Source organism: Ciconia boyciana, chromosome 5 (assembly GCF_034638445.1).
Source record: "Ciconia boyciana chromosome 5, ASM3463844v1, whole genome shotgun sequence".
NCBI classification, from domain to species: Eukaryota; Metazoa; Chordata; class Aves; order Ciconiiformes; family Ciconiidae; genus Ciconia; species Ciconia boyciana.
This window is the reverse complement of record NC_132938.1, coordinates 81,427,632-81,549,527: the sequence shown is the minus strand read 5'-3', so window position 1 is coordinate 81,549,527 and position 121,896 is coordinate 81,427,632. Positions and strand designations below refer to the sequence as shown.

The following is a 121,896-nucleotide window of genomic DNA, read 5'->3' as shown; positions in this document are numbered from 1 at the left end:
GGTTTTTTTTCTTCTCTCTTAAGTTTTTCTTTCCTCCTCTCTTCCCTGCAGTTATCCTTCTTAGTCTTCAGGTTGCCTCGATGTAGAAATGATGATCCTGGATCACAGCTACCAACAATACGTGGAAAAGGAAGAAATATTGTCTCCCTGCTCCGGCTGGTCCTCCCAAAGGTGGGGATGTCACTAAGCCCAGATCAGGGAGTTACTTTCAGACCTGCCGTTTTCTTGTACCCGTATAGCATGTGGAGAATAGAAGGCTGGAGACAACTTAAAAATAATAAGTAAATCCTCCCTGCCTTTCCTCCCCCCACCCAGTCTTTTTCTCTCTCTTAAAAATGTGGGTAGAGAGACCAGTTACTGACTTACACCAAATATCAATTGGTTTTCAAGAGTGCCTTCGCACAAATACATCAGCCTGAGCAAAGTGGTAACTCCCTCGCTATGTCCGCCCAGCAACTAGGAGGACTGTTGGTTTTCCTTCAGAGTAGAGGACTGTGGTTTCAGTAAGTCTGGTAGCCTTTTTTGAACCGTTTGCAGTGTTTACCTATCATACCTTCCCTGAGATTGGGCACGTAACACATTCAGAGACATAAATAACCTGTGACATCCTGCTGTGAGAGCGTATGAGCTACTTACAACTCTCAACTTACAACTCTCAACTTACAACAACCCGAAAGTCGGGTTTGAGAGCTACACGGTATCACCAAAAACTAGAGATGGTTGTATTGTTGGAGTGAAAAAAGAAGTATTGCGTGAGAGCAGGCAGGAAAATTGCAACATGGCATTTTCACATCAGGATCTTTTCAGCAAAAGATTCAGGAAGGCTTCCAAATTGTGGGTATTTTCTAACCCACTCTAAATCCAACTTTTGCCCTCTACCAGATCAGAGTATCGATTTCAAGGGAATCGGCCTAACTGCGAGCCAGCGCAGCCTTAGAAAACACACTCCCATCGTCTACTCTACAAACACTTACTCTTGTGGCACATTTGTTTAATATACAGGCATGCAAGAACTGATCCACTGTTCTGCTTTGCACCGATTACTTTCAAGGACTCCCATTTTGCCTGAGAGAGCACAGATATAAATAATTATAGAATAAAATGCTGTCAGAGAATAATGCTCTCTGGTTGCTTCAATCCAATAAAAGCCAAAGCAACCATAAAACTTCCATGGAAAAGGGTGATCATTGATTCTACGAGGATAACACTGTATGGCAGTGCCTTGTTTCTATTATGCCCAAACAAATTAAAATATCTTAGTCCTTTCTTTATGTATAGTTTAGCTTACACATCTAATGTTGGCCTTTTTTAAATGACCTTGGAAAGTCAGAAACGTTACTGTTTCTTTCTGATGCTGAACTCAATGTGCAACACGGGGGTATTTCAAACATAAACATCATGATTTATGGGTTCAGTTGTAAACTAGACGGTATAATGTTTCAAAATCAGTTCCTGCTTCCTTCACTTCTCTCCTAATGTTTATTACTGAAATGTAGATTCTTTCCCAAACTAGAAAAGGTACGTCATAAAAAGTCATCATTTCTACATTTGTCCAATTTGTCCATACACCTGTGTATTGATAGCTGATCCAGACTAACTTAAAAAGTCTCACTTGTTCTCAAAGACAAAAAAGACATGTATTTTCTCAAAGACATCACATTTTGGAGTATAATATCTCAAGACGTTATGATCATTTATTTTAAGGACATAAATGGTACATTTAAAAAAAAAAAAGTGAGAAATTAGAGAACATTTGAGTTCCTGATTACTCATTGAATAGTCTGGATCTTAAGTAAAGCTAGACAGATTTCTAAGAAAATTAATTAGACCTCTTAAGGACCACACAATATGAAAAATAACAGTGACAATATTAAACACTTATGCAGATACACATCATCCTTTTATAATTATTATTTATAGGTAACTATTCAAGAAGTCCATTCCTGTCTTCTCCTCAGTATATTAATTACAAAAGTAACTCTAAAACATGACTAACTTGTTTCTAACTTTTTGTTAATGACAGCTTCATTCTGCTGTATAGCTGAAAATATGCAGTTTACCAGGTTTTGGCAGTATATCTGCAGTTAGTTTCTTTTCAAAACAGGTCAGGGGGTGTTGGGGGTTGGACAGGATTCAGATTGTAGTGTGCACTGATTTTACAAATGTTTAATTTTTCAGCTGTAATCCATTTATATAAATGTGATTTCTGAGTCAAGTAAGATGTAGTTGAAAAGCATGCTTATTTTGAATTTTACCAAAATATGTTATAGCTATTTAACAAATGAATCATCAATTTTACTTAACATAATCCATCTTGAAACTTATATGTGCATACGTATTGTATCAAGTATCACAATTATCAATTGTATCAATTATCACACCAAGAATATGCAGTCAGTACATCCATGAATCATCCATGCAGACACCTTAGAAAAGGGCAAAGTTTGAACCATCTCTCAAATTAATACACATATTGGAAGAAGAGATTCTGTTTCAAAAGCAAAATGTCATAAAATCATTCCTGCCCCCAAAATAATAGTAATAAAAAACCTTACTGTGTTCGTTTAAAATAAACAAGGACAGAATTGCTATCTTTGATGCAAAAAAAGAGGCAGACTACTTTTATGAATGCCAAAAAAATAAACTATTTTAATAGATACATAAATAAAAGGTTTAAAGTAGAATTTTCCCCCCAAACATAACCATGGCCTAGCTTCTGTACAGAAACTGAACAATATTCACGTGACTACCAAATTAAATAATCACTTTGTTACATTCAAAATAATTGGAGGCAAATACATAATGAAATGATGCACCTGAATCATCCTCCTTTCTCATCCTAGCAGTGTATACAGTATTTTCCTGTTTTACAGTACTCTGAGGATATGGATCTGTTAAATAAAACTCTGAATGATAGAGTGGAAATAAAATTAAAAATCAAAGGAAAAAAAAACCCAAACAACCCTAGCACCCAAAGGGGTACCTTGCATCACCCAGTAATTAAAGTTTTAATGGAAGAGAAATAAGTATTGTGCTGTAAAATAAATTATGTCTTTTACATATTGTTGTATAGTTATCTTAAAGTGTTTAAATATTACATTCACTTTGGTGATGTGTTTTTGTCTATGCCTACAATAAATTATGCCTGGCACGTGCTAGCTGTTCACGTATGTTGAATAACAACCTTCCGGTTTTACTACAAATGGGGGGAGCTTAGCACATATAGGAAATTTTAAAAATTTTTCTGATTTATGTAAGACAGACAAAGTCTAATTCAAAGCAGCTTTCCTCCGATCATGCCCCCCTCCCCAGCACCTCTAAAAAGTCACTCTGATGGCTTCATGTTTTTGCTGTGTTGTATCAAAAAATGCCATAGCTTGGTGACTAACACTTTCTGACCCACAGAGGTTTTGAAGTTTTGTTTTTCCTTTCTCTCTATGAATCACCTGTCAGTCTGAGAACATCTGCCATTAACATCTCCATACTCTCCAAATATTCCAACTCATTCAGGTAAGGAACCACCATTTGTCCATCAAAAATGAGTTTACTGAAATTAGGTGTCATCGCCGTTGTTATCTGGAATGTAGCTGTGATGGGTGAGCACCATTCATCCTGTAGAGGAGAAAGTTTGTCATGTGGACATTTATGGACACTCAAGGCAGAGTGTGGAGATATGCTGGTGAAATCAGAGAAAAAATTAAAAGACGACAACTTTCATCCATAGTGCAGAGCTAACATTTCTAGTATATTCTGTCAGAAGTTCAAGAAAGTTGGGCCAAGCTGACTTAGACTTGGCAAAAGAGCGTGCTTAGAGTCTATCCACCAGCAAGACGTGAACGGCAATGTAACGATTGCCCTTTTTTCCGATTTGCTTTTTTCTTGTTCTTGTTCTTCTTTTGCTTATTCACACCTTTACTTTTATCTGATTTCTTTTTCTTTTCATCCTCCTTAAACCACGGACCCCAGACTCCTCCATTCAGCTTCGGGTTACTCCGAGGGTCCTTAGGTGGGTACCGGACAGGAACCGCAGTCTTATTGAACTGCGAAAGCCTCCGCAACAACTGCTTCACTACATCTGGATACCTTGCAGAGAGGTCCACTCGTTCATACGGATCAGCGGTTATGTTGAAAAGCCACACTGTTTTGCCAGCTGACCAAGAAACGCGTTCGTTGTGCCAGCGGTTGGGGCCCGCGTTACTGAAGGCCTGTGGAGGTACCCAGTCGCTATATCCTGGATTTCCCGTCAGTAGTTTCCAATGATTCACTCTGATGGCAGATTGAATCGCGGTGTTCCAGATCCCATAGCCGGCTGCCCAGGACCCATTTTTGGCTTTGGTGTAAATCGGGTCAATGTTGTGTAAGATGTCTACCCGTGGAGAACGTCTGCCTTCGCTAATGGTTTCCCATATGTCGTAGCCATCCAGCTGGATATCTTCATCGATCTGCCCTTCCGCCAGCGTGATCAAAGTGGGGAACCAGTCTGTGATGTGCACGAGCTCCTTACACACGGACCCTTTGTTTTTCAGAAGGGGGCTATGGACAAACCCAACAGCACGAATACCTCCTTCCCAATAGGTCCCTTTGCTTCCTCGGAGAGGCCAGTTACTTCCTCCGGCCATTGGCTGCCCACCGTTATCCGAAGAATAGATGATAATGCTATTCTCATAGTAACCGTACCGCTTTAAAGCCAGGGTTACGTTGTTTATGGCTTCATCCAAACAAGCTAGCATCGCAGCGTATCTTCGCCTGTTTATGTTATTTATCGAGCGATAATGTTCAAAATACTTGCCTGGTGCCTGAAGAGGCGAATGAACAGCTTGGTAAGCAATATATAAGAATATAGGTTTCCTGGGGTTGTGAGAAGCTAAGATTTGTTGTACTTTTTGTGTGTACATCTGTGTCGAGTAGATGCCGTTGTCATGATCCCAAGCTGCGTTGTCGTTCTCGTACAGGTCATAGCCACATATCCCAGGGCTGTCGCATTTGAAGTGCGTGTAATAGTCGCCGCTGCCTAAGAGGGAGCCGAAGAAAGTGTCGAATCCTCTCTGCGTGGGCATGCATTCTCTGCGATAAAACCCCAAGTGCCATTTGCCAACCATGTGTGTTGAATAGCCAACCTCCTTCAGCTTCTGAGGTAGCGTGACGTTATCCAGAGGTAAGCAGTTGGGCTGGGTTGGCCGGATAATGGAGTGCTGTAGGCCCGTGTGTATCTGGTACCTGGAGGCAGGGAGGAGACAGGCGTCAGGCGGTGGAAACGCTCAGGCCCTTACGCACGGACACCCACGCGCGTGACTCTAACAGAAAATATTCCTATGCATGCAGCAATTTCCTCTGGAAATATTTTGAAGCGCGTATGTCAAAAACTAACGAGGTCATGCTATTAAATCTGCTGAAAACAGGAGAAAGGCATCTGTTTCGCTTCACCAGTGTTTAAGAGCGGTTCCCCCACCTCCTTTGGCCAGCGGGCAACAATCCTGAACAAGAAACATGACACAGCAGCATCACACGCTTCTCTCCCTGCTGGCCTCATTTTTAATGTTTTAATTTCCTTGTAGCTGTGAGCAATGTCAAAGGATCCCGGAGGCAATGTGCTGCCTGTGAGCCATTATTTGGGCACTACTATTTGAAAGCTAGCAGTCAAACTCACAGACCTTTACGGTGTCCCTTATGTATAACACAAAGCCTAGAAAGCAGAACGATTGCATTGTTTTTTTCCGAGCACGAAGAGGTACCCCAGCACTGATTCGGGACAAGCTCTCCCGGCGTGCGCAATACCGAAAGCCCGACGGGCTGATTTCTGGTCATCCATCGCGCGATACGCATCTGGGCTATGACTTAGCAGAGCTATTACTAATATTCTGACAACTGAATAGAACTAATATTCTAACAACCGAGTCAGTCGTCAGCGTGCACGTGATGGAACACCTGGAACACCTACGGTCCCACGCGCCGGCATTTCTCTCCTGAGTGAGAGGCGTGAGTGTGCGTGGATGGCAAGTAGCCTGGCCGAAACTCGAGGATGCATACGCAGTTACAGTGAAAGAGGTTTATGAGCGATCACTCGAAAGGAAGTGATAATTTCATCCCCGGATCTCTTGTTCAGCAGTCATTTTCTGTCCTTGCCTAACTGTTCGATGAGATGTTTCCCTCCATGAACTGAGCTAGTCAAAATACCTATATATACAGGAGCACAGGTATTTTGAGGTACTTTTTCTTCCTCCACAGAAAGCTTTCCCATGTCCCCATTTAACAATGACTATAGAAAATTACCTGGATAAACACAATTTTTACAATGCCTCATAACTTGCTAGTGGTAAACATATCTACAGCATATAAATATGCTGGACTTTGAGCATGTAAGAGCAGTATATTTAAAGGACAGGATAATAAATTCTGCAGTGCAGTACAGTCTACGTGTAAAGAATACATGTGGCCTCCATACGATTAGAAAATGAATTCAGCATGGGCAGCAGTAAGTATCAAAAATCAAGGACAAATCCGTTTATATCAGTTTGACACTAAAAAATAAAATGTAACAGCACATTGTAAACCAAAGAAGACTTCTCCCTGAGTGTGAGAACAGATTAAATTCTCAGCCGTGAATAGAACAGCTAGGTCCACCAATACTGTGAATCTTCCCCCAAAACACTTTTTTATTAATTTGTGGCAGTAGGCATTGGGACTTCCTGACACATTCCGCTAGTATTGCCGATCTGATCGGCCTCCTGAGCTATCTAGAAAATTAAAAACATTAGGCTCTGCCTGTCCATAAATAACTTAAAGTCTGCTTTTATATGAAGTCTTCCTGGCCAAGATCTTAGAAGGCACCATAGACGTCTTTAATGCCTGCCAATCTGTAATAATTGCATAACTCCCATTTTATTCTTGAACTTATTTCCACAGAACCAGAAGCTCTAGTCTAACTAATTTATTGCAGAAGCATTGGGTGCCGCGCTCCTCTGCTTTAAGCCAGCCTGTACTCAGGACGCTGCTGCTTTTCTTTGTCTCTCTGGCACTTTTTCAGAGCATTGTTTCTCTTACCAGCTTGTGGATCTGGAGCCCTGCCACCCAATTGTCCCCAAACTCACCGGCTGGTGCCGACGCAGGAGATGCCGCAGCGGTTCAGGCATACTCTCAAAATTACGGCTTGCTGGGATCTACAGTTTGCTTTCGTCAAAGAAATGTCACGCACAGACAAATACCCACATCTTTCCCACGATTCAAGTATAATATTCTTCTCCTTTTAAAACAGGTAGACTACGATAAGGAGCCCAGGCTGTGTAATGGCAGTGCCCCATGCTTCAGTCCACCCCATCTTTGAGAGTCCTCGGGGAACTATGTTCACAAGGCATTCAACGTCCTTCCCCTTCTCTTTCCTCCACCTTGTTAAACTCTTTCGGTAAATTCCCCTTCTTTGATCCAACCGAAAAAGTCCTTGCCCCCACCCTGCTATTTTAGTAACTCGCTTCTGCTTTCTTAAACCTTGTTAGCCTCCTCTATCTTGCGATCAACCCCCAGTCCCAGCCGGATAGTTTCTCCCCTGACAAGCTAATTTTGCTGAAAGCCAGAATTTTCTCTAAAGCGACGTTGTTGTAACAGAGATCCTTCCACCCTTCTCCTCGACACAGAAGCTGAGCCTGGGAGGAACGGGCAACAGAATTTGCAACACACTGCAAACCAATTTGCCTCTTGACAAAGCCTACACAGAAAGGATGATATTCATACCGAGTTAATTCTCACAAAGAATTCATAAACAACGCGCAGACTCCCCAGCTAGGGCTTTTCAATTATATAGCCAAGCATGAAATTCCTGCACTGTTAATCTGACAAATACAGAACCAAAAAATATCAAGAATTAGGCTCAGTGATACGTATTCTTCTTAGGAAAATATCTGGCACACAGCAATGCATCTTATTTCAGCAGTCCCCGCAGTAAGTTATTCAATATGCTGGCTACAATGCACACAGAGCAGTCCTGCTTCAATTCTCTGCTGCTGCCTTTTTTCATGAGACTTTGGTGTGTTTCCCATATGTGTGTGTGTGCTATTTATGGCACAGCTATGCTTCTGAATGTACAGATACGCACACATACAAAGAGATACGCATTTTTATAGTCAGATATGTAAAAAGGGATCTGCAAAATAACCAGTTTTCAATAAAAATGTTTCAACTGTGGAAATGTTTCAAAGATACCAACCTCTAACTATCAGAATAGTCTTCACTATGGCAAAAATCATCAAGATTTGTTCACTTTTCTGTGCCACATGCCTTCCTAATTGATTCATTATGTGCCAATATTACTTTTTCAGTGAAAGTATTTTGTTTTCAAAGGACGTGCAGACCATTCACGGGAAAACAAAGCAATCTGAGCAAAAGACAGTGATTATATGGAAGTAAACGGCATTAATAGCCATAGGAAAAGTGTCTCAATGTCACTGTGTTGAAACTGTATTTAGACTGTGCGGGAGAAGAAGAAACTGAACAAGGCAAAACATAAAGGAAATAAGAGGCAGATGCTGATTTTGGGGGAGTTCTCTAGAAGATAAACTTGCGAGCTCACTAACTGCCACGACATGTCTGTGAAATACATTCTATAGATTTCATCGCTTTCTACCGCAAGATTAGCTAATTCTTTAGAATAAATTGGTTGAATTTAATCCCAAACGCAGAAAGCAAGTGATGATCACGAATAGACTGAAATTCATGATGATCATTACAACACCAGTAACCAGTTAAATATCAGCAAATGCTGACAGGCCACAGAATCTAATTTCATTGTTTTTTAGACTTTGACCTTTATGGACAGTATTTACATAAAGGTAATAGAGTGATAATATTCTGTATAAAGTGTAGGGGTTCAAGACTTGTGAATACTTTATAGGCACGTGCTGTGCTCTCTTTCTCCCTACCCCTCCAAGTTTCTAGATCGTGGCTGGCTCTATTAGATACCTGAAATCTGAACTTTGCAGAACAAGGAACTAAGTAAAATTTATGTGAACTGTTCAGCTAATAATATGCATATTGAAAATTAATTTATCCTCGCTACATGGGGATGGCTCTTTGCGCATTTCCTACTCTTATTTCTATTTTGCCAGCATGGAGGTTGTTCAGATGTTTGCGGTCAAAACCCTGTGATAACTGTTCCAGCCAAGGCAGCTGCTAAATGCTGGTTGACTGCTACACCGCTTTGTTTACTTGCCTGCAGTGGAAACTTTAAAGCAATGGACTCCCAGCGGGAGTATCTTGATGACTTCATGGGTCCTTTGCTTCTTGGATGCCGAGAGAAATATTTCAGAGGTTTCTTAAAATAAACAAACAAACAAATAAATCCTCCATCCTGAGTCTGAGCTCACGATACTGCCTTCCAACATGATTTCCCTTCCTGTTTTAATCTAGAAAGACACAAAGCTAAGCCCGTGGCTTTGACGTTACTCCTACCTTCAGTCTCAAGGTGCAGAGACCATTAAGTTGTTAAAGGTCAACTGTACATTCCAGTGCCAGAGTCTTTGTGGATGTAAATCACGACGGGGACACTAAAGTCAATTTGACCTGAGCTTGAGGAATGCATTAACATTTGGAGGCTTAATTTCCCCCTTCTGATGTCCTTAGTAGAGCTAAATTAGTTTCCCAGTTCTCGTCTGGAGAGCAAACCAAAGTAGAGAAGTGGATCAATGACAGTAATCTTTGCACATTTTCACGACTATTCCCCTGAAGCAGAGAGCAAGACTTAAGGTCTGTATAGTAGAAGAGATTCTCCTGGCATGACTCACATCCCCATGGTGCTTATGCAGTCTTAAACATATGTAGGCCAAACCAGTTTTCCTTAAAAAAAGTTTCCCTAAGCAGTTTTCTATTGAGTAGTTTCCCCCTTAACTTCAGGGTAGGTTCCGCACTGAGAAAGAAGCTGGGATGTTCCTAATTTTGTAATGTGCATGTACAAAACTAGTGATTTTAAGCTTTCAAAATTTTAAAATACTGCATTAATTGTCTTCACACTGAGATTCTTTTAAGGCTCACTGAAGATTAACAAAGCAGAATAGTTTGACGTTTCTAATTTCAGGAACTTTTGCTAGCACAGTTCTAGTTAGTACATGCGGAAAATGTATTTTTATTATGCTTGCATAGCTCAGGCTATGTCAAAAAAAATTCTCCATTTTTAAAATAATAAACTCTAGCCTAGGATTTAGAAAAGAATATTTTAAATAAAAAAAAAAAATCTGCCAGAAGGAGTTGCAAACAGAGCGACAGCACTGAGGTATGCATGCTCCATAATTAAAGGGATCATTATTGATGACTACGCCTTTCCTTGTTAAAAATAATAAAATACAGCAAGTAGATACCGGTCTATAAAGTAGGCTTAGGGACTGCTAAAGAACAGTCTCTGACATCTTACCTGAAACTGTATAACACAACAGCTAGAAATATAGTTATTCCAGATGAGTAAAGAATATAGAAAGAGGTGACACTTTTTGCTCGGAGGTTCCCAGTCCTCAGAGGTCCAAGTTAGTGGGGAGAAAAAAAACCCCAACATCCCACTGGTCACCAGCAAATCATTAGAAGCAGGACTCAGTGACCAGCAAGAGAAAATAGACGTAATAAAGACTTCTTTATAGTGGACTGAGGCTTTAGCATGGAGTCCACAAACCCTAACCGTTTGAAAAAGCTGGTACTTTGGGCAGATATGTTTACTTTTATTTACCTCGAAGCTGGTTTGAGCTCTAGAAGATGCTTGCGAGGGAAGCAGAAGCTGTCTGGAAGCTCTTCTGCTTTCAGCCCTCCCAACAGGCTGGCGAAGAGCATGGCAGAGAGATGCAAAGTTCCTGATCAGGCATGGACCAACGTGAAAGAATCACACAAAAACGATTTTGCATCAGAAATATTTGCCATAAACCCAAAACGTTTTACGCTGAATCTGCTAAGGTTTCTAAAACGAAAATCAGAGAGTAAAGCTGGAAAAGGGGCAGGTTGATACAGGCGACACTGGGGCAGAGAGATAGAGCTAAGCTGATTTAAACGAGACGCAAATAAAGCTATCGCAGCCCGACATGAATTGCTGCAAAGCAGTCAGCGAGCATCAGCTCGCAGTCCCTTCAGAGTGATGACAACGAAAGCCATAGCCTGTAGCCACAGCGCTCCTTTCTCATTTTGTATTAAGTAAATGTACTGCTAAGCAAATGTTTTCTAAATGTTCATGTCTTTTTTATATTCAGTCTTTTGCTAACTTAGAGACGGACAAGTTTTGCCTTTGCTAATTTCCACCTATCACGCTTCCATGAGAGCAAAAGCAGGCAGTGGGCATCTTGGCATTCGTCTGGTAGCAAGTTTGAATATCTGTTCTAGACAAGACCAGGTTAGCTAAACTCCGTCAATCACGCTTCTTCAGTACTGATGGTCTATGGCAACTAGTCCGTGTGATACGCTTCCTAACCGCTAGCATAAAAGTTTTGGTTTTCACGCAATATAGGCTTCTCAGAAACAATCCGAAGGAGCCTTGGGCCTATAGTATATAAGTTACAGTTCGTCTTTCAAAAATAGCAGCTATGCAGCAGTGCGGGAGAAAGTGGTTTTTTCTGCCCTAAGTTCCGGATACTTGGTTCCAAAGTAAAGTTACAGCTAAGGCTTCAGTTCAACATATAGTTTAAATAAGAATGTGATTTCAGCCAGGTAGTTGGCTGAAACTAGACCAAAGTAAGCAATGAAAGTTTGTGCCATGAACATGAGTGATGCTATAGGTATGGAAATAACTCTCAAGTCAGCCGTGCAGCATTTTGTCCTGGTTAAAAATCTGAACACCACCAAGGAGTGAAGGAAACACCTTCTACATTAGAACATGGTCTGTCACAAAACGTACCCTTTTGCTGAACAATATAAATTAAGGGTAGAAAGGATGTATGGCCTTATGCTGCCTATTTTTCTACCTGCTTAAGATTGTGGGTAAGATATTCTGCATATCTACGATATTGTCCCAGTGGTTTGAATTAGGTATGAAATACTTTTATTGATTCGTGCAAATGGTACTATAGCTAGGGAGTTACTTCTCCGAGATGGTGGGTGCATGACTTGCAGAAGAAAAGCTCCTTGTAGAACAAAGAGGAGCAAAGATTTATTACCTGAGTACGGAGGCAGTTCTTCACCGGGATATGAGTTACACCTGGAGGGTTCAAAGGAGCTCTGCTGCAGCAAACGACATGCAGAATACTGTGCCACAACCTGACCAACACGGCTTAATATTTTTGAGAAATTTCAGGGAGGCAAGGACTGTCCATTTTCTGAAGTAGGCATGATCCCCCTGGTCCCCATAGTCCTGGTTCGCAACTATTTGGCTGACTGAATGCTGAACGCACGCCGGGATGAGACCTGGGTGCAGGTCATTGCCTCAGGTTTCCTGCTGTCCTTGGGAAAACAACAGAGGTGTACGGGCAGGGAAGCCCGAGTGAATCTGAACAGGCCCTCAGAACATTTTCTCTACTCAAGTCTTCTGTCAAGGTTCAACGTATGCCGGAAAAGGCTCTTTGAATCTATCATTTAACAATTTTTATCTTCTAGCTTCTAACTTTCAGATTTCGGAGGGGGGGGAGGCGGGTTATGGATGTAGATGGGTCAGAGAAGCAAATGCACCATTAAAGACTAAATGTGAACTCTAAACCTTTGCAGACTTTCACTGTGTTGGCCCACATAAAATAAACCTGAAGTTTTCACACGCAGACATACATTTCATCTTCAGCTGTATTCCTTGAATTTTTAAGTGCTTATAAATCAGAGCAGAAAGAGATCCACTTCTAAACCAAGTGTTTACATAAAAAGTCTAACTCAAATTATCTACTGTTTTATCACTCTGGCAGTGCCAGAAAGATACTGAATCTTGATATTACTTGAAAGATTCTGAATCTTGCCCTACTTTCAAGTTTTTTGGGGTGGTGGTGGTGGGGGGTTGTGTGTTTTTAAATCAGCGAAGGCTCTTCCATCAAATACAGGAAAAGAAAAAAAAAAAGTAGCGATTTATTCGTGGACTAATAATGTTGCAGTTTTGTTCCAATTACCTTTTTCCAAGGACCTACAGGAGTTGAGGTATCCTTGTTTACCCAAATGCCATTTGGATTTTGATGCATTAACTCAACCTCAAAATCATTTGGAAATTCTGATCTCATGCAAGCCCCGACATTTGGTCATTTGAATAATGTCCTTACACCACTATATCGCTTATACTGCCAATGTGTTTTTATCATCCGGCACCTAGAAATGCCACCCAGAGTTACGTTAACAATAAACATTTATCAATAGCAAGAACCAGAGGGGCTTCCAGTGAAATCCTTGCGGTGGTTCGGAAGCCCCGGTACGGTGACGGACCCTGCTGCTCGAAAGCTGGAGAACCAAGCCAGAAAGCGTTGTTCTTCATGGCTCTATATTCTGACCAATTTTGCATCTCAAGGATCCGCACCGGCTCTACTCTCTTTTATCTTCCCAACTCCTGCTGACGCAGCTGGCACCCAGGAGCGAGGCAGAGCTTGGGGAACAGCAGGAAAGAAACTGTTGTCTCTAGAGTTGCTGGCTTTAAAGGAAAAATAGCTGACTGTGGAACCAAGCTGGGAGACAAAAGAAAGAGAAACCTTTATCCGTGTTTCCTCGGGGTTACTCTCCCTGGTTGCAAGGGGCGGTTAGTGCAGGGAAAACCAAAAATCATACAATGAAACTCAAGCAGAAGTTTCAACTTTGAATCGCCCCACAAATTAAGTTGTAATCAGTATTTTCATACACTCGTTCCGATTTTTTACAAAACGTTATTAAACTGGCAGCATATCCACTACTAACCTTTCCTGTCATTGAGACAATTTATCTGTGCAAACGGGAGGACAAAAAGGATAAAGGAGAACGTGGGAGTCGGCAGCAGCTGGAATGCATATGTGTATCTGCAGCTATTGTTTTCTTTGCTCCGAGTTCGCTGCAGCTGTGGAAACAGAGCACAACGTTTCCAACTTTATCACTGAACGTTATTCATTTAGGAAAAAAAGGGGGGAAAAAAAATGCGCGATTGCATAATCAGCGCTCTCGGTTTCACGTCTACATGTAAGTGACATGAAAAGAAAACAATTTGACTAAATACTTCGCATGCCAACCGCAAATCCAGACATTGCCACCAAATTCTGGGCTCTCAGCAAAAATAGATCCCATCGGATATTGCACCTAATCAACATGTTACAAGGGAAAGAAATGCAGTGCTGTGAGTTCAGGAGTATACCGGAGCTACAATGGCAAGAAGAGCTAAGCTCACATAAACAGACTATCCCTGCGCATTTCTCTGAAGTTAAGGCAAGCAAATGGCAAAGGAAAACCAATTCATTAGTAAGAGATGAGTTTTTTAGTCCTACTTCGGTCATTTTTACAGGAGGAAAACCAGAAGAAAATGAGATAAATGGAGTCTAAAAGTCATAAATTGGCACGCAGAATTCCCCCGCTGGGTACTTCAGCGAGTGGTCTGCAGACCCTGTTGCAGGCACTGCAGGAGGCTGGAGCGAGAGCAGCGCGTCAGAGCAGACACCAGTTTGCGAGGGCTGCGCTCTGCCCTACAGCACGTAGTAACTCCTGAGCGCTGGAAGCGTGTAAAAGTGGCCTTCGTTTTAACCTCTGTGTTCATTTTAACCTCTCTGTTCACCGCTCTGCCGGAGAGAACACCATCTCAGATGCTATTAACATCCTGGAGTAGTCATTCTTACAGATAGGGTAAATCTCAACGTGTCTCATTGAAGCGTTTTGCCTAAAAGAATACATTACTTGGTAATAAGGTAGGCATTTTTACATGACCAGGAAAAAAAAAATTGCCATGTACACATGTGAAGTATTTTTCAGCTAAAAATCTCAAGGTTGAAACTCATAATTCTGTGACAGTTTAGGAAAATTAGGTCATCTTCATATATGAAGAATTTATTCAGTGAACGCACCTAAGGAACTTGAAAGATATTCATTATATTGTTGCCTTTCATAAGAAGGCATCTTTCATAAAAATGACATACTTGATAGCAGTCCTTAAGGTAGCAGCCAAACAGTTATTTTCTTACCTTACACTTTAATTAAAGTACCCATTTTGACCATTTATTACTATTTCTGAATTAATATTGTCCTTATGTATTATTCATGTATCCAGTACTTAAGAGTCTGTATCAATCTAAATGCTGTAAAATGACCTTGAATTGACAGCAAGGATGACTGAGGACAAAATGACAAGCTGTAAAATATAGGTTAACAACTACCATATCGTGCTTTTATATGATCTCATCCAAGAGAGATAATTGCTTTATAATGAAAGAACATTATGACATTGAAAAAAATCAGGATTACTCGGAGCTTCAGAGACATCTCAAGTGTTTTAGATACCTTCACACAACATCCAAACTTCGTGAAAGCTATAATTTTCTATTAACCATTGAGCAACTACCTAAACATACCATTTCGGCGCGTGACATTGGAGAATGTCATAGTTTCATCGCTTTATTGAGCTTAAGTATATCATAGGCCATTAAGTTCTTTTGAAATCTTAGATCAGTCTTTAAGACTCTAATTTAAAATTAGAGATAAATTATTATTGAGAGTATGCTAATCAAGTGGTAATGGCCACAATCTCTCTTTAGCATTTATAATATTCCTATTATCCCGCTCCATGATACATCTCAAGCTCAACTGTCTCAAAGCACCTATTGCAGGAAAGAGAGAACAGATTCTAGCCCCCATAATCAACATGTAGCTACTTAAATAGAAGGATCGATTCCATCAATTGCAATCGAACACTCTTAGATCCATTTTTGCTCAGTGTCATCAAAATGTCAAAACGAGTCCCTGAATTAATGCATGAAGCCCCTGTTCTAGTGTAGAGATTCACTGTGAATGCTGATTAATTAAGGAATATTCTTGGATGATTATTTCTGTTTCATCTCAACTTTGCTATTCTATTTGTTCTGCTTAATGCGGTCTATCGTATAGCAGTATTGTAAAACATGTACATTTGCATCAAAAGGAAATTATTATCTCTTCCTTTATCTCCCATATATGACACAGCAATTCAACGTAGCCGGACATCCACCTAGAGCAATGCGATATAGCTGAGCATTTATGTTGAAAGCTTAATTACACATTTCTAGACACTTGTAATTGACACTGCTGACACATCAGTTGCGTATTAAATGACAAACTGTTATCCAAAACTGAAAAAGTGAGAGTGCGCAATCCACTTAATCCATTTAAGCAACATAACCTTAAGTTTTACACAGACCGCAATGCCCTCCCAGACACCTCCTGTTCAAGATCTTTAACACCAGCATTCTTGTCAGCAAGATAACGATGCCCTTCGCTCTTGTCTCTACAGGTATCCTGGGACAGACGCATGCCAGAAATCATTTCAAGCCACTCCAAAACTTCTGCTAGAACTGAAGTACTTTTCCAAGAGAAGCTACAGCCCTGATAACATGACGAACAGCTTTATCTGAATTGAAGAAAAAAACGCATTTTGACTTTTCAACAACATAGATAGTTTTCTGGGCTGACATTTACTGGCAAGAGCGGTGGCACTGAATCATTAGCAAAAGGAATAACCTTGACTTGAAACAGAGGGCTGGGAGCCAAGAGACACGCTTTCGTCTGGGTTCGGCATAGTTTTTAGCCTGGACATTGCAACTCACCTCTAACTCTTTTGTCCTTCTGACACCTTCATATTAGTCTCTTAGTCTTTTGGGTTTCTCAGCCCTTTAAGCAGGGATGGCACTATGTCCCTTGTAGAACACAGCTAACGCTCCAAATGGGCTTTTTAGTTTTCTGATAAAAAACATCGGGAGGATGCAAAGGAGCATCACCCTGATGCTAAAACCAGTTTGTAACTGGATTTGTTAAAACACAGCACTTACAAGCATCTACTTATTTACAATGATGACCGGTAGTTACGTACGGATTCTGTCACGTATCGCTGGCTGCTGAACTAGAGCCTGCTTCCTCATTAAATTCAGACTGCTGTTAGCGCTACTGGATTTTCTTTTTTACTTCCCGATTCACTTGAGAACTATTGTATTAAAATCCATTTTTCAGAACTGACCACAACATGCAAGTCCGTTTTTGGTTAAGACAACGGCTGGTGTTGAAGGCACTGTGTGCAGTTCCCAAAACAATAATGTATTAAGATAATGAAGTATTTTATTAACCTGGCTCCCAGATGAAAGGTTCCTGATTGACAATGCGGGGAAATGAAACATCTTTGTTTATTCACAGGGGAGATTCAACATGGAAATGAAATGCTTTCACTGCCGTTATCTGAATGGATGTAGATGTAGGTGTGCTTTTGTAGCAAAGGCAGGCAGGAGTGGGGAGCAGTGTTTCAGGGCTGTCAGTCATGCATGTGACAATTTTTCAACCAACACATCAGAGATATTACATACTGTATAATATTGCATAAAAAGGAAAGTACAATGTCTGTATTCAAAGCACGATGTTTTTCTTACTTTAGGGATTTCCAAATTTCTGTGAAGCAATAAAAGTATGAAGACAAATTGAACTCTTTCCCCACGTATCCTTAAACGTTGTGGTCATCAGTTCCTTTCTCTCTTAAAAGCTCCGTATGTTGGAACTCAAAGGGATCAGAACCACGTCAGCAGGCGCCGTGCCCAGCTCACTGCAACCCAGCCCCTGTAACAGGAGCAAACACTACAATGCCCTTCCCATCGTGACGAGGCAGCATAACGCCAGGAGCTCGGTACTTCGGAGGGCTGGTTTCTGCGTCTGTACCGCACGCACTCGAGTCGCTACCTCTGCGCTCTGTGCAAATTCGGCAAAGGCTAGGAAAAATGTAAGGCTGCTATGCGGAGCAGGAGCGCAGGGAAATTAGAAAGCTCTCCGTTTCGGTGATTCATGAATGGCAGCCCCCACGTCTGATGGTTGCAAGATGCCAGGGCATGGGGCACTATGAACCCCCACACCTCTCGCCATCCTGCTACACTCTTCCCTTCCCTTTGGGCTCCTACGCCACGGAAGAGAACAAACTAGTTAATAAGGGACAGAGGTTAACAGCACGTCTGTTTCTAGGCCTCCATGCAACTGAATAATGAAGTGATTTGGATAAATGCTTCTTTATTTTAAATCCGGCTTAGCAAAACAAGTAGTGCTATCTTGGATGTCCCGGCTGCACTCTCTAATCCTTTCTAAGGATCGGTAATTTCTCATTTATACTGCTCCTCGGTCACATCTTGCTTTACTGTTTGCATTGCGGGAGTGTCCAAAAGCCTAACAGAACCTGAGGCCACAGTGCAATAGGCCTGGAAATAAAATGGAATATAAGAGAGGGGGTGAATGGAAACAGGTGCCTAATCACTGTTAGTCCAACAAAGATCTAGAAACCACGTCTCTTACATGTATAGCAATTATGTCTAAAACCAGACAAAGCATACGTAAAATATTTGCTATAAAATGTTAATATATTAATGAAACCGTGCCTTATTCAAGATGTTAGTAGGCGATTTTGATCCCAGACAAAATACCACAAGAATGACTCATGTAATGGAGTGTGTTGGATAAGCGTAAGTGAGGTGTAAATCTGCCACACACAAAGTTTTGGCAGTATGCCTTCAATATATTAAACAATTAAATCCTAGTACATTCATGAAACCTATGTATCGATGCCATCAATGTTATACGCCTGTCTTCTGTGGGGCTTTTTCCTCCCTACCTGAAAACCTTTGCTTAATAGAGTGATGTTAGCATCACATACCCTGCGATAAGCGATTTAAGGATAGATACCCTCTTGAAAACATAGATCACTCATATTGAGGTAGGAGGTATACTATTCTGTATGTATAATAATCTATACTATAAAAGAACTTCAAGGCAAAGAGTAACCTGGCAGAGGTGGATGGGATTATCGGCCTGATTCAGGCATCAAAACTAAAGATGAAGTCTTCACTGACTTCACAGGGCCCTTCTTCAGATCTCTTATTTTGGTACTTTGGACCTAGCTGCCCTTTCCATACCCTAAGGCACTCAAATGGGTCACTGCCAGATGGACACTTGACAGGAACCCATTTTGTTCTACAGCCAAAGCAAAAGATGCTCATACATTCATATTTCTCTCGTTCAGCTGCATGCTGTTCTTATTCTTGAGTTCACTACATCACACCCATGTATATTATACAGAAAGAATGAGCATAAATGACGGTGGTGTGTTACTGATTGATTGCATATTTTGTCATAGCCCATGAATTTCCATCACTAACTTCAACAGTTGAAAGACAAAATCAACATAATATTGTAAATTAAAAACAATTAAGAAAAACTGAAGTAATTTAAATTGTGATCTTTTGGAATGCGAGGCATTTACTTTTTCAAAGATTTCTTTTGGAGCCGTGAGAAATAAAACCCTTTTAAAAATTAAAAACAAAAGGTAGAAGTAGTAATTCTTTGAGAAACATTACTTTTTAAGGAGAAAGGGAAACACATTTAGCATTTTTCAAAGTGTTTGTTTCATTAAATAGCTATAGAGCTCTGACTCGGGAAGTTCCCTTTGTATGGACAGACTTTCCACACCTGCTTAAATTCCTTGGAGACAGAAGAGCTTTCTCGAACGGGATGGATTTAAACAACTGCCTGTTCTTGAACTGATGCTTAAGTGCACTTCCAGTCTTTGCAACACCACAAGAATTTTAGAAACCAGTGTATAAATGTTTTTACAGCTACGACACAAATAGGTGCCTAATGGGATTCTCAAAAACATGTCCCTAAATCTCCATGAAATCACTACAAGTTACAGCAACTAAAAAAAGACCGCTGATTCCCAATCTGCATTATTAAGCTTTGTTGTGGTTCAACCCAGCAGGCAGCTAAACACCACACAGCCGTTCGCTCACTCCCCCCGCAATGGGATTAGGGAGAGAATCGAGGAGAAAAAAAAAAAAGTAAGATTAATGGGTTGAGATAAAGACAGTTTAGTAAGACAGAAAAGGAAGGGAAATAATTAATAATAATAATAAAGATAAAAGAATATACAGAATCACAGAATCGTATAGGTTGGAAAAGACCTTTAAGATCATCGAGTCCAACTGTAAACCTAACACTACCAAGACCACCACTACACCATGGCCCTAAGCACCTCATCCAAACGTCTTTTAAATACCTCCAGGGATGGGGACTCAACCACTTCCCTGGGCAGCCTGTTCCAGTGCTTGACAACCCTTTCAGGGAAGCAAAATTTCCTAATATCCAGTCTGAACCTCCCCTGGTGCAACTTGAGGCTGGTTCCTCTTGTCCTATGGCTTGTTACCTGGGAGAAGAGACCGACCCCCACCTCTCTACAACCTCCTTTCAGGTAGTTGTAGAGAGCGAGAAGGTCTCCCCTCAGCCTCCTTTTCTCCAGACTAAACAACCCCAGGTCCCTCAGCCGCTCCCCATCAGCCTTGTGCTCCAGACCCTTCCCCAGCTTCGTTGCCCTTCTCTGGACACGCTCCAGCCCCTCCATGTCTCTCTTGGAGTGAGGGGCCCAACACTGAACACAGCATTCGAGGTGCGGCCTCACCAGTGCCGAGTACAGGGGAAATACAGTGATGCAGGGAAAATAAGTGATGCACAACGCAATTCCTCACCACCTGCTGACCGATGCTCAGCCAGTCCCCCAGCAGCGGTTGCTGCTCCCCGGCCAACTCCCCGCAGTTTCTATACTGGGCATGAGGCCGTATGGTATGGAATAGCCCTTTGGGCAGTTGGGGTCAGCTGTCCTGGCTGTGCCCCCTCCCAGCTTCTCGCTACGAGCAGCTGAAAAGTCCTTGACTTAGTGTCAGCACTACTCAGCAACAACTAAACCATCAGTGTGTCATCAGCGTTATTCTCATCCTAAATCCAAACCACAGCACTACACCAGCTTCTAGGAAGAATAACTCTATCCCAGCTGAAACCAGGACAAGCTTCCTTTAAAAAAAATCTGGTCCTTCAAGATTTTTCTGTAACCTTTGCGCTCCAGCCAGGGCAATGGAATTTGTTAAGGCGGGTACAAACTTACGTATACTTGTGTGTGCATGGGGAGGTCTAATACAACGTCCAGGTCCTTAGAGTAGCATGGCAGCCTTTTTATTAAAAGAAAATATGTACAGTGTCCAAAATGCTTATTTTGACAAAGGAGATCAGTAAATTGTTCTCTATTCTGACTTGTAATCCTCTTGCCCCAGTAGAACTGTATATCATATACGTAAATACATGAATGATGTAGTCCTCCGCCTTTTTTTTTTCCTTTTGCAAAAGGGAAATTAAAAGGGCATACTCTGTTTTCTCAGAGGTTCCAAACCAAAATTATCGTCACCACAGAAAAGCAACTCCTACACATTTGATCTTCAACCTTAGGGTTTCTTGTGGGAGCCAAGCATTTGTTGAAAAAGACGACAGTAAGACCATAACCCATCGCTCCTTTTCAAGCGCAATTAACTACGTGGAACATTACTCAATCAGCGGCAAATAACTTGTGGCTCCCAAATCACTTATGTCCTTTCAAGGCTGTGAAATTATGGATTTCAGTGGTTAATAATCATGGCAATAATGTCAAAATTAACAAAATGCTGTAATGCCAAACAAATGAAACATCATCGTTTAGCGTCTGTTCTTGTTATGTTCAACATTCATCTCTGTGGGGGGAGAGCAATATGGGAATTGTGGGGATGGTAAAGGGAAGGAGAAGAAAGAAGAATCAGGCATGCTTCTGTCATGAATGAGAAGACAAAATATTTCTTTCCTCTTCAGGAGCCAAGAGAGTTAAAGGAGGAGAAAATCGGCACAACTGAACGCACGCACAGTAATTTGCTGACATTGTATAGTGCTGCATTACGACTGTACAATACCACACGGAGCTGATGAGTTGTGACAATACCACAGAGCTATCTTCATTTCAAAGAACGTGAAGATGCTAATAAAACTGCCGAGTATCAGAACATCACAGCTGCTCGGTTTTGTTTGTATGAGGTTTTTCCATTCACTAGACAAATGTGTCTTCTCAGTGTAGCTCTAATGGGTCGCATAGGAGGGAAGCAGCCCAGAAGAAGCTGTAAACCCTTCAGGGAGCCCGTCAGCCAACTCAGTAAAAAACTTCTTAACTATATTTTCCTATTAGTAATAACAATATAGAACTCATTTACACAGCTTTTCCCTTTCAGTCTCAAAGCGTCCCACGAAACAGATAAATCAACATCCCTATTTTAAATATAGGCACTCCGAGCTAGGGAAAAAGGAAACATCTCGCAGAAGTAACCCAGCACCAAAGGAGTAATGGTGGAAAGAGCCCTGCTCTTCCCAGTCTCAGCCTGGGGCTCCACAGTGGCATAAGAAAAGCCCACAATTAGGTTCAGTGCCCCCAATATGGAAAACAAGAGAGCTCCTAAAAAGGCAGCCTCACACAAGGAAAGGTTTGAAAAGCAAGGACGTAGTGGGAGGCATGATGCTAACCGATTTGCACTTACAAACTAGATCAAGTTTGTGTCTTGACAATTTTCTCTACAGATTTTAATCCATCTACATCAACCAAACCTGAAGCCTCCTGTACTGCATTTCCTTACCGGGTACAACTTGAGCTTAATAAGTCATTGCCAACTGTGCAAATACTGTCTGAGAGCGATGGGCTTATCGAGGACGAATTAACCACGTTTCTCACAAGAGTGGGTGCACACTATAAAACACATTTTCAACTTGTTCTGCGAATGTGCCCCTGCAACTTCACCATGCTGCCTAAATGCACCAGTTCTTCACGAACTGTCCCAGTTGACTTGCTCAAATGTCCAGCACATCATAATATATTTTGAATTCTAGTAATCTGGCTGCATGACTGTAAAATTCCTCAACAGTTCATTTTATGCCCAGCTTTTCATCAGCAGTGCCCTATAAATTGCAGGACCAACTTCTTAGCTTTTATTTGTGTTAAAATCAAACATCTGCTTTTCAAAACCAGGCTCACGTATGCGTGTTAAAAATCAAAACGCAACAGAGGTGGCTACAGAGTCAGCAGCAACTAAACGGGATAGCAGCAAAAGATCTGTAAAGCCTTCACTCACATTCCTTGGCAAGTTAAGAGTCTGGGCTAAACATGCCTTTTGGCTCTGACGTGGGAAAACGAAGTTTCTTCTACCTGTCTGATACAATCAGAAAAAAAATGGCGGGGGGGGGAAGCAGTACTGACGGTCATTTGGGGAAACCGCATCAATCTCTCCTGGTAAGAATGGTGACTGCTGCACCGTATGAGGAAGAAAGGAGATGAAAGAAAGAAGGGAAAGACGAAAAATCCATGGAAACCACATTCGAATCAGAGTGGAACTTAGTGATTTCATTAGGGCTTGATCCAGTTATTAACATTACCCGAAACTTTCAGTTTTTCATTACTTTTTGTACACTTTTCCTGACAACTTTCAGTAAATAATATTTTAGACATAAAGCCAGTAGTAGGCATTGTTATATAAGTGCAGTATTTTAAAAACAATTAGCTACTTATCTAAAATCAAAAGAAATTTGAAAAGCATCTAATCTAGACATGACAATAAGTAATAACAGTGTAAAGGACACCATGAACTAGCTAACAGACAACATAATTATTTCTCAGGCTTTTATTGCCTGGAAGTTAAGATTTTTTTTCTGCTCTGGGGGTGGGTGGTGGGGTTTTTCGGGGTTTTTTTTTTGAATGCCATTCAAGTCTAAACACTCCAGTTAATTTTTGGATGTTTATTCCCTCCCGCTCCTTTGTGATTCGCAGATTGCATTTTTATGCAGAAAAAAACCGTTGTGGCAAACTAGTTTTCTGCGCTTGGTCCCAATGAGCATAGCTTGGAAATGATGCACCAGCCTAGGAACAATAGAATAGCAAAGAACCGAATTATGGTATTTGGAAATGGCGTACACCCTGGGACCGCTGCAGAAAAGCCATGGCTGGACACACTTTCTCTTGAAATATGTAAGTTAGGTTCGGCTGTGGGATGTGAAAGAAAGTTTTATGCTGGCTCTTCGGTATGTTGTGTAAGCTCCCTTTCCCCTTTATTTCCATAACAGTACATAAATATTTTATGAACTATGGGTCTTTGAACTGCGTTTCTCTGACCCATTGACTGCTTCTCATTTGTCTCTTTGAAATTGTATCTCATATGCTATGAGAAACTCATCATCCTTTTCTGGCAAAAAAAAAACCAACAAAAAACCCACAACAGTAATTCTGTTTGTCGCCAATGCCACAGGTCAACTCGAAGGACAATAAATTTCCACTTAACATCAGGGTTGCGTGGAGACAATTGTATTCTGATCTATTAGAAGGAATAAAGCTCAAACAGCTTTTAATTCATTCTTTATACACCTTAAGCTAGCCACTCCCAAAGATACAATTAAAAAAGGAGAAGGGAAGAATATCTTCTCTTTCAGTGTGGATTAATGTAAATCCTGATTTCCACCAGAAAAAGAAAAACATGGCTGTGTATGTCTATGTATCTTATTGCATATCTGGAATTATAGATGACAGTGATACACAGGCTGTTCTGAGGCTATTCCAGGCTAACATTCAGTGCTTCATAAAGTGCACAAGGTCTTGTAGTATTATGGAAAAATAAATATCTAAAGCAAGGCATTTTATGCAGCCCATCGAAGTACCTCAGTCCAACAAAGCTAAATAGGTCTGCATTAATTACACTTTCTAGAATCCTCCAAACTTTTCCAGTTCAGAAAAAGTGTCTTTTTTTTTTCCCCCTCCACTTTTTCCCATCTGTCTTCATTCTCATTCCTGTGGGATGAAGAAAAAAACCCCATGCTTGAAATTACAGCCAACTGCAATTCTAGAACCTAAGCTAGGATGATTGGTTTGCAAAGGAAACATCTACTTTTCTTCTGAGATTACCTGCATTCCCTGTACGAGATCCGAAATAGCTGTTCCAACTGTTTCTCAGATGAACTCAAAATTATGACGTTAGCTCCACTATGATTTCGAGCACTTGCTTATGAACAAACCTCCTTTTTATTTCATTTGCTCCGGAAAAATCTCTCATCAGTATTCCTTCTGAGCATATAAATATCCTTTGCATCAGCTACATTTAAGGATTTTATGTGCTAGAATAAAAGCCTCGCTGGGTCACCAGGGTTCCTTACTGGGATCACTGGGACCAAACTGATATGAACTTCACAGATTCACCTCTGAGAAGTTCAGATTTTGCCTCCTGCTCTGGTTTATATGGTTTTCTTCTTCATGAACGTCGCTGCTTTGCTCAAGTTCACCTATGTAGCTCTCTGCAAGGCTTCAGGAATTCGGTGCATCTTCTACAGGTTTCCGACATTTCGAATAGCCTATCAGTAGACAGTCCGGATGGATATTCACGTTGCTATCTTTTCCCACTGCATGTTAAGACCTCTCCAGCACACTTAAAGCACTTCTGAAAAGTCAGAGTAATTAAATCTGGTCAGCTTTCTGGTGAAATGATATTTCCACTAAAAAAAATTCATTAGAAAATCCAGTGAAACCCAACCTTTTAGCGGAAACAATACAACCAAAAGTTTAAACCGGAAAATGTCTTAGAGGAGACAGACAGGTCAGCCTTTATCATTAGCACTGTGGCCTGACATCTGAGGAAGACCACGTCTCTATCAGTTGCTCTTTTTACCATGTGCACTGAACAGGGTCTCGAGCCACACAGCAGGTGAGAACTCTTAACTATTGCTCTGCAGATGCGGTCTCCAAGTCAAAGAATAGCGCAGCAGCTTTAATGGTGAAATGGAGACTCATTTTACTTACAGCTCCAGGTCTTACAAGGGATATTGGACAGACAGGGTCAAGTTCCTCCATTCAGGTTCCTGATTCTGATCACAGTCTCCAAACCAGGTTCTTTAACATCAGAAGTTAAGAGTTACTTACGTCTTGTGGGACACTTTTCAAATCTCAGGAGAAGAAAAATGAGAAAAATACCTCTAGCTCTGCTATGACAGGAGGACATAAATAGAAATGGCAAAACGACTGAGGAAGGCACAGTTGAGATGTTTACGCAACCTCTAATATAGATGCAGATATTCTGGTGGTAAGAAACAGAATCCTGGAGCCAACAAAATAAAAAGCACTGTATTTTGCTCATCCACCTGTTTCTCTTTTGCTTTTCAAGCTGAAAAAATATTTTTCTTTTTTGCTATCTTCTCTTGGGATGGAAAAATAAAAAAGAAAATTCTCATCCTCTCCTTGAACCTGCGATTTCCAAGGTGTGCTACTGAGACAGGAAAACCGCAACAAAACAACAATATCACAACGTTAAAAATTTCAAGCGCGTGACTATTATGGAGCTCTTGATTAGCCTATAGATGGAAAAGATAGGTTTAAATTAGGTTGTTGAACAAGTGGAATCATGCGAAGCATACTATACCTTTCAATAAACCCCCAAAATGCATATACGCTATTCCGCGCTCTCACCAGAGAGAATGATTTCTCCCACTCACTCCCTCAGGAATGTGCTTACAAAATTCCACTTCTCCTGACTCAATAACTCCTACTTCAAAATCCTTCCCAATTATGGCCATGTTTTCAGCTGCTTGTTTAAATAGCTTTTGATGGCCTTTTATTACCTGCAGCTAGTTTATTTTCTAGAAAAGAAACCCCCAATATGAAACACTATGCCTGCACATTGCACTGTTCCATCCTAAAGTAAACTGTCAGCTAACGAAGCAAAATGCGGATTCAGAAAAGGTGGAATCTCTCCATTGATTTGTCTCAAACTTCCCTTGAGACGTAGGATGAACTACATAGGACTCCGACTCTAATAGATAGTGGCATCCTCTTGAGATCTTATTCTCTTTACCCTCTCTCAGAGGTTGCCCACCCCAGAGAAAATTTGCCTCGGTCCTAGCAGAAACCTAGCTTCAACGATAGTGGTTGAAGACCGTGGTCCGAGTTGGCAAAGACAAAATTACGTTCCCTTTTGCTCCCTCCAGCACCTGGGCAGTAACCTCTGTCTTCAGAAAGGTGACAGAGTTGAGCAAGGCAAGAGCATCTCAAGCCACGCAGCTACGCTAATATGAATTTGCCCATCGTAGCTCTTCATTTTAGCAAATCAGAATAATAATTCAGTTCTCCTCCTGTCACGGAGCGTTGTGAAGCCAACCTTATTAATGTCTCTCAAGCTGCGCAAGATCCTTTGACAGAAGCAGCTATGGAGGGCCAAAGCTTTAAGACCGAAGTAGCTGCAGTTTCCATGGTTCAGTGACTTTCTCAAACGTCTACGATGACAATTACAGATACTGGATTTCTCATCCTTTATCGCTCTGAAAATGGCTTTCAAAAATTCCTAGAGCGAGTCTGGGGTGGGAGGGTAGGTTACAACGAAGAAGGACGGCAAGAGGGGGAAGTCAGGCCCATCTTCCCTATTTCTTTCCCTATTAATTTCCCTTTTGCCGTTTACCCCCATCGCCAACCAGCATATTGGTGCTACTGGGGCTCTTTCGCCCTGCATAAGCATGGGCAGCACGAGGACGGCGGCACGAGGACGGCGGCACGTTCTCCCTCCTAGAAAAACTTTTGCTCTTGGCTCAACCGCAGGTTGTCCAATTGCCTCGCTGCCTCTTGCATTATCATCCACCTACACAAATTAAGACATGGTTTCTTTCCTTCCTCACTTCCTTAAATAATGAATTGATGAGGTGCAAATTTAGAAGCGGTATCAGCAAACACACACAGCCTGTGAACAGTTTTTTTCTTAAAGACTAACGACTGTGTGCCATACATAGTAAATAGGTTAAATCATCTATTTCTGTGAAGGGAAGCAATCTGTTCCCTCCCCGTCATGTTTCCTGGCATGCCAATCTCCCGTTGTACCACGTGAACTCAGAACACTCAGTTTTTTCGCCAGGATCCTCAGTCCCAACAGGGGACAGAAAGCAGGAGGGAATATACAGTTAAGCTGCATTCAGGTTTTTGTGTGCGTGTGTGTGTGTGCATTTCTCTGGGTTTTTTGTATTACCTGTCTTCAAGTGCCTACCATTTACCTAAATAGCCTGTCTGGGTTTATTTAGATTTATTTAACTAAACAACTAATTAAAAAAATCCACATTGTTGTTTCTAAACGGTGTATCAAATTACAGCTTTAAGGGAATGACATTTTATGTTTAACAAATTATTTCTATTTTAATAAGTCATCCCTTTTTCATTAAGCATGGCAAAACCATGTGTGTGTATTAAATAAAATCTTGTAAATAACGGCTTCACTGGCTCTTAAATTTAGGTTCACCTAGCTAACAAAACAAAGATATATTAATGTAAAACTACACTAATAGAAAAATGATGTTTCTGAAATGTACACCAAATACTAGGAAGAGTGCAGTCATTAACAATTAAGACAATTAGCAAATCATCTAATTGGGACTTCATCTCTGAAGTCCCCATCTCTGAAGTCCCAATCTCCGTCTTCATCTGGATGAAGTTTTTTCTCTGGCTAAGGTCATCTGCTTGCTTTGTTTGCTGTGTGTGCCACGCAAGAGATGGACCCACGTACTTGACGTTGTCAGCATACTGCACTGTACCTCTGGCTCTTCACCAGCTTTCTAAGGCTGTCCTGAGCATCTGAGGAGTCATGATGAGTGTAGAAAATGTAACGGTCTCCTCTATCGTTGGGTATCACCTTTTTTCCCCTTCTTCCTGCAGGCATGGAGAGGACATTGCCACGACAGGAGGTGGCATGGGCTGAGCATGTTGCGTTCCTAGTCCCTGATGCTGACTGAGCATCGCTTGCTCGATAGAACGGGAATGCAGAGGAAAACATGAAGCACACTTTCCCACGTGAGTTACATACGTTGACTCAGCGTGATCCATACACCCGGCACAGGGGTGGGAGAGGAAGTACAGTCGCTGTCTGTCTTTGGCCAAAAGAATAAAATAAAACCCATAAAATAAATTTTAAAAATTACATTTTTGAGCCACAAGAACCACTAAAATAAGTCCTTGTTTATACTGATTTATATTTACAGTAAACTTTTCTAGAGTTCATTTCCAAGGAATCTCTTTCCTTTGCTAAAGTTTCCCAAAAGAAACGACTGAAATTTATTACATGAAGTCTCTGGTGTGTGGGCCATTTGCATAAAATATTTTAGTACACTTTTAAAGGATGTTAAGTTAAATTTATGCTCTGTGTCTAGTTCATTTAGACTCGGAATTTGAATACTTTCCAATATGAAGTCACTAACTAGTCTGCACTGGACCACTGTAAACCTGGAAGATTTCCATTCATGTCAATGCAACTGATGTTAAGTTATTAATTGTGAAGGGCAGCAGATTTTGATGCATTGGAAATTTTGGGGCGAGACAAATTGACTGTAATTAAAGCATGATTGTTAAAGCCCAAACTGCTGAAAGCTTTCTTTGAAAAGAAAACTGTTTATGCAGGAAAATATTTTTAGTTTGGACCAGCGTACTATAGACAGACACAGTTTCTGTATGGCATTAGCAGCTGATAAGCCTTGAGCAGACGGCGGAGGGAAAATATTTTAATTCCATTCCTGCCTGGCCAGTGTTGTACCAGCACCAACTGTCTCAGACACTTTTGCAGTGTGGTAATATTTGCAAGCGTTTCCTTCAAAAACGTGCAGAATTTAATTCCAAGTATGCAGGACTGTTTTGACACAACTTATCAACTGCTACCAAACAGAGCAGATTCAGACCACACTTGTTCCATTTGCTAAATTCAAAATTTCCCATGTGCAAGCCAAGGGAATTAGGCTAGACAAGGGCAGGTTTTTTGTACACTTGTTTTTTTTTTTTAAAGCCAACTACTATGGCCATGTACATTTGTTGCCAGAGGACTGAAAGTTCAAGTGAGACAGCAAATTTATTTTCCATAGAAGAATGGTGCTAGAGAAAATGAAAACTTTTATGTCTCCCTTGCTAATCTTTTTCTAGATACCAAAACTTTACTTGGCATTCAGTATTCCATTATTTTCCCTTTTAAATTGGACACAAGACAGTTCTTTTAAAAACTACTTCCAATTATGTACACGATCATTTGGTATAAATCATTTTAAAACTAGAACTCTTCTGCCATAATTTTCATTTGGATGATGATTCCTAATACAGTAGTTGCACTTTACAAAAATTGGGTCAGGCAATACATTAAGAAGGCCAACAGCCATCTATTCTACAGACAGTTCTATCATCACTGCAGGGAAATGACAGTATTTCTTTTTGGGAGTAACGTATTTTTGAGCATGGAAGTTTTTCTTTTAGGAAGCCTTTTTAAAAGGCTGGGTACTTCTTTAGCACTTATTATTTTGAATAGGGAAGGTTTAAAATCTTCAGCACTCTTCTCAAAATTATGGGTAACACTGAATTTTACTAAATTACAGTACTGTGCACAGAGTCTGGCCAATTCACAAGGATGTTTTATTAATGTTAAAGAAAAAAGACAACAAAACCTGCTGATATACAAAAATCAAGAATCCCTGCCTGAGCAACAGATCTTGCCCTCTCCAGTAATGCTAGTTTAAATGAAGAAACTGACTATTTCAATTTTTTGTGATATAATCTTGATGGGTTCAATCTAGTAAGGGGTTATTGTCCCTACCTTCTTCATCATAATCCATGTTCTTTGGAGAGGAAGAGAAGAAACTCTTATGCACAATTAAGAACACGCACGGTTTATTCCTGAAACCAAAATCCAATAAGTGATAATTCCATTTTGCTGGACATGATTCAAAAGAAAATAAAGGTCATATTTCTAATAAAAACAGGTATTAGCTATAGTAGAGGAAACATGCAGAGCATGCCTGATTGGTCATCTCTAATCTTTAAAACCTAATGAGGCCCCCACAGTAATTTTGTAGAAAATGTCCTTGCTGTTAAACACCATATGTCTACTTCAAAAGACCTGAAAGCTTCGAACGGTCTTTTAAGAAAATGCCTCCATATGTCAATGCCCATTAATTCACGAAATTGGTCTTTCCTCAGCAGAGAAACAAAGTAATGAGAATATGAAAGAGTACAAGTGTACTTGTATTGTTGAATACAGGAGCTGTACCCGCATATTAGCTTTCTGGCCCTGCATATGATTTATGATCACCTTGATCTGCAATACAGACAATTTTTCATGAAGAAATATACTCAAGCAACTTCATCTTGAAGGTCTATGAGCCACGAGGCTCAGCCCCACCTATGGAGAAACTACAACTTGTAAAAAACAAAGCCTTCCTTGCTCTCTAGCGGAAGTACACAACTGAGATTCAAAGCAGGACAGCCTGGGGTCCCGGCTTGCACCAGCCTCGTTCTGCCAGCTTCAGCACAACAACATGCCTACAGAGAAGGTTCGTCCACTCATTTTGGTAACTGTTAGCCTCATTTCTTCAGAGAAATATAGAAACAAATTAGGATTGGACAATCAACCTATTCCTACCTTCATTTAATACCTGCAGATGACATCTAGTAATACTCTAGCATAGCAGGACGCATTGACGATGGCACGGTTCATTTGACATTGTAATGCCAAACCCCACGATAATTATTTTGTTTGATGAACCAGAAACAGAGAAGGGAGAGTAGAAACCACCTCAGAACCAAAACAAACACCCAAGACTCCAAAAGCCCAAGGCTGAAAAAGACATCATGAAAGGCCCATATGATTTCCTTAACTAATCCTGAAAATATATTCGGCAAATTCAGTTTCAAGTTCTAAGATGAAGAATTTGGAATAAATATATTTAAGCTATGGGCTTTTGCATTCTTAAAATACATCTCTGAGGAATAAGTAAAAGCAATTGGGTTAATTACATTTCTAGGGATTATTTTCAGATGGGTTATGAATACATTTTTAAGGTGAAATTTCTACACAGTAAATTTCATTACCTGTGCAGACCGTGAATTTGTGCTAGTAGAACGGCTGCATTGCCTTTTGGAGAGGAGAGTTGAAATTCAAAATGAAGTTGAATTAGAGGAATAGCCTGAACTAAACAGAAGACAATTCACTTACAACAGCTGCAAATTAGTGCTTTTAGATAGGAATAATCAACTGCACAAACTTATTTTCTTGCAGAAAAAAAGATCTGGGGCTTACTGATAACCAAATCTGAAGATGAGTCAGCAATGACTTGATGTTGGGAAAAACAGACTCATCTTATCGGGATGCATAAAAGCAATTGGTTAAGTAAAACATATGGCGTCCTGTGTAAAGTAAGGCAATAAAAGAGCTGACACAGGTTTTTCAGGTCTGTTAGAAACGCATTTGCTTCATATCCCAACATTCAGACCAGAGAGGGGACATACCTCAAACTTGGCTGCTATCTTATTATGGTTTGGGGTGGCTTGAGTGCACCTTGCCCTGCACTGCACCAGAACGTGGGTGTTCGAAGGGGAACAAACCCATAAGGGTAATTATCTTGTTTTAATTTGCAGATCACAGCTTCACGGGTAAAAATAGTACAAGATCTATTGTTCTTGTGACATTTCCTACCCATCGCAGTGGAAAAAAGCATCGTACGCTCTTAGATACACAGATGCTTCGGCCAGATTTTCTGCTGAGGTAAATTCATGCCAGTAAAGGAGCTGATGTACTGCCTTCCAATTACTCGACAGTGAAAAATATTTTTGAAACTTTGGGATTTAGAACAAAATATCGAGGCAGTACTGGTCAAGCTTCAACTGGAACAGCGTGTCCTGATCCGGGGATCACTTTTCATGAAAAATAGGCCCAAACAGAAAAAGTCCGGAGGAAAACATTAAGAGTCGTCAGAGGTATATAAACCAAGATCTATGTGGAAAGATGGAAAGAACTGATTTTACTCAGGCTAGAGAAGAGAAGAGCAGAGACATGATAATAGACTTCAGACGTATAGGAGATTTATCACCTTTTTCTAGCAAAGGAAGTTCTTCACTTGGGAACTGTCAAGAGATCATAGGCTTAAACTGCAGCAAGAAGGATGGAAGTTAGACAATTTAAAAGCTATATAACTGAAATTATAGCTCAGACTGCCTGGGGAAAGCTTGGAAATCTTTGTTGAAGGTTTTTAGGAACAAGTTATTCCCACATATTTTAATAACAACTTTGTTACAATTTCCTAAAGTAGGATGGACTAGGTAATTTATTAAGATTTCTTAAACCCCTGTTTTCTCGAGGTATCTGTATGGATACAAAGCAGCAAATGCCAGTTTGTTCTCTCCATTCCAAACCGGCCAGAAGCAAGCCACCTTCACTTCAGGAGCTGTAAAGAAAACCATCCAGAGAGCACTAGCTGTGCCTAAGCCAGTCAGTCCAGCCGAGCTTCCATTAAACATAGCCCGCTTCGCTGCGCAGCAAAAGCAACTAGATCCACAGAGAAGAGCTGAGAAAAACCAGCCTGAGCAGCACAGCGTTTAATTTGTTCCCCTAGCACAAAGACGGCAAGTTCCTCCCCGCTACGGGAACGCTGGCAGCGCCTGCGGGAGCCGGGTCCAGCAAAGCCAGCCATCGCGAAGAGGGGCTGAACCCAGGACGCCGCGGTTGTAAAAAGAACATCTGCTTTTCTGAAAACACCTTGTTCTCGTATCAGATTGCAGACCGAAGTGTAACAAATTTCCCTACACGGCTAAGACAAGCTGGCAGTAGCAGAGGACTAAATTCCAGGACTTGTAGTAAATCAGCGAAGCGCGGTTTGGTTTGAATAAAGAAGGGTGAACTTAAAAGGTGAATAATCTTGCCTATATATCATATCACATCACGTATCATATCATGTCATTTCTAATTAGAAACGCCTGAACTGTTTCCAACTGCCTTAGGTTTGTTTGCTTTTCAAACATTCTTAGGATTAGCACAACCTTTGTAAAGTTTCTTCTTCTCCCTGTTAGTATCACCTTTTCTCTCCCAGTTTTAAAATACTATGCTGGAAGCAAGCTATGGGGTGAAAATCAAATATTTATTAGAAAATCGCCTTTGACAGCAGGCTTTTAAACGGTTTTGAAATATTTTTCAGTACTCTGCAAGGAGTATTATCTATGATAACCCTTAAAGTGTGTTTACTACTGTGACCAACTATAACTAATCCAGCCTTAAAATACTCTCATAAGGCAAGCATAAATATTCTTACCTTACAGATACAAAAACTGCATGCATGCACGCATGCCGGTAACTGAGTAACATGAACATAAACTCTGACTGTGTCTGAAATGTACATCAAGCTTGCTATTCAGCCAAAAAATACCTGAAGAATTAGAGAGAGAACTAAAGGACAAGGCGATACGATTCCTCCTTGTGGAGAAGACTTGGTTTGCCTCCCCCTTCTCCTGGTGCCGGAGACAGGATTAAGAGGGAAATGAAGAAAATGGATTTAAGTCTGGGCAGCCGAACTGATTGGCCGTGGAAGCAGACAGAAGACTCCAAAAGGACAACGTGGTGGGCTGCTATCCAGGAAAGCCTGGAAGATGTTTGGGAGGCTGCAAAGGTTTAAAACTGATTCGGGAACAACCTGAAAGGCTCAAGGGTTTTTTGGGGATAGTGTGAAAAAGGTCAAAGAGGCATCCTGAAGGACGGCAGGGAAGCGTGGCACAGAGAACCAGTATTACTATGGACATAATCATTTCCTGTGCTTTTCCCCTAGAAGGACGGGAGATTGCAGAAGGAACTGGCAACTGGGTCAAGTTAATAAATGTCGATTAGATTTCAGAAACCTCCCCTGCTCCAAACCTGGAACACCAATGTCATAAGAAGGTTCACTGATGCAGATGTGCAAATGGAAGCTTGGACAAGCTACGCTGCCCGCCTGCGGCCATAAAGGCAATCCAAGAGAAGATTTAGACCAGGACAGATGTGGTAATCCTTGTAGTATGCTCTAGGCACTATCCCACTGCTCCCCAGCCCCAGTAAATAAACCTGCTGTTGTCCTTCTTGAAAGAACTTTATCCAGCAGAACTCTGCTGGATACGGCTCTTCGTTTGTTAGTTATTTCTCTAGCTGTCAGAAAGCATGCATGGTAAGGCTCAAAGAATTTTATTCAGCACATTTTACACACAGGGGGAGCAGTCATCTACTTCAAGTAGGTAACGAAGGTGTTTTGAGTCACCTCCTCAGAGACGTCCATTTATCTCCACTCGCTATATATATATGGCTATACAGGGTCCCAGCTTTGGTGCTTTCATTTGCATGTAAGTTAGATGCCAGGTATGTGTAATGGCTTGATTACTCCCTAAGGGGTGAACTTGCACAAAAAAGCTGCTTTTCACAGTGCCAGCCATATTATTTTCAACTACCACTGTTTTTCTTACACAAAACTTTGCATTATGAATACCAAAATTAACGTTTGGCACGAATACCTGAATTTGAAAACACTCAGAATGTTTGGGGTTTGTGTTGTCCATTCATACGTTTCATACGATAATTTAAATCAGCGATTCTAACACAGGAACTTATTCTTCATTTACAATTACTATCAACCTAACTGCACTCAGTGTTAATTCGAAAAAACACCTCTTCTCACACAAGCGTCCCTACCAACACGCCCATGCTACTCTCATCTTATTTTCTAAAACACACAGACATCACAAGAGAAACACAAACCAGGAAAGAGTTTTCTCCTAGTTCACAGGGAAGGAAGAGGGACCGTTCCCCATTTTTCCTCTTATGTGATGGGCACCTTCACCCTACAGGGAGGGCTTCCGAACCCAGGAGCCTGGGCAAATGATCCCAAGGTCAGAAAGTGAAATCTTTGTCATCTGACTGACTGCTTACATTTTTTCCTCCTGTAGCTGCTTCTGACCCTAAATACATTTATTATGAAGATCAATAATTTTTGAAGGAGCAGATATGCCCTCCAAGCCCGCCCCAAAACCCAACTATGACATAAAATCATTTCACACAGAAATGCGTTACTCTGATTTTTTTCTTTTAAGATGTCTCAGACTGTGACTTGTTTATTGAGAAAAACAAAGCAAAATAGCCCACAAACTTAGTTTTGCCTTACCTAAGCTGACTCACCATGGTTAATGGTAGCAAAATATACGTTTTTGTCACTGAAGTGAGCAGGCAGGACTCAGTTACATAGAGGATGCATGTTGAATAATAAAGTGTCATCTTGACATGACAGTTGTTCAGAGTCAAAAGCACTAGAAGGACTTGCACAGAAAAGCTACATCTACACAAACAAAACAGTTAAATCAGCTTCCTGATAAAGATCATGTCTAGTTAACAAATGCAGTGTAGGAGATAACAGCTAGAATTCAGACTATTAAACTCCAGTGCACTTCAAGGTCACATTTAGCAGCAGCAGGCAGAGTATCAAAAGGATGCTGAAGAAAGCCACTTGGCTTCTAGCAACAACACAGATAAGAGCCTTGAGGTTAGTATAGAAGACATTAACACGCTACTTGAGCTACATTTCCCCAGTGGAAAATAGCCAGCGTTTTGCACGGCAGAAATAGAATGTGCTATACAGAAAGCTCTGAGCTCAAAGCAAGCAGAAGCATTTCTACTGGAAAGGACTATGAAAATATTTGACTCCTCCAAATGGAGGCTAAAAAGCCTGCGGCTGCTGGGCTCCGGTCTGCAATCAACTCAACTCTGGCAAGATTCATTCTGCAAAGCCTCATCACAACTGGATAAAGCAGTCCCAAAATTTCAAATTGATACAAGGAACACGAAAACAGAAGCTGGTAACAACGGAACCCCAATACATAAACCCTGTAATTGTCTCAGGTGGCAAAAACATGCAAAACATTATCAACAGAGAACCTTAAAACTCTGAGAGATGCTACATGCAGTTTCACCGTGGGAAGCACATTACTGCCAAAGGTTATAAAATGAAATTTGTGAGAGAGTAAAGACTCAACAGGGCTATAACAGTGCCAAACACTATTACCTAAGCTCTTAATCATTACATAGGACTGCATCGCTTACAGCACACATACCTAGTACTACCAAGATGGCCAAATATTCCTCAGTTGATCACAGAGGCTCATTCTTTTTAATCGTAAATGAAGCCTTGAAGGTTTTGCAATCTAAAAGGGCCAAAATTGTATAGTTACAAAATTCAGAACCCAGGAAGCGTTATCTTCCTTCTGCACTGTACACAGGACCGAATTCTCACCTTCCTATTAAAATGAATTCCATGTTGTAACAGCAGCAACAACGAAGTTAAGAAGAAAGAAGACAGAAATAAATCTCACGAATTGTATACCCGCGTCAGTGAAGTACAGACCTGACACACGTAAGTCTCTCTATCTTTAGTAATGTATATACTTCCTGCATGGATCTGGTAAAAGTACAGGCGACCTTTCAGAATTTGAGATACAATGCTAAATTTAGTGGTGTTCTATTCTTACCGGTATGCTGTGTTCTTCAAGAAACAAGACTTTAATAGGGCTGTAATAACAATGACTCAGGAGAGCGAGTGTTCAGACTGGTTAAGAGGGCCATAAACCAAGGCAAGCTCTCCAAATACTTTATTTTTTGCCTAGAGTTCTTTACAGGGGAGAAACAACACAGAATGAAGTTGCTCCTTCCTCCCCTCCACCAGGAATGTTATTGTGACGAAGTAGAAGCATAAAATAATTTAAGTTGGAAGTGACTTATGGGGGTCGTTTGGGCTAATTCCAAGCTGAACCAGGTTGCTCAGGGCACTTTCCTGTTGACTTTAAATCTCTCCAAGAATGGAAACGGCACAACCTGTCTGAGCAGCCTGATCTAACCTCGATGCGACCTCGATGCCCGTTGCCTTTCCTCCTTTCCCTGGGCACCTCTGAAAGAACCTGCTTCTGCCCTCTCTGCTCCTCCCAGGAGGTAGCTGAAGACAGGGATGAGATTCCCTTCAGCCTTGCCTTTGGCACAGCAACGAACCCAGCTCTCAAAGCCTCACCTGGTGCATCAGGCGGTGAGAAAACTGAAGGAAAGCATCCTACGGGAGAGTAAATGCTAGAAGCAGACTGCAAATCAGAATGAATTTGAAATGATGGTAGTAAGGGAAGTACAAAAGTCAAAAACCCTCTGCTTTACGAGAAATCAGCAAACATACTAGAACAGCTTTCTCTGAAGCCTCTTGAAAACAGGACCATGGAACAGTTAAGGAAGGAGCTGCCGTTATGCTGTGGTCATTAACCAATTCACCAAAGTAACTTCATCAGTTCGCCCTTAAAAAGAAAAAAAAAATAAAAAATCTATTTTTAAGAGATGAATGGAAATATGAAAGAGTTCGTGAAACAGTTTTCTTAAGTTCATTAAAATTGGTAACTTGGTAAAGCTAGGGAATTTCCTAACAACAGTCTAGATTCCAATTTCTTTTATTTTCTTATTTCCAGGAGGAAACAAACAATAAAAGAGTTTATAAAGTCAGTGTGTCCCTGCTATGTAATATAAGTTGGCAGGAGGCCTAATTAGCCAACCTCCAGAGGTCCCCTCAAACCCAGTTTGCTATGACTCTGTGAACTATCATACGTGACAAGTAACACTAAATATATAAAATGTGATGGTAAGTATTGTTTTGACAAAGTTTATTAACTTCAGAGAGGCACAATTTGTGAGGTAACAGTATATCTCTTAGCGTATATTTAGTCTAAAGCTACTACATTGCTTCCCCCTACCCCGAGACTAATTTTCTCCGCTCCCTCCAGCTTCATTTTCCTCAAATTGTAATGTTTCTTCAAATTCATCATTTGCTCCTTCTTCAAAACAGAAGGGAACTCATTTCTTACGAGAGCTTATTATCACAGAGATTGCCTCCACAGTAGTACCTTGGTACCCACTTATGTTCTATCAATGTTAAGAAAAATTCCATAACGTTATCTCATAATGGTACAATAGTCTCTGCCAGGGAAGAAACTCTTTAAAATGTATGAAAGAAGAGCAAGATAGACTGAATCTGAAAATGGACACAGGAGATTTATCTAGAAAACAGATAATATTCTGATAAATGGGTATATTGGAATTAAAATATACTCCAAAAAGCTGAATTAATATTTCAGAATTATGTTTTTCAAAAAGTAAAAATAAAAGCAAAACAAAAGCCAGAGCAATTGAGTTAGAATCCTGCATTTCTCTATAATCACATTACAGTGTCATCAAGAGACAAGGACACTGTTCTGCTTTTAGTACGAAACATCAGGTATTTTTAATTATTAGAAGAAATATGTTTGATTCTTTTGAATATTTTCATGTTCAACAATGGGAACCTTTCGGTTTTCCACTGTCCATCACAGGAAACTGCCTGTATGCCATCACCCTGTGCCATAATACAACAACCCTTAAGAGGAAGAGAACTTGATAGCATTAATAAAGATATTTCAAAATACAATTTATCATGTGGATCTCTACGCACAAAATGGTAATCTGACCGGGCAATGCGTACAACAGAAGCTGGAAACTGATAACCTAGCAAGATGCATTGCAAAGTCTATCTTTCACGTAGCGTCGTAAGCCAACTGAGACAGACGGAGGGAGTTTAGGCCTGATTCTACATAGCTGCTGAGGATTGTGACTTTCAGCAAGGTTAAGATTTGTGGGACCTTCTTTTGTACTGTTTTTAATATCGTTTAAAGCTTCCAAATATTGGAATAAACACTTCCATACTTATGGTTATAAGTCTTAATGACCAAATACCTTTCTATGACTTACTATATGCCTTTTAAAGGAGGCATTGGATTGCTTTCCTCCAACACGTGGGATGGGAACGCACGTTTGGTGCCTCCGATGTAAACCAGGATCAGGTCCATGCTCTTTCCCACGTTCCTCCCTCCTCTGTGCGTGAGGCCCTCCCCAGGTCACACGCTTGCTGGTGGCACTGGTTCAGCAGCCTTCCCCGACCCTGTCATAGCCCTGCCCACGTGCAAGATGCAGTTCATCTGCGGATCACAGCCAACCACCTACAAACACTACGTGCCGCGGCAGTGAGAAAGCTGTCATGGTACAAATGTCTTTATTAATCAGGTGTTGAAGTGTAAGAAAAATAAGGTATGGGTTTGGTTCCTATACATTGATTTTCTGCCCCTAGGTTGAAAATCCGGGGCCACAGCATACTTACGATATTAATAATGTCTACTTTAATGCTTAGTATCTAATACAGTCTCTTCATATATGCATTTGGGAAGATAATTTCGGATTTGAAGCATATTAAAAGTATTTCAATATCCCAGATTTGTTTTCTAACTCTAGCAACGTTCCCCCTCCCCAACCTAGAGCTTGATAATACGGTGATACCAGCCTGAATTAATAAGCAGGTGATAGCTGACACAGTTAATTAACGTATTACTATTGCAGTTGAACCAGAATCATGAAACGTTTAACTTATTTCTTATTATGAGCCAGCAGGTACAATAAAGTTCCCTATTTAAAATGTTTCAATTTCATCACAGACCACAAAAAGTCAAAAGCTATTTTACTCAAACCTCAATGGTTAAAATGTCTTTTATATTAGTATTTTAAATTTGTTACCCATTAGTGTTATCTTGATTTCTTTCTGAACTCTTCATATTGCATTTCAGCCTACCAATTTACATTTACAGAGACAAGCTGAGGTCACCAGCCAGATCTACTGGCTTTTAAATAAGAAAACTAATAAATTGGGCAGCTATTATAAAAAGATTACTGATACAGAGAAAGCAAACACATCCCACACAGGATCACTCACACAGGCGCAATCTTCGTTTACCTTGTACTATTTCTATTAATCTAATGAATTAAGGCTGGTGAAATGACCTCATTCATTCTTAAGCATACATTCGAAAACTAAGCAAACTCACCTCGGGATAGAAAATCTGAGTATGAATCAATACAAAACAAGGCAAAAAATACAGGGGAAATAGGAAATCTCAAAGATTTACAGCTCGGAATTAATGAGCTCCTCACACTGCAAGAAACTGCACTCGTCTGGAGTAGAACATGAAAAAGGCAGCGTGAAGTGTCATGCACCGACGAGGCAATTGCTCACGTGTGTCAAATGGTATCCATTACTAAACATTACCTTTTGAGATTTTTAATGGAAATTACCAGATTCCACAACAAATTATAAACTTGCCATATAAAAATCAATTACTACAACACAAGGAAAAAAAAAATCTAACTCCCCCAAATTTGAAATAGGTTATTGTATTAGCTGGTTGAATAAGAAAAAAAAAAAAAAGTAAAAAGATAACCACAAGTTCCATAAATCTAATGGCTTGGTTTTCATCCACTCATCTTTCTTGACATGCGGTAATACAAACTGTTAATTTATCATATTTTATTATGATTTTTATTTCCTGTGCACATATTAATGAAATATTACTCTGAGGATATGAAATATTACAGTAAGAATATCCTCGATTCTATGAGGACTGCTTTGCTAGGCACACATTGTGGGAACAAAAAAAAGAGGCATGTTTTAAATGGATTCAAGAATGATCAAACATTTTATAAGTTTAAAGATCTCCGTTACTTTAGAACAATATTGTATTAACATGTGCAGAGGCCCTGATTCAACAAAACAAATACAAAACTGATTTAAAACCGAAAGCGCGGAAAAACTCAAACCCAGAACTAAGACACCCGCAATTATGAAAACAAACCCCTGGGTCTGAAATTATCACCAACATAAGTGTCACAGACGAAAAAGAATGAGACAGATCTTTCCTTCTTCCCACCTTTAGCTCATAACTCTGGCAAATCTTTCTATGAAATGTGAAGTATTTTAATGAAAACATGAATTTAATTTATCCAAAATCTAAGTCCCAGCTAACTTGCTTGTCTTGGTCTAAATCCTTTGACATGAAAGTAAACCCCATCTTTTTACTACACAGTTTTATTTCCAGACACTCGTCTCAGTTTCCCGTCCTGATTCGTGTAAAGGGTCTCACAAAGGAAGAGCAACACTGAAAAGTGAGAGCTGTTCTAAGAGTCCACCACTACCACTCATTCAAGTTATTGTTATAGGCAGCAACACGCATCACCAATCACAAAGCAAACATATCAGGAACAATGCTGAATGAGCAAAATTCCTTAATTATTTTAAGCCTAACTCTTCCGTGGAATAGAATTTCTCTTTTCCAGTTAAAAAAAAAACCAAAACAACCAACCAACCCAAACCACAGGCTAAAAGTCTATAACTTAAACTCCTCAGAGTAGTGATGATTTACAATCACGCATTTTGTAGATTTATTTCCAACTGTGCTTCTTTAACTTACTGCACTTTGTATAAATTGGACAATGAAAAAAACCCAGTTAATCCATTTCCACTATCTAGTTAGTTATATAGGTCAGATAACGCTGTGTTTGTCTTATAAGCAGTGGACCTAAACTATCAAACAATATTCTGAAACGTTACCAGAAAGCGATGCAAGAAAAACTCATCACAACCTGTACTACACTTTGCTCCTTCCTCCCTGTCATTTTTTTTTTAATCTTTATTGTTTGCATGTAGTTTCCGTTCCAACTCTTCCCTCCAAATGCTCCTTTGTACAGTGCGTTAGTAATGATGGTGATATGAACAGACTTCTTATAGCTTAAGACCAGTTCAGTACCTGGATCTAATTTTCTGCAGAGCTAACAGAGGAGAGCACAGAGGAGAGCAAAACAAGAAAAGGAAGTCCTTGCATTTAATTATCTATTCATTCTCTGTGTGTGCTGCATGCATATATATATATATATTTTTATATATATATATATGGACAATGTCATCCTAAGTGAAAGACATAACAAGAACATGGAAAAAGATACCACAACATCTTTGGCAGCAGTCCCAAAAATTGTCCTGAAAGAAGTCAGCAGAAATAAATAATTACATACCGCAAGAGTTATGAAGGCCTAGGGGGGAAAAATCTTGACAATTTTCAGAGAAAATGAGGATATGGAAAACAGGAATTTCTAGGAGAAAACCGAAATGAAACTTTCACACAGACTCCTTTCTCTCAGAATGAATGCGGAAATCATTTCTAGCGTTTGAAAACATTTTATGAACGCTCTCCCTCAGAACGCCTTCTGTAGTTAATATGTACTTCAAATGAGCCACAGATGAATCCAAGTTGGAAGAGAAGCCATCCAGTTCAACCCTTTTCCCCAAGACAGCTTTAACTACATTATGTCATTCCTGACATATTTGTCTTGTCTGTTCTTCATGACTGCCAATGAAGAAACTCAGCAATTTCCCAAAGCCAGCTATCCCAGTGTTTCACAATCTTTAGTACTTGAAAGCTTTCCCTCTTATCTAACCTCTACTCAAGAAAGCCCCTCATTTCTTGTACCACCCATCATGACACTGAAAACACATTATGCCCTTTCTCTCTGCATAGCTCCTAAAACACTGCAGACTTATCACATCCCTTCTCATTTTTCTCTTCTTTAGACTAAACAACTCCATTTCTTCTGATCTTTTCTCCACAGTTATCTTCCTGAGATATCTGATCACCCTTATCTGGACACTACCCAATTATGCACATTGCTCTTGGAGAGCGATGCCCAAGTTTGGGCACAAGTAGAGCAGAAGGGCTGCTTCACATATCTACTAGGCTCCCGTGTTTATACCAACTGGTATGAGGTTTGCTTTTTTTTTGTAACAGCGTGACATTGCTGACTTTATAATCAGTGCATGAGTCACTATAATTCCAGCTACTTTTCTAAAGAAATGCTGTCTAAGCGTTGTTCACCATCCTCTGCTTGTAAAGTTGTTCTTGCTCCAGCGTAGTATCTTCTCTTTATCACTGCTGCCTTTAATTCTGCCTTTTTTCAGATTATTTCTCTAATTTGTCAAGATGATTTTCAGTATCGCTACAGTCCCTTAATGCTGGCAGTCCCTCCTATCTTAGTGGCATATTTAATCAGAACATTTTATTTCCTCACCCAGGTTCTTAATGGAAACACTGATCAGAATTAAACTCAGGACCGAAGACTGCCAAGTCTCTTTACTTCAGAGCAGATAAAGTATCAGACCATCTCTTGACACTGAGGGCTGATATTCTGCAGCCCTTCATATTTTGTTAACTACAAAACAGGGAATACATATAATGGAGTGTTACATACATTTCCCGGTATTCCCATCAAGTCTTTGAGACCCTTCATTTCAACTCAGAGCACAGAAGATAACTCCCCAGTCACATACCGTTGTACTGGATCCTTCTCAGAGCAACCAAACTGCCGAAACTGCAGTTTGGACCATTATGCACCCAGGAGGTAGGGAAAGAGAAGGCTTACCAAGAAGTCTGAACCCCCAGAATACAATATTTCTCTTTGCTTGCAAGTCAGCTGCGCTGCTTTCAATTCAAAGTATTTTAACTTTCCTCTAGCCTACTTCCGTTTGTCAAAATCGCGCTTAGTTTGCTGAGACGTTGTCATTTTTAATGGTGAACGATGTATTGCTACACACGCATGCCTACAAGAGAATACATACTAACTGGCTATATATGTTTATAAATGTGCAATATGTCTATACTTAGATAACAGATATAATTATTTCTATTAAAATAACACTTTGATTATGCTTACTGATTTCTGATACGCTTACTATTTCTGTCTGCTCTGGATGAGCAAATTCTCAATATTTCATTTTATCCCAGGGAAACAAAGGATTTATTTCCCCAGCCCTTCAATATTTCTCAACATCTTCCATCTCCACATTCCATCCATCACGCAAAGCTCATTCTTGAGATTAGTGTAGGGCTTCCATGATTCATAAGTGTTCACTGTAAAAGGGAGTTCAGATTCCTTAGTGGTCTGTAACCCTAGCTGTGCATCGGTTTCCACAGAGATCCCTACTCTTGCGTAGGTCAGGAACCTCCCTGTAGCCCAAAGGGATTCCAGTGCACATAATGGTCCTAAAGTTACAAGTCTGACGGTCAGGAGAAAACTGGGAGCCTAGAAGAGGAAGCAGTTGTCTGCTGCCTACATAATGCCAAAAAACATTCATGGCATATTATGTCTAGATCCCTTCTTTTCTTATCAGTCAGTCTTACTTCTCAAATTCCTTTGCTAAATTAAGTATTGCTCCAGCAAATACAACTAACACTGCATAACACCCTCTGTAGAACTGGGTCAGCTACCCCAACAAATGTTCACCTAAGCTTATAGTCTTTTGTCTCTCCAGCTCAAAGGAATACTCCTCCTTTTGGTCATCATCTTTCGAAATTTATTAAAAAACTCTGGGAAACTGTCCACACGCTGACTATGCTTCAATAATTCTTCATTTAAAAAGGAGATGACTCTTCATGATAATGTAACTTACCTCAATCCTCTTCTCAACCCGCTCTCATACGCGCACACACGGAAAACTTCACACGCCAATAATCTTAGATTTTCTTAGTACGTTACGTGACCTATATTGTTCCATAAATCAAGATCTTAAACCGTACTACCAAACTGGTCTACAAGACTATCGATACAACAAAAAATCACCAAGGCTATTAAGCCTAGATACAACAACTAACTCAATACGTGCTTGACCAGCCGGCTGCTGGGCGCAGGCTGAGTATCCTTGTGCGTTCTTAACCCCGAACTTGAAGGCTGAGCCGCTATTTTTTATGGTCCTCTATGTAAATTACAATAGCATAAACAACAGGAATGGGTTTATTTGTCGTTTCTTTCATGGATGAGTTAAAAAGTAGTCTTTTAGTTTAGCTGCGTTCTGTCCCATTCATGTCTCTCGGTATCTTAAGGATACTCCAGCATGGCTGATGTACGCACACGTGCAAATTTCTTCTCGCCTAACTCCGTGCTCAGGTAAGATAGCTTTCACCTCGGCACTAGTTTAAAGCTGGATATCCTGAGCTATTCTGCTCAAATTATTTACTTTATTCAGGCATGCCTATTACTTCCAAGGAGAAAACAACAGAAAAATACTGTATCACGCAATACAATTGGTCTGGAGAACAACTTACGTTCACTCACATCCTTGGGAGAAAAAAACAAAGAAAAGCCAAACATGCCTACAGTCTTTCTACAATTTACCAGCAGGCCAATAACCTCTTGGGTATACGCAGGCCCCTGCCCTGCTCAGACCAGCACAAAGCAACAATAGGGCTGAGTCTCCAAAAGCCGCTGATGATGAAATTTTCAATCCAGCTGTAGGAGCTCAGGCAGGAACGGCAGCGGTCCCAGGAGCAGCACAAGCCAGAGCAAACTCTCTCGCCCGGGTCACTTCTGCCATCGCAGTCGTGCAGCTGCGGAGCGCAGGCTGAGCTGCTTCCCGAGAGCCTCCCTTACCTCCCCGCCTTGGCCCCAGCGCGGCCGGCCGGGAGAGCACATCACTTGTGGCACTCAGCCCGCTGGCTCGCACTTTTCTTCTCTGTTCCCAAGATTCAGCTCAGCTGTAACCCCCTCCCCACACCCATAAATAAAGCCCACAATAATTAAAAAAAAAAGCTGTGGAAGCCAGCCTTACTATTAGCCTAAAAGCAATAGCTTTTGATGGAGCGAATGGGGAAAGAGGTAATACTGGCAGAAAGCAAGAAATGAAAGCAGGCCAAAGCCTTAAGCACGGGATATAAGAAAGCAAACAGAGGGAAGTAGAAGTGGTCAGAAAGACAGGCTCACTAGCTGTCGTGCTGTGGCACGGCACGAAGGGGAAAAAGAGCTAATTCTACCTCTTCCTTTTAATAATTCTACCTCTTCCTTTTAACATGTCACCTCCACCCTCCTTCCCTGTGCTCATTCACCAGCACAGGACAGCTACCAAAAGAAGGGTCTCTGCTAACGCGAGCCTTAGGGGGACTGCCTGGAGACCTATGAAGAATCTGGAGCATTCGACGTCTCTTTGCCTGAAGTCTAACTCCCACTTGGCAAGGTGAGTCAGTGCTCCCTCATGAGCCTGGTTTACACAAGTCCCTCTGTCTTTTGTAGATCAATCGGGTAACGCTTGGAACGTGGTAAGCACGGCATGTGTTCCATGCCTATTGGGGGGCATGGAACATCCAGGTGGCCCTTCAGTGGACGAGCAGGCTTTTAGCCTTGAACTAACACATCTTGGAATTCACGAAATAACAGCGCTTCCCCTGGATTAGAAGTTTCTGAGTCCTGGCATTTTAATTAAGGTACCTCTACTAAGAAAGCATTAAAAGCAGTTATCACTAGCCTTTATCTTCAGCCAGAAGGGATAATAGTATCCTCTGAATGGGCCCTGTTAATACTCTACCCAAACCTATTAACCCCTCACCATTCCCTCCCTTATTTCTCCGTCATGCGAGGCAGTTCTTTCTGCTGCTCCTTTTTCCCAAAGTAGACCAACATGAAAAAAATGTTCTAAGGGTTTTAGACCAGCAGGCTAAAAAAATAAAAACGAAGTATAAGCAAATTTCTTTTTTCCTATAAAAGGTTCCAAAACCAAAGTAGGCAGATTTGCAAAACCATTTCCGCCTGACGAGCCGATGAAGAGAGCAGGGTTCCTCAGAACATGCCTACCTTTTACTATTAGTATATATTTACACACAAACTGCTCCATATTTAACGAAGGATTAAAATAGTTCAGCTGAGTTGCTGTTACTCCTTACTTTACGTTTATTCTTTTTCGTGTTTAGACAACCTCTGCAGTCTCCAAGAGCCAACACAGCACCCTGGTTCCCCTGGAACCCAGTCGTCCCACTCCTCCACCGCTGCGTGAGTCATTGTTGTGCAGCGTGACATTCCCTTTGTAAAGCACTGCTTCCCAAACCACCGTCCTCAGAAAGCTGGCCGGCTACACGCTGCTGGCGCAGGTCCTTGCTTCCAACTGCTGCACGGCTTTAAAGACAACCAAGACGCATTAAACACTGTCCTGATACACATTTCCCTTGTACGCTGTTACTTTAGCTGCCGCAGGGCAACTATGTTCTTGTCAATGAGTAAGTAGGTGTCTCAAAAGAACCTCTAAGACACAGTCCACATAAAGAAAAAGGGAAAAAAAACCAAACAAGCCAAAAAAATGTGTGGGGAAGTCTTGCTTCAGGTAACATGGTCAGCTCTCCATGCAAATCTCCCTGGTCCAGCAGGTCTGGGAACTAGACCGAGACCAGGAATTATCTCCAGCTCTACCATATGGAGATGCAAGACACCGAGCCAGTTGCTTGTTTTATTTAAACACGTGTTTCTTTTACCAGCACTATTAACATTGCCTTATTCCTGTTTATACTTAAGGAAAAGAGAAAATAAACTATGTAACTTTTTTTCCTCTCATTTTGTTTTGCTCTTTTAAGAGTTCCCTGTTCCTGTCAAAGTGAGTTAAGCTAAACAGAAACAAGGCGGTTTTGTTCCAGAGTAAATGTGTCCACGCTTGGAGTTACGTGGGAACCGTTCCTACAGTTCAAATGCATACCCCCCCGCCTTAATCCTTATTAACCTTCACGTGCAAGAAGGCCTTCACTTTAGGTTGGGTAATTGCTTATTTACTTAACAGACCACGATAAAACACAATTTACCAGAGACGGCGAAGCACGCGATACCAACCCACTGCTTTTACCGTTTTGGTGAGGCACCTATTTTAGTGGCTTAAAAGTTTCTAATCGTTTGCAAAGCGGCCATCGCGTCACGACAAGAGCGATGCTGCAGCTCAGAGGCTCCTGAAAAAGCGTCTGGATTCCCTGCCCTTATCCATATGTGACACGCTGGGGAATCATCCCATAAATTCAATATAGCCCTCAGAGAGAACTCGCTTTAAGTCAAGGTTCAGCGAGACCCGTGAGCCAACGTGCCGGCTGCAACGAACGTACTGGAGAAAAGGTAACGCTTTCAGTTCCCTAACACGGGCTCCTCCTGCAAGTCACTCTGAAATCGCCCAGAAAATCTAAGCTGATCGCTTCCCGGTAATAGCAACGTTACTCGACAACCGGCACGTATGTTTGCAATGCAGTAAACGTAAATGTGCTATAGCACTCTGCAGGGGCAGCTCGCAGTGCTGAATCCTTATTGGCTCACAGAGCGCGAGTTTTTATTTCGCTATTTCAAACATATTAGAAAGTCCGTTTCGTTCAAGGCTTTTAAGCGACGCGGGAAGGCACCTCTCTGCCTACAGGGTCAGGCAGGGGCGTACCCAGCCAGGTTCGACCCGTGCTCTTTTCAACAGGGACAGCGTTTAAGCTCGCTGAGGTGAACGATGAAGTAGTGAACTTACTTTCCAGTGATAAATTGGCTTCTGGATGGTGTGCACATAGGCTGAACATAATAGTTCTCCAGCTTAACCCCTTCAGCGGCTAGCTTGTCCAGAGTGGGCGTCCTGATCTCCGAGCCGTGGTACCCTACGTCTCGGAATCCCTGATCGTCAGCCAGGATGAAGATGATGTGAGGCTGCGAGCTGGGGGCGCCGGCCCCCGGCTCCTCTCCCAGCCCGGTCCCCGCCGCCTCCGTCTCTCCGGGGCCGCTTCCGAGGCTGTCCCAGGACAGGTAGCCGTAAGCGAGGAGGCTGAGCACCGAGAGGCCGGCCAGCACCCCCAGGGCCAGCATCTTCCCCTTGCGGAGGCGGTGAGGCCAGCTACACCCACCGCGGGCCATTCACCGCGGCCGGAGCAAGAGCGAGGCAGAAGAGAAAAAGGACAATAAAAAGAAAACAACGAAGCCCCCAACAAACCGAGACGGCCTCTGCGGCGGGGGCAGGGACGCGCCGGGGTCCCGCCGGGCGGGGGAGCGGAGAGGAGCCCCGCTCCTCGCAGCCGCCGCCGACTTCAGCAACTTCGGCCGCTGCTGCGGGAGAGGCGGCGGAGGCCGCCCTGCCCGGTGCCGGTGCCGGGGGTTGGGCAGGGCCCCGCCGGGGGTCACAGCATCCTCGGCCCGCCTCCGGCCCCGCGCCGGGGCGCCGCTGCCTGCCCGTCCCGGGGCCGCTGCCCGCCCGTCCCGGGGCCGCTGCCCATGGCGGGGCGAGTCAGGGCGCCCCGGCGCAGCGCCGCCGCGGCCGGCGGGACGGGACGGGGCGGGACGGGTCGGGACACGGGACGGGACGGGACGGGACGGGACGGGACCTGCCGGGCCGCCTCCCCCGCGCCCCTCCGCGCACACCGGCCCGCCCGGCGCCCTCCGCCCGCCCCCTCCGGCGCTGCCGGGCCGCTCCCTCCCCTCCCCTCCCCTCCCCGCTCCTCCTCTCCCCGCCCCGCCGGGGGGCAGGGACCCCGGCCCCGGGAGGCAGCCGGAGCCCCGCTCCCCCTGCCCGCCCCCGCCGCAAACCCATCTCCTGCCTGCGCCCTCCCCCCGGCCAGCCCCCTCGGCAACTTCTTTCTCGCTTTCTTCCTCCCCTCCCTCCCCTCCCGGCTTCTCCTCCCTCTCCCCGCACCTCCTCCCTTCCTCGCCCGCCCCCGCCCGGATGCCGCCGCTTCCCCCGCCGCTCCCCGCACTTCGGCGGCGAAGCCCCTGGGCCGGCGCCCGCCCTCATCTCCCCCGCTGCGCCGGGCAGCCCTCGCCGCCGGGCAGCCCCACGTCGCCTTCCCAAAGCTGGGTGCTCGGTTTGCCCTCCTCCTCCCCCTCCTCCTCCTCCTCCCTCTCCTCCCCCCGAAATATAGATCGGTTGAAGTGTTTCTGAAATCGCCACAAACATCTGGAAGGTATGAATGTACCGGATTTGTTTTCAGCCACAAACCGGTCCCAAATCCCAAACCCTCCAATTCTGGTAAGGCTGTGGCAAATGCGAGGAATGCGCCTTTTCAAAATACTGTAATTTTTTTTTTTTATTTCGGTGAAAAGTATGAATGTGCTGCAGTTGCAAAATACAACTTCACCCCAGTCCTGACAGACACTGAAGCAAGCAGAAACTTACGGTCATGCATGATTAGGCTAAACTGAAGTAAGGGTGCAGGTTGGGCCTGTCTAACGTGAGTCATCCTGACAGGAACAACTTTTACTCAAACTAGATTTTATAAAGCGTTAACTCTTAAACAGCCACTTGGACGAAATCCTATAGTTACCGCACCTCTGTGCCGGCAGCCTTCAGAAGCTCCGGCTGGTCCCTGCTAACAGGCGGGCTGGCTGGTATCCCTCTGGCAGGAACGCTTCTGTCTCATTTCTTAAGAGCTGACGGATTCTACACGAGAATATTTTTGGATGGGGAGGGAGCAGGGGGGGCCTTCTTTTCTCACGGACAACTTCCCTCATGCACAGCGTGGCATTCGCTTGTGCGCCCCATGCAAAACCAAATCAGCTGGCGTAGCTTCTCTAATGAAAAGTTCCTACCATCAGCGTTATCGTATCAGAACAGAAGGGACGGCGTGACAGTCAATTTAACAGTTCCCAGAGTTAACATTTTTCTCCCAGGTACACCTTCCGATGGACGCTTCGAAGAAGTTTCCATGCGCAAAATGGGTAGAGCAGACACGAGAAGCGGCTTCTTAACTGATATCCGCAGCGTGTGTATTAGCTGCCGAATGTTGGCTTACACACTTTAATTACCTTCAATAACATTGTCTAATGCAAGTGTCTGGATTTTGCCTGCCGAGGTGTCTGCGCAAATGTAACTCAGTTCGTAAAAGCACTTGGTGTCCTTGTTCTGGAGAGAAAGAAATAAATGCTGTCTTGAGGGAACTTTAATTTGAGTCGAATCTAACTGATTTTGCGCAACCTAATGTGAACAGGAATGTCCCCACTCTAAGATTTCCACTGAAAAAGAGCTACTCAGAAATAACTAAGCATTGCGCTGCAGTTTACAACGCTGCAGCAGGGAGAACATGGAAGTAAAAGTGGGTTTAGTGATTTTAATGTGCTACCTAAGGGCTTGTCCACACTGGAAAGTGATCCTGATAAAAATACATCTGCATTGTAAAACCTACAAAGCTTAACTCCTGAGGTAGAACATCTTTTTCTGAAATCAGAGGAATTTTACAGCACGTTAACTCAAGTTCTTTTCCAAAAAAAAATAACCCTCCAAACCTTCAACTGAAGAAACCCTTAAGTTTTCCTATACTGAAATGACATTCCTTTTAAAAAGAATTCTCTATTCAAATTTTTTACCCCTGCTTTTTCCCCACGTTTACAAGGCCAAAAGAATGTATATAGAAACCTAAAACTATAAATGGTACAATGCAAATTGGATTAGTAATGCTAGTTTAACCCATCTACTGCAAAATGGCAAACAAAATATGATGTCCTTTTAATATAAGCTGTAATAGCACCATGGACCCAGACAAACGTTAGAGCATCGCACTAAATACCGATCAAATATATACATGTTTTCTAGTAGTTAAATATGTTTTTCATTCATTCTTTTGTTTGTTTTAAAAAATATCAAACGCCAGCTACCACAGCACACTTATGATATAGTCCATGTGTTATCACATGGACTCGATGATCTTAAAGGTCTTAACGGTTGATCTTTACGGTTGGACTCGGTGATCTTAAAGGTCGTTTCCAGCCTATACGATTCTGTGATATCCACATATAGTTATCTGTAACTAGCCATATAGGATTTTGCTTATATAATCAAAATATTTCCAGCACATCCAAAATATGCAGGTTGGCAGGAGGCAGGCTAGAGGGGATCATTCCCAAGTAGGTGACCAACGTCAGTGAGCAGAACTACAGAGTCATCTAAAAGAGAATTTGGAATTAAGATTGTTTGAATACTAGGAAAAAAAAAAAATATATCATTAGGTAGATGCAACAGAGTTTATCTCCCTGAAGAGCAGGAGCAGACGGCAGGAGAGCATAGCCTTCGCCTTCCCAGTGCTGCCTTTCGGCAGTGCCCTGTGAGCCGTACCAAGCCCTGTTAGTCACCGCCCAGCTGCAAAGGGAAACGTTCGAGGGCAATCTCTGTCAGACATCTATAAACTTGGCCTTCCTTCTTTATGGGCCTGACAAAACTTCCCGGTTTTGGTTTGGGTTTTTTTTTCCACTTTTGTAAAAACAAAAGTAGGCTTATGTCAGCAAAATACTCTGCTGACCTTCAAGTAAAGAGGCCCGGGATTAATATTCCATTAATATTCCACTGAAGAAAATATTTGTAGACACTCCGGAGTGGCAAGCGTGGTTTATAGAGCCCATTCAGGATGCCCAGTGAAAGGAACAGAAGAGCTGTGAAAGCTGGAGGAAGTGTTTTCCCTCAGGGAAAAAAATACAGAACCTTCATAGGTATTTAAACTTGAGTGCAGTGAATACACTAATTCAAATATACAGTAGTTAAAATTGAATTTATTATACCATTAGGAAATGATATATTTTTAGTACCTTGTTATGCAGTCTCTGCGTGTATTGAGACCATAAAATTAACTCAATTAAACATGTGCAGAGAGGATGACTTTAGTTGAAGGCTCATCTGCAGTTATCTTCAGCCAAGGTAGGGGCTGTTAAACATGCCCTTCTTTAGTTGTTTCAGGTCAGGCTGACATCTAACCTTTCTGTTTCTGAGACGTACATATTTGACACACAAATATAAGCCCAAGAAAATAGCAGCTTTCTAAACTTAAGTGCAGCTGAAAAATTGAAGGAGACTGTTCCTTCAAAGCCGATCACGACAGAGAGCAAAGAGTCAGTACTAGCACGGACGGCAAAGAATTAGTCTGGTTGAAGGAGTTTGTGTCCAAAGCCTGGGTTCTGGGGAATGGCCCCGGGACGCGTGACTTAGAGGGCTGTCTCCGAGTCACAGCTCCGCTCCTATGCCCTCCGCGCTACCAAGCCGCTTGCTGCTGGGCTGGGTTAGGTCCAGGGAACAGGGAATCCAAAGGGGTTTTTTTGGAGGGGGAAAGAAAAAAAAAAAAGCTGTTTTAAAACAAGACGCACCTTGGAGGACGCAGATAAAAATGTTTTCCAAGAAGGAAGATAACACATGTTATATTTTCTTTCTCTGCCCTTCCTAGCCCCGTCTGCCAGCTGCTGCAGAAATGAGGCAGTCCGGCGGTGCAGGAGGAGGCTGGCACGCAGCTCCAGTGCGAGCAGCAGGCCAAGGCTGGGAGATGCAATCTCTCATTCCTTAGTGCACATCCCGAGAGGGAATCTCCCTCTGAGTTCAAGAGAAGCAGGAATAATAATGGTAAATGGGGTCTTGGGAAGACAGTTTGTAGGAAAAAATAGACTCGCGTGCTAACACTCCTACGATAACATTATAACTGTTCTTCTACGCTTAGTTCGATCTTAGAAAAGTAATTCTTACTAGTTGGAGACTACATATTTCTTCTTAGCTACCAGGCAAAGCTATCAGCAACAAGAAAGATTCAGGATGTGCATTCCAGTGCTCTTCCTGGTTATGCCTGAGGCCAGAAAGCTTTGCTTAAAGAACAGCTTTTCGAGCAGTTATTTTTAGCTTAATAGCAACAACGATAGTAAGAGCAAAGCAGGCTTTGGCCTACCCACACAGTCAATATTCTTCATATTTCCAAGAGCAGGAAATGTAACTAGGCATTTCCTCTTACCCCGGTTAATTTTTGCACGCCCCTGTCCTCAGCGTACCTTCCTAGCGGGGAAGGGAAAAAGCAGGACTTCACCGCATCCCGCTTCCCAGGTGGACGCTGTGCCTCCGCCAGGCACTCGGCACTGGAAACAGCGTATTAGAAACATGAATAAAAACCTGGTGAGTCACGGGACTTACATCATTCCTTTTGCCTTCATTGGTGGACCCTGGTAATTAATTTACAGATGTGCTACTTGTGAATTATCGGATTCCACCCGCAGCTTACTCCCTGGTTTATGATGACATAACCAGAACTTTGCTGTTAACTTAGTCTATATTTAACGCAGATCTTCCTCAATTCCCTGCCGTATTTCATAGGCAAAGGTCCAGATTCTGATCTCAGCTGCCTGCAGTGATGTAAACGTGCAGTCACTCAACTGATGCCGGTAAAGTCACTCTGGAAATTTAGGACTTGACCTTAGATGTACCTCTCATGTCAGTCCCTGTAATGACGGAAACACCACAACGTTAGAGCTGGTGGTTGCCTTCCTGGAGGACCCTCCCATTTCCCAGTTACGTAAGGTTCACGATCCCAAATGAAACAGAACCAAGTCTTTAGATTTGTGTAGTCCTACTGAAACAACCGCTTCTGGAAACAGCAGCTGGATGATACGCTGCCTAGCGTGCTTCCTGAGGAAAAGGGGACGTTTTAGTAGCAGACGTCAGGGAAAGTCCTTACTGAACGAAGGGTCACACAGTTCTCAGTGACATTAGAGATGATATAACCCCTCTCAACATGAAGTGGCTGTGCCACTACATGGTAGTTAGATTTACTTACCAATTTTGAAGCCAAGGAGCCACGTTTGCTGCATTTATGCATTTACACCATCTATTCACTGCTAGGGCTTCTCGGCTTTAATGGCAAAATAGAATTTTGCTGCCCCAAGGATGAGGACAAAATAATATATTTTGCGTGGGCAACAGAGCAGCTCCCTTACACGTGTTTCTGAACACCATCCCAGGCACCCCTCAGGCCTGAAAAGTGAGCAAGCTTTACAGAGCCCGTTTGGGGGTCTGTCACAGCCGTGCCTGCGCCTGGCCATGGACCCACATCTCTGATACTGTCATCAGCACGCCTGAGTCCACGGGAAGCGTCCTTGGACAGAGAGACTCTTTGGCTTACCACTAGTACAAGCACTGTCGGTGGGTTTCTACTGCAACAATGCTAGTTCTCAGTTAAGGCCACCCTTAACCTCAGCTACAAATGGAGACACAAAATCTCCTTTGATTTTTTTTTTTTCTTTTTTCTTTTTTCAATGCTACAGTCTGGATGTTAGTGAGTAAGGGGCGTGGACATTTTTCTGGCTTTACTGAGTTTCTGAAGCACCAAATAATCTGAATAGGTTACTGTGCACGTTTCGAGGCTGCCATAGCCATCAGCACGTTACTGCTTTGAAGCTTTGGCACGCTATTGTTAAAATCTCTTTCTCAGAGAGCAGCTATAATCTCCAACATGGTTTCCTTGCCACAAATACTACAGAAGGAACAGGCTCATTTGTTCCTAGATCACGGGTTTTTACACACAAGGTCATCTGTCTTGTTTAAAACTTGTCTTAATATTAGTGCAGTTAAAAAGGCCAGAGCAAGAGAACTGGGGCAAGGCATAACCTTATAATGCAACATTAATCTAGAAAATTTAAACAAGATGGATCTTTGCAGAGTAACTGAAGTTTTACAGTGGACGAGAAATCTTCCTCTTTGTAAAGAAAAAACTTTTCTAGTTTATGAAGGGTAACACCACAGCCTACTGCAAGTGTTTTACCAACTGCCTGTCTTTCGCAGAACAGTAGATTTTTTTTCCAGACACCAGTAAAGCTGAAAAAACAGATTGGTCAAAAGGGGACAACTGTAGCAAACTATAATTCTAAGTATTGCTTTTGGCCTCGCGAAGTATTTGATTTCAAGGTCACGGGTGCACAGCTGCAACAAAGCTGTCCCTTTCTAATGCGAGTTTTAAGGGGGAGGGATGCTTTTAACTTGGAATGGTGCATGGTCTTCAGCAGGAAGAATGCTAGTGAAGTGCTTGTAAGGCTCAGGGTGTTTTAAATAGTTGTTAAATACTAGAAATGGCATTTGGATGACTCACTGCTGTACCAAATACAAGCTTCAGGTCATGCATATAGAACTTCACGCATTGTAATGTCAGAGATTACTTTGGTAATAAGTTTTAATTATACCTCATAATGATTGGCAATTAAAACAAATCTAAATAAATTTTCAGAAGGTCCCATAGTTCAACCAGACGTGCCTGACCAAAAGGGAGGTTACAACATAATTATAACACGCACATACAAACATGTTTGCATGCACTTATACGTGCTTCCTATAGCTACTGTCCTGTACTCACCTAGAGGGTAATGGCAAAGATTTTTCACAGATATGCCTATCACAGTCTTCATTCTTTCTTTCCATAGCCTAACGTTACACTTCTGTCAGTCGTCCTCCTTAGTTCTTTGGGAAATATAGCCAATAATGGTTTAATCCTTTCAGATTTATTTAAAAATGGTGACAAATACTCTGGCACAACCCACATCTACTTCGATATTTATAGTTTTGTCCTGCCCCAAAATGTTTTAGCGGTTGCTAGCCTCTTAGGAATCTACACAATTTTCAGGCTATGCAACTGTTGGAACTCCTGTTGAAGAAGCTATTGGCTTCAGAGCTTCTGGAAATTTCCCTTTTCTGTGAGGAACGGCCACAAATTGTGGCAGCAAATACAGGATGAGCCTGTATTTGCTGCAATTTCTGACGTTCTAAGTGCACGCTAGTGCAATGTGTTTTCTTCTGTTGCTGTTTTATACTAGGCAGACCGCTGCACGAACTAACCGAAACATTTGATTTGCACAGTGCTAACACAACCTTGCGTCCTTTGTTTCTTAAAGCGCTCGTCTTTCCTTCTCCAGCTTCACCTCTTAGTCCTTCTCCAGCTTCACCTCTTCAGTAGTCTTTGATATACCCACTGAACAGGAGATAGCATTTATGGTGGTGAGCCTGGAATTACGTGCATGCTGACTGACACCCCAGCGTGTGAGTATTGCTCGTCCCACCCGCTGCTGCCGCGGGAACTGCTCTACCCGCTTTCCGTCCTTCCTTCCTCTACCTGGCTGCCGATATTAATTGACAGAACCGACGACATTCTTTCCCTCTTTCACATTTAATTCAAAATGACCGACCAGTCACAAAAGTTCCAGGAGGGGCACACACAAATGGAATGATAACGGTTCCTAGTACGTTTGCTAAAGAGAAGGAACACAATTCGGTTTGTGTTGCTGTCGTGGTTTAAGCCCAGCCGACAACTAAGCCCCACCCAGCCGCTCGCTCACTCCCCCCTGGTGGGATGGGGGAGAGAATCAGAAGGGTAAAAGTGAGAAAACTCGTGGGTTGAGATAAAGACAGTTTCATAGGGAAAGCAAAAGCCGTTCATGCAAGCAAAGCAAAGCAAGGAATTCGTTCACTGCTTCCCATGGGCAGGCGGGTGTTCAGCCATCTCCAGGAAAGCAGGGCTCCAGCACGCGTAACGGTGACTTGGGAAGACAAACGCCATCCCTCCCAACGTCCCCCCCTTCCTTCTTCTTCCCCAGCTTTCTATACTGGGCATGAGGCCGTATGGTATGGAATAGCCCTTTGGGCAGTTGGGGTCAGCTGTCCCGGCTGTGCCCCCTCCCAGCTTCTTGTGCACCCAGCAGAGCATGGGAAGCTGAAAAGGCCTCGATTTAGTATAAGCTCTACTTAGCAACAACTAAAACATCTCTGTATTACCAACGCTGCTTCCAGCCCAAATCCAAAACACAGCCCCATACCAGCCACTATAAAGAAAATTAACTCTATCTCAGCTGAAACCAGGACAGTTGCTGCAGCCTGGGAAGGCGAATGATGGCCAGGATGTGACAAATCCGTGGCTGCAATGTTTTAGTGCAGGGCAATGGCAGTAGGCAATGTTTAGAGCAGGGCAACGACAGTAGGAATGGTATTTCACAGATGTAGCTTTTAAAGTTTCATAAATGATGCAGTATGACAGGATTGCTCAGCTGAATTTTAATATTCAAGTAAAGCTTATAAACAAATTTATAAATAGAAAACTCTTGGGCATCTGTTACAGATCGCCTATTGGACAAGTAGACTTGGAGCTAAAGACAAACATGTTCAGGTTTTATTTCTCTTATGCCTTTACCACTCCCGCTATCCCTACATCATTATCCTTCTTATGCCCTACTGCCCCCCAAAGAGCATCTCTGATCAAGATTTGTTTGAATATAATAGTGCTGTATCCCACAAAAGCCCCAGTGTGGGACAAATTGTCCAGCATTGACATTTTATTAGGTGAAAAATTAAAACAATTGTGCCTGAACTGAAACATACGCTGTTAGAAAATTATTTCAGCGTCAGTGAGGAAGCATGGATGCTTAAAAACTAACCATACAGTCAAAGAAAAAAAGCTCTGTATGACTGGGGAGATTCCAGATTTGCAAATAAATATTTCGTGAAATATTCACTGCTTACTTGACAGTGGTCGCAGAATGCGATTTTATACCAAGAAAAATGCCGTAAGACAGGTAACATGCCCTAAGGGTCATGGTTATTAAAAGGACAGTAATCATTAACAGAGATGGCTGAGCTCTAGTACATGGCAACGTCATATCTAGTGGCCTGAGAAGGTCTGACAAGAGGTATGCAGATGTCTTAGGAGATCCCAAAGGTCTGTATAACAGCACAAGGAACTCGAAAGATTGTTATTAAATATAGGTCTGCTTGAAATTCTGTATTTAATCAGTTTAATTTTTTTTTTTTTTTTTTTTTGCTATTGGTTTCTCTGGCTGTGAAAAAACAATGTGGAAAATGACATTTTAAATATCCAGTTAGAACTATCAGAGTTGCGCTGGGCCCCATTTTGTACTATATAGACTGTTTAAGACACAGTCGTTGTATTGATTTGCATTGATTCTAGACTAATAGTGGATAATACATTGACTGACAAAAACCACTAAACAGCAGACCAAAGCATAAGCAGTTGCCTATGTTGACATTCACTCTGTGCTAAGAGAATATACCGCCGACCACTGATACCCGCATGGAATTTAAAGCATGCCATTTTCAAAAGCTTAAAGCAATAACAACTCTTTTTTTCTTTAGACTTGTACTCTCACAACCATCATTCTTTACACCAGTCTGAAATCACCTGCCTTCCTATTTCATAATACTGATCATACAGTTTCTCTTCCATATAGGTTTTTTTTTGGTCTGGCAAGTCGCTCTGCGGAACACCAGACTGGTTCTTTTTTCTCTAAAAAGTTCAGAGTCAATTTGACCTAAGAAATAATTTATTTTTTTAAATTAGTGCACCTGCTTCCATACCGATGATAGAGTGAGCATATATGGGCAAGTGTCTTCTGAACAATAGTATAGATGAATTTTTATTTTATCTACATGGACGATTAAGCAAAAAATTCTCAGAAGGTGTGCTAAAAAAGCGTGACAGAACAGTTACTGGGCTCTTGCTCCCGAGATGTATTACTCACATGAACAGTACTTGACCAAGTGCTTCGTTTCGTCCACTTCTCAATTCTTTTAATAGAGTTGGTGCAAGTAGAGGAAAGAAAAAAACCCCTTTTTTGCTCTTGGCAGCAGTGTCTCAGGTTAGGGTTCACATGGATTAGCAGGACAGTATTATTCAAACTCATTAAAATCTTGCAGTCCTTCAGAGTATTATCTTTTGAATACACAAGACTGACCATGGGCCACAATGATTTGTGTAACAAAACCATCTATTCTGCATTTTGATCATCAATTAAGTGTACAAAGGGAGAAAGTTAAAATCGATAGTAAATTTCTCATTGACGTTTTTTCTGATTTTTCTCTAAGCTGAGAGCGAATGGTGCAACAGAGTTGCGTGAAATGCTTAAATTTCTTGCCACTCCTTATCTCATCCCTTTTCTTCGAGGGTAGGTGGAACACGCACCTCGCCACACTCCTGCCAAAGAGGGGTCTCTCAGTGGGGCTGGAGGGGAATACATGAAGCCGCTGAATGAACTTAAGATAGATGTATTGAACAGGACAATTGCTGTTGTTTTTCGGAGATTTTGTTTGCTTATAACAACATCAAGCTGTTGACATCACTAACTATAAATTTAGAGAGGAAAGTCGATAAAGAAGACACAAAGAGATCATAGGTTTTACAGGAAAATGCTCTTTGGTTGCTAATATGCTAATATCTTCCTTTTTTCCTTTTTCAGTTAAAAATAAAATTAAAAAAAAAAGAAAAACCCAACAACATACAACCCCAAACACCCGGTCTTTCCCCCCGCCAAAAAAACCCACCAACCCCACCCCAACACCTCACTCCAACTTTGACCAGGCCACTTAGTTCAGCTGGTTTCTAGTCCAGAATTATTAACTGCTAGAATATCATTACTGTCGAAAACTGTTAGGTAATCTATCAGAAATGTCATCTATGTATTTCAGTAATTGGAGCTATTCACAAACCAAACAATAGGACTAAACTCAGAAGCAGAACTAACTAGTCGAATCAGAAAAACGCTAACTGCGTTCTTTCTGTAGGCACGGGAAAAAGCAATGAAGCTTGATCTGGTGTATTCTTATCTACCTAGAGCTGGTAACAAATGCCTCTTGTCTAAGAAATGGGTTCCTTCCAGCAACCAGCAGTTTTGGGATTTCCCAAGTTAGAAGTTGTGTCACAGTCAATAACTGAAATGGCAATGATACAGTTTTATATTAAACCTGTTCATATTTTTGATCTTACAGCCACCTTTGATGTGAGGGTCACAATTTGGCTACTGCGCTGTGAGAAATACCGCCTTCTATTTATTTTAAAAGCACTGCCTGCTGGATTGCTCTGCATCCCTTTTGCTTGTGGTGCACGACAGAATGAATGACAGTTCAGTATACGTCTTCCCCACAAGATTCAGGACTTTATGAATAACCACGGTCCTCTTCCAGTCTTTCAGGGAAGACTACTGAAAAGTTCAAGCTTATTTAGTCTCTCCTCATCCCGAAATTGTTCCATATTCTAATCAAGTTGTTAAAAAGTGTGTTAATAAAAAAATTAAAAACATTTCAGGACACATATCCCCTTGTTATATTGCTAATATATACATATATTGTTAATTACTGTTTATTTGATAGCACAAGAGAACTAGTACGTTCTAGCGATATTACTATTTTTTTTTCTAGCGAATATACTATTTTGCTTTGTGCAAGTACATACTGTAAGAACTTTCATTTGCTTTGTTTACTGTGAGTTTAATAGTGAGGTTTTCCAAGCAGTCACAGCTGCAGTCAGCAAAGACAGTAAGAATTACATCTATTTATAGATTTTAAAGCTGGAAGAGCCCACCATGATCATCTACGTAGCAGCTCATGTAATGGAGACTACAGAACTTCCCTGAATGTATGCTCTTACGAACATCCCAGCATATGTTTTAGAAATGAACCCAGACTTAATTTAAACGTTATAATTATAGACTATCCATTGTAGGCTTGATGCACTATTCCAGTTGTTAATCAGTATCACTCAAACTTCTGTATTTTATTTCTAGTCTGAATTGGATACTGTCCAGTCCATGAGGCAACTACTTGTATTCCTCACCCATTCATAAACTCTCTGCTTACACGCATAACCAAAACACATGGTAAGAGACAGAACATGATAGAAGAGGGAAAAAAAACCTCACAAGGCTTTTAAGGAGAAGTGCTATAAATCTCTTTTTGATGTTTAAATAAAATAGCACTTCATGAACGTTTGGTAAATTATCTAAGCATCTGTGAACACGGTATATTTCAAAAGAAATGTTATTTATTCTGAATTCAAAAAGGTATGTTGTTTTGTGGTGCGAATTTCCTCGGTTTACTATTCACGTTTTTATGAATTGGGCTCTATCGCTCCTTAGAAAGCTCTTTAGTAGAAATGACCTCTTCATCTAGCCACAGAAATGCCGTAGCTGGGATAGCAGCAAGGCCACCAGAAGCCTCTTCTGTAAAACCATTGAAGCAACGTGTTTCAGACCTGAAGTGGAGAGGGAACGCCTTCAAGATCCAGTCTGCACCAAACCTACAAGTGTCTCTTTGCAACTTCTTCCTGGCACGCTTGCCTGCCCTGGTTACCAACTGCAGCATTGGAACTGCTGTCCATATAGCGTTTGTTTGGCTTTTTTGGCCAATTCTTCCACGAGACTGAAACTTATCTTTCTTATAACTATACGCTGACCATGTAGGGCACGAATACATGATAGAACTGGAGATACCTATGCTACGTATAAACTTCATTAAAGTTGCTGTGCAGATATAGCCTTGTGAGCCCCCAGTTTATAGCCCACTGGAAAGGGGCTGCTCGGTGGACAGGAGTTACTGTTTTATTAAGCTCTTCTCTTGCCTTGTGTTGCTATGTCTATTGCTTGTCATGAATAATGGTTGCATGTGCCTTTTTTGACGCAGGCCCTTTTTTTCTAGGATCTAGGATGAAATCACCAATTCTCCAAAATTAATACGGCAGTTACACGTATAAGTGACATTTGACCATTTTTACATTGATTCAGATCCAAGTCTGGAAACCTTCTTAAAAAACCCCCTTGCAACACTAAAATCACTTATGGTATTCAGCAGAACTAGCGTATATTTTGTGTCATAGAGCATCAGGTAAAGGGGTAACTAATTGGGCAGAAAATAAGCGTTGCTTAGGAACCAAAAGGTAACGAAGAAAAAGAATGCTTCCATCAAATTGTACTGCAAAAGTTGGCCAGAATGAAATTCAGTTGGCCAGAATAAATTTCTGACATATAGAATGTCAGAAAGACAGTATTTATCTATACTGTCTCACACAGAAATATAAAATCTGTAGGGAGCAGCGTGTTCTGAACACTAGGACAATCAAAAATTGCTGATTAAGTTCAATTAGTAATTAAAAAGCATAAAATGTGACCTCTTGGATTCTACAGAGGGCAATAAGTTCCACCCGAAATGCTGTATAAGAGCATGTCATGCAAATTAGAGCCTCAAGGCACTATTACAGTGTAAGTAATAACAGTGAGCTTACATTTTGCAGGTAGGGGGTTTCCGTCACTTCCTCTGGGAATTCACGAGCATTCCGAAAGTGAGCAATTGCTCCATACGTTAAACAGGATTTCAGCTGGGCCTGGATGATTGCCAGAATTTATGAAAACATACCATCCCCTACTTTCCCAAACTGAAAACGTAATAAATTAAGAATTTTCTGAGAACCCTTTATACTCTTCTGCTTTGGTGATATCACACGTATCGCTGCTTGGATTAATTAGCTACAACCCCAGCATCGTCCCATGCTTGTGGCTGAAGCCCCACTGATTCTCTCTTCCAAAGAGCACCACCTCCCTCTCCAAATTCCTGTCAAGCATGTTTAATGACTCGCATCAGGCTATCTTTTCAATGCCACGCAAGCCTTTTGAAACATCTCTGCGAGTAACCAAGCACTGCAGGGAAAGAGGAAACTTAAATCCTATTTCGGGAAGATCACCGAAAGAAAGCTTTCCTTTACTATAAAAACAAACTTGAGATTCATCAACATGGTCTGTTATCTTGCCCTCCAACCTCAGCACAGATCAGTTCTTATCTATTCTCATTAATTGCTCGTTCCTTCATCCTCTTTCCAAGCAAGCAGCATTGTACAAGACTCATTTATACACTGGCCGGCTCCTGTGAGAGGACTTTAGACAGACACAGTTCTGCAATAAAATCAAGTTGCTCTCCCAGGTGGGTTAGCATTTCCTTCGCCACAGATAGGGAGTAATTGAAATGAAAACCTCATGTCTCCTTGCTTTCCCGTTCGGGATGAATTACCCGTGCAGATACTTCATTGCCAGCTCTGTACCACTGACAGAATCATTAAGCTTAGCTCCACCAGGGACAAATCTTTTTATACACAGAACAGTAATACTTTTATGGTGCCTAATGAGTTTTGTGGTGTTGCATGTTAGGTAGGGAAGCAAATACCTATCCCTGCGCAGAAAAAGTAATGGGCAGAACGTTCAAAGCCTACACTGTTAAAAGTCTGTACGTGTTTCTATAGAGCAACCATTTCCTTTTCTTTTAGAAGTGCTCACAAGATAGACCAGACATCTCCTATTTCTTTGCAATTTCCTTAGAGTTTACAATAAATATCTGAGTTTGTGCCACAGGCTGCAGATGAGTTGAAATTTCGTGCAAATACCCTTGTGTGAGCAGACGTAGGCATACTGACAGCTTCAGGTAGCTTCCCAAATGCGGTCTCGGAACAAATCATTTACTTTGCAGCGTGCAACTAAAGACACGCTATTGCACAGTGCCTACAGATACGAGGAACATATTTTGACTAAGGAATGGTTGATTAGTCTAGTCCAGAAGGAGCCCAAAGTGAAATCCATTGAAGTCTGTGGAAATGGTCCTCTCTCTGGTGAGCTATGGATGAAGCCTTTGGAATGACACAAGCCACTGTAGCGTCATGATTCTGCAGTTTTTAAAACAATAGCCACGGCTTAGAGGGAATTTTACTACTTTTGTTTTCTCCGTTCCCCAGTGATAGGCCTTATAAATGCGGTGAAACAGAAATTATCACCACATGCAACCAATGAGGAAAAGTCCCTGAGAAACTGTCATTTCCTCAACTGAGTGTCAGCAGTTTCAGTATCGACCTACAAAATTCTTGAGTTATTTGATCTACAAGTTACGTTTCTTCCCTGGGAATGGACTTTAACTGCATGTGTTTGGTAAAATCTGTTCTTAAATAATTTGCAGCTGCTGGTAGGTCAATGTTTGTGTGTACGTATATGTATGTGTGTGTATATATACTTTTTTTACACACTTTTTTATACATATATATACCATACGGATTTAAAAAATAGTTGTTTCCATTGATTTTTGATGCTCTTTATTCCACAGATTCTTTCATCCACGCTATATGACCAATAACTCCTGCTACCATAAAACCTCAGAATTTTGGACACGGTAACAGCATGTATGGCCTAAACTTCCACTGCTACAATTGTCATAAATTAAAACCATAAATTGTATTTCGTGCAATAGAACTGCATGAAATATAAGAATCAAGAAGGAATGTCTAAGCCTTCTTTTCTGACATGTAGAAATGAATGCTTGTAAGTCCATTAAAGCTGTATCCCTCTCTTGGTTTTGTGAAAAGAGATATTAAGATACGAGCTCTCTTTCTATGACTACAGAAAATGCCTTCTAATATTGTCTCTAAGGTAAACAATTATAAATGTATTCATGGACATTTATAATATTGCCAGAGCTCTATGCCTTCAGATCATGGGTGAGGCATCTAATTTTCATGGGATTTTAAAAAACGTTTTTGTTTAATACACTTTGGATCCTATATGCCTTCTGAATTCTGAGTTTTTAATGCATTGTATCTTCAACTTTTTATTAAAAAAAAAAGGCAAGAACATCCCCCCGCCCCTTTTTAGCACAAATAAGCTCAAGTCATATTTCTTTCTTCTCTCACACTCAGCTTTGAGTCCATAAGTAAATTTTCAGATGGTGATGAAATTGTAAAAGCCAGTAGCCCAGCATTTAGCTGTATTTCGCCTTCTGTTTGCATTCCTCTCTGTGGAGTTTTGTTAATAGAAGTACTTATCAGAGGCAAAATCCAAATATGATAGCCAGCATTAATGATAAAAATAGACACCTATTTTACACAGAAGCAAACTATTAGGTTTAGAACGATCAAGGAAGAAGTAGAAGAAATGCCGTGTAATTCGCTAGGTGACCTGTGACTGAGCTAAACAAGATAAACCATAAACATTGATTAATCGAATGCATACTTGCCCCAGAATAAATTTTGATTGTACTAGCAGAATGCATAGATTAAAATTAGTTCTTAAAATTATTATTTGGATGCTCAAACTCATCTGTAAAAATCATGGTCTGTATGTAGACAAACCACACAAGTTGCTTACTGAAAAGCAAAGAGGCCTGTGTTTGCTTAATGTACAGACTGCCACTGATTAAAGATTGACTTGGCAACTGTATAAATGTGACTTGAAAATGCAATTGCCTGTTATGTCAGAAACCTGGAGCCAAAAACCTAGGAGGTCTTTCCAGAACGGCCTTGCTTGCAACCAACTCCAGTTTCTCTCTTGTCTGGTTTTAACCGTACCGCTGAAAACATTTATTTCAATTTCTTGGTTTACATTAAACCAGACTAATCTCTTGGTTAGAACAGAGCTCTCACAATTATGAACGATAAATATCAAATCCTCAGTTCTGTTCTTAGATGGCTCATTTCAATTACACCAAACAAATATCCCATGGTTGCAGGCCCTAATTCCATGGATACAGTGACTTGGATATGCTTGGTGGCATGAAATGGGAAACTTGGTTACTTTCCCTATTTTACGACTAATACTGTGGACATATTGACTCCCCAGTGGAAGGTATTGTGCTGATCAGACTTTGATCTGGAGCCTTGATCCAAGTCTACTGTTTCCGATGTACAGCAGAAACTCAGAAAAAAAGAGTCCCTTGGGTAAAAAGATTTAAGTGTGCAAGGTTGGATCTAAGTCATAGCAACAAGTAATATACTGTCAGCGGAGACTCTTACATCACTTAACATATAGTTGTGAAGGTTTGCATGTGTAACTCCTATGATTTCCAAACTACAGGACCTTCTCTTCACCTGTTGGTTGCCACAGACTGTTGAACCACAGAATTCCGATATATCACACACAGAGAGCTGTCTGCTTCGGGATACACAAGAAAATTCAATCTGAGTTAGCTGCAGCTGGGAATGTTAAAAAGGATTAAACTCCCCATGAGGTCACTTGTAGTCACTTAATTTGATTTAGATTGCTCCAAGCCTGTTTAGATGTATACTAACATCTGAAAACTGCCAAGATAGCCTAGTGTAACTCGTAATTGTTTGCACTAGAGAGCCTGTCTCTGCTTTTTCTCCTATGTAGTCAGTTAACATCATTCAAATGGATTATGCTGACTTGGCGAGTTGGACTAGTTTAGCAAGAAAACAATTACAGGTAGTTTTTTTTAATTAGAAGTGATGGGACCCCAAACATTTTCTGGCACAAATTCTCTTTGAGTCATTTCTGTACCCTGTAAAGAGCCGTTAGTCACCAATTAGGCTCCTGGAAGCCTGTAATTTGCCTAACACAATGAAGAAAAGCAAATCCAAAAAAGCTGTGATATAGAAAGCTGTGTACTAGGGACATGGCGTGCTTGCTTTGACACAGGTTTTGGGTTGGAAGGGATCTTTAAAGGTTTCGCCTGACAATAGCATAAAACTGAGATGCCAAAATGTTTTCTCACCCATTGTTCATCTGGGTCAGAGCCACTTAGACCTTACAAATAGTTCTGTCCCAATGCACAGGAAAAGCAGTGAGAATGCCTATTTTTGGGGACCCCCCCCCCCCAATTTATCATTGGCTCTAGAACAGTACCAACTAGAAAGATGACTTTCCCAGTGGGATTTCACCAAGACAGGTTATTCCACTGATTTTCATAACGCTCAGGGTAGTCTTACAGATCCAGATTATTTTGCATTTTGGAGAACCCAGTGAGGTCATTACTACAGATTTAAGAAAACCAAATATGCTTTATATTTATATTTATGATCTTTATTCCACATTTTGCATTTTAAGTGTTGTTATTTAATGATTTTTTTTGCCAGCTGTTCACCTCTAAGAAGGCTGGACTATAAAACCAGTTTCAAACTGTAGATGGTTTTATAATCATACAAAGTTAAGGGCAGCAGCTAGGGACAGTAGCACTCAAGAAAACTTAACTATAGTTAAAGTAAAACTGGCCCCAGTATTTTCTCTGTTAATATGATTAGCCCTTTGGAAATTACTGCATGACACATGGTGCTTCAAGCAACCTGTCTCCTTTTTTGTTAGTGCACTGATCATAGAGATTTGCTTAAGGACATATTTATCCGTTTTAGAAATTCTTCAGGAAGAAAATGTAACTGAACAGTGATGCAGATTGCTGTAATATCATGTACTGAACTGATTTTAGTATATGTATGAATATTGCTGTTTCTATGGTAATTGAGCACCAGTTTCTGGATACGAAAACTAAATTCACATAGGCAAAAAGCAAGCACAAACATGTACGTACACACACACACACACACACACTCGCTGAATGCTTTTGGAATCAATTCAGGATGATTTATTTTCCAACAGTAAATTTCCTATGCATGTAACATTCACTAAACACTGTGAGCACTATGCACAACACTTTACAGGCTGAACTACACACCCGGGTAAGTTTTTTATGCCAGGATAGAAGAAAGTCAGCCAAAAGGTAAAATTGGGGGGGAAAACCCCACCCACATTCCTGCTTTTAAGCATTGATATTCCTCTTTGTAGAGAGGGGAAAATAAAACAAGCATGCATATAAATAACTGCTTATTAGTAAGAAATAGGCAATTTGAAGCGAAAAACTAGGAAATCCACTTAAGCACGGTCTAAGAGAAATCTGCTCGCAGAACAACACAGCTAACAACAGTCCTGTAGTTTTTGATGCTCTCTCTTGGGTGACAAAACCTGTCTGATAAGTACAATTATATACAAAAGAGGCGTGATTTTGCCAATACATTTTTTGACTGAACTGTGCAACGTCAAAAGATGGGGATGCACCCGAGAGGGTTCTTCCAGCATACCCAGTGGAAGTTTTAAGAAAAGAACTAGATTTTCCTTACACTAGAAGGGGAAGAAAAGCTCCACAGGGGGATATGTAAACAGGTAAGTTTGAAGCTGGCTCCTTATTGAACTTAAGCAATTTGATTTCTGTTTTTGCATTTCTCAAGCAGCAGCAGTGTTTTATGTCCATACCATGCATTATGCGGTTTATGATTGAGACACATCACAGATCTATTACCTAGTATGACAAACTAATTATTTGGGAATTACTGCGGTGAGTAATGTGAGCAGAATTTGCTTTATTGCCTCAGCATATTCGAGCTGGCAAATGTGTTATGATTGTGTCTAATTCTGTGAAGACAAACAACTTTATAGTCATCATTACCAGAGGTTGTAAATGCTATACACACGCGATTCTGTAGAAATTCTTACAGGCATGGAAGAAACCCATTACAGCTTATACGGAATATAATACACAAATGCAACCTCTTCAGCGTACTGTCTACAAGGAGGGAAGCAGAAATGCAGAAACACTGATGCAATCAGAAAACACATTTCTGATTTGCAGAAATGTAGCAAGTTCATGTAATTCAGTACATATGTAACCCTAGGGCAAGTCTGTCAGCGTAGTAAGGGTTTTCACTACGTCTGAGCGCTGCCTCAAGGCATTTGGAAACATCTTCTTCCCTGCTGGCTCCTACCAGTACCTGGGAGTGTAATGAAATGGAATCTGCTTTCTGCACCATCTCCTTTACCATACGCTCACTGTGACCCTGATCCTGCAAATGCTTACATACATGCTCACAATTCCTATCGTAAACAGGCCCACTACTCGCGTGAGGCAAGGAAAAGATGCACGCGGTTTTTGGCAGAAGTGGAAATCGGGCCTCTTCAGCGTTACCACCTAATTGCCGATGGGTTAGGAATGGGTCGGGCCCTTTGACATTTTACAATACGGAAGAATATGAGGTAAAACCAAATTCAAGGATCTATATTTGAATCCCCAAAATTAATACCAGCCACAATGCCCTCACGAAGCAATAAAGATCTCTCAGGAAAAGGTTTAATAAAGAGGAAAGCAAGTAATAGGATAAAAGATCCAACTAGTGCTGCCTAATTAAAGCAGATCAGGTCACTCTCCTCTGCTTCTTTATGGATGCAAAGCTGTACAACACAGGCAGAAGTAAGTACTGGATAATCATTGGCTTTATTCTTAGTTCTCTTTTCTGGCAGACCCAAATCATTTCAGCATGATCTCTGCTTTTCCAAACACAATCATGGGCTTGGAGACCGTATTTGGCAAAGGTGAGAAAGAAAGGAATGTAAAAAAAGTGCAAAGGGAGTGGTTTACTTTAGAAAGCAGTCATGTTTCTCCCCCCTTTCTTTTCTCCTTTTACAGTTTAGTTTCTCCACCCCATGCTCTTGAAAGAAAGGATGTGGCTGAAAAACTGGGCTGGGGTTTAGGGGTTTGCTTCTGAGCTCTGGTACAGATTTCCTGTATGATGGTGAGCCATTAGATATTACAACAGTACAAGCTAGTAAGTGTCACCCACGTGAATCATTTTGTTCACACAGATACTGTTAAAAAAAACCCCCAAACGTGTGGAAGGAATCTTAGGTATTTCCTAGTTTTAAAATATTTTAGGAATGGAATAACGATTGGAAGTAATTAGTAGCATCACGTAAGAAGAAAGAGCAAATTTGGCACACATTCTGATGCTCCAATGTGATACAAGGCGAACAGGTGTGCAAGCCAAAAGCAAGAAAAAAACTGGCAGAGTTTCTCTAGTAAGAAGTTATATTCATGGACTAAAAGAATAACTTGGGAACCAGACAAGATTTATGGAAAATGCGTGCCTAATGAGAGAAAAGAGCCGTGAGAAGGTTTGGGTGCTAAGAAAGTATTATAGCAAAGATTAAAAAACAGGCTTAATGACTACGTAAGGAGAAAAAGCAGAGATCAATTATAAAGGAAAGGAAGTTTTGAGTTGATACAGTTAAATTTCTGGAAACAATGAGAGCTTTTTAGTTTGCCAAATGAATTAGTAAATGAATATAGAATTGCAGAGTTGTCCGGGCCTCTAGAGAAAAATTAGTGGTACTGGCTGGTACTGCTATTTGTTAAAAACTGTTTGGGGATTCTACTAGAAACACAAGTAATTGCTTTCCATTTTCAAGGGTAAGCAAAAGAAAGTGGAACAGACCGAATTCATAGATGTCAAGCATTACCTCCACTGTGTCACACTTTTAATGTATATTTAATGCGCTGTGTGAGACCCAGCGGGTTACAATGAGCCTTACAAACTTGCAATTTGTCATGGGTGGGCTACAGCATGGGGATCACTGACCTAGAGGAGATTTTTCAAAGAAGGATCGTTTCTTTTTTTATTAGAGTTGCCGTAGTACTCTGGAAGAATCGCAGAGTCACAGCATCGGTCTGAATCTGCAAGGTACTTCCCCAGCAGTGTTGTCTGAACCCTCTCTTCCATTTGGGAAAAGGGGTCTCGGGCACTTAGGACCCAACTGCCCTTTCCTTTAAACAAACTTACTAATGATCACATCTTTTTTGGGGGGGGGGCGGGGAGAAGAAAAAAGACTAGGCGGTTCTGCCAGTTGCATTCCGTACGTTTAAAACTACAACTGGGCTCAAATTAAAGTTTCAAAGCACGTGTAAGGAAGGAGACCGAGGTGACTGCTGGCAAGGGAGTCTCCGTTAGAACAGGAACGATGAGATCTCCAGAAACAAGCAGAGAGAGAAACTGGAAGGTTCATTGGGCAGCATCCAGAAACAGCAAATTCTCCTTTCAACTGCAGTAACTCCCATGTAGTTTGTGGGGTTAGCCCTCCTGACATAATTTCTTCCCATAGACTTCAAATTTCCTTCTTACTTACTTCACTGCGCACAGGCCCTCATACGTAACAACTCCATCACCAAGCTGTCAAAAACCTCTCTGCTTCTATGTAACATTAGCAACCCGCATTCCGCTGTAGGAGGTAAATCACAAATCTCCCCTTGCTCCCCAGAGCTCCTTGCTTACTGGGGTACCTAATCTCAGTTTCATGTTTCCCTGAAAGTAAGGCTGAGTAAAAAAGGGTCTTCTGTTTTTCTGGCAATTAACCTTGTGAGCAGACAACCACAAGAACTGAGTCTTTGATCCTTTTTCTCTTTAAAGCAGTCACTTAATATCAGCACATTTCATTTCCTCGTGAACAATGAGGAAGCTTGGGCCTCTACCTGTTCTCTTAATTTAAAAAGAAAGTGAATACATGAACGGATGACAATTTGGAAGGAAGAGAAACTATTAAATACATGACACTCACGAGTATAGAGATGAATGCCACATGTATTCCGTTATGCAAAACCTTGTTAAACTGAATATGTGAAGGGTCTTACTCACTCTGCAAAGCTGCATTTGGGGAGTTCCTCCCTGGATTTCTTTCATTCCAGTCCGCCTGGTAAATGTGGGTGAGACGGCGCAGGAGTGAGAACGCACATACAGATACTGTATTACTGCACTGCTTTAACATGATCTGCGATTAATGTGATTTGCAATTGCTAAGGAAACATGGTGGTATTTTTTACTAGGGCTGAGGAGAGAATTGACAGCAAGAAGAGAACCCAAAGGGCAGATCTGGTTGCTTACTCAAATTGAGACAGTGTTTTAGAGGAATCTTTTGTGCAACAAATACAACAAATGACAAAAATTTTGAATATTTTTTTACTCTCTGGGGAGAAAAAGAATGAATGTAGAAATCCTATTTTAAAAAATCAAAGATGCTATTAGTTTTAAAATTAATGAATTAGGTTCTCATTACATCTTTCCTATTCCAAAACCATTTTCAAAGGAAGATACAGAAAGCTCCACATATTATGAATTAATTTTGCCAATGAAAGACCACAACTGTTAAAAAAAAAAAAAGAAGACCGACATCTTCCCCAAATGAGAATACATAGACATTAACATGGAGGGGAGGGATAAGAAAGAAAAAAGATGAAGAAGCTTTAAGCTCAAGTACTGTTACCTAGCTTTGCAGCTCCCAGGCCTTATTTAAGTTCAGGTCACTGAGATGCCTATGATTCCTTTGCAAAGCCGACAGACAGGCACGCAGAAAGGATCTGGAGAAAATGATTGGCTTTGTGGTGCGGGCAAGAGACCCTTCCCTCCTCCTGGGCTCACTTTCCTTTTGTCACTTGCCTTTAAATTACACAGCGGCTTGACTACTCATGCAGAATGCAATCCAGGTAGGCCACGTCTTGTTCCAGCCCCATAGCTCCTGGATCATGTTAGAATAAATCCATCTCTTCTTCCAGGTGCATTTGGAAAGAAAGCATTTCAGCTGCCATGCTATAAGAGAGGCCATTAGGCTTAACCTGCCGGATTTACTTTACAGCGTTATCGTGACAACCTATTCAAAGACTACCACAACAGAGGTGCATATGTCCTTTTTTCCACCCATCTTTTGCAGTCTACATAGCAAATATACAGACATTTCTTTCACTTTATAGGAGAACCTTTCCGTAAATTCCCAAACACTTGTGTAATGCCTTTTTAAAATGATCGCTGTGGACGTGAAGGGATAATTTGCCCTCTTACCGCCCTGTTCTGCTTCAAAAAAGATAAAATATGAAAATATGATTTATTGACAGACTCTGAAGCTCCTCCCAACTAGGATGGCATCAATGTGGTACAACAGAACTACTGTCTCTCCTTATTGCCTTTCATATCGTAGGACAGTAGCTCATTGCAGTTTTTTGAGCCCGCAACCCCTATCTACTGGAACATCCTGGGAAGGCTGTTTCAGTCAAGAGGAATTCTGCTGGGATCTGATACTGCTCTAAATTTTGCTGGGGTCCAAACTAGCTTCAGTGCTGGAGTTATGGTATTACATGATATTGTCCAATGTCACCTGCCCAGAAGTCTAAACAGGACACATTTGTGGATTTTGTTTGTGAGTTGCCTTTCATCACGTGAAGTTGAAAACCTTGAATTATTTATTCTCCGCTCATAACCCCTCCGCCCCAACCTCAAATCTTTGGGGAAAAAACAGTGTTTTATCATCATTCTAGTATCTACCAACAAGGAGCAATGGAAACAAAGCAGTACATTCAAAGAAAATGCTAAGACAAACACTAAGACAAGCTTTGTCACATCCTAAGATAAAAGAGAGAATGATGTTTTTATTGTGGGTTGGTTGGTTTTTTTTTTTTAAAGGAACAATGACAGCTAAATTCCATGATGGAACATGGTATAAAAACTCCCCTGACGAGCTGGCAGGCAGCTTCGAGCACAATCCCAGTTGCAGAGCAAACCAGCGTATGTAGCCCCAGGCTGCATTTTCATGTTACAAAGGGTGTGGTGACAATTCCCAGCTTTCCTCCTGGCATTTGTTTTTGACTTCAGGTTCCAGGGCACCTTTCCTGTGACGGTTCGAAAGGTGGTGCTGTGAATTGTCTTAGAGAAGTTTTTGAGGAAAGAAAATACAGATTTTAAGTCACATCAGCCCATCTAATATCACAAAAAGAGCCTGCAGACAAATTAGATTGTGTTGGCACAAGCTAGGAGTAGTGAGCTATAGTGCCGAGGGCACAGTGCCATGAAGTCCAATTGCCGCCAAACCCCGGGCATCGTGAAACCAGAGCCTCGGCTAACAGAAATCAATGTGAGTAAATTCAGCTGTCAGCCACTGAAATTGCTGCACCTCTTTTCTCAGATAGCACCATAATTTAATTAAGTGTTGATGTGTTTTGGGTGGAAGCCCCTCAGCAGCACTGCTTCTGAATAAGCCATTTCATTTCAAAAAGGATATGGGAACAGAGGCCTCTCCCATATTAGAGAAATATTTTGGAACTGACTTTACATTCCACTTATCATTGTTTTCATAGTAGTTGGATTTAAACTCAAAGGAAAAAAAAAATTACACCACAAATTGTATTCCTAGAACTCGTTAATGGTGACCACAAAATCAGTGGAAAAACTATTACCAAATCTCCCAATATTGCGGGCTCATTAATTTGTTTTGCCTCTGCTTTCCAGGTTCATAGAAGGGCAAATGTGCCTTGGTCTTTGCTTGCTACATATTAGATGGTCTCTGGTTGGCAGAGGGAGAACAGTAAACTGTTGCTATAGTGTATGTCCATTTTTCCGGTTAAAATTGTGTTTTACATCTCAGCAAGCCTCTGGAGCAGATTAAAAATTAGCATGAACAAATCAAGATGCAGATTTACAGCTACTTCATTATATGTTTCTTCCTCTAAAAAAGAGAAACCAGCCCCCTCTCCTCCTTGCATGTATCTTAGAATCTCTATGGTATCAAATGCAGGCCAAACGAACATATGGCAGTTAGATTTCTTCCGGATGAGGTCATTTTGAAGTGAGGTCTTTTTTCTCCCTCTACAGACATTTACATGCTGTCCTCACAATTTGGCCATGACATTCCAGATAAAATTATCACTTTCCCAGTCCTTAGTATCTCCTCAATTTTCTTTTTTAAGTCAGTGCTGGGAGGATAGCCATATCACTGCAGAATAGCTAACAGATTTCTTGGCTTCTAGCCAAAATGCTGTTTTGTAACTGCTTTTTGCTATGTTTTGGATTCCTTTCACCCCTTGAGCTGCCAACATAGTTGGAGTTTTGGGGGTGTTTTCAGGAGTCGTTTTTATAAGGGTATAAAATGACTTGTATAGCACAGTTATTCCTAGTTTTGAGAAAATTCAGGCAGCTCTTTTTGGAAAGAAGAATTAAGGTAGTATTGCAGGAATTCGGTTTAAAAACTAAGTGTACTCGCAACAATAAAAAAAGATAGCATCGACACAGGTTTATATCAGCCGTATATCACGTAAGCTGTTCTCCAATAAGAAGATAGGCTGGTTTATATGATCTACAGCAACTGGTGATGAAATTGCACATTAACAGTGATTGTACTGGCATATGTTCTGTGGTGCATCCTAGCTATACCAAAAATACCAGGCATTGCATGCAGGGAACGAAGAACCATAAGAAACGGGGTTTTGTGCAAGCACTAATTACATAGATTGGATTAGAGCTGGAATTGGCAAGCAAAAGGAGACTATCAACAAAGATGAAGTTATTCTGATTAAGGAAACCAGGAGACCAATCCACTAATAACACACCTTAAATGATTTCTTTTCTCGCATTAGAAGACATCCTCTGTTTTCACATTTCTGTAAACAGAAGTGAATAGTCAATGCAGACAGAAACCCCCAAACATTTAACTTAGTTATTATTACTCTTAATAAAAAAAAAAAAATCAAGTGCTTAGCAATAAAAGGCATTATTACTTAAATCCAGCTTATCTTTTTAGCTCATGAAATCTCCTACTGAATTGAAAAGGAGGCTGAGGGGAGACCTTCTCGCTCTCTAGAACTGCCTGAAAGGAGGTTGTAGAGAGGTGGGGGTCGGTCTCTTCTCCCAGGTAACAAGTGATAGGACGAGAGAAAATGGCCTCAAGTTGCGCCAGGGGAGGTTTAGACTGGATATTAGGAAATTTTACTTCACCGAAAGGGTTGTCAAGCACTGGAACAGGCTGCCCAGGGAAGTGGTTGAGTCGCCATCCCTGGAAGTATTTAAAAGCCGTTTGGATGTGGTGCTTAGGGACATGGTGTAGTGGTGGACTTGGTAGTGTTAGGTTTACGGTTGGACTCGATGATCGTAAAGATCTTTTCCAACCTATACGATTCTGTGATTAGCTCACATTCATGGAGAAAAGGTGCTCCGTAAGGGCAGTTACAGCAAGGGATGAAGCCAAGAGATAGGGACTCCACTCTAAGGGGAGCATTATGTGTGAATTTAGAGAAGTCATTTAGCTCTTGCTATCTTATCACTCCCACTTGTGGAGCACTGACCTGCCCCACAGGTGCTGGGAGGCTCACTCAGTGTTCGTTAGAAATACTGAGATTTTCAGCTGAAAGGCGCTACTAAAAATATTGTTGTTTCCATAGTAACAGACTGTGCAATACAATAGTATGGCTCTTTGCAGGATATTGCCAAAAGATCCTAGATGAGAAACTCTTACTTCAACCGCTATAGCTGCAATAAAGCAAAGGAGCCACAAAAGCCACTGCTATTTATATAACCGTGTCTTCCTCTGCTTTGTACCTTTGTGCAAATCTCTTTCTTCTTTCACTGCAAAATTCCAAAGACAAACTTTCCATGACCAAAGAATAACAGTAGCAACGGTACCTAATACAGTACATAGAAGTCTTATACTTCCACAGGTTTCATACCAGTTACCAAAACGCTTTCTAATTCATTAGTTTGAATACGACTCCAAGCACCTTTAGAGCCATATCAATATTGAAACTTGAACTATATCAATATATTGAAACTATAGAGAGGCTGCCCTGACTTACTTCAATAAGAGTATCATTATGATTGCTTGGGGTAAAAGATTTCATAAATATGCGCCCACAGATAGGCTTCAAAATTCATGACCAGCCTCCTAAATAAAAGTTGAATATTTTAGAACTGCTGAACACTCTGTAGCCCTTAGGGCTGTAGAGTGGGATTTACTAGGAGAAAAGCCATTATCGGAATCAGAGCATTATCATTTGACAGCCTGAATGGATGTTAGACCTAACTTTCAATCCCATTCTTGAAACTCTTTGCATAAAAACTAGAAATAAACTAGGAAATCTATCATCTTGGCCTTCATGAGAGCTGCGCTTGCTCATTATCTCTGTCTAACTTGCATAAACATAGCTTTTGATATATTGTTTCTGAGTGAATAGCCTAGCTGGAAGAGAATTTAAGGAAGCTGGCTTCCAGTCCTTTGCTCTAAGTTGTCCAATTTTCATGTCTAAAACTGGTCAATCTGCCAAGGCTTCATACAAAAAAGAAGGCAAAATAGAACTAAATGAGGACATTTCTTGGGAGTTTATCTTTTTTAATGAGTAAAACAAGAGACCATTTGAATTAAAGTGCATCCACTGTTTATTCTTTGTGTGGAGTGACTACAGGCAGAAAGAGATTCAGTTTACATTATTGTTAGTCTGGCTGGAATTAAATAACTGTGGGCCAATGTGCCTTGTTCAGCTATTCAAGAAATAACATTCAGCAAAATCTTTCTACAAATATCTAATTGGCATCTCATGCTAATGTAATTAAATCAGCTTCAAACACTCATTTAGTTGCCAAATTATTTGAAGTACAGTAGAACACAGAGATATTGCCAGGGAGAAAATGTGGATTAGCAAAAGAAAGAAATATAAAACTTCAAGTCTAAAAATAGCAGAAGCATTGTACTGAAAAGAATGGTTTTCAATTAAGAAGTGAGGCTTTATCACTTAACAGCTCATACTTATAATAACAGGAAAGCTCTATGGCTGTACTGACACAGAGAGAGGTTCCTGTTAGTTGTTCCCTGTGAAGAATCTAAGTCCAATTATTTTGGCTATTTTCTCAGGTCAAAAGTTCTGGAATTCAGTATCCAAAGTTCAGAGCCAAAGTCCACAACTGAGTTCCCAAAGAAAAATGGGTGCATTCCCAAAATGATCTAGTAATTCCGTGATTTCAGGAAAAGTTTTCTTTAAAAACCAACCAAACAGAATGTCTAGCTTTGAAACAGCAAAGCAGATGAGGAAAGACCTGAAATGGATGGGTACACGAAGAATGTAAGGTTTTGTCATTAAAAACCGGTTATGGTATAAAGGTATATATACAAAAGAGGAATTCTATGGGGACAGTAAGTACATATCTGTAATCTACCATTAATATACGTTTTCTGGTCTTGCAAAATACTATCTCCATGAGTTGTCCCACTATAGTTTTGAGTAATTTACATTCACCGAAGCACTTAATCATGTGATTTCAATGGGATGTAAGCACATACTTAAAGTTAAGCCCATGTAAGTCCTCTGGTGGAAAGGGATAAACTTAAGCATATGCTTAAATGCTTACTGAATTGCGACCAACGCTCCCTTGGCATTTTGCCCATTCTGCAGGGTTAATGTCACGGTTTGTTTCCTTCGTCTACAAGTGACTCAGTGTTTATCTGTGGTAAAATACCGCTCCACTTAACGTGGATATACCAACATCAGGTATAAAATAAAGAGTAAAATAATAAAGGTCATGTTTTAAGAACTTTTTCAAACTTGACAGCCCCTAACCAAGGCAGAAGTCCAATACAGAAGAATATATATATTTTTTTCCCTGTAACTCCGTAAACGAGGATTATCAATGATCACACCTTACCAGGAAGTACACCTTCCCCTTTCTTCTCTTCCCTTCCACGTTAATCACCAGTTATTTTTCTGTCTGAGAACAGAGAAGACCTCCCTCAACATCTGACCTAAACTGATTTTTGATCTCCCAGAACAACCACTGGTCAGCACCTTGAGGCATATCCCTCCTGTCCTTCACTTCTTACTGATTCTGATGAAGGAATTACTGGGCAAAATTTGGCAGTAGACTAGGTTGCAATAAGAGCTCTTGACCATAAAAACAAAGGAATTGGTTAAATTATTCCTATCCCACTTCTCTGTAGCAATTAAATGTCAAAGCTAGAACTGCACTAGTTATGATCTACAAAGAATCTTGAACTATTTTATTCTAAAAGAGCATAGGAATAGAAGTGAGCAAGAAATTAATGTACATTCTTAATGTAAACGTGCTACCAAAAGGAAATAAAACATTTTTTAAATTGTTGTAGGAGGATCAACACAGTAAAAATAAAAACCAGAAGAATAAAATATTTTAGAAAAATATTGAAAATCTAAATTTGAGCAATTGCCGCAAACTGAGAGCTGAAAACACTCAGCATCTCTGAAAATTGACCTTGCAAGCATATAAAGAGCATTCTAAGCGTAGCTTGACAGGTCTTTCAAGGACTTAAGAAACACAAAGGCATTCAAATGCACGTTTTTTATGTTTTTATTCAAAGAAACATGTCTCATGCAAAGACTTAATTTGCCAGTTTCCAGCTTAGACTGAATTTTTATAGCTGAATTTGAAACTCTTCAAAATAAGGGTTTATATAATGGAAAGGCTGACACAACCTTGACTTCAGTGATGAGAACCATACCATCATATTTTCCTCTCTTGCTGGAGCAATTAGGAGTGGTTTCAAGTAAAATTGTGGTAAAGAAAAGAGCAAAATGATCAGTAGCTCTTTAGATGCACCTTGAAGAAAAAACTTTTGAGTGGCAAATAAGATCAGGTTATAACCCAGGATATAGAATAGCACATAAACTAGATGTTTGCCAGCATCATGGGAAATAGCAGGAAAGAATTTTGCTTTTCCCTGAGGCAGAGCTTCTTCTGACATGCACTGTGAAGGAAATTTAACTCAAAAGCAGTCAAGCTACCCTGACGAAAAGTAGCGGTGATGGTCATGCCAGAGAAAGAGGAAATGTCCTCTTTCAATCATCTTTTGAGCAGGAGGCTGTATGATAGCAACCAGAAATCAATTCCCTGGCAATTCTGTAACGTGATCATTTCTCTCACGATTTCAGCAAACATCTCTAGGCTTCCCTGCAATTGCTTGCAAAAATAGGAGCACTGCAACACTTCAGCAGCTGTATTTCTGCAATATGGTAGGAAAATTGGGTATTAGCTCTGAGCTTTCATTTTTTAGTCTGTGCTTACAAAACCTTCATTTTCTTATGAAACACAGTGTGACAAACATTTTGGAGTGGTGGTTTTTGGTGGGGTTTTTTTGTTTGGTTTTGTTGTTGTTTAAAAAAAACCCACAAAACAAACCAACAAACCCACAACTGTTTTTCTAAACTGTTCCTGTATGTTCACAATTATCTTATGTTCCTTGAGGAAATGACTGGGTCAGGTGGTTTCTTCCACGAGTGAGAAACTGCTCCTCATTCAAGTGGGCTACCCGAGCATGCTTGGGAGGAAAAGGTTCGAGAAGCCACAGGGTAAATGAGACGGAACTGGAAAGCAAAGAAGTGATAGAAAAGCTCCTGAGGGACTCGATGTAGTGTTGTTCAGTCAGAAAGTTTCTGAGTCCACTGAAATCAAGCCTACAAGCTAGGAGACCTGTCTAAGTAAGGCATGGTAGGCAGGAAGAGACTTGTGTAGAAACTATCCTTGTTTCTGCTGAGTTTATATTGAAGATCTATTTAAAATCACTTCTATTTTTATTTTTAATAGATCTTTTTGGTTCTGGACTGTAAAATCATCTTCGTTGCCTTTTAGGGAGTTCACTACAGCAGAGAGTCTAGGATGTTCCACTGCAAAATTCTGGCTGACTTTGGATACTGAGAGTCTTGGTCTGAGAGATTTGCTTGTCACAGTGACTTGGGGTGACAATAAGAATAAAAAGAAATCCATGCAAACACAGAGATTTTCATTGTTACCATATTCCCCGAATCCACAATGGTGTTGATTTTCAGAAAAGCAGCTGAGTGACTGAATGGAAACTGAGGGTTTCTTTTGGAAATTTAGGACAAGAGTTAAGCAAATAAATAAATGCTGTAGACCAGGACATTTAAACTGGTGCCAAAATAAACCCAGACAAATACTGTAGTAATTCGGGCTCTGGAATTGTATATACAAGCATGTTCACAAATATTTTTACTCTTAAAACAACACCACCACCACAAAGTTACCGCAAGCACTGTATGACTTATCTCATAGCTAATTCTTTAAAGTAGTAACAGTATAAACCATGGCTGTGTCATGTTGATGAGATTATCTGACACATTCACTGCAAGCACAGCACATTCTATAAGTGTATCAGTCACACAGCTAAACTGAAATTTTCTAAAAAGCTACCTAGGCACACCTTTGCTTCAAAGACCAGAACTCCTCTTGTTCCATTCCCTAATCTCTTTGGTAACTACAAAATAATTTAAGAACAAAACCAAACGGTCCAAAACATGCATTTCTAAGATTAAATAAGACAGTTCTTAGAATGTATTCTAATTTTTTACTTTGCAAATACAGTACTTTAAAGAAGGCTTCTGTGCATAGCTGCCCAGAAATGAACAGGTCGCTGAGGGCCAGGGCAAGAGATGAAATATTCTGAAAGGAAATAAAATGGGTTGGACAACCTTGATAATCAAAGCTCAGGTAAATGATGCTGCTATAAGTCCATGTAACTACACTGAAGTCAATGGAGGTGCACTTGTTTTTGCCCTCATATGATTGACACGCTTACAAACGCTCCTGGTGAGGAAGCTTTCCCCCGTTTCTCCCCAAACCCTGAATGTACAGCAACTGTTTGACATTCTGCACGTTTGTACTCCTGATTTTTTCCAAGGAACTAGATTTAAATGATCATTCTTGAAAGCCGCTCTTTTCTTTTCCGATATCGGGGTAGAGGTCCATTTCATATTATACCTTTTCTGCTTGTTTGGAGCTAAGTGTGGAGGAGTACGCCGCTTGGGAATGACGATATGGGCAAACACACAAGTTGTAGGAGACTGCCATACTTCATTACAAATCACAAAATACTCAAACTGGTACAAGGCGAAATATAAACCAATCTAAACAATCCCAAAAAGCAACAAGCAAATTTTTCTCAGATTCAAAACCTGTATTGCCTTTTTCCTCTCGTTTCTTTTAGTTTTCTGCACCTCTGCGCTTTTTAGGTCTGGTCATGTCTGGAAGGAAAATAGTGACTTTTGCCAAAAAACCTGTTGTCACAGGATTTCCAGTACATTTTGGCAGGTGCAAAAGATAGTTCACTGCATGTGAATATCTGTCTGTTCATCCAGTTAAAGTGAAAACTCTAAGCCTTTAGAGATTCCTTCAGTGCAAGTTAGCATATGAGCCTAAAGCAATTTCCTTCCTTTTATGGAAGAGTCGGGGTCACCTTCGAGTTAAGCAGAATCCAGAAGGATTTTCAGCATAGCTTTATTTCTTGTGTTTTCTCTTTCCTTAGTTCCCTTTCTGTGATTTAACAATCAGAAAAGTAGCTATAGTTTACCACAGCATGACGATGCAGTCAAATATAGGAACTTATGTTAATAATGCTAATAATCAAAATGATCTGATCTTGGTTTTTATTTGAGGTTTCTGAGAAAATCAGTCTTATATATCCTCTCCAAGAACTGACATTCAGTAATCACAGTCATGCTTATTTTTCTAAAGACTAAACATCTCATACTGCTTTCTAATATATGTACAATTTCCTTAATTTTTAAGAACGGTGTAATGCACGCAGTTTTCTGTTCTGTGCTATTGCTATAGGCTGGATTAGCACCTGCATACAGAAATACTCTTGAAAAAATGCCAAGCTGAGTGAAAAAAAATAAAGCCGCGTACAAAATATATAGCTTTCTGGGAAAACCACCAAGCCTACAGATCTCACTTCACTTTAAATCACTTAGAAAACGTGCTTTTAAAGGGGATTCTCTAGGCCATTATTTGCTCTGGGGTTTGGTTTTTTCTTTACTTTTATTTCCAGTGGCACAGAAATCCTTCAGAAATGTCCTATAAAGTTATAGCAGGTGGTTGTCTTCCTGAAAAAAATGTTTATGAGATATATGTTTTTTTCAAGTTTCAGTATCTCTCGCCTACTTCCACGTGTGCTTTAGTAACCTTATAAAAGACTCACAAAAGTAATCAATTTGCTGAGATGATCTTATACTGAAAAATAAATGACTCAATGTTGTTGTCCTTATTTTCAGTTGCTAAGAAGCTGGATTTCAGATATAATTTATGGTTTTACGTTTAATGCTTCACTGACTGCTTAGCTCGAAAGAAAGTTCTTAAATATATTATTAAGGGAAGAGGTGAAGTGCAAGAGGATTGTATATGGTCTGCTTTGTTATTAAATAGGGCCTCGCTTACCACCAGGCATATCACAATCTGTTTATTATTAGAACTATAGGTATATATATTATATAATGTCCATCCACACATGTAAGATGTGCATACAAAACATTATGGGAAACAGATTAATATGTTTAGGGCTTCATAAGCAATAAATATGTTCATGTTTACAGTAGCAGAAAATGCTGTTCCACTTGTGCCACTAAGATTCAAAAATGACATATCTTTTAAAATGCACGTTGATAAAAAATGTAGCTTATAATATTTCTGGTTTTCACATTACTTCCTAATATTAGCCAGTTTTACTTCACAGCCTGTCCTAGATAGTGTATATACTAAATGTGACTTTTATTGTGAAGCATAATTTCTGCGTGCAATAGATTTTTTTTCACTTCTTGAAGCAAGTCTTATAACAAAATGCATTTAAATGAACCTGAAATGTTTTTACTGGCCTTTTTGGGTGGCACCCAGTTATGGCTGTTGACTGTAATGTAACACTATTCCAGGTACTACTTCCAGTATACGTAAAATCATTTGGTAGATGTAAATATAATTCCTGAAGCGTGCATCGCAAAGTATAAGTGTTACACTTGTTGTCATTCTAGGCATAGAGGTTACATAAGGAATGAAATTGGGAGTAATATTAGGTACTCCCTATGAATCAGGACTATAGTAAAGCAAGTAAATATGAAGGACCATGGTGGTTGTTACACTGATTTTGTTCTATGAATAAAGATAGCTTTTTAGTCTCCAGGGATGGCAGCTACTAAAGTGTCTAAAAAGTACGCACTGCTTGGGTAACTTACATGGAATTATATCACAGGGCAAACAGAGTCATTTCACAACAGCGGTTAGAGCAAGAAATAGCTTGTATGCACCGTAAGTATGTAAAAAGCAATGGAAAATTAAGAGACAGAGCCGAGTGAACCTTTCAAAGCAGTCCTGAAAGTGGCCCATGCTTTGCAAGTGTCAAAAATCTCTTGGGGTTCTAGAGCTTGACATGTTTGACTATTCTGTGCTCAATCTTCCAGCCGCCAAATTTGACTGAGAACGCAACCCGAGTTCAAGAGCCTTATGGTTCTTTGCACGCTCATCACAATTTGAATTTCACAAAATGAAAATTTTTTTTACCTTCACGGGAAACCTCTAGTAAGAAATCTATGTTAAGAACTACGCTTGCACTTGTGAACTACAACTTTCATATCTGCAAGTGTCACAAGCCACATCCATCTCCCTGAGCCCACTTGGGGTGCATTCTCTATTTACATTTATTCACGCATGCAGTACTTTACTTTCCTAGCCAGCCTAAACTTTTGCTGCTTTTTTTCCTAAGTCCATCAAGACGCTTCTCATCAAACACCACGTTCTCTGTATTCCAGCCTCCTCGTGCTCTGTTTTGTGCCTCCCTTTTCCCAGCCCTGCCTTCTCCTCTCAGGCCTCCAGTCCATTTCTGCACATCCTGTGCAAGTCACCCATTTCCATCAGGCCATCAGCAAAAGGCAGCAGCACATCCCTTCAAACAAAAGGAAAAAACGGTGTTTTGCAAATTATTAGGGAAGCTTTTAATTGTTCCAAAAGATGCCAAAAGTACCCTGGTAATTAAATGACTGGGTTAATGAACTAATAAAAATAACAGGGACCAATGTTGGCAATGGGATCCTCATTAAAGACAACAACAAATTGCTTAGTAAAAGAGCCTCTCATTCTGAGATGCAAGTTCCTAAAAAAGCCCAGGTACCAAAATCCAACTGACATTAATGTCAGTTAGGTAGCTCTCTTCCCCCGAAGTTGATTCTCCAATGAAACATTACGTAAAATGCTGCCAGTATTTATTGGCTGTGACTTGAAGCAGACTGTCAGCCCCGTGTAATCTTTCAAAAATTACAGTGAACCTGCAAGTAGATCCAAAACCAACCCGTCCCTCGTGGCATCAACTGGGTGGAGGCTTTTCTATTCAGACCTGAGCTTTGCCACTGTGCATCCAGCAGAGCGTTTGCTAAAAGACAGAAAGAGAAGAAAACAAAATGGGTGTAACTTCTTTGGGATTTGCCATTTGTCTGGGTGGTAAAAAGCTGAGGGCAAAGCTTGGAGAGTTGTGAAGCGAGCAGAAAGCTCAGCCAAGCTGTTCCTCTGTTTAAAAAAGAAGAAAAGAGAAAAGAAAAGAGACTAGTTTATACTACTGATAGGAAGCCAAATTGCTTGAAGTGTTTAGGTGTTCTACTTCAAGTGATTTAGGGCAGGTCTCTGAAATGGCTGAGGCAGTCTGACAACTTGTGCCACCACGGATGGTGGCCTTCACACTGATGCACGGGGTCCCACCTTTTCCTAGGCTAGTTCTCTACCGGTCAGCTGGGACGAACACGACAGTGCAAGGTAAAGAGCAAGGGTGTGCAGTGGTGAGGGGAGGGCCTGAGGGGAAATTACCCGTTCAGCAGCAATGAATGGTGAGATGAGCTCACCATCCACCTACAGGATTTCTGCCTTAGTTGAAGTCATTCGGAGAAATGCCTACATGCCTCTGAGAATCCAGACCAAGAGCCTTAGGACCTTTTCTATTTCCTGAAGAGCAATTTTAAGAAAGCATTAGGCACAGCTGAAATCAGAAGAAAACCTGCCTCAGAAACACAGAAGACTGATCCACATACAGCCATGGAAACCACCCGTAAAAAAGTGAATTGACTCACATACCAGTTTAATAAAACATCTCTGGCTCCAGTGTCCAACTCATTTATAATAGCCGCCTGTTTTGTGAGAGGTAACTACCTAGTCCTACACCTCTTTACTGGTACCTTCTCTACTGTAAGAGGTTCAGAACATCTGTGCCTATTCAAAGGAATTTTGTTTTATTTCAGTAGCAGGATATGCAGTTATTCTGGATAGGAAACGAATGTTAGATATTCACTCTTGGCCAGGAAACATCAATTCAGTGGGAGGAACTTGAGGTAAGAATAAACAATGATGTTTCATCTACCTCTTTCTACATTCTCTTATTTACAGTTTTTATTTTTGCCTGTTGCCTGATTTATGCAAAATGGTGTGTTATCATTGGTGTTATACTTTTAGCAAGTGCACGTTCATTAATACTTCCTACAGTAATTAGATTACTCTGAATTTTTCTGGAAAGTCTAATAGACCAGATACAGACCAGATACTTCACTAGCCAAAATAACTACTGACTTCAGTAAATACATTGCAATACCAGTACCAAAAAGCAAGGACTGTTTCTTCAGCGGAGACATCACATGTTGGTTTAGCTCATATTTGAAAAATTGTTTCAAAATTCTCCTTCCCTCAAGAATCTAGGCTACTCTCATTTCCTAGGGGCCCAAGGATTGTTACCCAGCAGATAGCGGTCCTAGCCAAAATGAGGTGCCTCGATGGCTTGTGAGTAAAGCCTCGACGTGGCATGTTTGGAAGAAGGTAGCTTGTGAAATATTGAATAATAAACCACAAGGCATCCTGCTTTTGCAGACAGATTTTTACAGCAATTTGTTCACTTTGTAATCATATTCTGGTTCTGGAGCACCAAAAAAGAAATTGTCCCAGGCTGTTATTGAGTAATTTGAGCACAAGACATATTGTCAGGTCTGTAGGGCAAAATATGCGGCAAGACTGTCAAGAGTAAAATTGAAGCTGGTGTCTAATTTCCATTTTAACAGAATGGCTTGCTGCTATGTCGAATGCAAAAAGTTTAATTATTTTTATATTTGAAAAGCAACACTTAACATCTAATTAACATAGTGCATTTTCACCACACAGTAAATCCACAGGCATTTAGATTCCTGCAGTGGCAAGAATGGGATGTGCTTTGAGTAATGGTTTTAGAAACAGGGAAAGAGAGAGCCAGAACTTAATGGCAGGAATATTTTCGGAATGTTCACAGTGGCAAGACAGTCAAGAAAAAACAAACCACACTTTTCACAAGTTATTAAGTTTTTTACTTTGTCATAGCAAATTGGATTTGCTGGGATTTGGAGCAATTTGGCCTAGCCACCGGGAGATTTTAAAAAGAGTAAATAATACATTTGATTCAAAATCAACAGCAGGAGCATAGGAAAGTGGTTTTGGCTCAAATACTGATGTCATGAGGTAGAAGCATTTTGCTACAATCTCATAATGGCATCATTTGCATTAGAAAATATGACAAGCTGCATGTTTGTCCTGCTCTGACAAGCAAGTAAGTTCAAGCACAAAATGTCAGATCCATATATCCAGATTTGTTTTACCAACTGTATATTCATGAGCACAGTATAGTCCTAGGTAGAACTATGTCAGCAGATTAGCAAAAGATGGCATTTGCTTGAATCATCTATGCCAGAGAATATTGCTTCTGGTTCTCTTACTCAGGCTGAGAGACTCTTCTGCAACTTTTTGAAAGATTTTGAAACTCAAACATATTAATAGATTAAAAATACATTTTTTCAAAAAAAGTACCCTTTTTTTCTTTCAAATCATCCCTGTTATGAACTCATTCTTAAACAAATATTTCATCAAACAAAAATAAACTGTTTATGCCTACCTGTTGCCCACAAATATCTGACAGTCAGACATTTATTTTAACTAAAAGTTAAGAATTTTGAGAAAGGCATTGTTAGAAGCAATGAACAATACCAGATAAATTTCTGTTTTTACTGTAATGAATATTTATGAAATCTTTCTCAAAGGATTTGCCCTGCTCTTTACAGTATATCCTTGCTCATATTTTTAAATACGATGGTTTTTGCTGAGAATTTTTTGTTGTTCATATCATGGAACTTTGATGACATCATGTTTCTTCCAACCCTAGCTATTTTCCAGTTCATGAGTCAAGCAGCTGAATTGTTTTTAAAAGACAGACATTTGAGACATAATCCAGCTTGGGTATTTCTGCAGAAGGGACATTTCACTAGAAAATTTTTACTTTCCTTTCTGAGACAGCATGCAGTTAAAAACATCTCTACAGCGCTGATAACCAACCTTTTCTTTATTACCAGTGGCAAGAAGAAGCGGCATCTTATGTACATCAGAATGCACTGTGAGGAAGCAGAAGAAAAACTACCATTTGTGTGTTGAATGGTGGCAGGGAAAGAAAAATGAAGTACGGGGAAAACACGGTGCAGGAAAAAAATCATAAGGGAGATGTAAAAGTTTTGTGAGACCTTGTAAGGCCAGTGACTTTAAAAGAGAATGGCCTTAGATCAGAATCCTTCCTTAACTTTGGATGACAGAATATGTGATATCAGGAGAAATTTTCAGTGTCAGAAAATGGTCTCAAATACTCTTCCATCTGAGTCCAATATAGCCTCAAATAGGTGGTCCTGCAGGGTAAATGGTACAGAGAAAGACACCCTGGGAATGAGCCAGTTCTGGGAATTTCTACATCAGAAATGCATGTAAGAACACTATGAAGAACTCTAACATGTCTACATGCCTGCTAGAACCAGCTGAATATTTGCCTTTTTTTTTAAAAAAAAAAAAAAAAAAAAAAAGAAAATATGCAGTTTCTGGAAGCTGAATCAGAATTAGAATAGTTAAGGATGGAAGGGACCTGTGGAGAGCAGAGCTAGCTTCTCACAGATTCAAATATGTGTTTACTGTGGAAAAAAAACCAAACACTGGGAGACAGTAAGTCATTGGAAATATTTTATAACAAAATTGTAGAGGGAAAAAGAATTGTAAACTAAAACTTTAGCTCCGACCAGCAATACTCAATAGTTCCTCTCAGAATCAATTTACAGAGTTTAGCACAGACACACGTGTTTCACCTCATCTCCTGAATTGGAAGATTTATGTATATAATTTTCAGCTGCATGAAAATGGTCCCGATCACGATGCTGGACTATCTACACAGCGGACTGGCAAGCAGAAGGAGAGACCTTGGTTGAGACTGCTGGGGAAGTTGGTCTCCCCACGTCAGAATTAAGGAAATTGGCAAACCACTGGCAGAAAGTGAATCGTTGTGGCTGCCCACATCTGGTTGAAATGCTGTGGAGCTTTTGGGTTCACTTCCCTAGCCTTTTCCTGTCGTTGCTGAACTGTGCCAGGTCTGTGACCACTGAGGAGAGTTAGCGCATTCCTGTACTCCTCATACAAATGCATTAATCCTAATACAAAGAAAGTCAGCAAGGAAGTCAGTGCAAAGTGAATTCACCTAGTACTGATAAGCGCGCTCCAGTCTCCCTGCCTTCAAACCTCTACACAGGGAAGACGAGGCTTTGACAATGTAAGCTGTCAGCATCATATCACGTATCACACCACATCAAATATCATCATACCACACCATATTGTTAGGACAGAAAGATTACCTGACATTGAGGAAGAAGAAATATAAATCTGGACATTGTTCAGACTGTATGTATTTATTTTCTAAACTCCTTATCTTTTATGGGGAATCTTAAAAATATAGGCAGTTATTGTTCCATCTGTAGAGATGGAGAACCTAAAGCACAGCTTAGGTCCAAGGTGACACAGCAAACTCTCAGAGAAGCCCAATCTGTATGGTCTGCCTTTTTTTTTTTTTAATGGCAGTACCATTAAAATATGCTACCTGCCATATGAAGCTGTTGTATTTGGCCTTTTTGATAGTAGGAACGCCACATACAATCAGACATTTTATATTATGGGCTATTTAGCTCATTTCTGAAAACTACCGGAAACATTTTTGTTCTTTAGTGACTTCATCTGATTAAGATAGTAACTTACAGAAAATTGATTTCAAATTTACAATCTCATTACTAAGCTGTAAACCACCAAATACCAGACAAAGAACATTCCTTTTTTACTGAGTTAACTCTAAACATATATTCACAGCTTATTGTTATCTGCTAATTCATTAGGACTGGGTCCTATACCACCCACTGATTACTGCCTGACATACAACGAAAGTCATTAAAAATTTTTAACTGAAGTCCTATAAAAGATTCGACAGCAGATCTTAAACAACTCGCAATTTATTTATTGTGTTCCCTGTGTCCCTGCCTAAACAATATGCATTAAAAATTTGCATATTGTGTTCCTATGTATGAAACCGGTAAAAAGTAGATTTTATTTAAACACCAGTCTACTGTAAGGATCCAAGCTTATAGACTCAGGTCTTCCAGCAAACAAATTTGGATGTAACCATTTTAAGTATACTGTGTCCGAGGCGTATGAGGAACTCACAAACACAGAGCAGGACACACGTACCTCCTCACAAGAGTATATGTACAACCAAATCAAAATAAAATGTAAATTAAAAACGTGGTGATAGCTATGAGGTAAAATCACTTCCAAACTTCTACCGACTACTTTTAAAAAAACATTCAGGATAATCCCTCATTCTGTAGAAATTACAATGACTGATGTTTTTTGTTGCTAGATGAGCAGCTTTACATCTGGCTGCATTTATTCCTATTTTACATACATAGATCCAGCTTCCCAAAGTTCCAGATTGCACCAGATGACTGTCCTGTCCCTATCATTATTTTTCATTCCACGAGTCTTTATGTCATTGGCCTATTTTATCAGCAACGACTCAACGTTTGCTTCCAAATCATTGCCGAGAATGTCACTTCGCCTGGTGACTGTCTCTTCTCCATAACCCACAGTTGGCATCCTGCACTTAAACAAGCAATTATATTGCTTGAGTAGTTAAGTTGGAAGCTCTTTCTTGTCATTGTATTTGTTTATTGGAACCAGGTTTCATTAGCATTTCTGTAAGACAGAAGACCGCATCAACAAATTTAAAGGCTGCCAAAAACATAAAATCCAATGAAGAAAATAACCCCTAAGGGATAAAATGATTCAGTCCCTATAAAGGTATCGAGTTCTGTTACCCAGCTGGATTTCTTTGATAGAATTCTGCTCTATAAAGCCACTTACAGTGTAATACTGATGCCATTGGGTGAGACCTCATTATCTGGGAGATAACTGGACTGTTTTATGGGTATGTTAGAAGAGTGTTTCATTTGAGAACTGCCAGGTCAAATTGCTTCCACTTCTTATGTTATCCAACTGTGACAAACATTAGTATGTGTGCTAGGAAGAGCAACAGGGTAAATAAATAATAAAACAAGTTATCTTTCAAGCTCCCGCTTTTTATCCAGTATTTGTGTTTAGCGGTTGTAACAGATGAGATACCTACTAGGAGAACCTTTCTCATTAAAAGCCAGCACTGAAAGCAAAGCTGGAGTGAATGGAGTAAACAATACGCATAACTGTTGCCAGCCACTCTATGCAATACAGTGCGTTTGCAGGGTTGAGACAAACGGAGGGGAAAAGAAAGGGAATATTCTTGATGGTATTGTAAATATTTCTGTTACACCAAAGTATCCTCAGCAGCTTAGGCAGAGGTTCATAAAAGATGAAGATAGAAAAGCCCTACCTTCTGCCAGATCGGGTTTGGCAGAACATGACCAAATAATTTACAGATTATATAAAGAGATTACCTCACTCATCCTTGAAATACAACGGTCTCTGGACTGAATAGCAGCAGCCCTTCATACGATGCAGTTCCTTAGGAAGGAAAGAAAGATTCACTTAGGGAGAAAAATCACTGGTTAGCTACTCTGCTCTTCTGTACAAGATTTATTTTAGGCTCTGTATTATTTCAGAATACCTCCGCAGATCACAGAGGAGGTAGATTCTGGATAAGTATGCATATTATAACTGATACAGTTCGACATACGTATTTTGTGTGTGCTGCCCAGTATCGGTGTCTAGGTTACATATTACAAAATGACAGGCTTAGCAAGAGAGCAGAGATGGAAAGTAGCTAGAGAATAAAGAGGCACAATTCTTCCACTCCTCTCTACACGTAAGGAAATGTTGTCACTGCTTGGGTAAGTACTAAGAGATCAAGAAAGTACATATAAAGTTCTTACTGATCCATGTGGAAAATTGTATTAGGTTCATGCTGAGTGCATACATTTTCACACATGAACTGGCAGAAATCCAGAAAGAAATACTGAAAGCAGGTGTTGGCCAGATAAGGCTTTTCATTTAGTAGTTCAGGACTATTGGATCTCCCCCTCCCTAATTCCCTCTCACCATCAAGCGAGAGCGAGCGGTCACTGTCTGGTGTATTCTGCCATTCTTCAAAGGCCAACATATAATGACGATAATCGTAATGTCTAGATAATATAGCTTGCTGTTCATTAGTATATTCGTTAACCCTAACAAAAAAATGGTTCATATCACTGCCTCTGCTTTTCGGAGGGAGAACTAAGGCCACGTCTATACAAACAGACCTGAGTGAGCGACAGGCAGAGGACATTACTTCAAGCATCACATCGCACAAATGTAGCCGTACGTTTGTTCACAGCCAGCCAGGTTACAGCGTGGCCTGAGTTTTAAAGCCTGTTTCCACACGCTTACGTAGGAAAAAGCATAGGAGCCGACCTGAGCCGAGTCAGCCAAAAAAGAGAGAGAGAATCGAGAGTGGAGGCCTGACTCCAGGGCAGGGCCTGAGCCTTATGGAAGGAGAGTTCAGCCCGACAGCCTCCCAGGGTAAGCAGTTTGGTTTGTGTCATTCGGTCCCAGGGGATCAGCCGGTCCCAGGGGATCAGCCGTGAGCTCTCGCAGAGCGATGCAGGCCAGACGACTCCTGAGCTGCCAGCGGGCCCCTCCCAGCCGCTCCCTTTGGAGGGCTCCCTCAGGGCCCCTCACGGCCCGCGGCCTCCGTCCCGCAGCGGGGAGATGGCCAAAGCACGCACGCCGGCAGTAAGTCCGGCACTCCCGGGAAGTGCTGGCCCTCTACACGTGCGTGGTAAGTCCTGGCATGCAGTAAGATAAAGATGGGGAAAGGAGAAGGTTATTTTCTACGATCCCCAAAATGAAAGACAAAGTGAAGCGTCTCTACCAGAGAAGCAACTGTGCTGAGGGACTGGCACGGACATCTCTTACTGCCGGCTCCTGGGAGGTCTGTATGAAGAGATTTTTGAAAACAGGCACCTTCGTGGAGATAGTTTGTTTGCTTTTGGAGTCTGGGTTACCAGGTACAGTGCAAATTCCTTAGGCTCAAATTCCATTAACTGAGCAAGACAGTTAATTAAAAACTTTAAGAGGAAAGGAAAAGGCTTGTAAGTCAAAAATCTGTTTCGGAAAGACCCCTTCTGTGAATGAAACCATTTCTATAACCGCATGTTTACCTTTTGCCTTTGCTCATTTGCACTGACTATCCCTTCAAAAATGATCTCCAAACTTATTCAGTAAAAAATCGCAGTTCTGTAGTGACCTTTGTGCTCGCTCCCTGAAAATTGCTGATCAGCTTCTGTGAGCAAAAACTCTCAACTAAACGTCACTCCCGGGGAAGACTAACTTCTAATCTCCCCAGGAAATGAGTACAGCAGGTAGCAAGCTGCGGCATGCATTCACAACACCGGCATTGCGTGCGTACGGCATTAACGTGCACCGAGAGCGATTCTGTGGAGCACTATTCACTTCACGTCACAGTGCGATAAAAATATGCACATAAGATTTTAACACACGGTAATTATGTGCAGTAAATCCACACCCTTGGTTACTGTGTATGTGCTTTCTTAGATAAACAAACCCTAAAAGGAATGTCTCTGCCTGTAAAATTATAGGCCATTGCAAACAGGTGAGAGTAGAAATAAACTCAGCTATAGTAGTGGCTGTAATTTCCATTATGAACAGCATATGGCTTCCTTGGGGTGACTTTATCTGTGGTCAGATTGCGTCGGCCACAACTGTCGTGGTTTAAGCCCAGCCGGCAGCTAAGCCCCACCCAGCCGCTCGCTCACTCCCCCTCGGTGGGATGGGGGAGAGAATCAGAAGGGTAAAAGTGAGAAAACTCATGGGTTGGGATAAAACCAGTTTCATAGGGAAAGCAAAAGCCGTGCACGCAAGCAAAGCAAAGCAAGGAATTCGTTCACTGCTTCCCATGGGCAGGCGGGTGTTCAGCCATCTCCAGGAAAGCAGGGCTCCAGCACGCGTAACGGTGACTTGGGAAGGCAAACGCCATCCCTCCCAACATCCCCCCCTTCCTTCTTCTTCCCCAGCTTTCTATACTGGGCATGAGGCCCTGTGGTATGGAATAGCCCTTTGGGCAGTTGGGGTCAGCTGTCCCGGCTGTGCCCCCTCCCAGCTTCTTGTGCACCCAGCAGAGCATGGGAAGCTGAAAAGGCCTTGATTTAGTATAAGCTCTACTTAGCAACAACTAAAACATCTCTGTATTACCAACACTGCTTCCAGCCCAAATCCAAAACACAGTCCCATACTAGCTACTATAAAGAAAATTAACTCTATCTCAGCCGAAACCAGGACACACGACATAGGAAACATTTCACTCCTGTGCTACAATCTCTAGCTAAGCTAGCAATCTAGTTAGGGAGAGTTTGAATAATTGGCCAAAGGCAGCAGTGTAGATCAGGGGGTAAGGCAAAGTAGATAATGATTTCTGAAGACTGTGCATATGTGGGAACAATACCCCCAAATTTTCTCAAACTGCTCACTAATACAGATTTGTTGTCCCTATCATCATTACATTTACGCTGCAACTCTTTGCATTCTCTTTTTTGATTGAGGTCACTGAGAAATTATTCAGAATATATAAACTTAGAATATATAAACTATATTAACTTCAGAATATATAAACTATCTTGTATCTGGTTCCTCATAAGAATGTTAAATATTTCAAAAAGTTCTGATTTCTCATTATTATCATCTCCTTGATGGGTTTTCAATCCTTACTTTTTCCTTTGGCACAACTGTGGGAGGTTACCAAAAGGATGAATTTTGACAGCTTTGTCTCTTTTTATTTATATTTATGAAACCTAGCTATGCAAAACAGAAATCTTTTTTGTTTTGTAAATTATAATGCATATCTAGGAATGCAAATGAGCATGTGGGTACTGTGCCACTGGAACAGAAAGAACAAGATGTTCTTTCATTTAGAATTGAGAAGAAACTGCCTACCTGGCAATAGGAATCAGCGCATAAACAAGTAGCGGTTTCCTATGTGATTACAGAGGCCATAAAATAAGCAAACTGCGAATCTTTCTACTTCCAAAACTAAGCTCACGTTGCAGGCACAACGCAGCATCTCACTGAAAAGCCATTTGATTTTGTGTTTCTCCCTTCTAGTTCAGGGAGCAATGTACTTATAATATGCCTGTTACCCTTATAAATCAACTGGTATATTTGAAGAATATCGTCTTCAAATCTTCTTTTTATGAGCATAACACATCAAACTGCACAGATTTTAGAGATTTGATGACAGACATTTCACTGTATCATTTCCATGAAGAAAAAACCCATATTGTTCTAAAGCCTAAAGTCAGATCAGCGAACAGTGGCACGTCTGCAACAACAAAGTCACGCTCAAGGGAATCATGATGCCACAACAGCTCTGCCAGGCACAAGGAAACAAAACACAAGGACCACAGAACGAGAAGCAATAAAAGTAAGTTAAGCCAATGTAGAGTAAGGAGGAAAAAAAAGAGTATTTAGCTGGTTCTGCTAGCAAATAAGAACACTCTATTAAAGGGTTGTTAGACCTCAACTGTACCATCTCCGATTTGTATGTGGATGTGGTGGTTGCCCTTCAGAAATTGGTAAGGTGAGGGAAACTCCTATTCAGGATTGATGTGCCAGTTATGTGGACCACAAGGCTCTAACTTGTACATGGGATTCCAGTCTTCTCTTATTTTTAATTCTGTAGTGTCCCACTGGACAGATGATGTATTTTCTCCTTTAAAAAGCCTTAAAATCTACATCATATCAGACTCTATTCTTAATTCTATTACTCTTTCTTTTACATTTAAAAGCTTTAGAAGGCCACCCAACACTTTTGTCAGAGTACATACAGAGGTCTACATTTTCTTTTTCCTCTACACTGATGCAAATCAAAAGCAGTGCTATTTAAGACAGGCATAAATAAGAGGAGAAACAAACAGAACTTTCAAATAAAAATGAATGGTATACTTTATTAGGAAAAAGAACCCCAAATCTCAGAATGGATAACCAGGGACTGTGGCCAAAAGAAAGAGATGAATACCATAAATTTGTTAGGGAGAAATCATGCCAAGCCAATTCAATTTACTTGTAAAGCAAAGTAACAAGTCCTGTCGAAAGGGAAAAATTTGCAAAAGCTTTCAACATTTTTGAACTGGTATTCTTATGAAGAAATAAAAAGAGCCTGAACTAGAGAGCTAACACAGGGTGGATGGAGAGGCTGTTAGAAAATTTTCCATAGAATCCTTATCAATGGTTCATTGTTAGAAGGGCAGTTTGCATCAAGTAAGCTCCAAAGGAACAACACTGGCTCTGGTGCTATTCAGTACTTCCAATGACAACTTGTACGATGGGACAGAGCATATGTTTATGAAGATGACATCAAACTGGGGTGAATGAAGTACATTGAGAGGACAGAATTAGAATACAAGTGAAAGGGCCTACCCTCTTCTCTGTGATTCAGTAGGGACCAGTGCAAGGGACTTTATTTATTGAGAAATTTTTAGCCTAAAAATATAGGATGGAGAAATGAAAAAGATCTCGGATCATGAAGAGAACAGAAGTTATGCTTGAATTTAAAAACAGTATCATAGTATTCATGAAAGATATAAAAATCTTTGATCTTAACGCTGATTAGACCTCCACTAGAGCACTATGATCAGCTTGGATTCTGCCTTTCAGTAAAAACTTCGAACAATTGGAAAAAGTTCAGAGGAAATCAGCAGAAACTGTAACAGGTCTGAAAGATATGGCCCACAAGGAAAGAATACGTGCAAGTGCTGTAAAATAGAAGAGAGTGATTCTCTTTCTTCACATATATGTTGGGTAAGACAAGGAAAAAGACGATTGAATCGGATCAAGGAAGATTTATGAAACTCTTCATATTATAAAAAGCCCTACAATGGCAAGAATGGTTCAGGAGGTTTTGGAATATCTCCACTGGAAAACTAAGAAAGAGCGAGACAACTGTGTCAGGAATGACAAGTACATTTGGCACATCCCTGGGGGGAAAGGGAATGGACTAAATGATCTCTTGAAGTTGCTTCCAGCCTTGTGATTCTCTGATTTTATGGTACCTTCCTTTATACCATAGAGCTACATCTTTAACTTTTTACTGTTTAGAGCAGTTCTCTCAAATATTATATAATTTTCTTCTATTATTTACTCTTATTATAGTCCATTCACTTCATATTCGGTATAAATATTGTAATATTGCACTCTCCTACTTGAGTTTTTTGCTTTTATTTAAACTTTTCCCTGTGTAAAATACCCTTTTCAATAGAGCATGGCAGCAATAATAAATGACCCACAGCAAGAGGAGAACTGGAATGGGAATCATATAACAGGAGGAATTCTCCTGTTTCATAGACATTCAATTAATTTATTTCCAACAGGAGAACTCCATTTCCCTCTCACCAGTGCAAACCCTGGGCCTGTCCCTACAGCTGCGGTTCAGGAAACACTCTTATAGTACGGACTCAAATAAATACTTCACAATTTCCTACTGACACTTCCCCTATAGTTAAAATGGTTCCTCTGCCAAACGGGTAAAGTCACAGCGTTCAGATTAAATTTCACTATATCCATCAGCAACAAAAAGTGGAGTTTCAACATCGTGGGGTGTTTATAGAAACCAAAAAAAAATCTTACTGAAACATAGTGGCTGCAAGCCCAACAGGTGACACCACTTTTCTAAATCCAAGGCACCACCCACTGCTGATTCACCCACAGCTATTACCATTTCTTTCTAGCCTGTATATGATTAATAACACAACATTTAGCTCTTCCAAATGTTCTTGGCATTTAGCTCTGCACCTCAGTTCTGAGGTGCTTCCTCTTCCCTCTTTTTTCACCATGCAAGTCGGGGGCCCAAACTGAAAACTGTTGATTAGCACTACCTCTCAAAACTTAGATCACATAAGGACTAAATTTTGAAACATTTGTACACACTGTAATTTTTGCCACGTCTTAAATACGTTGAATCTTGATTCTTTTAACGGCGGAACACTGCACGCTGAAAAAGAGGAAGTCCTCTAATCTCGATCTTTTATAATTATAACATCGTCAGTTCAGGGAATGGAAAGTGCTTGACTACTATTTGTGAATGAAGACTCATAATGCTTTTGCATTTTCCCCACGCACAGATCACTGACAAGAGAAAAAAACCAAGAAGTAGTAAGTGATTTTTCAGAGTTAGCGAATGAGCTTATGGGAACACTTAGTTTTAACCGCTCTTCGCCCAGGCTCTGCTATTACTGCTGCAGCCCTCACTAAACATATCCCTGGGATTCTCAAAATGTCTTTAGCATGTAAATCCTTTTACATTTACCACTTTTTATGCAGGGGTCATTCCTTTTCACTGAAATACCACATATGCTTATTTGTCTGGGTCGCTTTTATCTCAGTCTGTTCCTTCTTTCTTGGAGTCAGTTTTCAAGGAGAAACCCTTAACAGTCCCCACTGCAGAATATCTCGTCATAAGGAGCTAGAAGTACTGGTTTTCCACTGCCTTTCTGAACTAGTTCTTTCCTTCCAAATCCAATTTGGTTTCTTGCTTCTTTAAAAAACACACAGATAAAACACCACTTTTATTACAATGAAGCCAACATTCGCAAAAGAAACTTGTAATTTTTTTTTTTTCCTGTGCTAAGAGAGGTTAGAGGGAAGAAAGATTTTTCAGGGGTTTCAGAAAACTAAAAGCATAGTCTCAGATAGGAGATCCACCTGTAATCATCTACTTCTTGGTCTGTTTTGATAAAGTGTTTCGAAATACAGTAAGGAATGTTAGGGGTTTAGGTAATTCAAATCCCATTGCTGCAATACCTGAATTTTAGGCAAGCTCAGAACAGAGTTCAGAGTCCTTAACTGAGTACTTGTATTTCCTTCTATTCAGTGCGCAGAGGTAAGGGCTGCCAAAGGCTGCCACCATACCAGCTAACAAGACACCAAAGGTAGTAACTAAAGGGCTTTTACCTTGTAAAAAAATTTAGGTGTCTTTTGGTAGGCTGAATTCTCCTTCCATTTGAGTTTTACAGCCTTGAAAGCATTTGCTGAGGCAAGTTTTGGCTTTTTCTCTCAAAAATGGTAAAGGGTCTGGCCCTTTCTTTTAAAGGTGGGAGGAGAAGTGACTGGTTTTATCTTTTAACACAGTTGTCAGAGCTTTTACTCAGATGCTAGAAAGATCACTTGAATTTTATGATAAACCCTTTATCACATATCTCAACTAGGCTAAGAACTCCTCAGTAGGTTTCTGTTGAAGTTCTATTTTGAGTTCGGGATTTCACTTGGTAGCGGAGAGACTTGGATGCCAGTCCTTCTAACGCATACCTAATGTTAAGTAGGCAAGCTCATATAAAATATGGTGGCAGTCTTATGCAACCTGCCTCTACTGGGTTGAACTCTTCAGACAAAAGATGCAGATCACATAGAAGCTCTGATAATTTGCTGTCAAGACGGAGCCTGTTTCGAAATGCAATGTTAATGTACAAAATAGCAGTTAAAGATTTGGGTGCTTTTAGAGCACTGTAGCAGAAAAGCAGCAGTATTCTAGTGTCTTTTAAGACTTGATGCCCTAAGTGGGAACTGGACAGATCTCAGGTGCACAGGTCCTTCTAGAGATCTGCCCTAAAATCCTCTCCTTGCAGGAACAAGTCCTTTTGTGTTTCTACACAAAGATCCTCTCAATTCAGAAACTGAGTAATCTCAAAACCAGATGAAATAAAAATACGAGGAGTGAGAAATCTGTGCCTATTCTGGAAAATGAACTCAGACAGAGAAGCGATGAAGACATTTGTCTGTTTCCTCTATCAGAAGAGGTTCTGTGAGCCTGTCATTTTGCCATCCACAGGGAGAAAGACCGAGATCTCCGTGTAAGCTTAGATCTTGTGATTTTCATCAACTAAATCTACGGTGCTTCTCAGATGCATTTAAGAGTGAATGTCGGCTTTGGTACATTTTTAAAAATCAGTGAAGCAGTAAGTTCAAAGAAGCTTCCGACCACGCTGTGCTTTAGAACATTTAAGAAAACCTAATAGACCATTGAGTCATTATCCTGATATTTATAACATTAAAAATAATAACATCCTGAGGGATGAGAGAATACAGAGAGCATGTACAGTCATCCTCTAACCGGCACGGCTTCAGCAGAGGAAGATGCTGTTAAAATAATCTTCCTGATTACATTCAAGAAAGGACATAAATTGCAGAACACATCGCATACTTCACTTAGCCTTTTGGGAAACTGCTGATAAATTTCACATGCCAAGCCCTTAGTAAAATGTTAGCAAAAGAATCCACAATAAGATAAAGAGTTCAGATGAAAATCCCAATTATGCACAAACGTTTAGTCAGTGCTGAGATCTCGGAATTATCAGATTCACTAAGGACTGAGAAAAAGCAAGTAAACAGCAGTAAGTAGAAAACCTGTGCAGGTTTATTTAGATGGCCTGTGGTAATGGAGTTTCTAATGTATCTGTGTCAAATTGTTTCTCAGAGCAGCCAGCATTGTCTTACGGGTTCTTCATACTCAACTTCATATTTAATTATCTCCTCTAACCGGACAGTAGAATTCTTTGTAAATGTCTTTCTCTTTGAAGTCTCTACATTGTGTAACGTAACTGATCCTGATCTATAGCTAGAGCTCCTAGGGGCTAGTAATGCAAATTTGTAATAATAGCAGACTGTCTCGATCAGATTTAGGAAACACATATTATTTCAATATTCAACAATTTCCATCACTAAAGCTGTTCTGAGACTCTCGTAATAATCCTGCGGGTGCTTTTCTTCTTAATTATATCCAGTCACCTAACTAGTAACTCATTAGCCGCATACCTGCCACGTCTTTGCTCGGAGACTGCAGTTCAGTTCTTGACCCTTTTCCTTAAAAGATGTGGCACGAAAGGGTTTTTAAAGAAATATTAGTACCACTACAGTTTCCCAGGCATCGCGTGAGGCACTGGAGAAACAGCCCCAAGAATTCCTGCCACACAGCTCTGTTCTTTTGCTGTGTCTGCGCAGATCTGCTCCTGCCAGTATCACATACAAGGACTCATTATGTTAAGTGCCCTAACTTGGAAAGGGGAGCGCAGCCAAAAGTTCTTGAAAAATCCTCTGCTCCAAGCACTTTACTTCATATCCCATTTCCAAAATGTCGAATTTAATTTATATGTCACTGTGCTAACACCTTCATACATATTCATTATAGAGCCAAGGAATCAATTCTAATCTTTGTTGGGAATGGATGGAAAAATGCATTCAGGGCTGAGTGTTTATATGACAACAAAGGTTGCATAAACCAGATGCCTTTCCACACACTGGCTGCACATGCAGCCACATGCAGGCTGAGCAATCCTCAGAGCAATGTGGAGCAGAGGTGCTGGTGATGCTTAAGTTCTCAGTAAAGAGAAGGACTAGAGCTAGAACAGGTCTTATGTTTGATCCACTTCCCCAGGGTAGTCAGGTATTTCCATGTTTTAAACATCTTTCCCCTGCAGGCTGCAGAGGGTCAGTATAATGACATTACAGTTGAAGAAAGGAGGAGAAGAGGAGGAATCTTCAGGTTTTTAAAAGCTAATTTTTGAGTGCAGGTAGAGGAAGTGTGAACATGGTTGAGTTGAAGAGAAGTACTCTATTTCCTTTGCTGCTTGTTCTGCACAATAGGAGATAGCTTCACCATTACAGACAGCTCTATTTGAGAGCTATCCTCTGAACCACTATCACTGGCAAAAAGCACAGTCCAGCCTCCAACCAGCCAGAAAAATACAGGAGCCCTCCAGTGGCCAGAACTTTTACTGTTCCCTTGGTTTATCTCCCCCTTACAGAACTTTAATGGCAAGATGCACTATTTTTATCCATTTTGACGCTGTTGATGGATGGAGTCCCTGGCAGGAGTCAAAAGGCTGCTATTTTCTTGGGACTTCTTGGCTTTGAAACTCTCTTTCAAATGCCTGCTTTCAAATAACCCAAATCTTTTTACTAACTGTGCATGCTGGAATGTATTGCTTTAGCTGGGTTTTTGGCAAATGAGAAAAGTGAATTATTCTCTGATTGTTTCAATAAAAAAAAATAAGTAAATGACACTGGCAGAAAGCTTGAGTACCTTTAGTAGAATTTTAAGTTTGCAAACTAAGTATTGCATGTACCCTCATACTCACCAAACTACCCTCTGATGACTCTGAATTTACTGGGTTCTCTCTTTTCCATGATGCAAATTCAATTCTGCTTCCACTGAAATGTGAAGAATACTTTTATTCTAGAGGTTAAGGACACAGGTCTATAAAGAAGACCGAACACTTCACAGTGTACAAAAAGAGCTCTGTAGTACTCAGGGGTCATCGTCCCACTGACCTTTAATAACGCATAACCATTACCTTGAAGAAGATTAATGGTCTCTTGACATTCTTTTGCACGTTGAATTTTGCTTTCCTCTGCGATACCCTCAGTTATTTCACCAGGTTACTTATGAAGCAAGGCCCTACCCTTTACAAGACTATACTCGCTGAGACAACACACCCATAGCACAGAGATGAAAAGAATCAAGCTTCATCAGATTTTATCAAGACACAGTATAATCTTACGCACGATGAAATGAATGGGGAACTGTCACTTATTTCAATAAAAGTGAAATTGGTTCCCCTTCTAGAGCTTCCAGGACGAAAAAAAAAAAGCTGTACTAAGAGAAAGCAAATCTCATTCCTGCCAACCAGCTCTTTATTTAATGTTATTTTTGGCAATTGCATACCTGATAATGAAGGACATAACTGCTGCCCAGGGGTTTGGTATGACAGTGACCAAACTCTAAAGTTCCTGCATTTCTTTTAAAAGACATGGAAATCACAGGCAAGGTGTCATCTTTCAGACAACCTTCAACTGGTAATGATTTACTTATAGATTTTTTTTTTTGTAGGACTTATGGAAAAGCAGAAGGTAATGTTATGTTATTTTTACCACATTTTGCTGCTGTATTACTTAAAAAAACCCATCCCACAAACGGATTAAGGATTATGTAGGTAAGAATATCTGTATTCTTACCAGAACCATATCTGGGCAGTTACCTCTTCCAGAGGAATTGACTGACTTGGACAACTTTATATGTGACTGTAAAGATGGAATTATACCTTTCCACATAACTACACGTTACAACTGTAGTATCACAGCTGCCTGTGATACCCTTTGATCTCTTCAGCAGACTTTAGGCCAGATTCTCAGCTGATACTGATTTTTCACTGCTTTACTAAGCCGTAGACCAAAATTGACGTCTCCTGTTTAACAGGAGATGAAGAACAACATACTGTTCCCTAGATAAACATCAGACTGGATCAAATTCTATTGCTGGTTATGCTACTCTGACTCCACTGAGCTCAGATAGGGTTTATGGGGCTTCACCATGTACGCTTAGTGTCAAATTCCACCCACGGCTAAGAGTTACCCTAACAATTCCACAGAAGCTTTGAACTTACAATCTGTAACATTTGCGTGAGTCTTATCTGACGGTCTGTTTTCTGTTACCCAGCTAGCCCAGTAATTGTCTGGGAGAGCCAAGGTAAGTGATCCAAATAATAGACTTTCTTTCACCTACATACAGTCACCCAAAGAAGTTAATGTCAGTATGTCGGAAGAAGACTTTTAGTAATTACAGTTGCTAAGTAAATACATTTAAAACGCAGAAAACTATTGATACTAACATCATTTATCAGTTTCTTTTAGCTGAGAAAGACTAATGGATCACTTCCATTCTCCTCACTTCAAATCCTAATTCAGCCTCATGAAAATCACTGATTTTACACTAGGGCTGAATTTGCTCTTTCATAATTTGAGACTGCAGAGGAAGGCTAGAGAGACATAAAAAGTATTCTTGCTCACAACAACCCACATCTTCTGCCCTCTTTTTCTTGTTAATTAGTATTTTATGAGATACTAACTTGTTATTCTTAGTCCAAATTACACATTGATATAACTACAAAGACTTGGAAGAATTGTCCCTGCTATGAAAGGACTGACTTAAATATTTTTAATCTTTGAAATAATTTTTCAGACCTCATTTCACAAAACCAAGGAAATATTATTTCTATTTCAAGAATATATCTTTTAGCTCCACAGAAGAATATGACCGTGTCATAAAGAACCTATAGCTCTTTTCTGCTTTATAGCATGTAAAGATTAGCTTTTTTCCAGAGATTGCTTGCTACGAAGTAAACATACTGGTGCCCTGCTGCTAAGTCCATTATTTCTTTATAACTGCAAATAAAGCCTGTTCCCCCCTCTAGATACCTTTGACAAGCTCTTGAAAATATGCTTCACGCAGACACTGCCAGTGAGTCACTTACAGTATTGCCCTAGCTATATTTGAAATGTCTGTCCTTTTAAAAGTATTCCCAGAAACTCAGATGATCTCTGCTCTTCACAGCCTGTAGACTAGGAATGAAAATTTGTGGGAGGGTTAACAAGCCCAGCCGGCTGTCACCCAACAACGGGAAGTGAGTTTCAAAGGTGTGTGGCCCTTTCCAAGAGAGCCTTTTCCAACAATCAAATTGTAAATGAAACATCCCTGTGGATCACAGCTGTGACAGCAATTCATGTATCACTAGTCTGTAACCCTGGGTAATGGTTGGTTCTTCTCCAGAGTTAAGGACTCCGGCACGGACCTGAGGAATTCTCTTCCATCACCCCAGGTGCAGTTGGGAAAGAGACAGACAAAGTTTGCCAAGAGTCCAAGAAATATGTCAAGACAACAAGTACTGCAGGTGGCTCTTGACAGCAATTCAGCAGGGGCATCTCCATCTGACACAGGACCAGATCCGCTACGTCTGGAATTTGTCAGCAGACAACAGATATATTCTGACAGAATAGCAGGATATATCTTTTTAAAGGTGCAATAAGAAATAAAATTATTTCATTTAATCGAGGGCTGCAAAAGCATTAAGCTTATTGTTTCCTCCACTCCTGATGTATGTAGGGGGTATCCAGACTTCCAGGACAGCTGTCCCTGGGCCTTAAATATGATTCAAAATCATTAGCTGGTATATTCTATGTTACGAACTCTGAACTCACGCATTGGAAAGGCCAGGTGGAACACTGAAGGAGGGCTGCTACCTACTGACACGAAGATTTTTTCATACGTGGTAAAAATCACTCTGCAACCATAGCTGCTGCAGAATCATTTCTGAGATATGATCTATGTCCTTCAGAATAACTGGAAATCAGACAGAAAGAGAGATGTGAATGTAAGGATGTCAGCAAAAGCAATAGATCAGCGATTCTGACAATGGTAAAGCACACACTTGAAGACAAAGAGGCTGATCGTCTCTCACTCTCAATTCCCTTATAACTAGCTCTACCATACAGGGCCTAAAAGCCTGAAGTGTCTCTTGCAATATTTGTGGGCTGAAGAGATCACGTGCGGAAAACTAGCGCTCTGGGGCACGCCATAGGTTCCGCTGCACATGCCAGCAGCCAGCACGGGGCTTTTTTGCTAAGGGAGTAGTCTAAAATGCAGTTCCCGTGCAAGGCATTGGGCTGACTGGATAATCTAAATTGCTAGCAATGGCAGTAAGTAAACCAAAGGGACTGCTGAAGTTACATGGCCCATGGATAGCTTGTGATCTGGCTGACCATCCTGGACATGCCTGTACCGTTCTGCAAGAGAAAGGTTTGTCTGCCGGGGGCTGCTGTCATCCACGACTCCTGGATTCCTTCCGTCTGATGGCTCTCAGGAGCACAAAACATATAGCTGATGGAGCTCTGATATATGAAGGTGTTAGCAGAGCCAGTAGTTTAGCCATCCTAGATATGGGAGTCTTCCTCTAAAAGGCAGCCATTAACCATATCTCCCACTGACATCAGCCACCCCTGAGGTTTCTCAGTACCTCCGAAAATGTGATTTTTGCTTTCCAGTTCTTTGAGTAGTGTCCATATGCTGAGAGGGAGAGGGAAGCTGTAAGTAAATGCAGTGATTTTTCACTTTTTTAACATGGAAAAGCATTACATGCCAAAAAATGTCCTCTTTGTATTTGTTCAGACAAGTTGCTAATGTCTATATTGCAAGAGATAAAATAATCTCCTTTATGTGTGCACATGTGGGAAGGAAAAGGGCTAGCGTAATGTAAATTTTGACTCTGGTGAAAGCACAGCCCTATGGGAATAACTTCCTACCATGCCCAGCTGCAACAAGGAAGCACTGAACACTGCTCAAAGAAACAGGAGAATCTTTGTGAATGCTGCCTTTTCCCCTCCGTGCCTTTCGATATTTAGCAAGTCCTTCCCCACATTCTTATTGGTTGAGTTGGAGTGATCTGTTCTCCAAAGGGGTGGGAAAGGATGACTCTTTATTTTAAACATATGGTGAAAATGCTGAATATAACGTTGGGAATTTGCAGCTGGGAACCGGATAGCAAATGGCATATGGATTTAAAAAAAACCCCAACAATTAAATCATAGCTCAAAAAGGGGAGGGGGTAAGCAATAAGGGAAATCTTTACAGCTGGAATAGGTCAGGAAAACAGAATGGATTTGCAGATTCAGTTTGTTTATTATTCCAAAATAAACTGAAAACAAGGCTCAGAAGTGCAAATCTGCAGTCGAGAAGCGGAAGGGTGGGCAATGGTTGAAGAGAACATTTTTTAAAGATTAGTCACTTTAATATGCCCATATACATCTTCAAAACATGGACCAGATTCTCAGTGGGTGTAAAAGACAGCGGCTCATAGAACTATATTATTTCTACTAGCAGAGAATCTAGCTAATGTTTCTACTCCTGGCTAACACCAAAGTATAAAAACTTCACAAAAACACACACATAGAGCAGCAGAGGGGGGAAGAGCAGACCTTGCAAAAAGTGCTCCTCTTACTGCTAAAAATACATATTATGTTTTCTTTTTAGTTTAAAAAGATTTTGCTCTAGGGCTCTACTTTCCCCAAGCTGTGCGCCTAATTTTAGTGGCTCCCACACGTCATAACACTACACATTTGTACCAGTCTGCCCATTCTTTATAGGGGGTATTTTTTTTGTTTGTTTTCAAAGCAGTCACCAAGGTGAAACCTATCCGGCAATATTCAGCGGTGTTGAGAAAAGAAAACCAGCTCTGATACTCGTATATCTACTGGGTTCAACTTTTGGAGAGTAACCAATTTAGCCAGCTCCTATTAAGAATGTCTCTGTGAGTCCTTAATGTGTATTTTCCACTGCAAAGTGGAGACAGCCTCACAGTAACCCCAGCTACGCTTGTCTGTCCTGTGTTGGCAGGTCATATGTCCTTCTGCGGTGGTTTTGGCCTTTTCTCTGTTTTGTGACCTCCCGCTTCTTGAAATGTGCTGTTATAAATTATCATAATGAGAAAAAAAAGACCTATGTCTAGGTTGCACTAAATGCAAAAAATTAAAATTAAAAAACCACAGATACCAATTATCTCTCTCATTTTCTCTAACAGTGGCCGTGTCAAATAATTCAGAGGAAGGGTTGAAGTTCAAACTGACAAGCCATCCTTAATGCAGAGCTGCGCTGAGGCCCCGTAGAAGGGGTAAGACGTTATTTTAAAATGCTTTGGCATGCCAAGAAGTTTCTAGACATTTTACAAACCAGATGCCGTAAGTTTAGCTTAGAACAGATGACTTTCTTAGCAACGGAAAGGAGGACAAAGCAAAGGAGGCTAATATTTTGGTACACAGGAGAAAGGGTAGCAATTTCCTTCGCATCACAGGAAACGGCGTTCCAGAAAGAAAACCTGAAATATCTGAGGGAACAACTGCTGCGATACTGCTAAAGTGTGCAGGGTGAACCCAGCCCCAGCTTTGCCATTCAGAAACCTCGTTGCTCCTTCCGCTAATAATTCTGTGATCTGCTGTGGGCTCAGTATGTGGCGCACGTACCAGACAACTTCAATTAGAATTAAGAGGCAGTGTCGTATTCTGTTAAAAGTAAAAGGATTCAACTTTGAATGTTCTCCAGCAACCACTTTCTTTTTTTTCTTCTTCTGGGAAAAAGAACACCGAGAGGTATAACTGGTGGGTGAAGTTTTGGCATATTCTTAGCCTTTTGGAAATTCACATTCCTACTTTTAACTTTCCTGTTTAAAGATAACTATATACGTGAAACTCTAAATACGTGAAACTCTAAATACAATTCATTTGTCTAGGACTTTCTCTGACTTATTTAGCAACAACCCCAGCTGACAGTTTGCTTTAAATACAATTAACCAATCTGTTCTGGTATGAATTTTCTTCTCTTCTATTTTTGGCATAACTCCGTAATTTTCCTCAGTATTTTTTAGAAAGAAATTTAAGAGGTAAAGTAAACATGTTGCGCTTCATACACACAAGCTGCGACTAGAGTCTGACCTAGTCAGACTAGGTGTTTTCCAAGAGGAACAGTAGCTAGGGAATTTTTAATCAATCATTTGATCAAATGCAAAACCATAAACTTTTTTTTTTTTTTTAAACACGCCAATACAAAACTGGAATCATGCAAGCATTCATTCCTCAGTCTAGTCTGTGATATTTCACACCTCACTCTAAAGAGGTCTGAACCTACCGATTTTGATGTCAATTAGCAGTGACTTTCAGAACTGAAATGAATTATATATGAGAGGTATAAGAGAGGAAGATAGATGACAGGTACAAGAGGGACCTCAGGAACCACGAGGCAGTGAAAGGACTGAAGAGCGTTATGTACACAAATACACACAGCCTAAGAAACAAGCAGCAGGAAGCAGAGCTCTGCACGTAGCCCAAAACTGACATCGTTGAGGTAACGGAGATGCGGTGGGGCAACTCGCACGACTGGAGCGCCGTGATGAAGGTGTACAATCTCCTCGGGATGGACAGGACCCCTATGTGGAGGAGCAGCTTGAACAGATGGAGCTCTTCTGTGGGATGCAGAACAGTCTGGTTAAGAGCTTGTGGGTCACGATCAGAGGACAGGCTAGTAATGGTGACATTGCAGTGGGAGTTTGTTACAGACATCTATTCAGGGTGAGGAAGTGGAATCACAGAATTGTATAGGTTGGAAAAGACCTTTAAGATCATCGAGTCCAACCGTAAACCTAACACTACCAAGTCCACCACTACACCATGTCCCTAAGCACCTCATCCAAACTTGAGGAAGTCTCTGTATTGCAGGCCATAGTTCTTAGGGAGGACTTTAACTTCCCTGAGATCTCCTGGAAGGGCAGAATGGCAGAACACAAGCAGTCGAGACTTCTGGAAGGTGTCAGGAATAACTTCTTGATACAGGTACTGCATAGGCCACCAAGGGGTGAATGCACAGGTGGGTGCGCTCTTCACTACCAAGGACAAACTGGAAATCTAGAAATGCTGCCTGGGGCATGTAGGGTTGTTGTTAGGAAAGCTCATCTGCAGTTTAGACTTGCAAGGGACATCCAGGGCAGCAAAGAGAGATTCTACTGCTACATTACCTGTGCTGAAAAGGGCAGGTGATTTAGTGATTGTGGACACAGATAAGGCTGAAGTACTCAGTGCCGCCTCTGCCTCAGGCTTCACCAGCAAGACCAACAGTCTTCACCCGTGCAAGTCCATGGGATCAGATGAGCTGTCTCCAGGGGTGCTCAGAGAGCTGGCCAATGTCCTTTTCAAGGCTGTTCTCTGTCACTCTTGGAATGTCACAAAGATCAGAAGAGAACCCCGATAGCTGCAGACGATTCAGCAAAGGGCCATCAAAATGGTTGGGAGCTGAAGCACTTGTCCTGTGAGGAAAGGCTGAGGGAATGGGACTTGTTCAGCCTGGAGAAGAGATGGCTTTATAGAGAGCTAATAGCAGCTTTGCCACTATGTGTGAAGAGATCATTAAGAAGACAGAGCCAGGCTCTTCACAGAATGCATTGTGGAAGGGTGAGGGACAATGGGCATAAATTGAAATCAGAGAGATTCAGACTGCATGTAAGGAAAAATGTTTTCACCCTGAGGACAGTCGAGTACTGGAACAGGTTGCCCAGAGAGGCTGTGCAGTCTCTGTCCTTAGAGGTTTTCAAGGCCTGACTGGACGAAGTCCCGAGCAGCCTAGTCTGACCACATAGGTGACCCTGCTTTGAGCAGGAGACTGGACTACATGACCTCCAGAGGTCTCTTCCAATCTGAATTATCACGTGATCCTACGATTCTAAAATTAAAGCACTTCCACATCACAATGTTTTCCTCACATGCCTTTGATCTCCAGGTTCTCCACACCTAAGATTTCTAAATGCTTTAGTTTTCTAAATTCTAAAATAGACAACTTTATGCAGGTAGTATGATTTTCAGTTTTAAGTATTTAACTTGCAAACTGCACTTTTGCACGTATTTGAGCTACTATTCTAGCCTTGAACCATGAGAAGTTACAGGAGGGTAAGAAAGAACGAGGAGAAGCAGCAACGTGATAATCCAAAACCCATTAATTGCTCAGTAAGGCATTTTCTATTCCTCATGCAGTTGACTTGGAGAAATTTTTTGGTTGGTTAGTTTGGTCTGGTTGTTGGTTTCTTTTAACGTCTCTTTCCTTCCTTACATTACTTGTTTAGCGTGCTACCTGAGATCTTAGCTAACAATAACAGAAAGAAATGCTGGAGATTAAAGCCATAGCACTAAATAACAGGGAAAACATATATAATTATCAAAAAGTATTCCACTATTTCCCCGAATGAATATTCCTTGGATAAGTACCTTTCTTATAGAGAAAAAAATTGTTACATTATTCTAAAGGACAATTAACATTCCGCAGTAGTATGAAGTATTCTTTTTACAGGACTTGGAACTTTTGTGCCAATATCTACCAAATAAAGCATCACATGCCACATAATGACCCAAATTCACTTCTCATTTACAGCCATGCAACAATCAACCCAAAGGCTTCTCAAGTATAAAGAATTAAATGTAATTTCAAAATAAATCTACTCTTAAATAAAGATGTGAGATTATGAACTGGCTTGAAAAATCTGCATTATAACCTGAGAGAAAGAATTCTTCTAAATAACTCTTACATGGTATTTGGACAGCTGTTTAATAACAACGTAAAAATCCTGCTAGTTGAGTTATATTATAGTTTCTACTTGTGCTTCCAGCTGGCTGATGCCTGGTCTACAGGGAATGGAGACAGGAGCCAAAGATACACATTGCTCTGTGCAAGAATCAGAAAAAGGAGAGGCTGAGAGCCAAATCATCCCTTCTGCTTCTAGGTGCCTTGGGGTGGAATTCGCACAAAGGCTGACCAGAACTGGCCTGGAATTCTATAAAGAAATGTAGACGCAGACATCATACTTCTACGCATGTGGTCCAAGACCACTGCGATTTCTTCGTGGCTCTTAGGTCTTACACGCTGATGGATGGCCAACCTTCCTCTGGGGATGAGGCCCCCTTCATCAGAGGGATTTTGACCTCTCTGTGGAAAACCCAGCTACGCAAGCTTGCCAGGCCTCCACAAGTGAAAACTGAGTTTGACCTCCTCATAGGAAACCTGGACCCTGAGTCTATAATAGGAAAATGTTGTGATATAAAAAAGTTCATTCAGATTTAGATATACATAAAGGAAAAATACATAACATCATAGGGCTGGGTTAAACCATCTGAAAAGGGAAGTTAAATTCATACAGCTTGTTGGAAAAACAGCATTGTAAGCATGTTTTATTTGAATATGCAGATCTACTGAAGTCAAAACTTTGTGAAAACATATGGATTTCATCTTCTTTTTGTTTCAGGAGAAAGCAGAAAAAAAGTTGAAATGTATATGTCACTGTAAGAAGAAAACATTTTTATGTTTAAAATACTAAACATTTTTTCTTCATGAAGAATTCTGAAATGCTAGCGTTTTGTTCCACTCTCTAATGTAGCCAGACTTCAAAATTTCTACATCTTCCACTAAAAGAAACTCTGTCTTTGCACAGTTCCAAAATTTAGGTTGCCAGTTCTTTAAGCGTTTTATGGTTTATGTCCTGCAACTATAATGGAGGACAAACAAGATAGACTAAGAATGCCTCAAGCCTAATTTCTTGGCCCAGTCTTGCAGCATGTACTGGCTTTCATTTCTAATAATAGTGCTACCATGTGACAGAATTCAATATCAGTTCAATCCCTCAGCTTCTTTTATACATAACCCTTGCAATATTGAGGACACGCAGAGAAAATGAACAGAAGCAGCACAGGGCAAAATCTTTCTTGGACTCAACTAGACTATGCATATGTTTTAATGACATGTATTAGCAGTAAAGGTATATTCAACCTCAAAATTATTTTGCCGTAACCATGCATAAGGGTTTGTGTAGGGATTAAGGATGTCTAGCAGCTGATATCTCAGTACAGGAGCTCTGTACATGAAACTTTTCTTTTCCCTTTGCTCACCATACTGATATATTCAGAATTCTGTCTGAATACATTTGCCTGATGTTGAGTCTCTGCATGATGCCTTCATCTTTAATGAATGTTCTACAGAACCTGCTTTCCTGTCTTGTCATCGCCCAGAAAGGGGTTTCCGGTAAAACGAGAAAACATGTCAAATAAGCATTTAATATAAATCAGGTGTGATTTTATATACTTCATATGGAAAGCCTCTCATTGATTTGAATATGTGTCAGATCAGGCTTTTTGAATATTTGGCTTCAGAAGCCACATACCTGGGTGCACCGCGTGATGTACTGCATGAACTGCAACGGCACTTCTCAGAAACAGTCGCCCCAGGAATCGGTCTAGGTGAATTCTTGCTATGCAATGCATACTTATCATAACTGACTGTGTGCCTGCGTTGCCAGTTTAACGTTTTGTATAGAATTATTTCTGTTCATTTACAGGCAAATTCTACCTAACATTTTGCAGGAGCAATTATTAGATTCATCACAGTTTCGGAAAAAGTCATGGTTGTTTTTTTTCTAATTTTTTTGTTCCTTCAAAATTTTTTTACCATTAATGGAAGCATTTTATGACCTATTCAGTTGCTCCCACACACAATTTTTTACCTAACTGAACTGTTTCTAAGTGTCTCCATTTTAAAGGTTTTTTTGCATATTTGCTTCAAGGGAGCGTAGATTAGTTTTAGAACCAAAAAAACATAACGGAACTGAAAGCATAATGCACCTGCAGGGATAGCACATTAATCAGAAGATATTAATACATGCCTAATTTTTGCAATATGTGTCATGTTCTTTAGGAAAGACACTAAGAAATGCTCCAAGTTGGGATGCAGCCAAAACATGCATCCCTATCTAGCAGTCAGTCCAGTCATTTAGATATAGGCACAGGACAATTTACTACAACTTCAAAAGTTACTCCTGAATTTAGTTCATTCTATTAATATACAAGGCCCTGGATAGCAGCTATATGATTACTTTATCATAATTGGTTTTATCCTGTTAGCAACAACAACAACAAAAAAATCAGTGAAACACCACCTTGCAAGATAAAGAAACTAAAACTTCATTTCATTTCCTTCATGAAGAAAAATTATTCTCATAGTTTTTCCGTGAAGTAGGCTCTGTGAGTATCCTTGGTTTGCACAGAGCTCTATCACCCTGCAGCATAATTCCCTGTTTTTACGCAATTGATGTTAATTACGTGAAGCCATTTCTAATGCTTTTCTACTTTTAGAACATCTACATCCTACGTTTATCTCCACCTGAAGAAATACACTTCCTTCTCTTACATACACAAAAGAAAGAGAAGTAAGAGAAAATGGAAGTTAGGTGCTAGATATAAAATGATACCCTAAGTATTTAAAATCAAATTGTTGACAACTGCTAGTTTCCTCACCCAGCAGAAAGCATTACTTATGGCAGGAATCACTGGGCAAAATTCCATGCTGAGTTAAGCAAGACATCAGTTTAGAATATCAAAGTGATCTCTTCTGCCCTTAAAATCTGTAACTCTGTCTAAACCCTCAATTTTCTGCTCACACTCCACACTTCTAATAATGCTAGGTGAGGTAGCATGTCATGTGAGACCCCATGGTTAAAAGGAAGATTATAATTGTGATAGTTTTGAAGTTTCAGTAGTATACAAGAAAAAAAAAACCAAACCCCCAAACCACCACAGTATAGGCCTGCCTAGCAACTAGCTTCCAAGAGCATTTTTATGAGATGAAGCTTGTTTTGTGTTTTCCCATGGGTTAAGGTGTCATCTTTCTGAGTAGCGTATACACGGCTAAGAAATAGTAATGGTGCCATTTGAGAGAAGACCACTGTTGGGCCTGGACTTCTTGCATGATGGCTGTGATGTCTGCTGGGGAACAGGGTGTGGTGTTCAGATGATGGAGGACTTAATAAATGAAGTGGCAGGATAGAGGTATGAATTAAACCAACACATCTACTGAAGAAAGAATCGTTTCTGAAGTTAATAAGAATAATAGATACCATGTGCGTTGACTTCTACGGTAATTCAATGAAGTTAGAATACCCTACGTAGGAGAGAAAGATTTTTCCATCATCATGAGATGATTAGATGGTTAATCCAGAAAGTTTACATCACAGCTTAACATCACAGGTCACAAAATGATCCCCAAAACCTTGTAACCCATTCGTATATTCATGTCTCAGCACCAGAAGCAGAAAGAGAGCACTAGAGGCTGATGTTCTAAAATAATTTCTGTGCAATTATGTAAAACAAAGATTGTGGGAGAGAATAGTACGGCATCTTGGAAGGGGGGAATATTTGAAGCAGACTGGTACTGAAGAAACCTTAGAGTAGAAGAATTGAAGTGTACCTGTCTCTATTACACTCGAGAATATATCAAGACAAAGTGGGTTCAGGAAAATTCATACTGTAGAAAGAGAACTTCCAACATTGTTAAAATTATTCTCACACAACAGTTCAGAGGGACAGATAAGCACAGATTACCTTTTGGTGCCATAAAACAGCAAATTAAGGCAAAGGATCAGAAAAAAAATATCTGCAGTTTACTAAGGGCCTCCAAGGAAAATGTTTTAACACAATGACAGAAACTCAGACTTGTTGGTACCTTAAATTAAGATATCGTAAATAGAGAACTACTCAAAATAACCAAGCAACTAGTTTCAAATCCTAGTTTCCACCTTATAGCAAAAAACCCTTTTGCCTGGTTGTCAGAGACCTCTTAGGAGCCAAATTTAGTCAGAACCATCTATGTGCTGCAGAACTTCCCAAGGGCCAAAGCGTCGCCAAATGGGTGGCATAACCAAGGCAATACAATATGGGCAGACTATCAGTAGGCCTTCCGTGAAACTTGCAGTGCATCTTGAAACACCATAAACTCTCTTTTTGCCAGAAATATATGTCCAGAAGCATCATTCATCCCTCACAGTTCTTTAGGCCTCTAATGGTTGGTGCAGAGAGCCAAAGATGTTGCCATATAGTGTCTTGTAGTTTTGGGTATTTTTATTTTAAGGTATGCACTGAAGAGCTGGGCAGATACCCAAAGGACATAAAAAGTAGAGAAAATATAGCAGGAAAGTTATTTTATATTATTTGTAAGAGAGTGCTTGCAGGTCCCAGAAATGCGTAGAGGAGTACTCTCAAAGCTAATTTGTGAAGTTTGTTATTGGACTTTAAAAAGGATTACTTCCACTGAGATACATTACAGCTACTCTAGACTGTTACAGAAATAATGACTGCAGAACAACAAGAAGGGCAAATGAATAAAAGAAAGATTTAGACAGAAAGAATTCTACCAGTCAACCTTTCTCTTTTTGCCACCCAGAACACTGCTACAGACCAAAAATGTGGTTCTATGTGCAGAGCCATTTGTATCAAGAATGCTTTTTAGGCCTTAAAAAGGGGGGCAAGAGAGAGAGTCTTTTTACTTGAAAGCAGTAGACACGGTTATAAAACACGCAGAGACAAAGAGACCCTCAAATACAAGCTATGTTTTATCGCAATGACGGAAACCTAGAGAAGACTACCTAGATTGTATCAATGAACATAAGAAGCAACAGGCTGAAACAAGGTTGTTACTGAGATCGTATATAAGAGCCATCGTAGATTTTACAGCGAGCATCCTACATGACTTTGGCATAAGCAGCATAGAGTACACATAAAATCTGGATTTACGGGAGGCCAAATAAACAACCAAGGCAGTAGAAAAAGATGAGGATGATTGTGTCATTTTATCTCTTTGATAACTCCAGCAAAAAAGCCCAACAGCATTAAAGATGACGTAGCAGTAACAAAATAAGAAAGCAAACAGAATAAAAACCTTTCTTTGTGAAGAAAGGCAAAACACTACCCACAGATTTGGTTTTGGATTATAGAAGGAAGAGGAAGGACAAACCTAATTTGTTTGCTCTGCAAAACAAATTTGCAAGTCTCTACTCCTTCATATAAGCTGAATACAGTGCACCTGAAACATTAAGCCATAGAGGTCTATGCTTCTCCTTTGTTTTGATTTAGGCCTTTGGCAGAAGCTCTCATGCTTAAAAGCATGTGCAGAGTGCACAAACACACCTGGTATTCCTGCAACGCAGGTCTGCTCCGAACCGTTTTCCACTCTAGTTTTCTAGTCTCAGCATGCCAGTTTCTGTTTCGGTATCTTTGTTCTCGTAACGTAGAGGAACAGGCAAGAGGAACCAAATTTCACAAGTCACAACCCGTCTTCTGCTCATATCTGTATGGAGGGGAGTTCTGAAGGAGCACAACAGCCGCCTGGCCCAACAGCGTTCGGCGTAGGTTTCGATGCACCATCGAAAGTGTCCCTCTCTTCCAGTTTTTTAAAACATAATTCATCTTTTTTTCAGAGTGTGTTTTTTGCTACGCTGGTGCAAAAGGAAGCACAAAGAACATCATTATTTTTACGAGCACTTTGCTGATAAATGGTTCCTAAACAAGTGAAATACTGCAATGACAGACTCTTCAGATGATAAAGTGGGAAACCAGAAGACTACTTGTAAGGCAGCCTTATTCAGAAAGCTCATTTGTTCACCTGCAAATCCTTTGGCACATATAGTTATGAACTGGTAGGGGAAAATCAATCAGTCTCACAAGGAACTGTACCAATTTGCTGAAGACCGAGAGAAAAACGTTGCTACAGGATAACAATGGAGACTGAGAGTCTTATGGTTCTCCAACTTTTGTGTAAGTAACAACCATGAAACTGTTTGCTTTGTCAGGGACCGTGGCTGGCCAGGAACTCACATTTATTGAAAAGGGGACGTTGCAACTCCTCCACAATTCCCACCCTGCACTCTGGGTTTCTCACAGCATCAGCATCACCTTTTTGTTCAGCTGATACCCATGGAAAATGCAACCCTGATTTTTGGCCTGCGGTTTTATTGCTATTTCACTCCAAATAAAACTCAGCAGTCAAAACATGACACTTTCCTGGTAATTTTCAGGCACAAATCAGGCAGCAAAAATTTTTTAATAGTACAATTTTTTCTGTTTGGAGTTTAGTCACCAAATGTGTCTGGTCTCAAGGCAGCAGCTTCATATTTTTGATAAACATGTTGTGCTAAAGAACAAGAATATCTGCGAGAGTGGAGAAGTGCAAAAAAAAAAAAAAAGAAAACAACCCAATACTCCGAAGAGACTGATATTGAACTATTCGTGAGGAAATAAGGAATGGAAGATGCTAATCAGGGAAGCTGCTTGGATGTAATTCAAGACAAATATGGTGCCCGGATAGTATTCCCTAATTTTTAGTTCTCCTAACAGTAATATATGCAGAGCTATTCTTTTTCAATTACAACAGGGATGAAATCAATAAAATTATATAGAAGTTAAAAAGATTCCGTAATCCTGTAGCATTTATTAGAGCACGCGCTTTTTCTGTAGAAGTCCCAAACCACCACACAGATGTTAACACGGAATGATTTATCTGGTACAGAATTCTCTAGGACCTCTCTGAAGCTGTTTATCTGATAAGACCTCACATTCCACATTTTACGAACTCTGGAGAATGGCAGAAACACAATGCTCTTCAGCGCGCCAACTCCTGCTGCTATTGCAAAGTAATTTCTTGGCATAATACCAACTGGTGTGCCTTCACAAAGCCTGCTCAGTTCTGCGGTGATTATCTATTTTGATCATCGTGATAGATTTATCCTGAAAATAGATGGAGTGCTGCTTTTTTAAGTCTGTTTCAGACCAACATCTAAATGTTTGGTCTGTATTTAATGCAGCTAGAATGATTTCACCTCTGATTTATATGACTGTGCTATACTAGAGAGACCTGTGAGAAGGACAAAAGGAAAGCACCTCCTGACCAAAATTCACAAAGAATTTTAGAGTCTGGGCTTGGAGAAGTGAATTTGGGAGTGACTAGAGGCACTGTGTCTTTAAGAATGATCTTTCAAGGCACAGAGATCCTGTGCAACTCGGCCTGCTTCATTGCTGTTCAGAAAAGCAGAAAGGAGTTCAGGTTAGAACTGAAATAAAGTGCTTGAGCTTCGTAAAATTTGCAAAATCGGTCAAACTCTTCTGCTTGCTAAAAAGCATCTGCATGTTTCAGTGGTCTTTAAAACCTATTTTTGCAGCATTTAAACCAACATGAGAGTAATACACTTGACGTTAAACTTTCAAAAGCAAATCTGGCTTGGCATTAATTGTCACACCATTCCTTGCTGCGGTTGAAGGGAGCTATGCCAGGAGTTGTATTTGCACAAGTTACTACCAAATGACCAAATCACACTAAATAAACAAAACAGGAATGCAAAGAAATGCATGGAACAGTAGCTGAGCTTCACAATTCTAGTCCTCACTAGAAAGTGAATAAATTTGTATTTTAAGGAGCTGGGTTCTGTGTTTGAACTTTGGGATTTGAAGACATTGTACTATCGGACTAAAATGCTGTGAGGCCAGTGAGGGTCAGTATCTGGCTGCAGGAAGGAAAGATACAAGTGAATACAGGGCTTTACTCTTCACTTCAGCAAAAGACTGAAAAGTTCACTTTTTGTTAACCACCAGAGTCATCTAAAACATTTTGCTTCCAGGTATTTAAGTTGAAGGCCATTTTTTAAACAAACAAACAGCTGATTGTTTAATGAAATATGAAAATGAGGCATCTTGGTCTAAAATATGTGACTTAGGTGTACTCTCCAGCCCCTAGGTCCAGACGCACGCGTGGCCCACATCCCAATGCCCTGCTGAAGCAAGGCGCAGCGCGCAGTTTTCTTCTCGTGCCAGTCTACGCACCATTTAGTTTCCATGGGAAGGCAACCTGAGCCTCCAGGGCTGAAGATGGCCATGGTATGGTCTAGCTACGTCCTCAGTGAGGGATAAAGCAAACACAACCTTGGGTAAAAATAGCGGAGTACTCCTGCCCAATGGTTTAGACATGCCAGCTCATCACAGATGCCTAAGTTTTAAACACATGAAAAGGTGTAAAACCCCACGACGATAGGTAACGTGGAGGAGACAGTTTTACATGTCTTAATCGGAATAGCATTACGACACTGTGACAAAGCTGAGGTCTCCTACTTAAATAACATCCTCCTCTTTTCTCATGGAGTTTTAGTGCTTTGGAGGAATTGAACTTTGGTTGACACACGTCATGAATTCTGCTATTTCATAATGTTTTTTATAATTCAAAGCACGCGAGTGCTCTAGTCACTTCTATTTAGCAACATCCGCTATATGCTCTAGCAGACACATTACTGGCTCCTTTGGTTCTCTCAATGCTATTATTCTCAGCACAGCTCAAATGGATGCTTTATATTGTTTATCCTAACTTCTCCATTTATTAATTTAAGCAGAAAACTATTTAGGAGTTAAAAATCAGAATATATTAGGTTTTGTTTGCTTTGAGTTGCATTCTGCTTTTGAAAAAGCTGAAGATCTACTTTGAAGGCATTCTGCCTTCATCAGACAGAATAAGTTTATGTAGAACAGAAGGTGCTTGAAGGTGGGTGTATTTGACTACTACAGAAATTGGCAGATAATAATGACTTTCACGAAAGATTTGTCAAATTCAAGGTGGTACTTGTTAAAGTTTGCTGTTCCCGTGAACCTTCTAGCATACCAGAATACCTAGTTGTCAAAGAACCACACATCATCTCTTTCCATCTACTTGGGCCCTTCAAATTCAGGGGAAAAAAAAAATAATCAAAACATTTATCACTCTTGTGGTCAGAATTTTTTGCTTTCATACTAACACCTCATTGTTTTTCCTCATTAAGAAAACATAGCAGGTAATAATCAACACTTCTCAATTATTTATACCAAATAGTAACCTATTAGTATAATTTAAGGAGAACATTTAATTTATCTTGTTTCATTATTGGCTCCTGAATAATCTTGTCTTACAATGCTGATAGAGTAGCTATAACTAATTCCCTTGATGTCAACAGAGAATTTTACCTGTGACTGTATTAGGATCAGGATTTCACATAATGTTTTTAAATCAAAGTCTAAACAAGGAAAAGAAAAATGTGCGGAGCAAAATTGATTCTGGCCAGGCTGTAGTCACTGCATCCTGGTGCGCGTTTACACTGGATTTAAAGCTGAAGCATTGACAAAATAGGATGAAAATAGCTATGCTGATGTAGTGGAGAAAAAAGAAAATTGTGATGGCTGTAGTTCAGGAAAGAACTGACAGCTGTCAGTATAAATTTTTCTTGTAATTTATAAAATAATTAAAGATTGGTTTCTGTGGTGGGAAGCAAAAACAAGGTTTCAGTCTAGAAAAAGCTCTGATTCATATTTATCTGGGGAGAGGAAGCAGAGAAGAACGTTATTCTTTTTTCCCTGTGCCCTGAGGAGTAGCAGTTTCTGGTCTGTCCTTGTGTGCGTACTTACTTTCAATCAATCCTTTCTCTCCTCATTCAAATTCTGAAGAGTTAGATGTTTTTCTCTTTGAAAGACAACCCCCATGTTTGTGAAAGAAAGCTTTTAGGGACAGAACGCTAGAAAGGAGTCCTCGAGTCTGTAACATGACTCAGAGAAGAGGTTTTCGCCTGTTCTCTAGGGATGGTCGCGTAGTCATAAGCCAGTCTCCTGCAGTCAGAGGCAACCATCCCTACAGAACAGGCAAAACCTTCTCTTTGAGCTCCTGTAACGGACTTCTGACCTTCAGCAAAAAAGACCAGAGGCCATAAAACCCAAAGCGTTCCTACAGAGATGGAGGCCAGAGAGATCAAGGGCGTTGCCCATGTACCTACAACATCTCATGGTTGGTTGAAGGATTTAGCTGGATTAAAGTAGTAAATTGAGCTGAAAAACCCGTTAGTTAACATTTGCTACTAAATATACTCTAAATAACTATAATGGAGGAGAAAATTCATGTTTAAGAATGAGTTAGCTGGTTGCTGTCAACTTAAAGTTTGACCACAACTAGATTAAATGCTCTCCGTTCACCTACACGTACCTTAGTGCCAGAGCTTGTTAGAGCAATGAAACTTTTACTGAGTAAAAAGTTCCTTTAAGGAGCTGTTTGCACCAACCGTTAGCACAAGCCATCCTTATCTGCTCAATTTATGAGC

At 40.7% G+C, this 121,896-nt stretch overlaps 2 protein-coding genes across 3 annotated transcripts; one reads left to right on the top strand and one right to left on the bottom strand.

Annotated features, from left to right (window-relative positions):
- Positions 1-1,744: 1,744 nt before the first annotated feature.
- Positions 1,745-50,238, bottom strand: ARSJ (arylsulfatase family member J). Of its 2 annotated transcripts, XM_072861747.1 has the most exons (3): positions 50,186-50,238; positions 48,976-49,230; positions 1,745-5,217 (listed from the first exon to the last, which is right to left on the bottom strand). In XM_072861747.1, exons 1-3 carry the CDS (start codon positions 50,221-50,223, stop codon positions 3,816-3,818), a joined length of 1,695 nt encoding a protein of 564 aa, XP_072717848.1. In that variant the 5' UTR covers positions 50,224-50,238; the 3' UTR covers positions 1,745-3,815. The 2 variants fall into 2 exon arrangements, with proteins under 2 accessions (XP_072717848.1, XP_072717847.1); XM_072861746.1 differs by lacking the exon at positions 50,186-50,238 and having other exon boundaries at positions 1,746-5,217; positions 48,976-49,572.
- LOC140651800 (uncharacterized) lies at positions 48,216-62,437 on the top strand. The gene is made up of 3 exons (XM_072861748.1): positions 48,216-48,584; positions 48,928-50,392; positions 62,161-62,437. The coding sequence occupies exons 2-3, from the start codon at positions 49,707-49,709 to the stop codon at positions 62,411-62,413; spliced, it is 939 nt and encodes a 312-aa protein (XP_072717849.1). The 5' UTR covers positions 48,216-48,584; positions 48,928-49,706; the 3' UTR covers positions 62,414-62,437.
- Positions 62,438-121,896: the final 59,459 nt, after the last annotated feature.

Coding starts and splice junctions, on each gene's coding strand:
- LOC140651800 (XM_072861748.1), top strand. CDS start 49,707: ATGGCGGGGCGAGTCAGGGCGCCCCGGCGCAGCGCCGCCGCGGCCGGC. Junction 50,393..62,160: donor TCGCCACAAACATCTGGAAG/GTATGAATGTAC, acceptor CTCTTCATCTAG/CCACAGAAATGCCGTAGCTG.
- ARSJ (XM_072861746.1), bottom strand. CDS start 49,352: ATGGCCCGCGGTGGGTGTAGCTGGCCTCACCGCCTCCGCAAGGGGAAG. Junction 5,218..48,975: donor AGCCAATTTATCACTGGAAA/GTAAGTTCACTA, acceptor CCCTGCCTCCAG/GTACCAGATACACACGGGCC.